Source organism: Arctopsyche grandis, chromosome 8, assembly GCF_051622035.1.
Source record: "Arctopsyche grandis isolate Sample6627 chromosome 8, ASM5162203v2, whole genome shotgun sequence".
In the NCBI taxonomy this organism is placed as follows: Eukaryota; Metazoa; Arthropoda; class Insecta; order Trichoptera; family Hydropsychidae; genus Arctopsyche; species Arctopsyche grandis.
Window position 1 is genome coordinate 3,503,529 of NC_135362.1, and position 144,179 is coordinate 3,647,707.

At 32.2% G+C, this 144,179-nt stretch overlaps 9 protein-coding genes across 10 annotated transcripts; 1 reads left to right on the forward strand and 8 right to left on the reverse strand.

Annotated features, from left to right (window-relative positions):
• Positions 1-933: 933 nt before the first annotated feature.
• didum (dilute class unconventional myosin) lies at positions 934-17,382 on the reverse strand. The gene is made up of 33 exons (XM_077437106.1): positions 17,182-17,382; positions 13,318-13,559; positions 13,152-13,234; positions 12,091-12,213; positions 11,885-12,015; positions 10,379-10,598; positions 10,202-10,293; positions 9,716-10,112; positions 9,500-9,636; positions 9,221-9,419; positions 8,712-8,923; positions 8,449-8,624; positions 8,289-8,369; positions 7,991-8,129; positions 7,753-7,910; positions 6,677-6,851; positions 6,321-6,595; positions 5,986-6,242; positions 5,761-5,905; positions 5,619-5,688; positions 5,455-5,529; positions 5,021-5,368; positions 4,901-4,930; positions 4,274-4,383; positions 3,993-4,197; positions 3,793-3,910; positions 3,550-3,717; positions 3,273-3,477; positions 2,973-3,118; positions 2,647-2,894; positions 2,294-2,575; positions 2,088-2,204; positions 934-1,109 (listed from the first exon to the last, which is right to left on the reverse strand). Exons 1-33 carry the CDS (start codon positions 17,206-17,208, stop codon positions 981-983), a joined length of 5,520 nt encoding a protein of 1,839 aa, XP_077293232.1. The 5' UTR covers positions 17,209-17,382; the 3' UTR covers positions 934-980.
• A 4,122-nt stretch (positions 17,383-21,504) lies between these two features.
• On the reverse strand, positions 21,505-22,942 carry LOC143915781 (uncharacterized). The gene is made up of 3 exons (XM_077436593.1): positions 22,482-22,942; positions 22,256-22,408; positions 21,505-22,181 (listed from the first exon to the last, which is right to left on the reverse strand). Exons 1-3 carry the CDS (start codon positions 22,545-22,547, stop codon positions 21,906-21,908), a joined length of 495 nt encoding a protein of 164 aa, XP_077292719.1. The 5' UTR covers positions 22,548-22,942; the 3' UTR covers positions 21,505-21,905.
• A 2,276-nt stretch (positions 22,943-25,218) lies between these two features.
• On the reverse strand, positions 25,219-35,917 carry LOC143915563 (uncharacterized). Of its 2 annotated transcripts, none has more exons than XM_077436261.1 (4): positions 35,795-35,917; positions 27,489-27,720; positions 25,743-26,000; positions 25,219-25,657 (listed from the first exon to the last, which is right to left on the reverse strand). In XM_077436261.1, the coding sequence occupies exons 2-4, from the start codon at positions 27,715-27,717 to the stop codon at positions 25,380-25,382; spliced, it is 765 nt and encodes a 254-aa protein (XP_077292387.1). In that variant the 5' UTR covers positions 27,718-27,720; positions 35,795-35,917; the 3' UTR covers positions 25,219-25,379. The 2 variants fall into 2 exon arrangements, with proteins under 2 accessions (XP_077292387.1, XP_077292388.1); XM_077436262.1 differs by having other exon boundaries at positions 25,220-25,657; positions 35,799-35,890.
• A 6,001-nt stretch (positions 35,918-41,918) lies between these two features.
• On the forward strand, positions 41,919-78,267 carry Gad1 (glutamate decarboxylase). The gene is made up of 14 exons (XM_077435891.1): positions 41,919-41,988; positions 42,596-42,769; positions 43,063-43,150; positions 54,832-54,941; positions 55,024-55,150; positions 59,235-59,432; positions 59,565-59,683; positions 59,769-59,909; positions 59,984-60,094; positions 60,167-60,234; positions 71,900-71,978; positions 76,620-76,769; positions 76,848-77,042; positions 78,087-78,267. The coding sequence occupies exons 2-14, from the start codon at positions 42,701-42,703 to the stop codon at positions 78,258-78,260; spliced, it is 1,629 nt and encodes a 542-aa protein (XP_077292017.1). The 5' UTR covers positions 41,919-41,988; positions 42,596-42,700; the 3' UTR covers positions 78,261-78,267.
• Positions 66,000-67,921, reverse strand: LOC143915526 (kelch-like protein 23). The gene is made up of 4 exons (XM_077436223.1): positions 67,809-67,921; positions 67,514-67,670; positions 66,627-66,801; positions 66,000-66,520 (listed from the first exon to the last, which is right to left on the reverse strand). Exons 1-4 carry the CDS (start codon positions 67,919-67,921, stop codon positions 66,399-66,401), a joined length of 567 nt encoding a protein of 188 aa, XP_077292349.1. The 3' UTR covers positions 66,000-66,398.
• On the reverse strand, positions 69,403-70,914 carry LOC143915328 (kelch-like protein 24). The gene is made up of 7 exons (XM_077435934.1): positions 70,870-70,914; positions 70,616-70,762; positions 70,392-70,543; positions 70,145-70,317; positions 69,898-70,070; positions 69,636-69,812; positions 69,403-69,561 (listed from the first exon to the last, which is right to left on the reverse strand). Exons 2-5 carry the CDS (start codon positions 70,732-70,734, stop codon positions 69,933-69,935), a joined length of 582 nt encoding a protein of 193 aa, XP_077292060.1. The 5' UTR covers positions 70,735-70,762; positions 70,870-70,914; the 3' UTR covers positions 69,403-69,561; positions 69,636-69,812; positions 69,898-69,932.
• Positions 78,268-86,176: 7,909 nt separating the features above from the next.
• Positions 86,177-92,974, reverse strand: LOC143915315 (kelch-like protein 5). The gene is made up of 11 exons (XM_077435888.1): positions 92,944-92,974; positions 92,705-92,851; positions 92,480-92,631; positions 92,233-92,405; positions 91,962-92,159; positions 91,696-91,875; positions 91,461-91,619; positions 90,812-90,957; positions 90,510-90,723; positions 86,644-86,818; positions 86,177-86,535 (listed from the first exon to the last, which is right to left on the reverse strand). The coding sequence occupies exons 2-11, from the start codon at positions 92,821-92,823 to the stop codon at positions 86,414-86,416; spliced, it is 1,638 nt and encodes a 545-aa protein (XP_077292014.1). The 5' UTR covers positions 92,824-92,851; positions 92,944-92,974; the 3' UTR covers positions 86,177-86,413.
• An 8,690-nt stretch (positions 92,975-101,664) lies between these two features.
• LOC143915632 (uncharacterized) lies at positions 101,665-112,713 on the reverse strand. Its single transcript, XM_077436343.1, has 17 exons — positions 112,668-112,713; positions 112,414-112,560; positions 112,189-112,340; positions 111,946-112,118; positions 111,675-111,872; positions 111,412-111,588; positions 111,181-111,339; positions 109,624-109,769; positions 109,329-109,539; positions 108,733-108,907; positions 108,526-108,622; positions 104,962-105,018; positions 104,850-104,908; positions 102,790-103,010; positions 102,449-102,513; positions 102,021-102,137; positions 101,665-101,974 (listed from the first exon to the last, which is right to left on the reverse strand). The coding sequence occupies exons 2-17, from the start codon at positions 112,530-112,532 to the stop codon at positions 101,665-101,667; spliced, it is 2,436 nt and encodes an 811-aa protein (XP_077292469.1). The 5' UTR covers positions 112,533-112,560; positions 112,668-112,713.
• Positions 112,714-129,445: 16,732 nt separating this feature from the next.
• On the reverse strand, positions 129,446-133,390 carry LOC143915316 (kelch-like protein 5). Its single transcript, XM_077435890.1, has 11 exons — positions 133,342-133,390; positions 133,089-133,234; positions 132,864-133,015; positions 132,616-132,788; positions 132,345-132,542; positions 132,082-132,258; positions 131,854-132,012; positions 130,520-130,671; positions 130,225-130,435; positions 129,908-130,082; positions 129,446-129,799 (listed from the first exon to the last, which is right to left on the reverse strand). The coding sequence occupies exons 2-11, from the start codon at positions 133,205-133,207 to the stop codon at positions 129,678-129,680; spliced, it is 1,638 nt and encodes a 545-aa protein (XP_077292016.1). The 5' UTR covers positions 133,208-133,234; positions 133,342-133,390; the 3' UTR covers positions 129,446-129,677.
• Between the last annotated feature and the right edge of the window lie 10,789 nt (positions 133,391-144,179).

The window sequence follows — 144,179 nt, forward strand, 5'->3', positions numbered from 1 at the left end:
TAACGGAAAAAATATTTATTCACAAGTAGGTATATTTAGACGAATTTAAATTAACTAATTTTATTTTACAAAAAAATATATATCATTTTGAACCACTATACCATACGAATAGCACTGCTCTAGACTCTTGTTTTCAATACAATTTTCTAAATAGTCGAATTATTTAGTATTCTTTCAATACCATACTATTATATAATAAAATACTCACAGTATGAGATACATCATAATATAATATGTATAATAATATAATATAATATGTGGCATATTTTTGTTGATATATTTTTAATTCATAATGCCACTGGCTGGAATGAATTTTTTTCAAATTAAATTATGAGATGCAAAATAGCTTCAATAAAATTTGTACTCTAAATTTTTTTTTCAAAATAAATAATAATAAATATGTGTATATATTATATATGTTCAGGTTAAATGCGGCGAATAATTATGGCCATATCCCTAAGCATCGTTACAACATTACAGTAGTAAATCTGTACTTTTTTAGTCAGTCTACAGCCTAAAGTTTTTTCTATAAATAAATTTAAAAAAAAAAAGGAACAATACGTATTTGCAATACTGCCATCATACGAAAAAAATGCAATAAAATTTTCACTGTTTCCAAATTTGGAAAGTAATACCTAAAAGGAATACATATTTACACTAAAAACAAAAAAAATAATAAAGTAAAAATACGGAGGGATGCAATTAAATGCAAATATTCAATACCACAATAATTTGATTGCAACAATCAAAGTTGTATAAATAATAATACAAAAAAATCTTATTAAAACAATATATATATACATATATATATAATGTAAAATTATAAAAAATGAAAATTGAATGTATTGTGTACATATATTTCAAATGTAATCTCGAAATAATTTATGGCACATCAGATGTGCTTTTTCGTCTATGATTATAACAGGTGCGGTGAATTAAATTCAATTTCGATGTTATTTTTTGCTGCAAATTTACATTTTTTATACTTTAGTAAGAAGATCATGAAGGTTCAACACCTCCGGCAGCTCAATGTCTTCGAGTCGTATGGCCGACGGATTGAATGGGAATCTCACTGCGAAATTGTACTTCGAATCCATCAAAAGATTAGCCTGAAAATAAAATTATTTTTAAAATCGTAAGTGAAACGTAAAGGAGGTATGTAAAAATCACTAAATTTAATAAACCGGAACTGGGATTTTTTCCTCTAAGGAAAGTCAAAAATGTTGTGACCACGATTCTTTCCACACCCCTGAACGTATTAACACGATGGTGGCCGCCGACTCATATTTGTATCATGTTGGGTGTACAACGCTTAGTGGCCGCTGGTACATATATGATTCACGACTGCGCAAACTGTATCAGTGCGCTGATACATTTTTGCATCACGCTTGCGTCAATCGTTTGTGGCCGATGATACAATTTCGTATCACGTTTTCGTCTTATATATCAGCGGACTGAAAATATATTCTGTACGAAAAATATATTCGCGCAGTCGTGAATCATTTAAATGTCTTGTGTAAGTTTGCGTAAAACTTTTGTCTTGTGTAAGTTTCCCTACATTTTCGCCTAATTTGTATCGAAAATGCTCTCATAACCGGTATGTGTGAATGTGTATATATGTTTAATTATCGAATTTTGTTTTGTGACCGTCTTATATTCCTCAAATACATAGATAAAGTCATGGGTTGATCACATCCCAATTTTTTTAAATTGTGTTTTGAATGTTCTTTGCGGTGAATTAAATGTTATTTTTTGCTGCAAATTTACATTTTTAATAACTCCCATTACACCTATGTATAAGGGGAGGTACCATTTCCGGTTAACTTAAAATTTTGAAAAAAAACTTACGTCTTATCGATAAGAATTTCAGTAACCGATACTAAGTTTCGGTTCGATAAGACTAACGGTGTTCAAAAAATCCCCAAAATACACACACATTTTTTCTAGATCATGAAAACGTGATCAGTGATCGATTCCGAGTTCGAATCAGTCAAAATCTCGAGTTTGAATTTTCGCATGATCACAAAACTTCATCTATTGTTACTACGTACATATGTAGATAAAGTAAAAATAAAATATAATATTACTTGATCCCCGGCCGGTTTTCCCTTATTGCGTTCCTGTAAACACGCTTGGATCTCTTTGATGAACTCCAGCGTTATCTTCGGCTCAAAGTCTTCAGCAGGAGTATAGAGATTCAATAGCTGAAAAAAATACAATCGAAACATTACAGAACACATTCACCTCAACATCTACTACATGTGTACATAATAGAAACGGTGAATTTAAAAACCTTGCAAATTTGCATTGGAGTCAAATCGGGACACATGTCACACGTGCTTTGAACGTCCGCGGAAGACTTCCTCGCCTGGAGCAGATACACCGCCTGTATGATGGGATTCAAAGTGGCTTGCACTCCGGCAACCTCTTGCTGATCGTAATTGACGAAGTTCTCTTTGAGCCACACTTCCAAATACGACAGATTGTAACGTATCTGCATACCCTTTGACCAACGACACAAATCTTTGCGGAGCAATAGCTGGTTCAGACATGAAGCGCACACGTAATAGTAAACCTAAAACAAAAATAAAAAATGACATATAGAGCATGATTAGATGGAGCAAATAATGTTGCAAAAAATATTACTTGTTTGAATATTTGCAAGATTAATTCTTTATCGATGCCGTAATGGTTCAAAGTTCTCAAGATGCCTGTGAACTCGTTGGTCAGATGATTTGGACTGCGCGGAACTTCACTGGTGCTGCCCGTGCTGCCTCCGACGGATTGGGCTCTGCCGCGGGGCACTCCACCAGACACTCCGTGGATCTCTTCATACTCCAGCAAAGCGCCGACAGTTACGCTCTGTATACGCTTCTCGACGGTTTGTATGAGACCTGTGATGTTCGTGTAATTCATCAGTAAACATGAGCTCGTATCAAAAAGTTATTTCAAAACACCATTTCAATGCTAACCTTGATATATCCAAACGGCAATGTCCGACAAGACTTGTCTGTATTCAGACAAGTCGAAGTTTCTCAAACATTGCTCGTTTTGCGTCGCCGTATTACTCTCTTGATACGATCCGTCTCCGCTGTACTGTTTCAAACAGTGCAACAGCCTAAAATAATATATATATATATATATATATATATATATATATATATATATATATATATATATATATATATATATATATATATATATATTTATAAATATTAAGATTTCCACTTTGTTTTTAAACCAATATTATATTATACACGTTCAATAATAACCTCAAAGTATTGGCAAGCCACAATACGGTCATTTCTATATCATTTGCCTTCTTCTTCACGACCTTTTTAACACTGTTGATGAAGAATTTAAGCAATAGCTTAACCTTTTCTTCGTCGTTGATGTGATCGGTATACCGAATGCACATGAAAAATACGTATGCGGGCAATCCTGGTAGAAGGGTCAAAGCCGTCCTAGACGATAGATCTAAAAATCACAAAAAATCATCAATTAACTGCAAAAAAATATGCAATAAAAGTAACATTCAAAATTATTTACCAACGACGAGTCTCTTGACGATGAGAGATTCTGCGGTTCCGCTCTGCATGGAGTCTTGAGAGCTTTTATATTCAAACATTCCCATGTAATCTTCGCGCTCTTTTTTTCTAACGACTGCTATTACACTACTGTCTTTTTCTTTATTTATTGTCTTTTCTTTTAAGGCAACTGAAATAAATAAATAAAAAAGCGTAAAACAACCGTACATATGTTATATTTGAAAAACAATCACTATCAACTCACCAGTGTGAGACGTAATATTTTCAGTATCTTCAATTCCGAGATCCTTCAGCTTCTTTGTCAACAATTTAATCTGTTTCTTATAATTTTCACAACTATCCATTAAAGTTGTATTACGTTCCTGAAGAAGTTACAATATGGCAAGTTAGTGTGCGTTCAAAACCAAAATTATACATTCACACACGATTATATTTCAACGATACCTGAATGACGACATTTTCAGTAGCGATTCTCGCTACTTCATAGTGAATGAGTTGTTCTTTCTGCGTCTGAGGATCTGAGGTGTTGGTGATCCACAACTTTTGCTGCTCGTCGTTGTCTTTTCGCAGCTTATCGATATCGTCTTGATATTCCGTCAATGTCGATTTGAAATGCTCCTTCATGTGTTCTAATTCATCCTCCAATTGTCTGGACAAGACATTTATAGATCAATACAACGAAACTTATTTAAATACTATTTAAGCATTATATGTAGGTATTATACCTGGTGATTCTCTTCTGGGCTTCAAAAGCTTGTATCACTTCGCCATCTTCGTTTATAACGTCCACATCAGACCCATAGTTTGACGTAGCCAACGATTTCAAGTTAACAGTCTGAAAATCAACATACAAAACTAATTAACCGAACACAACTATCAAATCGAGGCCGTCACAATACAAGCAAAAGTTCATAATCAGATAGACTCTTCATTGAAAACATGATAAATGGGACTCAAACCACTAGCTGATCGTCAAACGTTATTAAATGTAGTAACTATTCAGCTGAAGGATTGAGTCCATTACAAATGACAGCTCTGAGAGTGGGCCTTCCTTAAATATAAACAACACTTAATAGCAAAGGCCTCGAAATTTTCAAACTAAAAAACGTAATAAAATATGAGTATGCAAAATAATAATAGTAGCGATGAAACGAGCCATACATGATGCTTTCTTAAAGCGCATTCACATCAAAGGGACAAAGCCTCAAAATCGAGTAAAATGCATAAGACGCCATTTTGAATATCAGGACGTCTTCACACAATTCGCGTTGACTTCGAGGACACATCCAATTAGTGTGATAGCGCTATTATGTATAAAGAAATGATTTAAAATTGCTCAATCATTCACTTACGACATTTTTGAGAGCTTGAAACCATGGTCGCTATTACAAAAAGATACATTTTCTTTTTAAAAGAACTTACAATCGGCAATTTAAAATTTGTTCAAAATGTTTCAACCTCGGATAAACTACCTGATTGGCCAAAACGCTTCTGAGTTGTATGCACTCCTCACGTCGCCGCTCCAACTCATCCTGCTGCGAGGCGAACTGCTCCTCGAGCTCCTTAGCACTGACGTTCACACCATCCGACCTGGCCACGCTGGCTCTGAGCCGCGTCAAATCGTCGCTCAATCTGGTGCATTCGATTTCCAAGTCGTTGATTCTATGCTGGTCTTCCGCTCGGCCAACAATGGGGCTAGTCATCGACGCCGAATCCAACCTGGCAGACTCCAGCCTTTCAATCTGTTTGATTAGCCGCAACTTATCATCTTCGACTTGCCTACACCAGCGTTGCAGGCGAATCACCACACCAGGATCAGGCTAAAAATAAAACACATTACACAACTTTAAACTCACTTTTCGTTATAAAATATCGGGATCAAGTATGAAAGGAAAAGGAAAATTACCATTGATTCAGATTTATTCCATTCTTTGATGTCGTTGACTTTGATCGACGATTTGACTGAACCATAGCCGTAATCCTAAAGTATACAAAAAAAAAAAAAAAAAAACAATGAAATTTAACATTTTCACGCATAGCATAATCCATTAACCGGGAAGATTTTCTTACATCGTCGACAGTCTCAGGCTGAGATGCGTTGCTGGCGTTCGATAGCGATCTATGATGACCTTGAGCTCTGCTGAATAGTGCAAAAATTACTATTAAAAAAATCCTCAAAAATACTCAATTCTGTTAATACAATAATCGTTACTTTCTACTGGCCGAATCTTCAAGCCGAGTTTGAAGCTCGTACTTTTCAGTGAGCAATCGTTGATACGACGTCTTTTCTAAATCTAACTCCGACAACAACTCCCTCTTCTCCAGTTCGTGCTGTTCGCGCATTTTCTTTTCGGAATCTGCAAAATATAATATATATATTTATTAAAAAAATCGAAACAATTTCACCAACCACATACAATTCGAATAAAAATGAAACCTTTCTGATGGGTAACATTGGACTCCTTCAAAATGGTCAGTTCCCTTGCTAGCTTTTCGCTTTCGTGCTTCCATTCCGATTTATCCTTATTGTACAGATCCTGGTGCTTATTCTTCAACTCGACCAACTCTATATTATTGCCTCGCTCGACATTCAAATCTCGCACCAAATTCTCGATAGTCAATTCCTTCTCACCCAGACTCGCCTTAAGCTTCTTAACCTCGACTTCCAAAGACTTCAACGGTTCTAATTTCAATCTGAAACATCAAAAGTATGAAACACATAAATACAAGAAAAAAATTAACACAAAATTACACAACTAAGCAAAAACGAACTTGAGTTCAACAATTTCAGCAAGCAATTGAACAATCTGTTTATTATCCGTCTGCAACCCTTCAATCTTTTGCTGCAAACTGATAATCTTATTCTCCAAACCAATGTTCAACTTCTTGACGTGTTCAACGCTGCGAGCTTCAGCTCGCAGCTTCCTATACTTCCTTCTAGCCAAGAATCGACGTACCGCAGCTTGGCAAATGATAATCTGCCATTTCATTTTAGCATATCTCTTCCTAGCCAACCATCCTCGGACATATTTTTGTATGACAATAGCCTGAAACATACGCACACACAAATGACATATAAAAGATTTCACAAAAAAAAACCCCATCAAAACAATCTCCCAAAGACTCACGGCGGCATTGTATTTGAGCTCCATGAATCGTTTCCTAGCGAGGAATCCTCGAGCATACCGTTGAATTCCGACAGCCGTGGCTCTCAAACGTTGATACTTGGTTCTGGCCAACCATCCGCGTACGTGCCGTTGTATCACTTTAGCCGACCGTTGCTGCCTCAGTTTTTGAGCGAGCCTGGGCAATAACAAGTTAATATAAAATATACATAGTCGATGACGAAAGCTCCAGGCTTAGTCTGTAGCTAGTTTATCATCAGATAGCAAATACATACATGTATAAAAAAAAATCCCAAATTCGTGCCTACATAGTATAAAAGCCCATAAAAGTATTTAAATAAATATTTATCTGATGTTGTATATTATCTCATTAAGATATGTAGGTCAATAATTTTTTGACCAATTTTTTTTTGTTGTTTTTAGCATTAACATCAAAATCAAAGCGGCTACGAGTTAATATCAATAAAGTATATAAAGAGTTAATACACAACAGTAAATCAATACAATTATCACAAACCACAGATACACCTGATCTAGCTCATTTTTTTTTCAATATTAACATGTACTTCTATGTTCGAACTGAGCATATGACTGAATATATCGACTGTTTAAATTCTTAATACAGAAAATCGCCAGATTAAAATTCCAAGGATTAATTAAGCCTACTTACGTACATAATCAGTGCACAAATAAAATAATACAACATATACCATGCTATGTCACGGATGAACAAAATCCTATCCATATTCGCTCGTATGTAAAACTCATTGCAAACAATGGTACAGTACAACTGACATTTTTCGTGAATATTATTAGATGATAAAACATGACTACATAGATATTGAATTGTTAATAAGCGTGTTTAGAAAAAAAAAGAAACAAAACACTTTGGTCCATAAAACAAACGCAGATAAAAGGAATACTTTAATCCTTGTATAAAAGACATAATTCCGATAATATTTGTTTTGTCGTTGAGATAAAGGGAACTTAGCTCGAAACCTAAATCAATCTCGCAATAAAACAACGCACACTTATACTATACATAGAATGTCATCTACTATAATCTCGGATATACTCACTTCCTAGCGAGATATCCTCGACCGTATCTTTGTAGGCCGCACACGGCCAGCCTGATCCTCAAGTATTTCTTTCGGCAGACGAACGCTCTCATTTGACTCTGCATTATGATACAACATCTTCGCAAACGTTCCGCACGAAGCTTTTCCAAGTAAGCAACCTGTCAACGGACATACGTTTTAGAACGCTCGGTCAGAACGATCAGAGATAAAACAAATCAAGCTAAGAATGCATGAATACCTGACCAGCACGGAAGAATATTTTCGCTTTACCAAAGCGATACTTATCGTTGTCTTTTATACTCTTTTCGATTATTCTGGAACATGTTATTTTAGGCTCGTTGCGGTCTATATCTTTAGAATTGCACAATACTCGATACCTTAAATCAACAAACATAAAATTTAGTTATTTACATTACATATTTATGTTCTAACATATACACGTATATAAAAAAGTAAATTTTGTAAGTTTTTTATTTATATAACATCATAAAATATTCGTTGCAGGTGAAAACTAACATAATCGTATATAGATTCACCTTAGGAAGAAGTCTTGATATAACCATCTCGACGGGAAACCAGCTGCCGATATCCTGATAGTTTCCAAAACTCCACAAGCTCTGAAAATAAATCACCAATGAACGTCAATATACTAAAAATTGTACATATACTAATAAAACATAGCACAGATATGTATACCTCAATTGTTGAACAGCTCGTGCCGGATCATACTGGAACGCCATCTTATCATCGTTAGGTTTAATGCAGCGAACATAGTGAGGAGTGGTGGCATTCAACGTTGCCATCAAAGCCGTAAGTGACCCCCTGAATTGAGCTCCGACACTTTGACGATGTTGTTTAGTAGACGATTGGGTCTATAGAAGAAAATTACATGATATGAAACTACAACTGGCTCTCTCAGGAAATATAATTATTAAAAATAAATCAAATAAAACCCTCACGCTAGGTTTTCCTGGAGAAATCTTCACTCTAGTTTGCTGTGGTACTCCGAGCGTGCTCGACGATTGTGTCGAAAGCAAACTTCTAAGGAGAGGACAGCCTCTACACTCTCGCAGTGCTTCGACTTGCTCTTCTAAAACTGTGTCTCTATTTTTTTCGAGAAATCCTAGCGTTTGGTATTCGACTTCATCGGCAAAATGCTTGATCACGAATGCTAATTTTAATGAAATAAAAATTAAAAACTAATATTTCAGTATGCTATAATAATAGTACTTAAATGTACATATATAGTAGCCAGTTCAAGACATTTGGCAAATATCTAATCGGCATCTGCAGCTCGAACAGCGAGTGAGTGATACAAATTTATATGCCAGTGGACAAAAACTTCCTGTAAAACTTCACCGACTTAATTATTAGCACACATTCATATAAATCGGTAAACATCGGTTATGAAGTCGCCAAATGCCGTGAACGATGAACTAAAAAGCGCAACTTTAGAAATTACACCCACCATTAGTGCCGAACCTCGGCTTGGCGAAATGCGACGACTGTACACACTTTGAATACAACTTTGTAGCCCACGAGGAGTCGGAGCCTTGCGGCATGCGACACTCTTCATCCAAAAGATCTAAAACTCCGAGACGGGCTTCGATGAGATCTATACACGGTTGATTATCGTAAAAGTGAATCATGGTCCAAGTTATTTCCTCCTGAAAATTTTCAAATGAAATGTTTCACACAAGTCAAAAAAAAAAAATACAATATGGATACATAAAATATATTAACAAACCCTTAAATATTCCTCTTGCTCCAATTTAAAGACGTGCGAATTGAACTGCTGCTGCAACTTTTCGTTGGCATAATTGATACAAAACTGTTCAAACGAGTTGTTCTCGAACGTTTCGAATCCGTATATATCGAGAACGCCTGAAAGAACACACACAGACCAATAAAATACACAACCTCTTTACCTCCACCCTAAACACACAATATTAACATTACACACCAATAAAATGCGTCACCGGTTGAGTGCACCTCAAAGCCTTATTGGCAATCATCACGATCCAATTGAACAACTCGGCGTATACGTGTTTGGCGAGGGCATCTCGTGCGGCTCTCGCTTCGGCGACACCGAGCGGCTTCACGATGACCTCACTCCTCGATATGATCTTGCGGTTCGTCAACTTATGGGCGACCTCCTCGGGATCGACGCCAATGAGCGAACAGAATATCTGCAGATGCTTATCGGTCAAATGAATCGAGCTCGAATCAAATTTGTCATCGCTTTGGGAATCGTCCAACTCGGGTTCATCGATGAGCACATTACCGAGGTGCAATATCGACGACCATATCTTGAACATGTCGGCTTGCTCCGACGCCGAGAAACCCAACGTCGATAAAGCCTACATAAAATAGAATAAAAAAAATATACATAACAAAATACAATACATTAAAATACTCTTCGGAAAAGGAATCTAAATCCGACGTATACCTGCTTCGTCTCGATGAAGGTTTTAGCATCGTTAACTCCGTCTATTACTGGATTATCGCCTTGATTTAAGAACACAAATTTATCTTGATGATCTGCAAATATTTAAAAAATTAAATACATAAAATTTAAATTGATTTCAATTGTCAAAAAAAGTTTGTAAAAATGATCGAGGAGTACCTAAATGAAGTTCCGGCATTTCTTTCCTCACACTGCACAGTTGATAAAATATATGGTAATTTCGTTCACCGGGTGCCTGAAACACTACTCTCGACTTTTCCAGCAAATATGTCCTCATCGATGCGCCGATTATGTGAAACACTCTATCGAAGTGTATTTCGATGAACTTTCCAAAGCGAGAGCTGTTATCATTGCGTGTTGTTTTCGCATTGCCAATTGCCTTTAAAATAAATGTAAACACAATTAAAAATCAACAATAACCCCGCAAACTGCCACTAATGTGCTTTTATTATAATAATAACTAAAATAAATCTAAGTTCATTTTGCCTAATTCTTGCGATAAACAATCTTAAGTTATCTCACTAAGTAATAGTGAAAAAAATTCAACAAATCCAAGATTAGATTAAATATGTTCAAATTATAATACAATACGAATTTTAAAAAAGAAAAACGCAGTAATACGATAATTTATGGTCATAGTGATACTATTTGTAGGCCATAAAAACAATATTCATTTCTTAAAACAACAGGCATTGAACAAATTTGATAGCACAATACATGTATTTAGTTGTTGCTAGCTCAATATATATGTACATATGTATATACAAAATAAAAGTACAAATTATTCCAGTAGTTTTGAATTTGGGGGGGGGGGGGGGGGAGAGATCTGGAACAGCAACTCATCCCATGATAGGTCTCAAGAAGGAGCAATCAAAAAAATATCATAATAGAAAATTATAACTGAGCCACCATTCAATTTTTTTCCATTTATACCTTATCTTAACTTTCAGATACTAAACAGCCTAATATTGTTTTACTCTTAAGCATATTTTATAACACCATTGAAAAATTAACGCTTTCGTCACTCATCTAAACTCTGAATATTATAACAATTAAAGTTTCCTTCAAACATTTTTTTGTTATACTTACCACATAACAGTTTAATGCTATATGTACTTTCGAGGGTAGGTGGCTAATTTATTGAGGAACCGTTTCAATAATGAAATAAGATAAACTCGGATAGGAAACAATCGAGCTGAAGTCACATATATCCAAGATCTGGCCAGCAACAACGCCAAGCCAGGGCTCGAAACCGTGACCTGCATACTTATGTACATAATATCTACATAAATAAAGATAAAAATTTGAAAGCAATTATTAACCTTACAAATTATAATAAAATCTGGGAAGAATGCGCCCAAATACACTCAATAGTGGCGCAGTCTCAAAAAATCCTAATTTTCAAAAGTGCTCAAGAAGAACTCACGCAATAGAATTCCACGATTTCGCGTTTTTTTGTAGAATTCTATTGCGTTGGTTCTTTGAAAGTTTGTATGTCTCGAGAGTGGGGCACTCTTGGGTGCATTTATCCGATCACCATATATGCTGACACTAGTGACAGCAATTTACCATTAAAACTTACATTAATTCAAATCTAACTCAACCTTATCTTTTTACCTACATACATATTTAATTATAAAAAAAGTCTAAATCCCAATATTTTACCTCCATTATAGGACTTGAAGCCAAGACTTTCTTTTCGACCTGAGTCTCGGTAGCACTCCCGCCGACCGTTGCAAAATAACGCATGGTATATTTGGCCGAGACTGTTTTACCAGCACCCGATTCACCGCTCACTAAATCAATACAAAAAAATGATAAAAACAATAAATACTTTAAAAAAATAACAATTCCACTTAGTTACAATTTACCTATAATACTCTGATCGCGCCTTTCCCTTTCTAATTTAGTATATGCCTCTTCAGCTACGGCAAATATATGCGGATCCAAATCACCCATAGCCTGTCCACGATACGCCAAAATAGTCTCCTCCCCTATACAAATACAACACAATCATATTAGAGGCTTTCAGGCAACATAGACGACTTTGTATAATGCTGCTTCATGAAACGATTTTTTGTCCGACTTATATTAAGGAAATAAATTTGATAATTTAGTACCCTATTTAAATTTTCCCAAAGTTGACACCTATTTAAATATTTTTTTGGGCCAAAAAACGGCAGTAAGGGTAATTTCATCAAAATCACTAAACCACTTCATTCAATATAAAACTGATAATGGTACAAGATTATAATTATTAATTCATAATATATATAATACCACTATTCTGTCTGTCTGAGATAACGCTCGCCATATTATAATAGTCGTTTCGTTTTGACATATATATATATATATATATATATATATATATATATATATATATATATATATATATATATATATATATATATATATATATATATATATCTTTCGATTTTCGATCTTTGCCTTCCGATATTTGCGTTTTCGGTAATTTCACATTCCGGCTCGTCACGGAGACCGATATATATATATATATATATATATATATATATATATATATATATATATATATATATATATATATATATATATATGTATGTCACAGCTAAACCACTGCCAAAACTTATATACAAATACAATAAAAGAAAAAACTTCTATATATACTATTTGCGACCAATGTTACCTCTTGGCAGAGAATTTACCGCCATCTATTGAAAATTTATTTAATTAATTAATTTTTCTATTAGTGTTTTATATTGTTTACATGTTTTTTTTTCATATTAAACAATTAAATATATGTAAAAGGTATTTGAAAAAAATTCGACCACGTCAACACATGACCGACGACACATTTCTTTTAATTTTTTCATTATTTAATAACTTAATATGCCAACACCCATGCGATGATATATCATCGGGTATAACACTAGTAAATAAATAAACATCACACCGTATATGGGAAGATCATCGTATGGATTGATTGCGACCAGCACAATTCCGCAGTACGTATAAATAGCATTGAGATCACAAAATCTGAAACAATATACAAAAATAAATGAATAAATAATTCATACAAGAGCAGTAATAAATATTGAACCATCAATACTTCTACAAACCTGACTTTGAGGTTGTGCAACACGGCCGGCTCGTGAAGGTATGACAGCGACGTGAGATCATTTTCACCGATGAGTATGGGCGGATTCCTCAAATTAGGCAAGTCGGTGTCTTTCTCGATCTTGATCTGTTTTATTTGACCGCCATCGTCGGTTTTGATGATGAGAACTCCGCTGCGGAAGTCCTGAGTCACCTCGGCACCCTCCCACACCTTCTCCGGATGCGGCACCCATACTTTGGCACCCTGAAAACGTACAAAGAGATCAGGATCAAAATTAAACGCACAACTTCAACACCTAAAATCGAAAATTTAAAACGTATCATTACTAAAGATGGGACTCAAAAATTCAATACGAGTAACAGCTTACAGTTAGAGCGATGGTTTTACTGGTTTATCGATTGTATAGATCGCTATCTACGTGTATCGTAAGCTAGAGATTTTACTACACCTAGTCGAGAGATAAATTGCACAACTTTGTTCGGATAATCTTAGTGGGAAAATAGTGCGATCGACCGATTGTTGAAAAATGGTGGCAAAAATCTCAATTGTAATAAAGCCTGGTGAATTGTTTAGTACTATTTTGAGACCTTGAAACACTTGCTACCTACGGGTTCGTCGTTACAAGTCTACGAGCAATGAATTGTCTAACAAATCACTTCATCTGAGGCTCCCATTAGTACAATTGAAGACAATCAAGAAGTCGTCGCGATGATCTGCTGTAATTAGATTGAGTTACATACATACAGCTCAATGATAAACCATCGTTCAACGTTTCCTATCATATCTTGTCTGTTGCTCCATACTATATATATATTGTCTATTACTCCATAAGTACAAGGCTTTAGTCTGTTTATAGTGTATTTTATTCAAGTGAATTTGTAAATGGTTATGCAAAAAACGTGATAGATAATTGCACAAGTTCCGGCCAGGCCGGTGCTAATTTATCAAATGCTTATCAATTATTTGGGACAGCTTTGCATTTATAAATAATAAATATCGGCACGATAGGCTTGTCTACTGCAGAAACGCATAAATGCGAAAATATCAAACCTCACTTATCATGGAGCAGGAAAAGAGATATTTCAAACATTTAAATAAACAGCACATAAAAAATTTCCAAACAAAAAATAAAGTAAATGAGAAATAAAACAAGTGAAAGATAGTTCATAAATTTAATATAATTGAAAATTTTATATTATTATCTTTATTAGTTTTCAATTAATTGCGTAAAAATGTGATATTAAAAAACTTCAATTCTAAATTATGTCATTAAAAATGTTCATTTATGCTATTTGGTACTTGTCTAGTAGCACGGCGTACAATTCACGTTCAAAAATCAATTATATATTACGGTGTGCTGCCAATGGAAATAAGCGGAAACGAGGAATAAAAGCAAACTGGGCCTCATATCTGGCCGAGTTTATCTGGTGAACCAAGATAGTTAGACGCGACACCTTCGAGACTATCCTTCAAGAAATTTATTTATAGTTTTGAACCACTGTGGCATCATATGAAGAATTGAATGCGCCACAATGGTCTACATAAAACAAGAAAAAAACATAATAAAAATAAAGAAAAATAAAAAAAAGTATCAAATAAGCAGAATATGTACATATTAGAGAATGTCTTGCATCCACAGCCAGCACCAATATACATATAAGAACTAACCATAAATATAAAACATCTCACAAAGCCCAAATGGAAAAGAGAAGATCAAAATTCCACTCATACATCACGTACAATTATGAAAATAATTATGAGCGCAGGCTACCAGACAAATAATTAAAATAATCTCTGATAACTAGAGCACCGGCCCAAAGCGCGCCGCTCATTGTTCAATTGTTGTAAATGCTTTGTAAAAAAGGTTCGGCAACCCCTTATCAATGCATTTACAACATTTGAACAATGAACGGCACGATGGTTATCCGGGCTTTACTGATAACCTACGCGCACTGAGATGGAAAATATCACATTCAGGCACAGCAGCAACGATTTCATTGAGAAGTCGGATAGCTCTTGCAATAGGAGCCATCCGATAAAGGACTATGCGGGCAGGAGGTACAACCATCAAATGATGATGACGCAATTAACTATAAGGGACGTAAGTCCCAACTTTTCCAACTACGGTAATGACCACGTAGAAGATAGAGAATAAAACGAATTAATGAGAAGTTTCTCTGAACTTCATACATCATGTACAATTATGAAAATAATGATGAGCGCAGGCTACAAGACAAATAATTAAAATAATCTCCGATAACCTACACTCACTGTGGTGGATAACATCACATTCAGGCACGGCAGCAAATATCTCATTCAGAAGTCGGATAGCTCGTGGAATAGGAGCCATCCGATAAAGAACTGTGCGGGCAGAAGGTACATCCATCAAATGATGGTGAGGTAATTAACTATAAGGGACGTAAGTCCCAACCTTTCCAACTACGGCAATGACCACGTAGAAGTTGGAGAACAAAACGAATTAATGAGAAGTTTCTCTGAACTTCATACATCATGTACAATTATGAAAATAATGAAGAGCGCAGGCTACCAGACAAATAATTAAAATAATCTCTGGTAACCTACGCTCACTGAGGTGGAAAACATCACATTCAGGCACGGCAGCAACGATTTCATTGAGATTTTTGATAGCTCGTGGAATAGGAGCCATCCGATAAAGAACTGTGCGGGCAGAAGGTACAACCATCAAATGATGATGAGGCAATTATTAGGGACATAAGTTCCAACTTTTCCAACTACGGGAATGAAGAGCGCAGGCTATCAGATAAATAATTAAAATAATCTCTAATAACCTACATATATTCAATGATATGTATCTTTGTGAGAAATAATGTTGAAATTATACATCTCTGCCATTTTTTAATGAGTCAAAACGTGACGATTAGAAGTGGGATGTAGCACGTATTTTTTTTTTAGATAGTTTTGCACTTATAAAAAAAAGGCTAGCATGTTTGATCTATGCCAGTCCAAAACTCACTCCTAGGAGTGATTTTGGCGATATTTAATCGTTGTATTGACAGTAATCGACAATGATGATTCCCATATTTGAAGTTGAAGGGTGAATTAACAATGACATGAGAACGCACCCATCACAGCTGGAGTCTGCCTTAAAGCGAATGCGAAACATGACGTCACGCGTTAAGTATGCGTCGCGCTACTAGACAAGTACCTGTTACTTAACCAATTGGGCAATTTTCAATATTGTATCCTCAGAATGCGATGAAAATCTAATGGCTGACTTTTGTTAGTGGAGTCAGCTGCAATTTTTCATTCATAACTTTAATGTGAAAAGTATGGAAAACACATCGAAATCAATTTGTACAACGATTAAGAATTACATAAAATTTCAATTCAAAGTATTGATTAAACATCTTGCGAATATTCTCACAATCCACATCAAAATTTCAACTCTCAACCACAACATACTACAGCATCCATCTCCGAATAAAAAACCAAGTAAACAATTCACTGTCCATTTTATTTTCAAATATAAACCTACACAAATTTAAACCCAATTATTTAACGCATACGACAGCCAGTTAAGTAATCTCAAGCGATTATCTTGATAAGAGCCCATTTCCGGACATGTACATGTGTATTCGTATATCATATACTGCACTTACATTATCACACTGTACTATATCATACGAAGTGAAATATCTTTATGTTTTTATGATCGAAGAAATGTGCTATTCAAGGACGATTTGTGATGAAAGTCAGTCGTTGTTATGTTGGATGGTGAGTTTTAAGGGTTTTTGGGTGGGTTCCAATTTGAAGAGTTGCAGGTGTGTGTGATGATGTAGTGCTAATGTAAATATGTATGGGGATGATGTGAGGATGATGAGACCTTGGTGTAGAGCTCCTTGGTGGTCATGGTGGCGGTTTGTAGTGGTTTGCGGTGGCGGAGACCCCTCTAGTGTGGCCCAGGGCGCCGCCCTAGCGCTCCGCCCTGCGTGGAGCGAATGACACCAGCTGTCATCCGATCAGCGGCTCTCAACACGAGGGTCGCCAACACACTGCGCCCACGTCGATCGATCAGACGCGCATTGTCGCACTGCACAAATTTAATTCTTCAAATAATTATTTAGATGTCCGTCCTTTCCATTTTGCAATTTCATTTCAATGATTTGACGTCGTTGTGACGCAATTTCAGAATTTTTTATCGCATATTTTTATTTCGTATTATCGGGGTTTTATTCGAAATTTCAAAATTTACTGCGTATTAAGGTCTGTTCATACTTAACAGCACTGCACGGCTTCAGCACTGCACGACTCCGTTTCAAATATGTCATTTTATTACATTTCTATTCATATCTACCTACACGTCGCGGTCACGTCACGTTTACAGCAATTTGGACGAGTGCAAGGCAAAATCGGCTTACTTATACATTAGAGGCATTGAAGTATAATGTATAGAATAGTCATTCCTAACAAAAGTATCGCTTAAAAGCGATCCATCGAAGAGAGAGACGGAAAGTCAGAAGAGAGACAAAAGAGTGAGGAAAAAAAATTCGTGGAAGTGATCGTCCCTTACAACAACTGGACAAAACAGCTGACATCTCCGGGCACACGGATTTTTTGTGGCAACATTTTTAGGGGCTGAGAGCAATTCTATGCATACTACTTCAATGTAGATAAAGTAATATGGGAACTAGTCTAGTTGTGAAGGTCTTCTTCACCACCAGTCCGCCATGTATTATAGACAGGTTCGTCTGTGTTCGGTATTAAATACAGCTATGTATATGTTGAATATGGTATTTATTTGGTAGTAACACGTATACACAAGTATGATTAATTGTTGGCAAAAGTATGTCGTTCAGCGGTCTCTGGATATGGTAGAGTGTCGCTGGCTCGGCATTCAGCTATGTTCAGAAGGTCTCTGGATGCGGCAGTGTGTTGCTGGCTCGTTGTTCGGCTATGTTCGGAAGGTCTCTGGATACGACAGTGTGTTGCTGGCTCGTCCGGCTGGTTGATCTTCCAAGTCCGCGTAGTGTAGTGGTGGCTGGTCAGGAGCTGTATGTCGACTGGTCTGCTGCTGTGTGTCGACGCTTGCTGCTGTGGGTCGACTGGCGTTGTTTGGGTTGTACCTCCTTTTATAGTGTTTCTGGAATCACCTGACCGATGGTGGTGGTTTGTTGATGCGTAAGCGAGGAATTTGCTTTTGTCGAGGGGTAGAATTTTCTGGAATGATTGGCGCCGTTCCGCTCGATGTAGTTTAATGGTGGCGGCGTGTTTCGACCGTTTTGGTTCCACTCGACTGGTAGGGGCGTTCCGCTTGAGTTTAATATAATGACTGCAGGTGTGCGTCGTCTGGGTTTCGTTCCGCTTGTTTACGTGTGTGAGTTCTGCAAGGAATGTGGTTTGTTGTTGCGGAATATTCTCGAATGTTTCGATGACGATGACGATGACGAGATTCCTACAGTAATAATAACTGTTTTTCAATGAGTGAGGCTGGTCCGAACATCTAGCACGTGCACATACAGATGTTCGGACTTTGTCGAACTAATACTACCACACAATTTCACTAATAGAGCCTATTTCAAAGAGATCCTACTGCTACAGAGATCTTACTGCAACTGAGAAGAACAGCCGAAATCTCCGTCTGCACGGAGTTTTAGTAGCAACATTTTTGGAAGCTGAGAGCGCTTCTACCCATTCTACTTCAATGATTAGAGGCCATGACGATACGGCGCAATATTGCTTACGTCGTATTGCCGAGTACTTACAATATGAATGCATACACGTGCATTCGTAGCTACGCGTCAGAATACAAGTCAGCAAAAATGTTTCGGCGTTTATCGAACGAAAAATTATGTATAATCACGTTGTTGTTGGAAGAAGAAGCTCAAGAAGGCAATAAAAAAGCACGCAGCCGTTTTGATGTGCATCCCATGTTAAAAAATAGAAAAACCGAAGGAGATTTTTGGACACTGTATAAGGAGCTTGTGGATGATGGACAAAATTTTTTTAAATATTTCCGTAAAAAATTTTTTTTTTTTAACATTTGCGCCAAAACCATGTCGAAAGATTGAACAGTTGTCAACTGTCGCTATCGATAATTGGTCCAAAACCGCCAAGCGGCAGACTCATGGCACGTAATTCGCGTGTATATTTCCACGATGGCCAAAAAAACGGATACGATACGTTGAAGGATGTTGCTGTAAGGTATGAACAGGAAATGTCGGGTACTGCTGTAAGCCTGCCGTGGCGTAAACGTGACGGTTGGTATGAATATACCCATACAAAATGTACCAAAGAATACTTTTCGTACGGCCGGATACCTGCTGAAGTCGGTACGTGCTGACTAGGTATGAACAGACCTTTAATTTCTCAGTGTGTACACTGTACACTATATAATGACCAGACATTGTAGATTCAACGAAACAGCCGATATAATGAAAAAAATTATGTTTAAATTAAAAAAAAGGTAATTTTTCCCTTGACTGTTATTTAATTGTAGTTCTGGAGTCCCGCAAGGCTCAAACATTGAGCTTTTTGGAAAAAAATCTTTTCAAGCAATCAATATTGAATTGTTACTTTATCTAGTACTGAGAGATGTAATAAGAATAGAGGGGCCCTTACGAATAAATAGTTGTTGTCAATTTTACGCGGTACGTCCAGAGAAATTTAATATTAATAGAAGTGACTTTAGGTGTTCTTTTGTTGCCAAGTGACATTCTGTCCACGGACAGATCTAAATAATTTTAGCATCAGTCGTATTTGACGCTTGGTGCTCGACGTATGTCCGATAAAAACTTCTCTGTTCAAGATGGGCAAGCATCGGTAAAAATTGCACAATACATTCAAAAACACACAATAAACAACATGGGATACATTTTTATAAGCAAATTGATCCGATTGTATTCCGTGCGATGTAGTGTATTTATAGAGACGTACCGCGTAAAATTGACAACAATTATTTAGTCGTAAGGTCCCCTCTATTCTTATTACATCTCTCTGGATACGTCTCTATAAATACGCTACATCGCACGGAATACAATTGGATCAATTTACTTATAAAAATGTATCCCGTGTTGTTTATTGTATGCTTTTGAATACAATGTGCAATTTTTACCGATGCTTGCCCATCTTGCGAGTAATATAAATAAACAGAGAAGTTTTTATCGAATATACGTCGAGCACCAAGCATCAAATACGACTGATGCTAAAATTATTTAGGATTGTCTGTGGACAATCGTCACTTGACAACAATATGACGCCTAAAGCCACTTCTATTAATATAAAATTTCTCTGCATATAACATTTAGAAAAAAATATATTTTCACTCAATCAATATTGAATTGTTACTCTATCACGTATCAATCAAATTTAAATTAGTTCCGTAAATATAACCACTAGCAATATTTAATAATTTTCAAGCAATCAATATTGAATCTCAGACCCGGGCAAACTTTTATTTATAGATATACATTATTCACTGTCATGAAATAGAATTTCAACATAAAAAAATAAATGATCCTCTAATAACGAACCATTTGGTGGGCCGCACAAAAATTCGAATCGGGCCACAGTTTGCCCACCCCTACTCTATCTCGTATGGTAGGGCTACCATAATTGTCGAGATGCTGACCGGGACGTTTGGAAATCGAATGAAAAAATGTATAGTTTGTATCACAGTTGCAGTTGTATCTCAATATTCTTAGCTCGCTAGCTATTTACATATATAAACTAAATTAAGGGAACAATATTTGTATTTTCATTTTAGTATTACAGGAAAAGGAGGTGGACAAAATTATAAAAATGTGTGAAGTGAGATGGATGAATGAGCAAATGTGTGATGACAATTTTGGCACCCCCAGAATTTGAAGTTCGGGATCACTCGGTGAATTGTTCACACGGTGAAATGACCGTGATACGACCGCAGGGACGAGGATATGATTATTGTCCTTGACCCCTTGTCACACTTACACCTTTCATTTATCTGTTTTTCTTTAGTTTTTTATGTCTGATTAACTTATGACTGACTGCTAGATAGAAAACCGGGACAACTGAGTCATGGACTGGGACATAAATCTATAAACCAGGACATGTGCCGGTCTGCCGAAATGTATGGCAGCCCTATCGTATGGGGACTTTAATACCCTTTCCTTATTACACACACTTTCTTCTGCATAAGGTAAGATGAGGTTAATCAAAAAAAGAAATTTTTGCACATTTTCTTAATTTATTTTATAAAAATGTATAACATTCATATAATCATAAAAACAGTCAATCATAATATGTAATTTATAAAAACATTTTTCAATAATTATTGTGGAATAATACTAATACATCTTCCAAACTGAAAAAGCTCATTAATATGTATGTTATTATAATTTCATATAAAGTTTAAAACCAAAATAAATTATATACGTATTGTCAATATTAAAAAATATAAAGATAATTTCACATTTAAAATTAGCATTTTTACAATGTAATATGCATATAATAGATACATTCACATGCACATTTTATTATAATATTATAATGTATACATATTAATACATCTACAGATATGAATATCTATAGATAGATAGACAAACATCAATTTAAGTTTTCTTATACTGAAGATTATATATTTTTACTTATTGTGAATATAAAATAAGATGGTTCTATGAAACGCCTCAATTTCGTCTCGCCATTTGATTCCGGACTCACTCTGAAAGAGCTAATCCTCCTGAAAAACGACATTTTCCTCGGAACGATACTTTTCATCAACAGCAATTTCTCTTTTTCAATCAACAATTCCTTTGCGATTTCCGGAATTTGGCAACTGTTTACATTTTCGTTTTTGATCAAAATGTCCTCTAGTTGTATCGAAATTGCACTACAATCTTCAGAAGTCAGCTAAAAGGTTTTTCAGCGTATTTAAACACATTAAAATAGACAGACACATAATAAAATCAACACCATCATTTTACCTTGAATGCTAAACGTTTGATGATTACTGATTGTTCAATACTCATTTTGATACATTTATCTCTATTGCACAACCACTTGTAATTTGGCCTGTCCTGTGACAAACTTCTTATTGTCCTACTTTCTGACATCCTCAGTAACATCAAACGTTCGACCTACATAATAAATGTTTTAATATTAATTTATAATTATCATTAATTTTACACAAAATATATCAAGCTTACATACATCGTTGACTAAATCCGATGGAGAATATTTATTTGTTTTACATAAAAGTGAAGTTTTGTTTAACATAATAATTATTATGAAATTTACTCGTCATACAATCAAAAGCGCTTACGTACAAAACTATACTGAGGTTTACAGTTTTATACAATATTTTACGAATGAATGATAATGACGCTTACGGACACAAAGCTAGAACACACTAGGCTATATTATTTAATACAACAAAAAAAAATATATATTATAATTTATGTTTAATTTGAATAAACTGTAAACTTTAAACACGCTGCAATTTGATATAAAGAATAATACAGATAGATCTTGAAACATCAGATTTAAAAAATTAATATACAGATTTAATCAAATTAAAAATCTTGAAACACCGTAGAATGTAACCATTATTCTTTGACTAAAATCAATCAAAAAACTACTCGACCGATCCTTAAGCGTGTTAAAACATTAGTGTTTGGCCTAGTGTGTCCCCACCTTTACGATATTAATTAATTTCGAGTGAAATAATACGCCTGATTGTTCCTTCGATACGCCCTCATATTTGAATTAATATTATGATTATTTAGATAACGATTTATATCAACTATCAATATTGATAGACAGTCAGGAGAAAATAACGGCAGAAAATAAATGGCAAATACCGATTAACTAATTAAATTTAATATTAAATATTTTATTATTTTGAGTACAAGACATCAATACTTTTACAAGTTTATACGCTATTTATTGTCGTTTTCACAACAGTGTTTTTTTTCAATATACATATTTTAATTTATATTTTATAATTAATAAGAGGTAAGTAAAAAAATACATACATTCTTCTTAATCCCATTTAAATCAAACATAAATTTTACATTCAAAAAACATTTTCTTACATCAGTATCATTCCTCAATCATTCATACGCACCCATACACAGGGCCGGCCAACTAAGGGATGCAACGGATGCAAGGCATCTGGGCCCCAAGCGTGAAAGGGGACCCAAAAAAATTAAAAAAGGTAGGAATAATGTCAAAAATAATAAATTTTGTTTACAAAACTGAAGTTTTAAAGAATTATCAAATTATGTAGATAGGTAATCCGATTTTTGTATTCGACCCGGTGAAATTGTTAAATAAAATGCGCCGTGGCGGCAATTATCTCACCAACGTTACAACTTTCGACTATCAACATGATCGATTTGTTCGTTTTCTTCTGACTTTATTTTGTTATAAAATTACTATAATAAATCGCAATTATGTGATATTAAAATGATTTTAATATCACGGTGAATTTGTAGAATGTTTTTTTAAAATACCTTTAAATAAAAATCAAAATATTTTTTGCAATTTAATTTTAATACTAAAATCAGATTTTGCTATATATGTACATACATATATATGTGTCACATATATGGCAACAAAACTGATTTATACATATTTTGAGAGATAAAATAAAATTGCAAAATATATTTTGATTTTTATTTAAAGGTATTTTTAAAAAAACATTCTAAAAATTCTAACCGAGGACGAGTCTCCTCGAATATATATATTTTCATGTGCTATTCAGAATTTTCAGGGCCCAAACGTTTTCTCGCACCCGGGCCCCCATCTGGTGAAGTCCGGCCCTGCACATACACACATACATACATACAGATATGTTGATTAGCTTCCGATTAAAACCTAATTAACAGACGAATAGAATGTCATTTCGCCATATATACATAGGTAAAAAAAAACCTATCACTAACCACGAGAGAAAATTTGCACAACAGTCAATACCAATAATACGTTTTCTAATAAAACTTTATTACATACATACATATCAATTAACAATATAAAATAATATGAAATTAAAAATATAATAACGCTTACATAAAAATTCAATTTGAGAAAATAAGTTCAAAGCAATTTCCTCTCTGCAGTTAGGATTTTTCTTATTTCACATTATGATTCCTACATATACATACATATATAAATACTAAACGGATTATTACTCACATTGAGCTTGCCCAAAAGACAATATTTGCCACGAAAATCGTGAATACGGAATATTTGTCACTCGAGTTCTCATTAGTATGGTGTACTTTTCAGCTGACAGATGTTCCGTTATAGAGATTTTAGTGACTTTGGGGCTAGCGTTTTGTGCGCAATAATCACCGAACCTATATTAATACACCAATTGGTGACAGTGCACCAATAGTTGACACTATTACTATATAATCCAATATTCAATATATGTATATACGAAAGGGTCTCTTAGACTATATTCGTTGGGGGGGGGGGGGGGGTGGCCTCATGTTGAGGGCTTTAACGACTAAATTCCTTGACCTTCAAAGCGGGCTTAGAATATGTATATACTATATGAAATTTTGTATCAAGCTCAGGTGAAAAAAAGCTTTCTCGGTGTCAACCATTGATACACCGTGCATTTTATATTATACAGAGCTCGTTCGCGACAACTTGAGATTTATTAGATTAGATCCAATACATACATACATACATACATATATTCACAGTTCATTTAGCGACGTAAAAAAATTTAATTTGTCTACAAGAACACATATGAGCTGTGTGTATACGTATACACAGCCTACGACTTACCAAGTAAAAGCGAACGAGCTCTATTTCCTTACCTACCGTAATGTACCTTAATTAATTGGAAGCCCATCGTGATATTGTTTTTTCAATTATATTCTTGGTTGATTTATCCTAACAATGAAAAAAAGTAAAAAACAAAAAAAAAACAAAATAAAGAGCAAATAAATTTATTCAATGAAAAAAAAATTGAATAACAACAAATAATTTATCCATGCTTTTAAAAGACTAACATATCTACTTTGAAATAAATAATTGAAAAGCATCATACATTTCGTGGATATACATATAGTATAAATATTGCAGAAGAAGTATCTAAAGTTGAGGATCCATCATCAACGGAGCCAAGTCACAATTGCAGGCGGCTCCACCATCTCCCTTTTTGCACTGATAATGACACCATTCAATCCAGAACTCCTGCATGTTGGAATACTCTGCAGAAGACGTCACAGCATCCATTTCCAAGTCCATCAGCTCGATTTGGCAAGGAGGACACCCACTCAGTTGGTACGCGTTGCTTCTGCAGAAGGCATCGCAAACAGAAGGCCAATCCACAGTTACATTTTTGACTCTGCATCCGCATATCGGCTGACCTAAATTTGATGGTGATTTAATAATATCGGATCTAAACAATACATTGTGAATGTTTTCAAAAGTGTGGTTCGATTCGAAGTGTACCTAAGTTGTTATCGCAAAGGACGGGACACACTTCGATCCTGGGTCTTCCGATTGTGATCGATCCAGATCCGTTTTTGGAAGCTCCCGCTGTGTTGTTTTGTACTTCTAAGTCTTGGTTGTGATGAGGAAATTTAATTTTGATTTTTTGTTTTTCAGGTAAAGCTTTTGATGCTTTCGATGATGATTCTTGGATGTCTCGAAAATCTTTAGACAAGAGATTGTCGCATAAGATGCCGCCGCACGGTTGACCTCCCAATCCTAAATAAATATTATTTAAAATATTAATATTATTTAATAGAACTAACATTTTATATTCAAATTTTCCCGCTAATTATAAAAATATATCATACTTTTATTTCAAAACATTTACTCATATTAAACTGTCAAATAAAATCACCCTTGAAATTTATCTCAATTGCCACCATAACTCATTTTAAAGCTCAATACAAACTGTATTTATGTATTTTAGTATTACATCTATACAAGGAAAATGTACTTCTATGTCGTTAGATACACGCAGATTGGATCTTTTTTACGAAACCAAATCATAATATAAAGCATAATTACTAGAGGTAAGATAGTTACAGTGCTATCCATTGTTCCATTGTTGGAAAACCTTTGTAAAAAAGGTTCGGCAAACCTTTAACAATGCATTTACAACCTTTGAAAAATACGCGGCACCTTCTGGGTCCGGTGACTAATAATTACAACCGAATTCGACAAAATTTAATCACAGGATTGCGGGTTCAGCTATATGTTTACAAAAATCAATGTTTGTCTGTCTGAAACGTATGCGTTCCTATACCATTCAACCGATTGCAATGAAACTTACAGGAGTTATTGAATGTATGTCCGCGATGGTTTCTGTAAAAAAAATCGCCCAAAAACGGGAACGGAAACGGGGAAAACGGGAATGAGTGGCATTGCATGGCAAATAATTTCAATCAGCTTGCAACCTACGTTGTTAGGGTAAAATAAACAAACAATTGAATAATTAAAAAGTCAAGTCAAGTTCTCCGCCTGCGTTTTTCCGACAAATGGACACAAGAATTGCATGCGTTATTGTGGCATTGCAACGCATGCCGAGTCCAGCTAGTACATAAATGAATAAAATATCAAGCATTCAACGATTCGTACCTTATGCAAACATTTCAGCATTAAAAATAGAAACCCAAGAGAATCAAGCTCACAGAATATAATATATTTAATTTCGAAAGAGACTTTGTATGTAAGTTAGTATCTTTGGTTGGGAACTTCGTAAACAACACAAAGTTTCAATTGGTTGAATATTATATATTTTTCGATTCAAATAAATTTAATAAAAAAACAAATGAATATTTACTATTAGATTCGCCATGTTTAAGCTGTTTATATTACAAACACTGAGCGAAGCCGGGTAAAACAACTTGTTGTATATAAACTCACCCCAATACTGCCAACTTTCAGTACACACCAAGAAAATAAATAAAAACGGGAATTGTATGCGTTGAAACGCATGCCGGGTTCAACTACATATAGTAAATGAATAAAATATCAAGCATTCAACGATTCATACCGTATGGAAACATTTCAGCATTAAAAATTGCACACCACCATAAAAATAGAAACCAAATAGTATCATGCACACTGTATTATATATAAACTCACCCCAACACCGCCAACTTTCAGTACACACCGGGAAAATAAATAAATATGTATAAATTTACTTAAAAAATGTATAATGAAATAAAATAAATATTGTCTGACCGGCATGACATAGCTCCACACAGGAGCGCCGCCGGTCAGACAATGTGTCAGCATCCCCATTTGCTCCAGAGGGTGCCTCCTGAGCCACCCTTAGCTCGGCGAGGTGGCCGCCCTCGTACCGCACTGACACGATAGAACGGCTCGCCATTGGTGGAGGAGTTTTCAACGATACGCCTATGCACACGCCTACCGCATACATCCACACCCACACTGACAGCGCGGAAAACATGCTCTGAAACATACAAATTTGTGCTAATTTATATCAATCATAAGTACAATTTACATACGTAAGTGCCTGCCCACACTAAACGTTGAATGTTTGCGTCATGAATTATTTTATAGGCGAACATACATATTTTTTTATTTTTTTATTTTATTGTTACAAATCAATACACACTCGCCATTACAGATTTGCTCCAATGCGACGGGTGTACGTTAATGAAATACATAAACAATCAGAAATCAGAAATACAGTAATACATACATATACAATCAGAATATATAGAATATAACAATTAATCAGAAATAATAATCATAGTGACATCTATGGATTTCAGATTACTGTGTATAATTAATACAAATTATACACAGGCAGATTTTTGTGACAACAGGATTAGATTTTTTAATACCAATTTTCAGGAACCGTTTCAGCAATGATCAGATAAAATTGGCAAACTCTGATAGAGAAACGATCGATTTGGAGTCACAAAACCCCCAAATCTAACCAGCAGTGGCGAGGACACGAACCTATGACCTCAGTGATGCTAAATATATACGCTATCACTAAGCCAAACTGCTGGCTATATGTATGTATGTATGTAGTAGTTCAATGACGGGTGACAGTTCAAAATGAAAATCTGTCACTTGAAGAAATTAAATTAAAAAAGAGGTCACTTTTATCCAACAGCTGTTATATTATTTCGTCGACTTGGATTTGTTTTGAGATATGCAAGATTATTCTCCAATCTTTTGTCTTCTCGCTTGCTTTTCAATTCGCTTGTGAGAAGTAAGCTAGAGTATAATGGGAAGCAAATTACTATCTGATGATTGAGAAAGTGTAAAAAGCATTTCTTCGTTTCCTATATAGGAAAGAATATGGGTATTACCCATATCTCTACCCCACTCCTTTCCTTTTGGGCATGCTTGGGTATAATTCCCTTGAACTTCGGAGAAACTTCTCATTAATTCGTTTCGTTCTCCTGCTCTTACGTGATAATACGTCATGCCCGTTGTTGCTGGAGCAGTTGGGACTTTATGTCCATAATCACTATGTGCGTGGTAGACATCATCATTTGCTGGCTGTACCTCCTGCCCGCACAGTCCTTTTTCGAATGGCTCCTATTCCAAGAGCTATTCGACTTTGCTGCCGAGACTGAATGTGATATTTTCCACCTTAGTGAGCGTAAATTGTCGGAAATTACTCTAACCCATTTATCTGGTTGTCTGCGCTCATCATTGTTTTCATGATTGATTGTGATTTATGAGTGAAATTTTGATTAACTCTCTTCTATTTGGGCCTTACAGGGATGTTTTGTATTTGTAGTTGTTTCTTACATATTTATTGAAACTGGCTGTAGGTGCAAGGCATTACTTATGCTATATTTTATTTGATATTTTTACTTTATCTGTTATTATTAAATGCTATTTTTTATGTTTATGTATGGATGTATTTATGTTTATGTTCAAATGTATTTTTTTTATGTATAATTGATGAGTATATTATTTTCGTTACGTATTGATTTTTGTTTAATTGTTATTTTGTTTTTTTTTGTGTTATATTTTTTGACCATTGTGGCGCTTTAGGAATTCCTGTTATGCCACAATGGTCTGTTTAGAATAAAATAAATATTATATTATTAATATTGTATATAAAAATGGACGCGATGTATGTATGAATGTTTGTGCCGGGCGAGTCAACCACTATGGAGATTTCAAAAAACAAATTTGAGAATGCCAGGATGTATTATTATTTATTATTATTATATGTATATCGATTTCGATTACTTTTTCAGTTCCAGATTTCTTTTTTAGTTCCGGATCCAGATTCTTATTTCAGTTCCGCTTCCCAATTCCTGTTTCAGTTGCGGATTTCTTTTTTAGTTCCGGATCCAGATTCTTATTACAGTTCCGGATCCAGATTCGTGTTTCAGTTCCGATTAAAATACTATTTGCTAGTAATAGGATGCCAACAGGAAAAATTTCTGTTTCAGTTCCAATTTCCGATTCCTGTTTCAGTTCCGAATTTCTTTTTTAATTGCTGATCCGATTCTTTTTTCGGTTGCGGATTTATTTTTAGTTCCGGATCCAGATTCTTATTACAGTTCCGAGTCCAGATTCGTGTTTCAGTTCCGCCGAACAATTCCTGTTTCAGTTCCAATTTACGATTCCTGTTTCAGTTCCGCTTCTCTTTTTTAGTTGCTGATCCACATTCTAATTTCATCTTCCAGATCCAGATTCTTATTTTAGTTCCGGATCCAGATTCGTGTTTCAGTTCCGCTTCCCAATTCCTGTTTCAGTTCCGATTAAAATACTATTTGCTAGTAATAGGATGCCAACAGGAAAAATAAAAATAAAATCGACAGCGAAAAAGTGATTAATTTATTTGCGTCAGTAAAATCTAGAAGGCAATCATAATTGTAATTTGTTTTATTATATAATTGGTATTGTACATAAAACGATTTTATAATAAAAACATTATAGTTTTCAACATTTATTTAATGCTAATTTTATATTTTTTAGTATAAAGAAAAACGTTCAATGTATTTTCAGGAGATTATTTTGTACATAATATAAAATATAAATTCATATGCCCAAAAATTCATATTTTTTTAAATATAATAACCTTCCCCCCCCAATGAGGCATTTCTTACTGGTAAAAAATTTTGCCCCCCTCTGGGAAAAGCTGAAATGACGCCCCTGGTGATTTTTGCCAATTTGACGGAGGAACTAACGAAAACACAATTATATATTTATAATATAAAACCTTATTGAGATTATTTTTCAAAAAAAAAAATGTTTCCCTATGTATAAAACTATATATATAATTTCGAAAGAGACTTTATTGGTAGCTATGTACATATGTAACTATTGTTGGTTCGTAAATCCATGACGTCATCGAACAAATAAAAATTTAAATAAAATAAAACTATTCAAATAAATTTAATAAAATGTTTACTATTAGCAATGTTTAAGCGGTTTATATTAAAAATACCGATAATAATAACTACATATGTATGTATGGTAGATCTTGAATTTTGTCATAAATTACTATGGCTTTTTTTTAGTAATTGAATTTTAATGCATCTATTTTATTATTCTAAACATTTCCATTAAATCAAAAACTTCAATTTAAGCGTAAAAAGAAGAGTTTGAAAAGACGTGCTCGCCGCAGCGAGATAAAACTACAAGATAACTTGTAAGTATATCCATAGGAAAAGCATAGAATCTTTGAGTTTATAATAATACATAGAAAATTATATAAAAAAAACTTAACTTAATAGTCTATAAATAGTATATTTATTTAGCAACTCAACTTAAAAACTTAAATATTTTTGTTAAATTTATAATTATTTCATACGAATACATATATTTTATAGTTTTTTCTCATATCAGCTTGCTTTTTTCTAATTAATTTTAATTATAAAGATTCTATATCATATTCGGACTATTTTTATGAACATTTCATAGATAGACTTTAATTTATATATTTATGTATTAAGAATTTCCGCACAAGTAATGGTTTATAATTTAAAATAAAATATAATGTAAATATATCATTTTGCAAAATTAATTTGTTGCGACTGTGAACCGCTAGTTTTTCTTACATGCAAGAAGTTATTTTTCATTTACGGCTAAAACTTTTCCCTCCCTGCGAGGAAAATTCAATATGGCTGCCGTTTTCCAGCACGAAAGACGAAAAAGAGAATGAGAAAGGGGGGGAGGGGGATACTTCGTTGACGTCACACCAAATACATGAAAATTTGCGGAAAACTGAAGAGGAAAATCGTACATATTACATACATACACGCGACATGATCTCTCGTTGAAAAAAAGACAAATCGGATAGTAATACAAAACGAAACGATTCTCAAACAAATTTTCAAATGATTTAAATTCTTCATTTATTATACTCGTGATAGATTAATTTAATTCTCACATAAATTATCAATGGACTCGGTTCACTTTTGCTCTAATCTGTTTATTGACGATTTGCATGATATTATCATAAAACGATTTACGTCGCCTCTGCAAATTCAGGCCACGCATTTATTTAGCGGATCAATACGTGTGATTTGCAAAATTGTGCAGACGTTGTGCAAACTCCGCTCATCCCTCTCGCACTGCAGTATGAACGAAAAGAGACGAAAATGGTGATTTTAGGTGGGTCTTTCAGTTGAACGATCTTTTTGGAACAAACCAACTTCGGAAATGAGGAAAATTCAAAGAAAAACAACAAAAATGGGATGCGCCGTCGATTTTCGCTCTCGCGTTGTGGTGTTAATTGCAAAAACTTCCTCGGGATTTTTCCACGCTTTTCTTTTATGAAACCGTATATTTCCCGTGCCAAGGTTTTATCGCTATCATAAATTGACACACGCTTTAGCAAATCCAACTGTATAACAAGCAAAAAGGTGCTTCCACCTTTGAATCCGTAACAAGAAACATTTTTCTTTCACAAATCAGTTTCTACATCTTTATGCATTCTTAATAAGTATTTCAAAGCTGAACTATTTTAAATTATAATATTTCAATTACTAACCCATACCAAAAGACATAAAAATGTCTTTATTATATAATATAACTTAATTATATTAAGTAAAGGGAACCAAAATGAAAACCCTGTATAAAACAGAACTTCAATGTAAATACTATGGATCCCAAATCCGAATATTCGAATACTTTTTATACGAACTTTTTTTTTTTTTTCAATCTACAGCACATTTAGTTCTATTTGATGTTCCGGATAAATTAAAATTTAAATAATATCTTGAACTTCTTAAAACTACAAATAAATAATTTAAAGCTACTATTCGATATTATAAAGCTATATATGAATATTTGGGATCCCTAGTAAATACATAAGCGAAGTAAATAAATATATAATAAGTTAAAACAATCTTTTCAATATATTATACATATTTAATGTACAGATGTAGGTTTTTATGTACCCTTCACCGGTATTAAATTGTCTTGATTTGAAACTACAAGTAATACAAGGCAACAATGAAACCATAAAAATGCTATAAGATAATAATTCCAAATGGCTGTGGAGTCGTTAAAAAAACGTAACTTTGACTCCGACTTTTTTAACATACAATATACATATGTATGTTAAAAAATACATCAAACTAATAAAATTTATGCATTTGGCGAAAAAGATTCCTTAAATTCTATACCTCTTCTTATTTTGACCTAAAAGCAACACTTTATGGATATGGCAACACTTTTTCAACTCTACGTATGCTCTGTACGTTCTTTTTTTTTTAAATAAATACATAAATCATATTGTAATTAAAAAAAATTAAATGCGAAAAAAAAGAGTTGATGTCACTTGATTTTTAAGACTCTTACATCGTTTGTAGTCAAAGTCGACTCTGACTCCACAGCCCTGACAAATATTACTCATGACGATTGATAAAACCCGCTATATAAGCTGTACCCACACTTTAATGACACTGTTCGACACGAAAAATGATATAGAGACAAGATATGACTTTTCTTATAGATCTATGTCCAGTAAACACGAATCTGGTAATAAAAAATGTAGATTGGCTCGAGATTCGGAGATATATGTATCTGTTTTTTAAATCGCGCGATTTTTCTATATTTTGGTGTTGTTCGGTCGATGTCTCAAAATTTGTCAATTTCCTGTTCAAAATGAATATTGGAATCTATAGTCGGGTATTTTATCTTTCATTTGTAGTACTTTTCAGCTTTCAAATTTCTCTAAGAAGTGGTCCAAATCAAAAGTCAAAAGTACGTATTTTCACTTGGGATTTTTTCCCACTGTTAATACTATTTTATATTGAGATTTTTCTGTTGAAACATGTTAATTGGGATAGTGTTCTAGCCACATTATTTTTTGTTTTCGTTTAAATGGGTTAATTTGGAAATGTGCTGAATTTTAAATCGGTAAAATTGCGAGTTAACATCTCGTACTATTATTAACTCGTATTTACACGAATCTGAATTGAATTAATAGGTATAATATATTATATTATCTTTATATGAGAATTAAATAAAATTCCACTTATAAAAATCATATTTCGACTATTCTTCAAAAATTCGATTTAACTAATTTAACTAATTAGTTAAATATATTGCCTTAATTAATTGCCAATAAAATATTAATTAATTAAATATCGGCTTATCATGAATAATTTTGACTATTTCTTTTTCAATTCATTATTTTAATAAATTACTCAAATTAATTAGAATCTTAATTAAAAAATAATGTGTTCCTTCTACACTATGTATGTACATACATATGTAAATTACAGATCAGCGAGAAGCAAAAAGAAAAATAATTTTTATGTGCTCATTGCTTAGTAGAATTTTTGTACCGAGTAAATAGTTTTTGTTTTAAAATATTAAATATGTATTCAAATAATTATTGTCAAGTGGAAAAAAATAGGTTTACGAAAATTGGAAGGTTTATCATTGCTAAAATTCAGTTATTGATCAATGTATTCGGAAATAGTCTCAGAAATATGTATTACCAATATAACAGGTAATACCGGTATTGTAATCCCTTAATATTATAGTTAGAATCCCTAGTTTCAAATTGAAGTTCAATTGTTTTAAATGCGAATATACTAGTGCTAAATAAAACTCTATTGTTATAAAGTGAAAGTATTACATATATAAGATTCAATTTTTTATATATAAGATTCAAAAATAATAATTGATTGGGTTGTTGACCGAATAGTCATCATCCTTTAAAGCTAAGCACAATATAAAGGATTTCAATAATACATACTACCGAAACAATGCAAGGGGTTCCAATAGTGCTCCCTTTAATATATACTACCGGTAGTACCGAAATATTTTAATTTCGATTATATATTATATGTAGATAGTTGAACTGTTTTGAATCCAGAAGAAATCGTATCGGCTAGATTATGCGGATAAATTCACTTATTTAACATCCTTTTGACCTCGTATTTCAAGGATACACCGAGTGTATCATAAATTAAAAAACCAACGAATATCAATTTTTTCGGGAACCTATTTTTCCATTTGATAATTATCTGAATATGTACATACATATTTTAAAGTGGGAAAAAATCCCAAATGAAAATACGTACTTTTGACTTTTGATTTGAACTGGACGACTACTCAGAGAGATTTGAAAGCTAAAAAGTACTACAAATGATAAAATACCCGACTATAGATTCTAATATTCATTTTGAACAGGAAATTGACAGATTTTGAGTCATCGACCGAACAACACCAAGATATAGAAAAATCGCGCTATTTAAAAAACACATACATACATATATCTCCGAATCTCGAGCCAATCAACATTTTTTATTACCTGATTCGTGTTGGGCATAGATCTATAGGAAAAGTCATATCTCGTCTCTGAACCATTTTTCGTGTCGAACGGTGTAATTAACCGTCAAATATACTAAAATTAATTTTATTAATAGTTAACTAAATGTTATTCCACTAATTGTTTAAATAAATCAAAACCGCTAGTGAGAAAAAAAAATCGTAATCACCTGTAGGGACAAATTTCGGTATTTTTGGAATCCTTAATAAACTCTAGATATCACCGAATAGATAATCCAAATCTACATTGTAACCCTGCCAAATAATCTAACGGATCAGAACATCCTAATCCGCTTCTACTTGTGCTAAAGTGCAATCTCGTTCATACGCTCGAGTGGTGCGTAAATAATGCAAAAGTTAGAATATGTCACTAACACACCGCTTCCATAATATATCATCATAGGTGCCCCTTCGCTTCAAGTACTACATCAAAACTTCTAAAACTGTGGATCTACTACACCCATACATATGTGATATAAAATATGTAATAAAAGAATTTTAATGAAATATTATTTCGTTTGCGTTTTATGTACGAGGAAAAATAGAGTGGCTTGTAAATATCAAATTTAGACAGATTATACAGATTGAGAGGCTGCGGTTTCGAGAGATTTATACTGGCCGATCTGTTCAAGACAAGCTGCCGTGATTAATAGCGGCTTATCATCGAAATCGTAACAGTACGTTTTGATTCAACATTATCAACAGTAATGTACACGGGAAATAAAATAAAATTAGATAATTATAATGTATACTTACTTTATATGAAAATATTTATATTACTTATGTATATATGTAGTGCTAATAAACGGATGCAATGTTTTCGGTGGGGTTGGTTTGAAACGACTGATGAAAATTCTCGGATAGTAGTTCAATATGTATAAATCATCCATGGTGACTATCGCTATCGTGATTGTCTTATCATTGTTCCTGAAAGTGTATGGTTGGTGACAATCATAATGTATATCCTTTTAAAATGATAATATGGTTAGTTTACATGAAAACATGAAACCGTGTGTACATAATGTATTTAAATTAAAATCAATTTATTTATTTACCAATAGTAGGATTAAAATTTTTCATGATTTTCTAATGATAGTCAAAATTTGATTAACATTTCTAAATATATAAATCAAATTTTCAAAATAAGATTATTAAAATTTAATTTCAATGGTCATCATATATTCAGAAATCAAGACGATGAAATCTTTTTACATAATTAAAAATTACCTAATTACATAATTAATACGCTTAGAAAAAAATATTAAGATTAATCCTTACAAACATGATGAAATTTAAATCTGACCAATGAGAAAAAAATATGTAAATTTTTTTTTTCTTTTTAAATTAGCTAGATAATTAATTTATAAGTATTTTAAACAATAAAAAATCGAAATCAATAGGAAAAGCATCCGAGTATTAATTTCAGTACACATACTATATTTTGGATTTAACATTTAGGCGCTCATACTTTATAAAAAAAAAAACAAACTTATAAAAATGATTATCATATTTGAATTTAAGAGGTCAAATAAGGTAAAGATTGATTATTGTGCTCTAGTTTTTCTTTTGCTCAGTGTTACTAGTTTTGAATTTCCGATTTTTGTATTTATTAATTTACATATTTAATATTTTAATTCAATATTTAAATATTTCGAATATTTGAATTCAATGTAAACACAGTTGCCATTAGTTTTACTTAAATTTTGTATGGTTACATTTATATATGTAAAGCCAAAAATAATGTCGAAAAGGTAGAGGGTTAGCGTCATTTTTTTCTACCCCTTCTTATACTACGTTGAGCTTTTAATAAGCCTTGTCAGATTCCTTATTCTTTTACGACCACTCGGGTAAGATAAGGACGTCGTATGCAATTCAACAAATATTTTATATAATTCCGAGAGATTGTACACGTGCGAGGCTCCCGCTCGGAAAATCAATTTTCCTGTGCGGAGGCGGAGCTTCGCCATTAAATGAAAACCCCTTTCCGCACCTCCACCCCCTTTCCCCAACCCCCTAAAATAACCCCCTTAGCCAAAAGACACGCCTTGTTGTATATAAGTATAAAACTCATTTCGAGCTATTTATATCACAAAAGACGCATTTTTAAATCATTCAAAAGCTATTTCTGTTTTTGAATAAAAATCAAAATAAAATACTTACACGTACGTTACTTTATTATAAAATTTTCATTTTATAATAAATTTTAGTGAAAAATATAATCACTAACATATTTCTTTATATTGTAAGTATGTATGGACGTCAGATCATATTCCAAAACGCTCGGGAAATTCAACAAAAGTTATATATAAATATACGACCAACCAACGACTTTATCTATGTATCTGAGGAATATAAGAAGAATAAAGAACAAATTTCGAAAACGAAACTGACATACACGTTCACACATACCGGTTATGACAGCATTTTCAATACAAATTGAGAGCAAATGTAATGGTTGGCGGTTGCTTACCAAATTTTATATATAACTGAGTATTAAGCCTTAACTTCTAAATATGAAATTTCAGTTCAATATACTAAAAGGTTTCTGAGAAAAACATAAAAACCTCGATTCTATAGAGTAAAAGTACTACTTCCGGTTGAAGTAAAAATATTTCAGTAATATTAGGGTATAAAATTTATAATTTATATTACATGTCAAAAAAATCAGACTGACTTGGTTAGCGGTTTGGGAGATAATTGAATTCAAACACTTAATAAAACCAGGCGACAACATTTGTGACCTTTCTAAGAGGAGAAAATCCCACTTCCGGTTTATTAAATTTAGTGATTTTTTTTTATTTTCATCACATTAATACAAGAATTATACTTATTTATATTAATTATACTGTATTTTTAATTATACTATATTACTTAATTATACTGTGTTTTTTCGTGAAAATCACACATGTTAAAAGGGTCGATAAAAATAGTGGAAGATAAATCGAACAAGAGTAAACTGCCACTTCCGGTTGAGGTATGCTTACCAAATTTTATCCATAACTTGCTATTGCGCTTAAACTTCTAGATATGAAATTTCAGTTGAATAAACTAAATGGTTTCTGAGAAAAATATAAAAAAACTCGATTCTCTAGAGTAAAACTACTACTTCCGGTTCAGATAAAAATATTTAAAAAATATAAGGTTATAGATATTATTGTTTCTATTACATGTAAAAAAAATTATTCCGATTTAGTTAGCAGTTTGGGAGATAATTGAATTCAAAAATTTAAAAAAAAGAGGACACCTATAAGGGGAGGTACCATTTCCGGTCAACTTAAAAATTTGAAAAAAAATTACATCATATCGATTCGCATTTCAGAAACCGATACTAAGCTTCAGTTCGATAAATCCCCAAAATGCACAGACGCACAATTTCTTAGATCATGAAAACGGATCAGTGATCAATTTTGTGTTCGAATCAGTCAGAATATCGAGTTCGAATTTTCGCATGATCACACAACTCCATCTATTGTCACTATGTACATAGATAAAATAAAAATATTTAAACACAAATATCATATAGATTATACAAACTATAATTTGATATATATACAACTCCGATCAAATTACTTTAAATAATTAAAATTTGCCGTTGAAAACGGCGCGGCGCGTCTTTGATCTATTGATCTTTCTTAAACGGACATTTCCGAACATTTGTACCGCTTCAGTGACTTCCGACAGGCCAATTTATAAATTCGCCACTCGAAAAAGGTCGCCTTCTATATTTAAACACATTTTTCACCGTATACAGCTGGTAAATGTGCATTTGAAGACGACTTTGGTTGTACGCATGCGTCGACGTTGTGACGCAAATCGGAAACGGAATTGATTCGGTGCGGGTTATGTAATGCCGTCTAGCGTACACGTACAATGTTACGTAACCTACTATACCAAAGTAGATATAATATACATACTTTGTATACATATGTATATCTTAGGTATGTATGTGCATTTTCTAAAAGCAACAGACTCTCAAAAGCGTCCCGAAACGCTTACAAATTGCCAGTTTGCAAGTTTGGCCAAGGTTTCTGCTTACCTTTATATATTGGTACATATTATATATCGTTGCTGTGTGTTTGAAAATCTTACTATATTATATATATAGTACTAGTGGTTTTACCCGGCTACGCTCGGTATTTGTAATAAAAACCGCTTAAACATCTTACTAATCTATGAACATTTTATTAAATTTATTTGAATATTTTTATTTTATATAAATTTATTTGAATACTCATTTGTTTTTTTTTATTAAATTGACTGTCACGAACATACAAACATATATAGTAAGTCTCTTATTAAAAATTATATGCTTATAAACCCTCCTGTATAGTATTTAACACTGATATTTATATGAAAATTGCACAGATTAAATTTGACTACGACGTATATTATCATTACATGTATTATATTATATACATACATATTATATTTAAAAAATTATATAACCGAAAGAACAAAGGACGAGGCATACGAAGCAAACTTAAAATTCGCTTCCTTAATTAGCACACACAATACTAGGCATATATTATTTAAATATATTATATGCCTAAGCCTAAGCCCGCTTTAAAGGTCAAAGAATTTGACCCTTAAAGCCCTCAACATGAGGCCACCACCCCCCCAACTAATACAGCCTAAGAGACACTTTCGTCGAAGAACGAGACGGTTGTTCATGAATATCGCACATCACTGTTCTAATAAAAAAAAACCACACTGTACATAACCAAGTACAAAATAAACAACAACGCATGAACACATAAAGCGCGCATGCGTTAGGAAATAATACCTGAAATGTGCCGTGCGAATGCACGCACACCTCAAGTAAACATATGTATATTATGTATATAAAACATCTACATTTTAATCAAATCAAAATTTCCCATTAGCTCGCATTGATTTGGTCGGTTTGCCAAAATTTCCATGACCCAATTCCCGTCGAAGCCGAAGCATCCATATTAATGGCTAATTAACTTCATGGATCATCTATAGATTAGTATGAATGGATGGCCCGGTAATTAATAAGGTTTAAGCCGTTTTCCGATCTTATTCAATGATGGGATTTTTAAGGGCCCGGGGCGCTTGCGTCATGACCCTTGTCCTATATGGGTCGGATTGAGGCCACCAGGCACCCACGCCGATAGCTTGGCCTGCCCTGGGCCCACGCGATTCTACAAAACGACCATATTTGTTAACCGAATTTGACCTACGACATTTCATGAACCGATGCGTGGAGTGAGTTCGGTGGCGTGATTGATGTCATCGTGTGTTCGCGTCAAGACAAAGTTTTGCCAACATATTTTTTTTATATTTGCGTTATATAATTTGTTGGAATTTTAATGGAATTCCGGCCGCAGGCAGCGAGGACTGGCATATTGATTAAAATATTTCGATGAAAAAAATTAGAACATCCTATAGAGAAAACCTTTATTATACATACATACATGGCACGTACTCCAAAAATCATATTAAAAGTTTTCCCATACATTTAAATGAGAGTTTGCTTTCAACTTACAATGAAATTTTACCATTTTTGTACATCGAAATACTCATATATAAACATTATAATAAATACATCTATTTATTATTTATTTAAGTTTAAGTTTGGAGCATTGTGGCATTACAAAAGTCCTTAATGCGCCACAATGGTCGAAGAAATACAGAGCCATGTTAAAAAAAATATATATATATCTATATATGTATGTATATAAAATGTCTGTTTGTCTCGAATAGACTCCTAAAGCACTGAACCGATTACGATGGAAATTTCAGGATTTGTTGTATGCATGTCCGGGAAGATTAATGTGAAAAAAAAAACGGGAAAAAACCTCTTAATAATAATATTCGTAATTACGATTTTATCGATGCGAAAGAATTAAGCGCCAGTGTGTAGTTAAGGAAATGTATATGTCAGTAACCAACTTGCGCGCACGCATGCCAACCCATACATTACGTACCATTCATACCAACCTTACATTACGTACCACTCATAACAATCCTACATATGTATATATAAAAATCAATGTTTGTCTGTCTGTCACGTATGCGTTCCCATACTTTACTTTAATTTAATTTGATTATTAAGTATTAATTTGAAACTGAAACATTCACTTATCGGAACGCATCGAGAAACGGGAACGGGAACGGGAATCGCATGCGTTATTGTACGATGGAACAATGGAACTTTCAGTATTTATTATATGCATGTCGGAGAAGCTTACTGTGAAAAAAATCGGCCAAAAACGAGAACGGAAACGGGAAAAATGGGAATGAGTGGCATTGCAACGCAATAATTTCAAATGTGTTCGCTGCCTGCGTTTTTCCGACAAATGGGAACGGGAACGGGAACGGGAACGGGAACGAGAACGGGATGGGAACGGGAACGGTAATTGCATGCGTTATTGTGGCATTGCAACGCTTGCCGGGTTCAGCTAGTTTTTAATATTAAATGATATATATTTTATATTTTCTGACGATGTGAAAGTGTAAAATTTATTAGTGTATCGAGGTTGCATAAGTGCCCGTTTCTTTGCCGCGCCAGCCTTATCGCAAGTGCCATTAAGTGCGCCGGCAAAAAAAGCGGTTACTCTTCAACTCCAGTGTTTCTAAATCGGTTCCACACAGTCTGGTACATTTCGGACACCCAGCCAGGGCAAATGGCTATGACGTAGATACCAAATAGGGCACAGCTGTCTCTCTGAAATACAACCGTGAACGGGGTGGCACGTATACGCGCACGCCCACGCGCCGCCACTGGGGCCTATATAGGGGTGGGTTGGAGGCTGTGCTGGAACCATTCCAGAGGCGGCGCGCGCGTCTCTCCCGGGGTAGGGAGGCTCTTTTTTGAAGTCCTCGAAACGCCCTCTGCAACGACCCGGGAGCAGTCCCTCGCGGGATACGGCCTGGTACGCTACTGTGCTCGCTCACTAAACATACACACACACAGACATATGTATAAATAAATAAAAGTATTTATTTAAAATTACATTTTAAATAAATAAAATACGCATATGTTCGCTAACACATACACGTTTATGCTTTTTACCATTTATTTTTCAGCTCTCGTTACGTCACAGCCGCCATTTTAACATTTACACTTCATCTCATTGCCGTTACGTAACAGAACTAAATTCATTTTATGATTTTTTAAATCGTTTTTATTCAAAAACCATACCTACACAAAGACCTATACATAAAATATATACTTTTTAAATTCGATCTAAATTTTTCAATTTTTTTTTAGATAAAGAAAATATATCTATTTATTTAAAAAAAATAATTAAAAATATTCCTATATATTTTAAATAACTGAATCTCCGAGGAGGCTTTATTTTGCTCGCAAGAAAATTGCAATAAATAAAAGGTATTTATTTATCAATTCGCTCAGTTAATCATTCGTTTAGTTTGCCACATTATTTTTAGTTTGTTTTAAAGTTATTAAAAATAGTGAATGTTTTTGATTAAAAAATTTTGTTAAAATTACACACGATCCAAAAATTTATAATATATAAAATAAAATTAATACATCATTGTTTATTTTTGTTTTTCATTTGCTGCAGTGGTACACAAAGTGCGCCACACATTTAATAAATAATATATGAAAAAGTACACAGCGTGCGAAAGAAACATTTAAATATTAAAATTGAATTTCTGAAAGTCGAGGAATGTCAGCAAAGTTCAGTTGGGACTTTTTTGTGCAGTACTGTAAAAATTTCGCTGATAATTTACAACTGGTTGGTTTCGTTTTACAACAAAATTTCTAAATAGTGCGCGTCCCTCGTTCAGCGCGTCAGAAAATTGTTCATTGGAAATTTTAATATGTAATATACTGATGTGAAAGTTTCGTGGGTGCACGCGCTAAGCGACGGATGACGTTTAAATTTTATTTTCATTGTAATTTTGTAGACTTTCGATGTAAAAATGTGATGATTAGTTGACCATCGTTACATCATTATTATATTGAATCAATAAATATAATTTGAATAAATATTTTTGAACATAAAATAATTTCTATTTTAATTCACAGGCAGATAGAATGTCGTCCTTTGGATCTGGTTCCGGTCCGTCAGGAGGTTATCAACTGTCACCCAGGACTGCCCAGCTCAAATATGATGGTAAGATTTATTAATTTACATTTCATAATGACCAAAATACACATTCAAATTATTCATATATACATAAAAATACTTCTACCAACGTTTTCTACAATAATGCGTATTGGAAATACTAATTTTTATACATTACACTAATATTACTTCGTTCTCTACTTATAAATATAATAAAATAAATAATACATACATATTCTTCTAAATTTTCGATGACTTGTTATTAATCGTTCAAGTATTATAACAGTATTGTGCTGGGTCAAATATTCTGGCCTTCAGCGCTGCCGATCAAAATTACTCAGGCCAACGGGACCGGCCTATAGAGTTGTAAAGGTTAATATTTTTGCTATGATAATTCGAATGAAACGCGTTATTTCTATAATACATATAAGGAAAGGTTACAATTTTAAATATTTAATGCAAATATACCACTTTCAACTGATGAAAATTTTTAAAATCCTTCATAAAATAATTAAAAAAACATACAATATTTAAAATTAACATTATGTTTGCTAATGCAACATTCCAAGTATATCTATATATCGTAAAATTCCATATACATACATATATATATTATATATATAATCAAACAAACTCATCCCTCATCCAAACCACAGCATATCACCAACGCAATGCTTCAAATTTACCACACGTACACCATCCAAAATAGCAAACAATCACGTGCAATATTGAATACCACATATGAATCGCACAATCAGCGACCAGTCAAAACCCCAAATCGAATCAGAACCCCTAAAACGTGACCCACGAAGGCTGTAATACAATTATCGACACCATATTATACATACGTATTTCCACGATACAAAGCATGGCCCGAAAGCACGAACTCGGGGAAAAGTCCCGTCACTCATTCAAAGCCCGAGATTAATTAATGACTTTGGAAAGTCATCAGCAGCCGTCCGAGAGAAACGCAACTCTTGTACCGTCTCTGATCCCATTGTCCGACTTCGGGAAACAATGGAACCGACTACAATCACACTGGAGGGTCGCTCGAGCTGATGAAAACATGACCCGACTCTGCGACCCCTTTTTTGCATACGCGACAGCGGTTGACAACCCAGATGCTAATTTTTTCTATTATACTACACTCGGTGTCCAATTTGGATACAATTTTGACGGCTTTGTAATGTCATATATACGAAATCTGTATATATATGTATGTACGTAGTATCAATATATGAAGTTTTTTTAATTTTTTAATGACTGATTTTAACTGGCAATCGATCAATGATCACATTTTCAAACGGTCTTAATAATTTGGAGCTAATTCGAACTTGTCGATCTTATAACACTGAAACTTTAAAGTATCAGTCAACGAAATGATGAAATTTAATAGTAAATGATACCTCTCCTTATAGGTATCTTCTTTTCATATTTCTTTGGATTTAATTAATTCCTTAACCGCTTTTTATTACTGTTCAGAATAAGTCTATTCCAATAGCTACTGATCTAGTAATCATTATTTATTTTGCACATCATTTGTTTTTTTGGTATTTATAGTACTTTCTAATTTTAATAATCGTCTATACAGCATACTAGAAAAAAAATCTCAAAAATCAATTAAAAATTCTTATATTATAAATGCTCATAATACATTTTAAATATTTATATTTTATTAAATAAAGAAAGTGGAAAAGGTTAAAGTCAACGATTTAATGTTAAGAACTCAAAAGTAAGGCACGGCACGTCTAGGTAGACAGCTGTAACGGACGTTTCTTCATATTATTGCTAATTCGTTCGATCTTATTATTTCGAAATGTTTCTTCTCGTTATCGATCACTGTCAAATATGTCAATACAAAGATCAAATATCACCGAAAACACTCTCCAAGGGGTGAGTTTTAGGTAAGATGGTACAGACTAGGTATACCAGATTTTTTTTTTGTAATTATTAAAAAAAACACGTACCGCGTAACACTCTGTGTACCTGTATTAAAATACGCGTATAGAATAAAAATGATAAATTTTATAAGATTGTATTCTCAACCGGAGTAGCACTTTTAAACTTAAATAAAGATATTTCTCTCTGGAAACCGTTCAATGTATTTCGGAATTTCATATATTGAATCGATTACATTTGCTTTTACTCATATTCGACTATTAAAATGTGAGTTTTCTTCACGAAAAATTGTATTGAAATAGACCCGGCTTGAAAACGGGCATGAATATGTTTAAAATAGACCCACTGAATATGTTTCTCTGAACCTACATATCAGTGGCGTACGGTGAAATTATCTCTGTTTAAACACACAGCCTTACTTACGTGTGCGCGAGCAGGATACAAGGGGACTCGGTATGACGTCATCTGTTCCCCTTGTATCGTACTCGCGCACACGTAATTAAGGCTGTGCGACAAAAACGGGGAGAATTTCATGGCACACCACTGCTACATATACATATTCCCTATTTGGGCGTTAGGCTTCAACTCATTGGAGTCTCGTCGTGTTATGTTTCTAAAAAAGCACTTAAATGGGATAGTACACAATCCTCAGGTTTTTAATGAATTTAAGTTGTATGCACCTAGTAAGTTCAGGGTAAGTTCTGAAGAATCGTTATTTGCTTGCTCCTCCTGTGGCTCGCACAAATATGTTGGCAACATCTCCAATATCAAGAGCGATATATCTGCTCAACCGGGTCGCTGGTGAAATTGATCTCTTCAATGTAAACTGTGCTAAACTGGTTGAGTGATTGTTGAGCAACGCCAGTAGTTGATTTTATCAATTATAAATATAAAATTAAATTGTCTGTCTGTCTCGTATAGGTTCCTAAACCACTCAACCGATTACGATGAAACTTTCAGGATTTGTTGTATGCATGTCCGGGAAGCTTACTGTGAAAAAAAAACGGAAAAAAACCTCTTAATAATAATATTCGTAATTACGATTTTACCGACGCGAAAGTTTAAAGCGCCATTGTGTAGTCAAGAAAATGTGTTCAAATGTGTAGTCAAGTTGGTTTATGACAACACCGCTTTTAAGAGACGTTAGTTGAGCTTCAACCATCACTTGGCACCAACCATCCAAACTGGAATGGAAACGGGAACGCTACGGGAACGGGAACGCAACGGGAATGGGAATTGCATGCATTATTGTGGCATTGCAACGAATACCGAGTTCAGCTAGTCAATTATAAACGTTAATGATTTTTTCATCAAGATATAACGAGTTTTTATTATTATGATTAAGATTATAATTATGATTGTATGACTGGTCACAGTGTCACACTGGAGCTCTCTATAATGTCATTGTGGCTAATATGTTAAAAATAAAATATATAAGACCGAAATGAATACCATAAGGCACTCCTTTTATTCTATGCATTTGGATTTTGTCTTCGTCTCTTCTGAAGACTTTTGAAAGCAAGACAATGGCCGTTGTTTTAAGACTCGGTGCCGTTTTTCGTCAATATTTGAAATTGGAGCGCGTCCATCCGACCGGAAGTAACATGGCGGCCTTTTGTCGCGCGAGTCAGAGGAGGGTTGCCAGATTGAAAATCTGTGTCCAAAACTTTCCCATTGTCCCCCGCTTTTCCCCTCTCCCTGCCAAACAGAAGGGGGTTCGGAATTACAGCGGCGAACATATGTCGTCTTCCCATTGTGACGTTCGAATAACACCAGGACGTGGACCAAAGCAAAGGGGGCGCCACTTTCGCTCTTTCGCATAAAGCACGACTTGTTGTGTATTTATTCCCCTTACATTCTACAAGGCTAAACCTTTCCTACATATTTTCACAGAAGAGTGCTTGCATTTTATTCTTAAATTACCGAGTTGAGAATGATATCATAGAACGTTGGTAGTGGTAAGATCGGACTAAGTAAGTGCAAGACTGAATAAAACCAAAAACTATAAAAAGAACTGGTCCAAATACCAAATATGTTGATCCTAAAATTAAAACTTTGTAAAATTAAAATTAGAACAAACAAACATATCTATGTAGAAACGAATTCATTAGGTTTTTGGATTTAATTATCTCCCAAGCCGCTCAACGAATCAGACAGATTTTTACTTTATCTATGTTTGTACGTAGTACCAATAGATGAAGTTTTGTGATCATGCGAAAATTCGAACTTGAGATTTTGACTGATTCGAATTCAGAATCGTTCACTGATCACGTTTTCATGATTTGGAAAAAATTTGTGTGTGTGTGTGTCTGTGTATTTTGGGGTTTGTCTGAACACCGTTCGTCCTATCGAACTGAAATTTAGTATCGTTAACTGAAATTCTTAAGAGGGCTGGACAGCAGCGCCTCGTCCATACAAACGTACTATACTTCTCCCTACCTCAATTATGGCACTAGAGAAATTATTTTTTAATATTCTATGGATATCCACCATTGGGGTGCATCTATCGTTTTATTTTTTTGATTAATTATTTTTTATAGGAGCTAGGAGCCGCCAAACATCTATAAAATCGCCTCTTTTTTACACCCACGAAAAGAGTCTAGCGTGCTTATTTAACGGTCGATTTAAAAAAAAAATACGCCGATAGATGCACAGAAAATATCTTTCTCATACCGATTATGAAATTTTTTTAAAAATTGGTCCAGTTTTGGAGAATAAAATAGTAGAATACGAAACCTCGATTTTGTCAATTTAAAACACGTTTTATCTGGTCGAAGCGCAACTGTCGCATTCACTCAATATATATATATTGATATATATTGTCGCATTCACTCAATATATACATACACTCAATATATATATCGAAGAAAGGAACGGTAACAAAATTAAGGTTTCGGGTGTACAGCCCTCTTAACGATACGACGTAAATTTTTTTCAATTTTTTTAGTTGACCGGAAATGGTACCTCCCTTTATAGGAGTTTTCTTTAACCGCTAACCGCTAACCGAATCAGACTGGATTTTTTTACGTACATTAATAGAAATTATAAATTTTATACCCTAATATTTTTACCTGAACCGGAAGTAGTACTTATTCCCATTTTTCTCCTTGATTTATTTGTTTATGAAATTCATACACATATGTACATATATGTATGTACCTACTATTAATGTACTTACTTTTTATTTAAACCTATTTAATTACCAATTAATCTCGTTACACGTCAATTTTAGTGATTTTTTTAATTTTTATATTATTAAAATCACTATTATTTATATTACTAAACATTTTATACGTTGGCAAAAAAATTAAAAATTGGTTCTTACTATAATAGTAATATAAAGTATATATAGAGGTATACAGTAAAGAGTGGGATTCACCAATTGTTTTTATTAATTATGATATTTTTTTTGATTAATTATAATGAACGCGTTTTTCACATAATGAAATTTTTTTGACATACAAATTTCGAAAAAAAATCACTATCTCCTTTGCTCATTTCATTTAATGAGCAAGACAATAATAACCTGCATATTTCATGAAATGGGCAGATATTTTGATAAATTCATGAAAAAAACAACGCTCCGTTCATGAACTAAGCATTTTTTTCATAACTTCATAAAATGAGTAATTTTACGTACGCATATGTATGTATACATATGAAGTATCTAGAGATTATGTTTTCACAAGATTTTTTAAAGCCGTAAAAAGGCAACGGCTTTGATACTTTACGCAAATTGAATCATGCCCCAAAGCGGGGCTTTATAATGGCCAAATTTTCCCTCCGATTTCGCGCATAATCTCCACCGCGATACATTTCCGGCACCGAAGCTTCGCCACGCGTTTCCGTTTCCGACACCGGAAGTCGCCCTCGGAGATAGCGACACTATTCCACGTTCCCTACTCTATTGCAGACTTTTATACGTACAAGCATTGTGCGATACTTTCAGACTTTTTCCACAACGAGTGCGTCATCGACGGCATGTCGTTGTCGATGACATTTTTAGTTATCTACGAGTGGACACTTTGTTACTGCTTAGTCGTTCGATGACTGTGCAAACACTGTCACTACCAGATTTTATCTGCGCTTTGAAAATATTGACCTCCATCAATCAAACTTCATAATAACATTGTATGCATAGACTGTAAGTAGACAATTTACATACAACATACACAGTTCTGGTGCGAAGGTCGAATAAGTCATCGACGATAAATTTGGCGGCCATTTTGTGACTCAGATTTCATACTTTTACCTGATTTGGACCCTATCAGTGCGATATTTTGAATATTTATAATATAAGAGTGTTAAAGCGTATACTTTGAATGTGCATACATACAAACATACATAGGTATGCATAGTTGAATTTTCCAAAAATATTCTTCATAGTCGTATTCATAGTACATATATTCAATCGAATTAATACTTATAGAAATGTAACCATTTATGAAAATTAGCGACTTTTATTTTACATATGTACATACATATATCAAACTTCAAGAAAAGGATTGGTTAAATTTGATATTTAATTTATAAAAATATAACTGTAAAACTGTAAAAGTTTTAATATTTGTAATACAGGGTGGACTACAAGCAACTAAGCAACCTAATATGTCAGTAGCTTTCAGTAGCAGCAAAAAATATATTACATTTATGTAATTTATTTCACACATCGTCTATATAAAACATCATCATCGTTAGTCAAATTTTATTTTACAGGAATTCCTAATGCGCCATAATAGTTGAAAATATAACAGAAAAAATGTATAATTATACAGAAAAATATGCATATAATACATAAAAAATACAATAACAGAAAAAGTTCAAACAATAATAAGTACATACATATGTTAAATAATAGAAGAAGTCACAAAAAATTTAATAATAGTTGAAAATAAAAAGATTTGTAAAACTAGCCATGAATACAAAACATTCCTGCGAGGCCCGTATAGAAGAGAAAATATCAAAATTTAATTAAACATCTCATCCAATTCAGAAAATAATTATGAGCGCAGGCTACCAAACAAATAGGCTTAAATAATCTCTAATAACCTACACTCGCTGAGGTGGAAAATATCACATTCAGTTTCAGCAGCAACGATTTCATTGAGAAGTCGGATAACTCTTGGAATATGAGCCATCCGATAAAGACTGTGCGGGCTGCAGGTACACCCTTCAAAGGATGATGTGTACCAAGCACATATTAATTAATGTTTCATATTTACAAGAACGAATATAATGTAATTTATTTGTTCATCTTATATATAAATAAATTAAAAACTTTTTATTCATTATATTTGTATTCTTACTAGTGTTGTGCCCGATGAAATATCATCGCATGGGCTATGGCATATTAAGCTATTAATTAAAAAAAATATCTACATATATGTATATGTCGGTCCTATGTTCGATTTGCACGCGGTCGTATTTTTTTCAAATACCTTTTAATTTAATATTTCTATTTAATTGTTTAATATGAAAAAAAAATCGTAAAAACTACCTACATATAAACAATATAAAATACCAATAGAACAATTAATTAAAGAATTAATTAATTAAATACATTTTCAATAGATGGCGATAAATGCTCAGAGACTTAATGCCCTAGGGGGGACATTGGCAGCAAACAATATATATGTATATATATATATATATATACATATATATATATATGTATATATGTAGTTAAAAAAAAAACATCATTCCAGTTGTCTCAAATCTTCTCTATTTATAATATGTACATATGTCCCATTTGTAAAAATTATGTCCAAATCTAAATCCATAGCTGTCGTAATGGATTAATTATTTAATTAATTAATTAATTAATTGTTATTTCGTGTTCTTCAGCTTCTCGAAATACAGTGATTTATGTTGCTAATAAAATGCTGCATTGTTTGTAATTAATTGTTCAGAAAGGCACATTAGGGTCTTTCTGCCTTCTTGGTATATATCTATGTAAAATAAAATAAATATAGAAGTTTTTGTTGATCTGTAATTATGTTCGTATTATATTCGCACGTCTTGTTGGCAGTGTTTTAAATGTGACGTACATATGTATGTATGTCTAATCGAAACGACTATCTCACACAGACACACAGAATATTGCTACTACAATATATGATTTTCATTATTTAAATATTTGTCGGAACGTTATCTACAATGGATCAATCACAGTTTGAATAAGTGTGTCAACGGTGTCGGGAAATTTGCATGATGTAACTGAATCGATACAGTCCACTTTGACTAGAACACGCAAATTAGCGCCAAATGGGGCACGCGCCCCTCCCCCTGGAGCTCCCCCCCAGCCCTCATGGCCCCCAAATAGGGCTTGCGGGGCCGCTTAAGCCAGCTATTGCGGCGGGGTGGAGCCCCCGCATCGGCTTAGGGAGAATTAATTGATTCCAAGAGTGCCCCGGAATGCGCTACGACCCCAAACACTATCGGGGTAGGCAATGTGGGTATGGGGAATGTACAGAGGGATGAGGTAGACTAGCGTAAATACCCAACGGGGAATTCGCCGGTTTTTTATCTCAGAATAAACACTAAAAACACTATAAAAGATGGGGGGAGGTTAGCTGTAAATAATGCTTGCCATATAACAGTCGATGGAATTTTGATTGGTATTTTTAATTATTTAATTAATATGTAGAAACTTACTATTGAACACGTATTGGGTGTATTATTTATTAAATGAATCATAATTGATTTGAATAGGAATTCATTGAATTTTTAGCTATTTAACATAAGGAATTTTAAAGTTCACATCATTTCACGTCACTAGCTGACTTTGCATGGCGTTGCTCAGTTGGGTTAAATTAAAAAAAAAATCTTCAAAAAGGCTCCAACTAAGTCCGAAATTCGTCTACGGTTAATATAGTATGCCATATTTGGTGGTTTATTGATTTGCACAGCGAAAAGACAAACATATGTACATACAAACAAACATAAGTTTTTGATAAGCCTGATGAATGACTATTATCGAATTGGATATTTTGAAAAAATAGTAGGTTGAAATGCTGTACTTTTGGGAAATTAGCAAATAAATAATAAAAAAAATCTACCTATCGATTTTTCAAAAAAAAATTACTTCTGAAAAAATATTTTTTTTTAAATATTTACCTACATATATATGTATGTAGTCCGGTGGCGTGCGGTGGAAATTTCTCTGTTTCTAACGAACAGCTATACTTAGGTGTGCGAGAGTAGGATGCAAAAGGATGCGGTATGACGTCACAGCATCCTCTTGTATCCTATTCGAGCAAATTTAAATAAAATTGTGCGATGGAAACAGATAAATTTCAACCGCACGCCACTGATATGTACATATGTATGTATATGGAACCCCTGACCTCATGATTCGACCCTTTCCAAAAACTGTCTACGGTCTGTATATACCAGACTATAATAATATATCAATTAAGCATAAAATAGGTACAAAATTTAGTAGTTCTAAGTTAAAACTGTAGATTTACATAGCGTATACAATAACATTCATCTTTATACATACATATACATATATGTACATATGTACATACCACCGAGCAGCAGCATGGCTTGGTGGTCGATCCCGTGAACTCACTGCAATTGAAAAGATTTTATTCTGAGTATAATCTTTAATGCTGCTGGTCAGACTTGGATATTTGTAACTCCAACTCGATCGTTTCCTATCAGAGTTTGCCAATTTATCTGATTTCATTGCTGAAGCGGTTCCTCCATCAAATTGGCAAAAACCATCCTAACCACTATGTCACCACTATTTGAATATGATTTCAAAAATTTATTATCTATAACATATGTAGATGTCTTGTTAATTTTCTTATATATAGTATTTGTTTTATGCTTATATGTCTTAATGTCACTGTAGCTAATTTGTAAATAAATAAATACATACATAAATATATAGTGGATGATAAAATAAAGTAACCAGCAGCATAGTTTGATGGTTAGCGTGTAATCCTTTCAATTATATAGTCACTGGTTAAATCCTTGGCTGTGCTGCTGGCCAGACTTTGATATATATAACGATATGTGACTCCAAATACATATTATATATGTATATACAAATACATCTTATAAATACTACGATACCTTTGATATATGTAACGATATGTGACTCCAAATACATCTTATATATTATATTATATACATATTCATATACAAATACATCTTATAAATACCACGATACCTTTGATATATGTAATGATATGTGACTCCAAAGTCGATCATTTCCTAACAGAGTTTGCCAATTTATCTGATTTAATTTAAACGGTTCCAACAAATTGACCACCCTTTCCTATTTCTCGCAGAATTCGAGTTTACAGTATCTTGAAATCCGGCGATTTATAAAAAAATTGCTGCAAAAATGCCAATTTATCAAAAAAATTATACATAGTTGTCTCTGAAACGTATTCATACTTTTGTTTATAACACAATTTTTATATAATAAAAATTAGTTGTATATAAAAACAGTACTTTTTGAGTCTGAAGTTGTTCTCATGCGTCTAATTGGAGAAAATGTATTTTTTAAAGCTAATAACAGCTCAAGACCCCACTACTGAATTATATTGATCTAAGTGAGCAGCTTAACACTCGTCTCTTGGCATTCTCCCTCATCATCATCAAACGGATTACAAACGCCAACATTTAATCCCTGACGTGTGCTCCTAGCGTGCATGCCTACACTTAAAACATCGAGTACACCCTATACGTTCATCAGACGCATTCAAAATTTATCATTATATAAAATAAAAGTCTTCGACATGTTAAATGGGTTTTTAAAGCGGGAAAATTAACGATCGACCGCTAAATACCGAGCTTTACCACAAATGAAAAATGTATGGAGTGGTTTCCTTTTTATTTCACATAGCCCCGGTCCAATGATGCAGTTTGTTTCCCTGAGGATTCCCTGGCTTAAGACGATGGCGTTTATATCAGACGGGGAAATCCTCAAAGATTTGGTATCTTATTTCAACTGACAAAAAGGGGATTCGCGAGGAAATCCCCCAACATTAGCGCTCAAACTGTGGCGCACATCGATAAACAAACAAGCAAAAGAATCAGTGCGAAAAAACCTTTTCCTTTTAAATACCATTTCTACATATTTATTTATGCCAAATTTCAAATATGATATTAAAAATGTATTCACATTAATTTATGACGCAAAACTATTGTGAAATGTCCTGAATTTATCTTCGTATTGAAAAAAAAAATTAAAAAAACGTATGTTAAATATTGAGAATGTCTGCAGTCGGCGTAGATAATAGAATACGAAAGGGAGAAAAGTTGAAATATGGTTTGGCTATAGAAGGTACTTTTTTCACCATTACGTACTTTATATGAGCGAATACCGAAAGGTAATCTTGATTGAAGGCTTTTTCCCGGGAAAATGTGAGATAAAAAAATAATATAAAAATACTCATATATTCATCAAATCATCTTCTTTATGTTACAAAAATAAAAATAAATAATTATATACTATATTCTGAATTTATTTAATATTCAAATACATAGAAGTGCGTGAAAGTATTCGAACCACAAACCATCGATCGTGGAGGGTGTATATAAATGAAAATTTGTATAAAATCCCTGTCGTAAATTATCCCTAAGTGAAAGAGTCGGGCTGGATTTATTTGAATTACCTTCTGTTAGGGTAAAATAAATAACGGCAATATTTTTAAAATATACTCACAAGTATAAAACTGGCGCACAATATAAACAGTACATATTACATATATATAAAATATTTAAAACACAACGACCAATATGATTAATATGGTACATTTATACATGCAAAATGTTTATATTTCATTTCATTTTGTTTAATTGCATTTCAGAAATTCTACCGATGAGTGAAGAAAGTTTTCCACCAACCAAAGAGTTCCTTATGAAAATCATGGAAGTACTAATCGAATTCGTCAAGAACACAAACGACAGAAATGAAAAGGTAATGGTTTTTCCACGCATGAAAAAATAGCTTTTATATAAAATACATAGATATTTCTTTTACTAAATTTTGATTCATTTAGATCTTGGAATTCCACCATCCAGAAGAGATGAAGAGGCTTCTCGATCTGGAGCTTCCAGAGCGCGGTTTCCCGCTGCAACAGCTGGTCCAAGATTGTGCCACTACGCTCAAATACCAAGTGAAAACAGGTAAGGCATCCGATTTGTGTCAATTTTTCGCCAAATATCAGTTCGGAAATCCATTAAGGGCCAGTGTTGTATGCCGACATTTGACATTTATCGATCCAGGCGTCAGCAGCAGGCGCTCCCTGCCGCCGCCCATCTCGTGTCAGATTATCCACGGACCGATGCCCTCCCACACTTCCCTCTCGAATTTTCGACTACATCTCTGTACAGGCACGAAAACAAACAATTTTTCGATGCAAAACTATTTAAAAACGTATATACTATAATTTTGCGGAATTTCAATAGATTATATCAGCTAAAAATGACTATTAAACCATTGAGTCCTGACGTCTTTTCTATTGAAAGCCCGCCGCACTGAAAATTTCACCAACATTTCCAATTATAATTATTTAGAAATCCAATAGAGAGCCGGTATAAAAATTGTAGCTAAACCAAACAAACCTTAGATAACAACCACCGCGGATTTCGAGTTTTGTAAAGGTGTGTTTAGACTCTCTTATATATCTTGCAACAATATAAAATAAACAAAAGAAGTCTATTAATGAATGTATTCTTCCAAAACTAGTTTCATCTTCTTCATTGTTGTTAAAATGTAATGCTCACAATCTAAATGCCAAGCCACAATCTAAAATACTCAACAGTTAGTGAATTCCATCAAGAATTTCCAGTGTAAACTAGTCTTTATAAACATTGACACGGATTACACGACCCATGTTCAATGCAATTTTTTTCTATGCTACCTGGAAAGGCTTGGCGCGTAGATTTCTTGTTTATTTTTTACATACTCAAAAAATAACGCGAATCGATGTATTTCAAGCTCATTGGATTGTTGGCAAAACGCCAATCGGCGTTGGTCAGCATTGAAAGGGTTAAGCACCATCGAAATTAAGTCAAATTATATAATCCTACTTACACCACTTTTGAACTCAAACTTTCAATGCATTTATCAAATTATATGTATATAATTTTTTTCAAAATTTATATCCAAAGCATTCTACATATCCTCACAATACTACACATTTCAAAATAAATCATTATTTGTCAATAAAAATATATACAAATGTTATTAAAACATTATGCTCAGATATACTAATTGCAATCGTATTTTCAATCACTATAATTGGCGCTTCTTTTTAACTCGTTTTATTTACATTTATAAGATATTGATGGTTTTTTTCAAAATGGTGAATATTTGAGAATCTTGCCACGTTGTTCAAAAAACCGGAAGTAATCGCCTGCAGCGACCATCTGGATTAATTCGTCTGCGCGTCATTCTTTGTACGTATGTAGTTTTCCGATGGTCCTCCAATTGCTTGCAACCTGCCGGAAAATTGCGTATTACGTCATCGATCAAAACGGATATAGTGCTTTAACGAAACGTGAAGAACGTTCTCGCAGACCGGAAGTGTGTGAAATTGAAGACAGAAAGTTTACGAAAATATCCGATAGATTTTATGTCCACCTAAACTCGCCTAATGTAAAGACCTTACATACGTTGCAAACTACCTCTAATGTTACATCTATACTGAAAAAACAGCTACAACTGAAATTATGATTAATTTATTTATTGTTTCAATTAAAAAACACTTCTATGTGAACATTTGTATAACATATGTAAGATGTATATTAGGTAAATGGTTGAGAATGCGTTGTTTGATGCACAAGTCGAGGTTTGCAGATTATCTCGAGCCATTTGTGGACATAATTGAATACTTACACCACTCGGCCAAGCGGCTAATTCGCAACAGGGCGAATATACAATTGTTCGCCTCTCGTTCTAACACTCGACCGGCAGAATAATGCGCGCGAAAGAGACGCAACATCAAAACCGAAAAATACAGCTTTTAGTAATATTTTTCAACATTTATCATAAGAAATTTAATTTCAAACAATTACAACGAGTAAATATAACACCTCCCTTTCCCTTCACTTCCTTGTCGAGGCATTAAAATGTCAAACAAGTCTGTCACATTGTGCGGGAGTGCAAATAATGGCTCTCGAGGAAAAGCTCTCGCACGTGAGTGATGGACTTAAATGTGTAGGGGAGCCACATTAGATCCGAAAGAGAAACACACAGCAAATAACACGCGATTATCCCACGCTTATCCCGGGATCTTTTTAATTCTAAAGTTTCCTCCCAGCCCCTACCTCTCGCCTACTGGCTAGCATGCATCCGAAAATTTATATTTTATATAAAAATCCAATGTTTATATGCAAGGATTAGTCTTCATATAAGAAAAAAACTATAAAGCGAGGATGGGAGGTGGGGTGAACTCATCCTGGGTTCCGGAATCCAGAGGGGTTCCATCCCCGATACAAATAAAGCATTACTTACAGATGACGGCACGCTTTTATAGGCTTACCAGCGCCACCCTCTATCGTACTATGGGGGCGCTAGTGTCGCTTCAATAATTTTAAAATATTCAAACTGACATTTTTCACCTAAAACTGTTCGAAAGCCAAAGTTCAAAATCCTCTGAAAAAACTGTACAGTTAACCTGTATAGTCTATTTGATTTTTAACTTCATGACACTGGCTAAAAGCTTGACTCAAACCATTAGTATACATATAATATGTAGCTTAAGATTAAAATTGGTCGAACAATATAGACCCACTAGAAACTATTCTTTACAAGGGAGAGTTATAGTTTTGAATCTACACATCATATTGCATATTCATTTTTAAATCTTGACCTGGAATGGTTCAGATAACTACCTTTCGCTTTGCACTGCTCAGTGCTCACAAAAAGTTGTCTGGTAGCTACATATGTAATTTGTAGAATATGCTAAGCTCGACACATAAACATTAGGCCGGAGCAAAAGACGCGAATTTTGGATATTCGTTAAATCTTTTGCTGTTTACATAAAAAAAAATCATTGATTTTTTTGAACAATGTCCTGTGACTGCAATCGAGTTATCTCGCCAAAAATTAAAAAAAAAATTAGGTTTTTTTATACATCTATGTAGAATATTTTCGATATTTTTATTGTTTAAAAAAAATAAATGCTCAATATTCACCTATTGATAATGATAAGTTTCGACTGATTAAAGTCGTCGAATGAGTGTGTTGTATAGAAGCGTTATTTTCAGAAAACCGTCATTTTTTTCATGTTCCCGTGATTATTTGAAAAATTCAAGTCACTGAGAGCTTCCTCGAGTATACACCTTTAATTTTAATACAAAAAATAGCCGGAAAATTTACCATTTTTATGAAATATAAGTATGCGCAAAATGTCATGTTTACTTTAAAAATGGTCGTTTTGGCCTCCACACATTTTCTAACGTTAATATTTTTTACACTAATTTTTTGTAGTCAGATTAAAGACATATACTCAATTGAAGCTTTCAGCAACTTTTATTTTCAAAATAATAACGATTTTCTGAAATAAATATTCCCCCATACAAACACCCACACCTACATAATGTGGCGTGTTTTGTATGGGAATTTTTGGCGACTTGAAACACTCGTTAATCAGTCAAAACTTATGATAATCGAACCAAATAAACTTAAATATGTAAATACTGTATGTTTATTTTTTTTAAAAATATCAAAACTATTCTCAAAAAAGATAAAACCTACTATTTTGAAATTTTTAGCGAGATAAATTGATAGGTTTGAGGCACGGGATATTGTTTAAAATCAATGATTTTAATTTTATTTAATGTTATTTTGACCTGATGAAAAATCTTCACTAGATTCGTCGATTAAAATTCAAAATTTGCGTTTTTCACTCCGGTCTAGTAAGCATTAGTTCCTTTCTAAAAATCTAGATCACGCTCAAATCTAAAAATACACAAATCTACAAAGCGAAAGGCCTAAAATACTGTCCTTCAATTTATTGATAGCAAAAACTTTCACTTATACATACATACAATAGTTGAAATCATACTATTCTATTTAAAAGATTTGTGGATTTGAAATCGGTTGTATGTCTAGCGCAAACGACGTGTATATTATAATAGGGGGAGGGTTCTAGTGTTAAAAAATATGAGGGACTTCAAATCCAAGTCCCCAAGGACAGTTTATCAGTCACTGAACATCCCCCAGTGTGGGGTCAATAATATTATTTTAATTTGATATTCGCAGGACATCCTCACTTCTTCAATCAACTGTCGTGCGGTTTGGACTTGGTGTCCATGGCTGGAGAATGGTTGACGGCCACTGCCAACACGAACATGTTCACGTACGAGATCGCACCTGTCTTCATCCTGATGGAGCATGTCGTCATGGAGAAGATGAGATCCATCATTGGCTGGGAGACGGGAGATTCGATATTAGCTCCAGGTAAGTAACGGTACAAAAGTAATAAGTGAATTTTCGATGAATCGTTAATTCAAAACAAAAAAAAAATACCATCAATAATTCATCATCACAAAGCCTGATTTATACACAAACTGAACACCAATGCACTTTCAGGTGGATCAATTTCAAATTTGTACGCTTTCCTTGCCGCACGTCACAAGAAATTCCCTCACTACAAAGAGAAAGGCTTGAACAGCATTGCTGGAGAGCTAGTCATGTTCACATCTGACCAAGTAAACTTTCCATCAATATTTCTGATCCAAACTAATCCTGACAATACTATACGATCCTCACACAAACTTATAACGATGATTTCAGTGCCATTACTCGGTAAAATCTTGCGCTGCAGTATGCGGTCTCGGCACTGACAATTGCGTCATGGTACCATCAGATGAACGAGGACGTATGATTACATCAGAATTGGAGAGACTCATCCTGGAAAGGAAATCCAGAGGACATGTACTATCCTATATAATGATTTTTTTTATGTTTTATTTACAATATCTTCATTTAAACATGTACTCTTTATACAGATTCCGTTCTTCGTCAACGCTACAGCTGGTACTACCGTTATCGGGGCTTTCGATCCGATCGATGCAATTGCAGATATTTGCGAAAGACACGACTGCTGGTTGCATATTGATGTGAGTGTCATATTTATCAATATTCAATCCTTATAAATATTTTAATTAATTTAATTTTTTAATCATTTTCAGGGTGCTTGGGGCGGTGGTCTTCTTTTCTCCAAGAAGTATCGTTTCCCGAGATTCAAAGGTGTTGAAAGGTAAGTGTTTTTCATAATATGTACAGTCTTTGAGTGTAGCAAGCGGTCTTCATTGTCAAGTTTTAAATTATTCCATACAGTATATATAATATACATATGCTGTATATAAAATTGCAGGGTGTTTATTATACCAAATCCCCAATCAATCACCGTCAGAGCGAACATTTTAGCAACTTCGGTCTCGTTTTAATGCCGTGGATTAATTTATGGTACAGTGTGTACCTCAATTAAATAATGATCAAATATGTACATATATCCTAAACAAAATGATGATTATTATTTACATATACTAGTGTTGTACCCAATGAAATATCATCGCATAGGTGTTGGAATATTAGGTTATTAAATAAAAAAAATTAGAAGAAATGTATCGGTGCTGTATTCGATCCGTACGTGGTCGTATTTTTTTCAAATACCTTTTAAATATATTTCATTTAATATTTATATTTAATATGGAAAAAAAAGATAAAAACTACCTACCTACCTACATGTGTATGTATAAACAATATAAAACACCAATAGAAAAATTAATTAATTAAGTAAATTCTAAATAGATGGCGCTAAATCCTCACAGACTTTTATTAGCCTAGAGGAAACATTGGTAGCAAACAGTATATATATATATATATATATATATATATATATATATATATATATATATATATATATAGAAGTTTTTTCTTTCGATATTATATTCGTAAATTTGTTTGCAATGTTTTCTTACACAGATACACTCACAGACGGCGAGCGTTATCTTACACAGATACACACAGTACACACAATAGCTATTCTGTGTTAAGTCTAAAAATATAGTTCTAAATCGTCGACTTGATCAAGTTTGATTATGTATTATTATGATCAAGTCTGATTATTTATTATTATGATCAAGTTATTATTCAAGCCGCTGCTGCTGCTGTGTTTTGAACAAATAAAGTTGAAACATTCAAAATTATTACTGGTTTGAAAACGCAGTGTGTTAATTTTTAAATGTCAAAACTCTAAGTAATGTTTAAAATGGAAATCCTATGGAAACCACATTACCACGTTGCTAAAATTCAAAAAAGCAATTGCCATTGTGCTGGACGCCAAGCATCCAGTTAATAATGGGTGTTTTATGTTAAAATAATGCAAAATTTGCGAGGTTCATTATGATAATTAGATATTAAAATCATTTTGCCATGTATTAAACGTCGAATGATATAAAATAAGTGCAAGAAATGAAAAAAATAACGGCTGAAGCAGTCATTTCAAGGTGGATATCATTCTCACACCGACTGTTGAGCGCGGCGCGTACTGAATTCCTCGTCTCTCTCGCATCTTTGAGGTCCGTGTACAAAGGGTTTCCCACAAAAATATTTATTTCTGTTGATATTGATCGATATTTCTATTTCGTAATGACATAATTCGAAGCATAGAGATTTTGACGAGGAATACATATGTATATAAAATATGAAAACTCTGTATATTTGGAGATATAAAATAAAATATAAGTCCTGGTCACTCGCTATCCATCACAGTGCGGCGAGTGTTTAGCTTATTCCTAATAGTGAATAAACTAGTTCGTTTGTGAATTTGCTCTTTTGTATACACTATAACTAACCAGACGGGTTCGTGTATGAAGCTAGTCTAGTCATGAATGGAAATAATATATGTATGTATGTGCATACATACATATGCACATTGTAAAATGATAAAAAAATATACTTCATCAATTCTATAATTACAACAACTTTATTATCTAATAAAAACTACATATTGTTGGTTCGTAAATCCATGACGTCAGCGAACAAATGAATATTAAAATAAATTTAAATAAAATAAAACTATTCAAATAAATTTAATAAAATGTTTACTATTAGATTGGCCATGTTTAAGCGGTTTATATTACAAATACCGAGCGAAGCCGGGTAAAAACACTAGTATATAATATTTAACTGATTTAATATATGTAGAGCGCAAACCAAACTACATATGTACATAAACTCGTTGACAATCATAAGATGTTAAAGGTTAATATCATGATTTCGTTGTGGAACTAAGCACGCTTGTTATTTATTGAATACTCAAAACAAAGCGTACACAAACAAAGACCCAAAACATCACTCGAGCTCGTACAGACGAGATAATAAGATATTGAAAATGTAAAATCAACTTTCCGAAGAGCGAAAAGCCGCAACAATGGAAGCGATTGTTCGCGTGCAACTTTCCATGACAATGCGGCCACGATTTTCCCGATAGTGCATACATATATCTAATAATAATAGCAAAAAAGAAAGGGGGAGGGGACCATTTGAACTTCCGTACCATCCTGTATAAGAGATAAGCCAAGTGCGAGGAGTGATCCCTCTCGCGTGAGAACGCAGCCTCATTAATGGCCTATTCATAAAAAGCAGATTGTGGTTATCATATAAATTCAATATTTACCCACTTCGTTATTCGATGCCTGCGTATGTGGGTGTGTTTTGGTCAAATCCAGCTATTCTCAAACCATCTTTTTTCTCCATAAAATAATACAAAGCGATTGGACGTGGGTCAAGATCGAATGAAATAAGGTATTGTATTATACTACATACATAGATACCCCTACGAAAAAAGTATTTTGCTATTGAATGTGGCTATTTGTAGATACAGTATCTATGAATTACTGACTATTTGTAGGTACAGTACATATGAAATATTGTCAAATGACTCGTCTTTTTAACGGTTCCACGGCATTTAGTCCAATGATATAAGATTCAACGACAAAGGTACCAAGAAAGAAGAGCCACCCGATAGAATGTCCACCTGAAAAGTGATCCAGACGATAAAAAACCCAGATGATAAAACGTCCGACCGAAAATCGTCCAACCGGTTAAAGGTCCAGTCACAAAAAGTCCGAAAACAAAATATAAAAGACGTAATAATGATTGATAAAACGCTCCATATTTATAATAAATCGGATATCGAGTCAATTTGACTCGATATTCGATTGAATACTCGATACTCGATTGAATATTCGGTGAGTGAATCTAATTTGGAATCAGGTGTGGTTTTAATTATTTTCCGAATATAATAATAATGTTAGATTAAATGCTCCATTATGGTATCGGATATCGAGATATTATCGAATCATACGTTATTTAACGACCGACCAATCACAAATGTCTTTGACTAATCCAGCCAATCGGAAACGACTTTGACGACAGCCAATCAGAAACGACTTTGACGACAGCCAATCACAAACGAATTACAGACGCCGTTTCGGTTTATATACAAGATTAATATATATGTAAGAACGGCTTATTTAAAGTATTAAAGTAAATTTATACCGAGCCGATAAAGCTAGTTTTACGACTTTAAGTGTACGTTTTGATTAAATTCATCGAATTATATTCCGATATTTTGATATATGAATGCATGTATTGTACTCGAAACCGTCGAGATCAAACTCGGACTCAGGAACAATAATAATTCTGGACCTTTTTGTGGGGAGGGGACTTATTTTTATAATAAAAAAAAAATTGCCCTTTTGCCACGTGTAAATTTTTGCCAGGTTACCCCAAAGTGACATATATGGCCAAACTTATACATTTGTATGTACTATTTATAACTTTATATTTGATATATAAATTTGAAATCAATTAAAAATTGGTGAGAAATAGAGGGTATGTAGGTAATTTTGTTAGGAACCGTTTCAAAAATTAAATCATATATATTGCCAAAGTGTGATAGATAGATCGACTTGGAGTCACAAATTACCAATTCTGACCAGCAACAATGCATTGGTTACATATCCAAAGAAGTTCTTATAAAAATACAGCTCCAATAATGATTATGAATGTTGTGATTTCCATACTTACCCAAATATACTAAAATACTATTATTTTGATTAAAATCTTATTTAATCTCGACTTGGGGGGGGGGGGCTTGAACGAGACCACTTTTTCTGCAAAACTTTCATCTCAATATCTTAGGCTTGTAACCAATTTTAATTAATTATTATTTAGAATGAATTGATACAAATTTTGCCGCAATTGTACTGCAAACATTGGGGAACGAAGTGCACTCGGCTAATCCTAATTGAATTCTAATGTATGCACTTAATCGTTGCACTTTGGCCCTACTACATCGCTAAAGGCTTAAAGGACCAATAGGTGTTCACGTCAATAAAAGGGGGTGAAAGTTAACGTTCAAGCTGGCAAATGTAATACTGTTTATATCAATTGAACAATTTTTATTAAAAATTAATGCTCCTCATACGGTTACCTTGGAACGCAGGTTATTTATATTTTTGTGTGTGGGTGTATTTCAAATGAAAATCAGATTAATTTACACCCCATTTTATTCGGCAAATATTATTATATTATTATGCAAATTGGCAGTGGCAGAGGGTTGAAGTGGCAGTTGCAAAGGGGTTGCGCATGCAAATTTTCAATTCGTGACTGTTCAAACATTGATATGATTTTGTGGCATGGACACCTTGTGCATCGGTTTACCAAACATATTTTAGATAAACGTATGTCAGCACTTTGCTCGATGCAACAGTGAACCAATACTTATTCATTTATTTATTTATTTGAGTTTGGACCATTGTGTCATCATAGGAATCTCTAGTACGCCATAAATGTTGAAAATATAAGAAAGAGACAAAAACTAAATATAAATATACAGACAAAAATATATTTGTACATAATCATAAAAAAACAATAGCATATATAAAACATTTCCTACTATAGAATATATAGTAGATTTTTTTGATTTTTAAATCCTTTTTATTATTACTAAATTATGTTCACAATACATCTAATATCTATTTTAATAGCTATTGATCTACTATTTTACAATTTTAATTAAATTTTGTCAGTAATCATAGTATTATATTATTCTAACGTTAATATGTACAGACAGCGTAATATAAAAAGAGCTCAAAAACCTATTATATAGTAGGAAATGTCTTGCATATATGTATGTATGTATAATATGTACATCCAGCACCAATATTTAATATAAGAACCAGCCGCAAATACAAAACATCCCTGCCAGGCCCAAATGGAAGAGATGTATGAATGAAAATTTCATTCATACATCACATAAAATTATAAAAATAATGATAAGTGCAGGCTACCAGATAAATAGGTTAAAATAATATCCGATAACCTACGCTCACTGAGGTGGAAAATATCACATTCGGGTACAGCAGCAACGATTTCATTGAAAAGTCAGATAGATCTTGGAATAGGAGCCATCCGATAAAATACTGTGCGAGGAGGTACAACCATGATGATGTCGACCACGCACATACTTATGACTAATTATATAAAATAATACTACCCGAAATCTATAAATATATCCGACTATTGAATTTTAATACAAATTTAAGAATAAAATATGAATTCACACTCAAAATGTAAAATAACTGGAAGTTGTCGGTTTTTTTTATTACTCTTCTTAACTATCATAATTTTTTTCGTTGATTATATAATTGACAATTTATTTCATATATATATATACACATACTACATACATATATGTATATTTTCATATAAACATTTCAAATTTCATTTGGTATATACATATGTATATCAATGACAAAATGTACCCGACAATTGGTGCCCTGGCGAAATGTACCCGCGACAAATGGTTCACGCGATATATCTATCTGCTATATATGTATCTATCGCGGATTTCACTGAATTATTTTAAATATTAGGGGTTCTCAACCGTATCCGATATTTTCTTATTTAAATTGTAAAAAAAAATTTATATATACACACATATTGATTTTTAAATACTTTTTATTATTACAAAATTATGTTCACAACACATATTTTTTTAATAGCTACTGATCATTTCCTATTTAGCAATTTAAATTTAATTTGGTTAGTAATCATAGTACATGTATTATATTATTCTAATGTTTATGTGCAGCATAATAGGAAAAAGAGCTCAAAAACCTATTACAATTCTTATAAATCATAATACAACTAATACATAATATTAATTAAAGACTATCTAAAGTCGATGATATAAAGCAGATTGTGTGTAGGTAATCTGTGTGTTATACCTGAAGGCTATAGACATTTTGTCGTAATCACCGAGACTCTTCACAAGTGTGTTAGTATGGTTATTAGTGATTCTGTGATACATATATAAATATATGTGAAAGTTAGGAAATTCAATCCAATTCAAAAGCTTCTTTCCAAAATTAACGCAATATAATTTCGTCGTTGATTTGGACATTTGCCAATTATTTCCCACGTGTTTTTAGCAGGATCGTACACCTGTATTTTACCATTACTCCAACCCCCTGAAAAAAATCAATAATCGACTAATTACATACAAACTAATTTATATAAATTCCAAGAATCGAACGGATGCCCAGAAATAATGTATTATAGTTTGTGTAAACTCACCAAAACATATTATCTTCTCATTGTGATAAATTGCCTGAAATCCACTATCTTTTACAGGCATATTGCTTACTTCAGTCCACCTATTACTGCTTGGATCGAATTTTTCTACTTGACCGATACAAAATAAACCATAGACACCACCAATGCAATAGATTGAATCGTTGACAACAACCGCCTAAAAGCCGGAAAAAAATTAATTTTATACTAATTCGTTAAAAATAATGATTATCGGAATATAACTTTTTTGAATCGAACAACAGTATTCTGTTACTTTCGGTTGACGGGTGTTCACCAAATTTTATATAATTATAACTTGGTATTAATTATCGATTCTGAATTCGGATCAATTTAAATCTCGAAGTCAAATTTTCACATGATCACAAACCATATTCGCATAACATATTTTTTTTATATACATATATATAAAAATATTTTGTCTTCCCCTCCCCCCCAATGCTGCTGGGCTCAGGGTATCAACCCCCCCCCCTTCCCCCGATGATATACTTTATAAAAAAACGTTCAATACATTCAGGTCAGTAGACAGTCAGTAATTATAATAAACTTTATTACCCGGCTTTGCCCGGGCTGTATAAAAAAAATCAGAAAAAAAAATTAAAATTTATAAAATACCCCCCTGAACCTTTGCCGTCTAGGGCTACGCCACCTGCGCCCCCAAGAGCATTTGCCGTCTAGGGCTACGCCCCCATGAACCTATGCCGACTTGGGCTACAAGGCTGCTAGGCTCAAGGCGTCAACCTCCCCCCCCCCCCCCGATGATACACTTACATATATATAAACGTTCAATACATTCAGGTCAGTAGACAGTCAGTAATTATAATAAATCATGTGTTATTTTTTGTATTAGTTGTATATAAGTTTAAACTTACAGTAAAGTAACTTCTTTTCCATTTCATCGGACTTAACTCCGTCCATCGATTTGCATTTGGGTCGTATACTTCAACCGAACTTAAGTAATCACGAGAAGCAGAATGCCCGCCGAACACATAAATTTTTCCCTTATAGATTACTGAGGCATGACTGCTTCTACGTTATTTCATGGAGGCATCAATTTTCCAGCTGTTTTCGATGATATTATACCTGAAGTGAAACAAAAAAAAATCTGTATTCCTATTTCAAATTCAATATTGGAATGATGTGAACACTATCACGAAATGCACTCACTCCTCTACGGTGTCAAATACTTTAGGCTTAATGTAAACACTTTCCACTCCACCGATAACAAAGATTCTTTCGTTAATAATGACTGATGTTGATTTAAACCTTTTCTTGTTCATCGGTGCTAAGTCGGTTAACTGTTTTGTGTGAAAATTGAACGAATAAACCTGAAAAAGTCACGCTTTCAAGTATTTTTTCTGTATAATTAAAGTTATTTCAAAACGAAACTTAACGCAAATTCAACAATATTTTTTTTATTGATTTGGGAAAAAATACGTCGAAATACAAATAAATTTAATTGCATCAATTTTTTCTTTAATTCAATGCAGTGGCGTCACAAGTGCAGGGGTGACATCAATGGAAAACTAAGATTTTTATAAGTTTTTATGAAATTATTTTCATTCAAATATTCTATACCGCGAAACGAATACAAGTATTTTAATCATGCATATAATACATATATACTACATACATTTAATATACACATATGTATGTACATTTTAGCAAAAGTTTTGTAGAAGACGTAAAAACAAATTGAACATGTAAAATTTAAAAAAAAAAAAAGTGTAATAATTTACATTCTCGTTCATTCATATCTTGTAATTTGGAATTTAAAATATTGGACTATAATGTAAAAATCGCGCAACGCGTATATAAGCAAGAAAATAAATACAAAAACAAGTAATATAAATATTAAAAACAGGTCGAATGTAAAAGAAAAATCCGATTGAACACAATGATGATAAAATAATAAATCGTCTATTTGTTTTGAATGTGTACTTTTGAATTTGTGCTGATCCTGCCTTCGATATTATTTTTAATTTAGGATGTATAATTATATTTAATGTTTATCTTGTTATTCAACGCTTCTTATTTTATCACTAGTTGTTTTACCCAGCTTCGCTCAGCATTTTTAATATAATCAGTCTAAATATGGCGAATTTATTTGAATCGAAAAAATATATAATATTCAACCAATTTAATTATCGTCATAGAAACTTTGTTTTGTTTTCGAAGTCCCCAACCAAAAATACTTCCAAACATACATACATACATAGTCTCTTTCGAAATTATATATCAGATTACTGTGTTCTATCGGATTTTTCTTATACATTAGACCTGTTTTTAATATTTTTATTACTTGATTTTGTATTTATTTTCTTGTTAATATTTATTTATATATGCGTTGCGCAATTTTGGTTTGCGCGATATTTCGCTGCGCGGTTTCGTCCAAGCGATTTTGTCCCGCACGGTTTTGTGACGACGTCAATTTTTTTGCAAATTTTGGTATAAAATACATTATTAAAGCGAGTTAAACAATATTTAAACGTATTTCAAGATTCATTTTAATTTTAGTATTTATTATGAAAAATTATTTCCAAATGATCATTAAATTAAACTAAATTTAATTTGCTTAAAGTTGCTCGTCGCCATTCTCCCGTCATCGAAAGATAAAAACCCTGTTGTTTTGTTCGAATGAAATATTATTTTTCCTTATTTAAATTTATGACTGAGGTTGGAGGGGGGGAGACGGGGGACGCCACTCATTCAATGTATAACAATAATAACTATAACATATGAAATATGTATAATTGCATACCTTATCATTCAACCTGTGTTCTTTTGTATCCCATCCACCAAATATAATGAAATTATTTTTAAATGTCTCTGCCGAAAAACATGTGATATTTATATCAATTTAAAAGAAATTGGTCCATGAGTTAGTAGTAGGATTGTACATTTCGATCAAACCAGATGTCTTAAATAAAATAATTCACTATTTAATATATGTAACATGAATCGTGCAAAAAAAAACATGTTTATTCTACTCACCTCATTATTATTTCCTCCTAAAATTAAAACTCGTTTATCGACATTTCGGAAATCTGAATTCATCAATTTCAGAGAAGCTCTCTTTTGGGGAAATTGGTGCCAAAGTGTGGCATCTAACAGTAATTGACATTCTTCAACCGATTCACAGCACAGAGCCCTCACTTCTTTCAGTAAAAACTTCAAAAACAAAACAGACACAAATATCAAACCTCTGAAATCGACGCATTATTAGATACATACATATGAAAATAAAACCACCAACCGAAACCGAACAAAGTGGTAACCTGATACATTTCATTACTGAATATAAATCCTTCTTCCTGTTGATAGCCCTTTGAATACCTGATCTTCTGAAGACACTTGCAAGTCATCGGAAGAAAGCAGGTGTTTCACATTCCCAACTGACAAATTCAGAAACCGTATATTCGTTGTTATCTTTAAAATCAAAACATTTATTTTAAATTATTTTTTCAAAAGCACTGTTTAGACACGTTCAGATTTGGACCTACGTTTGAAAAATTATTTATGAAGTAAGTATCAATATCTCCGAGTCTTTGTGATACTTGACTGTTATCTCGAAATATTCCTTCAACAAATATATAGCAATAATCTTTTAGCTTATCTAAATGCCACAATTCCGCCAGTTTTAAAATGTTTGCTATCTGCTCTATCTGTAATTCCGCTATAAACCAAAATAAAAAAAATTATCCGTTGAAGTAAAATAAAATCAATAATTAAAAATTCGTTCTTACTCACCTATAGTGCCCTTGTATAAGAATTCAATAGCTTTGCTTACAGATAATTCTCGGATACCCTCAGTAGGCATATCCAATACTCGTGTATAATCATTCAATAATCGTCTAAAGAACGAACTTGCCATATGCAGAATTGACTTGTGAACTGCATATCTAAAACCACATTAGAGGTTAAAATCAACAGGTTTCCAATTTTATACTTTTGAATTCGATGAAAGTTATTACCTTTTTTTGTTGATTATTAATTCGATATCACTATACATATTTTGCGCATAGAAAATTTGCATCCATTGTATGTGGGAAAATCCATGCTTCATTTGAGTCTGCTGATCGAAGTCACCCATTTTCAAATAAGGAACCTTTAAGAGTTTGCTAAAAATAAAATAAATTAGAATAGGAGAAATATTAGCCACCGAAAGTCAGACATATATGTACATAGACAGTTTTAACAATTATGACCATTATATGTAAATGTTTACCTTCTTGTATAGGTATGTTTAAGTCGTTCGCTCGAAAATCACTGTGGAAACTGTCGTGTTTTGCGCTATTTATACATTGCAGTGTATGTATGTGTGTGTGTGTATGTGCATGATAACAGGATGTGTACTAACAGATAACAGGATGTAGACTTCCGTTAAAAGGATGTAGAATTATATTAAAATTAAATGAAACATTTCATTTAAAATACTTTTTAATGTTCATAAATTGTATTCACAAATTATCTTAGGTGTATTCTAATAGCCACTGATCGAGTGAATTTCACCTATTATTTTTCTTGTTAGTTTGTATAGTATTATCGTATTTATAAATATATGTATGAAAATATGTTAGATATGATCATAATTGTTTCTCTTGTAAGACAATAATAATTTGAAATGTCTAAATAAGAATTTAGACATTTCAACAAATGCAGTGGAGACTACAGACTGCAATGATTTTGATAATATAACGAATTGTCCGGAAAAACTACAGAATAATCAAATTTAAACTATAGTTTTGAAACGACCAATATTATTCAAAACCAAATTTTTTTCACAACAATTGCATCAATGAAAAAGCGTTTAGAATCATTTAAAAGCATCCTAGAACCATTTAAATTGTTATATAACATTGAAGAGTGTGCTAAAATGGAGGACTAACACTGAAAGAAAAATGTAGATCATTAGAAAAAGCATTAAGTGACAAAGAAACGAAGGATATAGAGGCAGAAGAAGTTGAAATTGTTGTCTTGAAAAATTGAAGAAGATGGTACGCCAGAGTTGGTTATGAAGTGGATATATGTACATATAACTTTAAGTCGCAATAAAATAAAATTAAATAAGATTAAGGCAAATAGATATATTACGAATTCATTTTCTCGTACATAATGTATTGCATTCGCACATAACTTTATTAGGAAATTGTACACATACGTATTTTTATTAAAATTTGTAAAATACTCCTTCGTAAGACTCTACACTAACTTTTCTTGTTATACTTATTAATGTTATAATCTTAAAATTGTTACAGAGCCGATTCTGTGACATGGAACCCGCACAAGCTGATGGGCACTCTCCTGCAATGCTCGACCATTCACTTCAAAGAAGACGTAAGTGCCACACTTTTTTGCAACATTCTTTCACAATTGTGCATAAACCGTCTCCCCTTTCACCTCCTCAAAAACGGGGGACGAAACTCGAAGCATATGCTACCGAGATGGTGGTCGTACAACCCCCCAAAGTTGCGCAGGAATTTAATTAAAACCACCCCCGAAAAGCGTCGCAGACATCTGTCGAAACGGCGACGCCATATTGGATTCCCGCCATCTCGTCACGCTGGATGTGAATTATTTTATTCATAAGACTGAATAGTGTATACAGTATACATATTATACATATACGATAAGAATATTTGTCTTGGGTTTTATCTACCAACCGAATTTGCCAACGGAAAGATAATAAATAAATATTCTAAAAATTTTATGAAGGAGCCCATTCAAAAAACATCTGCGGCTTAAGTTTCGACGTCACGAAATGGCTAATCAATAATTGCTGGTTTTAAATTTAAAAATGTAGAAAACAAATCGCTTGTCATTGCTTGGGTGCTTTTGTGTGTTTGATCCTGAACTCTGATCCCTTTCAAAAACCGTCCACGATCTAAGTTTGAGCCCCTTTCTAAATATTGATTAAAATAACTGTAGATTTGCATATTGGACAAATAAATTTTCAAATTTGTATAGAATATATATTTTATATCTAACATATTAAGGTAACGGTACCAATACCGGTCAGGGAGCCTATCTTCGGAAGTATTTTTTAATACGATGGGAAAAAAAATTTCATCTTTAATTTGATATTTACGTCAAATTTCATTCAAATAAAAACAATAATATATCAAAATCTATAGAAAAAACATCTGACTATTGATTTCAATACTCACTTTTAGCACAGAAATCCTAGATTTTCAGTTAATGACTGCAAAAGCCAAAAATCTGTAAATATTGCTCATTTTTTTAAACGTTTATATCTCATATATATGTATGTATATGTACATATATATAAAATTGAATGTCTGTTTGTCTGTCTCGTATAGGCTTCTAAACCACTCAACTATGATGGAACTTTCAGGATTTGTTGTATGCATGTCCGGGAAGCTTACTGTGGAAAAAAAAACCTCTTAATAATAATATTCGTAATTACGATTTTACCGATGTGAAAGTTTGAAGCGCCAAAGTGTAGTGAGGGAAATGTGTTCGTTGGTAACCATGTTACCAGTTGGTTTATGGCGACAAGGCTTTGAAGATACGTTAGTTAAGCTCCAACCATCACTTGAAACGGGAACGGAAACGGGAACGGGAACGGGAACGGGAATTGCATGCGTTATTGTGGCATCGCAACGCATGCCGGGTTCAACTAGTATCTCATAAACGAACGAAAACCAACAAAAATCATTGTCATATTCAAATTCAGTGGGTCAAATTTGCTAAAGATTGATTGGTCTTCGCTCCAGTCATTAAAAAAAGTATTTTTTTTATTGCTCAGTTTTTCTCAATTAAATTTAACAAATTTGAAATTTGAAATGCAGCTCTGGAGCTGCATTTCTATTCAATTATTTATTTATATTTTATTTATGAATTACCTATATATTTATTTATATGAATCGTAATAATTGTATTATCCTTCCTGTACTCTTATTATTCATATTTTAATGAAAAACCAACAAAAAATTAGCTAGTGGATAAAGAATGATTTGAAATTAAAAAAAAACTACTAAAATTCTAATTTTTCGAAGGATTAAATTTTAAAAACTTTCAACACAAACAGTCGTTTGACAGATTAACTGCTTAACATTACACATCAATGAATTTGCCATGATTAACAGATGCACGTGCAGAAAAAGGCAAAAATATGATACAATGACGATCATTATTTAGTCGTTAATATGCCATACACATAGAATGAGTATAATGTATGGAACGTAAAAATACACACATACAGTCCATAGATTTGGATTTTAATCCTAGGGTATACACTGGCAAGTACATATCTATGTACCTTGCACTGGATGTGTAATATTTTACGAGGGCTTTCGAGCCATTTAGCCGCCATCTGCGGCCGCTGTCCAATCAATCACTATCCCTGCCTCTTTCAGTGCTATATTAAAATATACATACATACATATCTGTATGTGTATATTAACACAATGCTCATTGTATTCGATTTTTTAGGATTTTAAAACGCCAACTTGAGTTTTGATCTGTGATTGTTATTCTCTTGATGAAACTTTATTTTCGGATAAACTACCCACTTTATTTGATAAAATAATACAGATGCATTTTGAAATGATAAAAATGTATTAATACACAAAAATACAAATATAATTGACAGAACAATAAAGTTATTCTTCTATATATGAGCTGTAGCGATGTTTTAATATCAAATTTAGGCAAATATCAAATTTGTCGCCCCTTTATTATTTCTTCATTAGATTAAAAAAAATATTTCATTCAAAATATACATATTTATTGAAATATATAAATTAAATATTTTAAAATAAAATTACAAAAAAAACAGGATAATTTTTTATATTATAAATGTCCCAAATTGACAATATCGCAATGAATATCATATTATAAAAGAAATCAGATACAATCAAAATTATTTTGCCACTTCTTGAATCCATTGAAATCTTTCTTGTAATTGCATTGTGTTGTCAGTAATATTTTAACATGAATTTTTTATTAAATTTAAAGTTTGCGATTCGTCTTCGGCCAATTCATCTGACATATTTTTATGTTTATATTTCCTTTTATTTTGATACGAAAGAAAAAGTAAAAAAAAGAGTGTAAGGTTCCAAAAATGTCGTTTTCAATCGTTCGGTCAATTTTTCAGAACTCAAAAGTATTAAAAGTAAAACAAAATACATAATATATATGTACCTATGTACATATATACAAACTGGTAGCAACTGTTTCATTGTTTTAACCATTTCAATAGCTTCTGGAAAAACTAACGTCTCTCCTATTGATGTGATTTTTTTACATTTTTCATTTCCGTAAAGTTTTATACAATGCATTTTATGTAGTAAAAATTATTTTCTTAAACTATTGCTTATGCTTATTAAACTGATTTAACTTTCTTTGAAATAATTCTAAGGATATTCAAAATACCCAATCAAAACCTTCGTACAGAGCAAACACATTCTTTTCAAACCATCTTTGTACATATGTATATACATATACATATAATAGCACTTCTGAATCCCATTTATAAATAGAATGAATCTTATTATCTTGTCTTGATATTTTTATTTCCTTGTTCTCTTATATTCCAACTACCTTTACTCGTATTGCCGTCAGTATCTTCATTATTGGTGAATTTTTAATTTCTTCTCTTAGTGGATTCTCTTGTGGAACCAATCAAAACTTACGTACGTTTCAGGAACTAATGTTGATGTTATATTTGACAGGAAACGTAATACGTGGGTGAGAAGTATGACAAGGGTAGTGGATATAGTGGATAGAATGAAGAGATTAAGATGGCAATGGGTGGACCACGTGGTTAGAAGAATGGACGAAAGGTGTACAAAAGAAGTGCTAGAATGGTACCCGAGATAATGAAAAAAGGTAAAAGAAAGACCGTAAAGAAGATGGGTACGCGAAATTAGGAAACATTGTGCGGTGAGATGGATGAGAGTTGCGCAAAACAGAGACGAGCGGAAGCGTGTTGGTGAGGCCTTCATCCAGCAATGAATGGTGAATGGCTATAGACGATGATGAAGATTTTGAAAGTTTATTATATGAGCCGTTATATTTGAATGTGGCGAAAGTCAAATTTTAAATTCCAAAAATACTTTATCAGTTTGATTTAATTCACAAATTATTATTACTACTCCAGAATCTCAGAAAAGCAGAATAAACGTATTTTTAATACAAGTACTTTTTAATGTTGTAAAACGCAAAATATTATAATTATTGTTTTGCGAGGTATTTCTCGAAATGAAGAAAAATGGACTTACGCCAATTTCAAATATGTATAATGACTAATATATTATTTTATTTTATTATATTATGTTGTAAACTGACTTTTCCCTCCTCCTTTTGTACTATTCTGCGCCTCCCAAATTAGAAATCACTGCTGTTCTATATGTGTGTATATATGTAGGACTCAATTTGCAAAGGGAAACGTGGTTCAGGTAGTCAATGAGATTTGTTTGGTTGCGGTGTTACGCAGCATACCAACTTAAACATACGCTCGACCCACGCAAGCATGCCAACTTAACCATTTATACATTTGACAAGAAAAAGCTAACTTTAATTAAATTCTTGTCATGAAAAATTACACGTTCACTTCACTTTCAGTTAATAGATTTTCCTTGCTAACCGATATATACATATGTATGTATGTATGTATGTTCAAAAAACTTCCGAGATCATGGCAATTAGGTATGACAATAAAATCTAAACAAACAACAATTTGTACGTAAATTTAATCAACGAAATTCAAACAAAGGAGACATGAAAACATTTGGCCAAAATAAAATTCTAAAAAAAGAAAACCCACATTTTTTCTACAAAGCGTTCCCGCTTGATAGGAATGCTGAGAGGAATTTTTAAATTAATCCCTCTAACCCTCCACAAGCGTGCGAGCATTCAAAATGATGTTTCATCGCATACCAAAACCGTGATTAATGTTTCCACACGCCAAACCGAATCCACCCCTTCTCAAACTGTGCCCAAATATTATTTCAGGGTCTGCTGATCAGCTGCAATCAGATGTCAGCCGAGTATCTGTTCATGACTGACAAGTTGTATGACGTCCAATACGACACAGGAGACAAGGTGATCCAGTGCGGTCGCCACAATGATATTTTCAAACTGTGGCTCCAGTGGAGGGCCAAGGTATGACTTCTTGCTTCATCACAATTCAAAGGCTCAGAAGTCTCAATTGTTTTGTATTGATTCGAGCTTTGACTTTAGGGCACTCAAGGATTCGAGCGCCACATGGACAGGCTGATGGAGCTGACCGAGTACATGGTGAGCAGAATCAAAGCCCAGCCTGATAAATTCTATCTGATTCTGGAGCCTGAGCTGGTGAACGTTTGCTTCTGGTATGTTCCACGCAGACTTCGCAGTCAGCGTCACGATTCACGACGTGAAGAAGAGCTTGGAAAGGTACAAAAAACATATTTAGCAGTATTTAATAAAATATTTTCTTTCTCTTATTATTTAGATCAGATGCAGTAGCGTAACTAGAAACATTTGGCCGGCATCATTGATGTATAATACACATAGATGGTCCCTGACGTGTGATTTTAGTCGGAGATCTTGTCTTCACTAACTGAGGGGTGCGGGGGGTTTAACTAGCGGGGAAGTTGGGAAAAAAATGTTTTTTTTTCTCTACGACGCAGCGGTACCTACCTACCTACTAAGAGAAACTGTGCATGTATTTTGCATGCGCCAAAAGGGAGACCAGTATAACACGTGAGGGCGGATCTAGTGTATTATACATCAATGGCCGGCATACAAAAGTTACCAAAGGGCCTCCATTTTTTTTTTCAATTAAATAAATAAACTTGCAAATTTTAAACGTCCTTCTTAACGTATATGTTGTTTTGCAATCATGTATTTTAAAGACATTTTATGAACTTCTTCATGTTAATATTGCAAGTTGACCAAGTCAGAAAATAATAATAAATCATAATTTTGACTGTTTTCGTTAAGTGTGAATTAATTTTAATTTTCGTATATTTTTAATTTTTTTAAATTAATATTTGGATATTCTCCCAAGGCTAAGGGCTCGCATGCACCCAGTAAGGTATGATCCGGCTGGTCAATTTGGTTTTCGAGATAACTCGTGTCACGTCACGGAAATTTTAATTAACAGTCTTTTGTTTATAAGTTAGATCGTAAGTATTTTAAGGATTATACAATAAGAAAGAGAGTTATCCAAAGTTATTATTCTAGAAAGAATAAGAACAATTAAGTTGTGGGTAGAGTAAGGAAAAAGTAGACAGCTGTTGGTGTTTTTCACAGGGGTGTGCTCATGTACAATGCTCTGCCTGAGTGGGTCAAGTCTTCTATGACCGTGGATGCATTTTTGCGAGGTGCGATGAGGCACCTCTGTGAGGGACAGTGCATATAAATTTATATATAAAATTTTAGAGTTAATTAATTAAGAATGTATTTTTAAATTAGCTTCAATTGTCCTTTCCACAGATCTGTCCAATTCTGAAAGGGCGCATGATGCAATCTGGAACCCTGATGGTTGGCTACCAGCCGGACGATCGTCGTCCCAACTTCTTCAGAAACATCATATCATCAGCTGCTGTCACCGAAAAGGACATAGACTTCATGCTGAACGAGCTGGACAGGCTCGGACAGGACCTGTAAAAAGCTTAAAAATTAAAAAAAAAAAAGCTATTCAAACACAACAATATTTTTCGCCTAGTTTCAATGTTATAAAAAAATAATAATAACACATATTTACAATAGATTATATTTATATAATTATATAATTGCTCCTGTTCTGATATATTTACACGCATTCTGTTGATGTTTCATATTTTATCTAATTATTAATATATATGTAAATGGAATATATTTTTTGGCTCCGTGGTAGTTATTATATTTTTGTCAAACAAAAAATACAAATTTTATGCGAACTTTGGTTTGAAACATACATATTCTATAATACATAGAAACAATTTCGTGGAAAAAATAAAAATAAATAAACAAAACCGCACGCCAATGTTCGCCTATCATTACTACGACATTTCTCAATATTTTTTCTTCGCAATTCTATACCGAAATATATTTTTCAAAGTAAATAAAAATCTCTAAAACTGACTATGTAAACTGTAGTGTTGACTAGAACGTTAGTTATTATTATATATTAATTATTAAAAAGAAAAAAAACAATTAATAATTTATCGATTAGATTTCGTACAGTAAATTTAATATATAAATGTTGACACTTAAGAATAATATATTATTATTTATGCGAAAAAATTGCTTTTTGAAACATGTGGTAAAAAAACAATATGCGAAGCGTTCTAAAGAATCGAGAGAGCTTTCTCTGTTTAACTATATAATAAAAATTACTTACTAATATAATATAAATGTTACACTGTTAGAATAACATATATATAATTGTAATGATAAATACATATGTATGTTTAAAAAATATAATGCACAATTTGTGTATTCAAATATTCAATTTGTGTATCAAATATATATATGAATAAGTGTGTATGTTTGTTTGTGCACACATAAGTTTGCCATTTGTTGAGTAGTTTTAAATGTCGAAACTATAGAAATCATCACAATCATATCAGTTGTGGATGCGATGCAATTAAGTAACCCAAAGCACTCATGAAATTAAGATAAAAGCAGATCAGGTACAGAATTAAGGCGAATCCTGACAGATTTGTTTGCAGACATGTCTAGCGATACGTCTGTCGTAGCTCATCTGTTTCTCAGCGACGATCAAATTGTTTGCCAACTTATAAGATAGAAAAGTATTTCATAAGGTCTCAGGCTACCAAACTCTCAACTTCGCTTCTGATTGTATTTTTTAGAACAACAAAATCTTTTGTCAAATTCTATTTTGGAACGATAGATAAAACTAAACTTCATCGTTAAATTTTGTTTAAAAAAAGTGTTGTATTTATACTGTTTAGTTAACTATTTAATAATAGATATTTTGACTTATTGAAAGACAACTACAATTACAAATAGAATCACCAGATCAATCGTATTGTGTTATTGACAAAATTTTTATTTGTTGGCAGATAAGTTGTGTTATGTTATGGCTTGTAGTTACGACAGACATATCGCTGGAGACTTATTTGCAAACAAATCTCGTCAGTAGACACACCTTTGGATCTAAAGTGTGGAAATAATAATTTAATTTACATCATGAAAAGTATATAATTTCACATTTGTTTAAAAATCAGCATTACTCGAAACATATTACATACTTTGAACGGTATATATTTTAATATATTACGAGTGCAATGGGATATACATATATAAAGTGTGCTTGTAGTCGTATGTGTGATATAGCCATTTATATTTTATTAAAATAATTTGAGTGAGCTCGACTCAATATTATATTTTTAAGAAATAATTTTATTAATATTCGACGTTGATTTACACAAAATTGTCTATCGTTACTGTTTTGTTGATTGTCTTTGGTAGGTTTAATCAAATTTATTGTTGTTGTTATTATTATTGTAAAAAAAAATAATAATAAATAGTCGAGAGCGATTCAAAGAAACGGTTGCCGTTGACGGACGAACGGTTAAATAATTATTATTAATTATTAATAATAAAAAAGCACGAAGTTCCGAAGTCTCCCAATTTTGCCAATTATACGTGTACTTTGTATAAAAAAAATAAAAAAGAAGAAGTAATATTTTATATTTATATACATGTTATTTAAAGAGAAACTTTTCGATCGGTACTTAATGTTTAATTCAAGAAAAAATAAAACCCGTTGTGTGGCTTTGTTTGTTATGTTTAATTTATGTCTGGCTCGGCTGTGTATGATATTTGACGAAAAGCTGTCTTTCCCAATTTTTGCTATGTTTTTTTAATCAATTTTGATAATGAATGAGTGTCGCTATAGCACGTTGTGGACCCGAAGCGGTACTTTACATGTTTTATTACTCATTTTTAATAATATGTTGTTGTTTACAACGACTGAATTCGACCAATGCACAAAATTCGCACTCAACTAACTCATGATGGTTTTGACAAATTCAAAAAGCAAACAATTTCGCTTGTGTTTTTTTGTAAATTCATACATTTATCTTTTTTTTACAAATATTATTATTAAAAACACGATATTGCATCAAAATCATTCTTTTAACAATAAATGAAATCATTTAATAAATCAAAAATACGCGTGTTTGGAATTAGATGTTTCAACTGTTAATACAAATTTGAGCTGTGGTCGATTTCAACCATTGAAAATTCATATATATATATATTTAATTATTAATTCATGGCACATAGAATAATAATTACGACGTAGGGATGTCACTGTGGGTCGTTGCTCTTGTATTTAAAAGAATATAAAGAAAACACTTTAGTAAAATTAAAATTTTGTCCAAATCCCGTAGTAGGGATATGTTGAAAAAATTTCAAATATTTTTTGCCAAATTCCTAAATTAAAATTGGAAATATAGGTGCTTAGAAAATGGTATTGAAGAGAAACGCGTATTTTTAGAATCGAGGAATTGTATTGATATTATTATAATTATTATATTATATATGTATGCATATGATGATGAATATGTATGTTTGTGTCAGGTCAGAAGTAAAAAATAATAATTACATGTATATATATTTTGCATAGAGGAAATATTTTTAAAACGCTTTTTAAAAATAACATGTACAATGACAGGAATTTTTAAAAATGTGTTCGCTTATAATTGTGTACGTGCTCTTTGTATTAAATCATATAAATATTACTATCTATACGTGCGTAAGCACAGCTCCTTACAAATGTGAGTTTGGCTCTCTGATGTCCCAAGACTTTAATCGGAATGAGTCGTATAGTTTATTTGAATCAAAACTCTACTTATGACAGAGCTGAAGTATCATAATCACTGTGTAGTCGTGCAATAAATTGAATTAAAGTAAACTCAGTCACTGAAAAGATGATCATTAACGTTTAATTTTTATTTTTATTTCACTTTCTTTTTAATATGATAAAATAAGGTATTGCCTTTCTTCAAATCGTAGACTGATTATTAATCAAAAGGGTCCCAAAATTTTTGAAAAAAATTCAATGCTACCCTAAACTTATTTAGAACGATTTAACAAAACGATTATTTAATTTTTTTCAAACTTTAGCACTTATTTGGTGCTATTGTAAAATCAACGAAATATTGAAATTTCTCTCTTAGTAAAGTCCGACTAAAATTAATAAACTCACATCGTTCTTTTTTATGTTATATTTTCAGAAACATAAATAGATATTAATGTTTCAAATGCTAGAGTTAATGATAAAATAAAAATAGGCTTTAGTGTGTATAATTACTTTTAAACGAATGCAACATTCATCACGATGTCTTCCATTGTATTTAAAATAATATAATACTATTGTTAGTTAAATATGTATATGGAAATTGTTAAACTGGAAATTACCGAGACTTGGAACACTGCCTTATTTCTCTTTTTGGATAAAATTGTTTAAAAAATACAATAGATCGAAAAAACTTTCTTTTTTTGAATACATGATAGACTTTGGGGTAAAATTTTGTAAAACATATTAGATTTTTTATTTATACTTATTTCCTCTGAAGTTTCTTGTTTATTGGGTTCTGATGAATCAAACAATTTACATAGTTATAAAATAAATAAAATATAGTATTAGTAATATTTAATAAGAAATATATATATGTATGTGTAAATGTATGAATTATCCTATGTAAACAAATGTTCCCTATGAAACTTATCCATCACAAGCATATGAAACTTATCCATCATCAGCAGTGTTGAAAAACTACTTACTGATGTTTGCTCAACAAGCAAACTTGATATTAATCTCAATGCAGTTTTTATTTAAAATTTACCTTATATTATACTTACTTATATAAATGTTTTTCTGTTGATTGTTTTGGGAGCTCCCAAAGATGCTGTCTATGACAATAATTCGTAGAATAAATAAACATGTTTAGATATAAAGATATTAAATATACAAAAAAAAAACATTTAGCTTGAATTATATATGTTGCAAGTTGTGTATTTAAAGTAGTCCATAATAAATGTAAAATCTGGTTGAAATAAATGTATCAAATAAAATCGTTTTTAATTATTTTCATCCCACAAAACATATGAAGAAGTTTCACGTGTATAATCAAGTAATTTCAACAGTTTATATATTTGTAATGAGGAAAAACCAGGAAAATTGCTTTTCTTTACTTTGTCTGTTTCCTATGGATATTGTAAATAAGCTTTTTAATTTTATTATACGGTTTGACTCCTCGCTATTGCAATGACATCTATAGATGTTACGATACACTACAATTTAATAATTGTATACTATATGCAAGGACCCAAGCCGTTATTTATTTTGTACCAGTTCGGTAAAAAAAAAAAAAAATTCGGGTGTGACCAACCCATGACTTTATCTATGTATTTGAGGAATATAAGAAGGTTACAAAACAAAATTCGATATTGAACTGATGACTATGATAGCGATACAAATTGAGCGCAAATGTATGGAAACTTGCACAAAACAAAAGATCTACTTCCGGTTATCAGATTTTGTTCAAATTTTTTTTATTACTAAAAATCACTATCAGTATTATACTCATTAAATATCAAGAAAATAAAAATAATTTTAAAGGTCAAAATAAAATAATGAAATATTGTTTTAAAAAAAAATACTACTTCCGGTTTACAAATTCTGACCAAAAACCTACCAGCTCTAAGTTAGTACATAAAGGATAGAAATATAAATTTTCAGCTTAATACGTTCAGGGGTGCGGACAGAGTAGTGGGCACAACATTTTTGACCTTTCCACGAGGAAAAAAATCCCACTTCCGGTTTATTAAATTAAGTAATTTTTTTTTTATTTTTACTTAAAATCACTATCTTTATTATACTCAATAAATATCAAGAAGCTGAAAACAATTTAAAAGGTCAAAATAAAATGATGAAAAAATAATGAAATATTGATTTTAAAAAAAATACTACTTCCGGCTTACGAATTCTGACCAAAGCCCTACCAGCTCTAAGTTAGTACATAAAGGATAGAAATATAAACTTTCAGCTTAATACGTTCAGGGGTGCGGACAGAGTAGTGGGCACAACATTTTTGACCTTTCTACGAGGAAAAAAATCCCACTTCCGGTTCATTAAATTAAGTAATTTTTTTTTTATTTTTACTTAAAATCACTATTTTTATTATATACATTAAATATCAAGAAGCTTAAAACAATTTAAAAGGTCAAAATAAAATAATGAAAAAACAATGAAATATTGTTTTTAAAAAAAATACTACTTCCGGTTTACGAATACTGACCAAAACCCTACCAGCTCTAAGTTAGTACACAAAGGATAGAAATATAAATTTTCAGCTTAATACGTTTAGGGGTGCGGACAGAGTAGTGGGCACAACATTTTCAACCTTTCCACGAGGAAAAAAATCCCACTTCCGGTTTATAAATTTTAATAATTTTTTTTTTATTTTCATCACATTGCTACAAGAATTATACTTGAATTTTTTTGTGACGAACACACATGTTTAAGGGGTCGAAAAAAATAGTGGAAGAAAAATCGAACAAGAGTAAACTGCCACTTCCGGTTGACAGATACTTACTAAATTTTATATATAAGTCGATATTAAGCTTAAACTTTTAGATATGAAATTTCAGTTCAACAAACCAAAAGATTTCTGAGAAAAACATAAAAAACCTCGATTCTCTAGAGTAAAAGTACTACTTCCGGTTCAGATAGAAATATTTAAAAAATATAAGGTTATAAAAATTATTATTTCTATCATATTTAAAAAAAATTCAGTCTGATTCAGCTAGTGATTTGGGAGATAATTGAATTCAAAAACTTAAAAAAAAGAGGACACCTATAAGGGGAGGTACCATTTCCGGTCAACTTAAAAATTTGAAAAAAATTTACGTCGTGTCGATAAGAATTTCAGTAACCGATACTAAGTTTCAGTTCGATAGGACTAACGGTGTTAAAAATATCCCCAAAATACACACCCACACAGACACACACACAGACACACACACACATTTTTTCTAGATCATGAAAACGTGATCAGTGATCGATTCTGAGTTCGAATCAGTCAAAATCTCGAGTTCGAATTTTCGCATGATCACAAAACTTCATCTATTGTTACTACGTACATAGATAAAGTAAAAAAAAAAATATATATATATATATATATATATATATATATATATATATATATATATATATATATATATATATATATATATATATATATATATATATATATATATATATATATATATATATATATATATATATTTATGTACATCGATTCAGTTCCGGTTTTTGGTTCTATTTTATGTACTTAAATATTAGTTAATTTAAATACACACACCGTCTATACCCTTCTTTATACGACTTTTCGCTATAGCTTATTGTGATCGCTATAGCTTATTGTGATATATATACTTAATTAAAATGTAAAAGGAGAATATTTCCTGGCGTGTGCAGCTTTGTGCTGGTACACTGCGGAATAGAGAATAGATTCTGATGTAGCTAAAATGCAGACAAAATACATTATTTTATTCATACTTACACAATTGACTTTCTGTAGGTTTACCAACATTTCATCGGGCCCTGTTTTTATGTACTAAAGTGCAACAACATTTTAGAAAGAATCTAGTAGTCTGTTTTATTCTAGAAGTTAATTTTTACAGGTATGGGTGTATTTACTCTCGCTTTTCAATTCCGAGGCATTTGAATGGCTCTCTTTTGATAGTCAGTTTATAGTGTGTTCATTAATATCTATAATATATAATGAGTTCATTGACCACTCTCGAGCTTCACATATTATATTAATGTATTTAAATCGGAATCGTTAATATAATCTTTGATTGCTAATTGTAAAGTATGTGCCACACATTTTATTCCGATGAGATGAGGGAAAAAAGAGTTCTCAATGGAAGGTACAAATATTCTAGTTTTCTTCGTCTATTTCTCTTTCTAACAAGTTGACAAATTTGATCATATTAGCTCCATTATCTTTTATAACAAAGTAGATTTGTTTGATATCGATATAATATTTTTTCTAAAAGTTTCAAAAACATATTTTTAATATACATTCCTGTATATTTGTCCATTAATAATATAATTCCCAAAGTATATACATATAAATTATCGAAAAAAATATCGATTCGGTTTCGGTTTTAGTTCCGGCAAAAATAGCGGTTATTCCGGTTTTCGGTTCGGTTCTGGTTCGGGTCACTGGCATATATGCACGAAATTTAATAAATAAATAAATAGGCAATTAATAAATAAATAAACATAACGATAATTTCTGTCGATTTTGAAGATGCCTATCATATATATATTATATGTATATACATACATACATATGTATCATATTTCAGACGTTATAAGAGCTATCTGTTAAAGCACTGTGCGGGCAGGACCTACTAACATGATGACATCGACAATACCGACAATGTAAATTATCATATAAAATAATATTATCAAAAATCTATAATATATAAGACCATCGAATTTCAATACAAATTTAAAATTAAAAATGAGTTCCCACTCAAAATGTAAAATAAGTGGAATTTGTCAGTTTTTTTATTGCTTTTATTAAATATCATAATTGACAAATTTTTCATATAGATATACCTATACATAAATACATATATACATTTCAAATTTCATTTGGTATATATGTATGTACATGTACATAGTTTGAAAAATCATAGTGTAAGTGAATATAAAAGTATGTTGAAAAAAATAAAAATATATATATACATACATAAATACATGTGAAAGTTAGGAAATTCAATCCAATTCAAAAGCTTCTTTCCAAAATTAACGCAACATAAAATGCCCGTTGATTTGGACATTCGCCAATTATTTCCCACGTGTTTTTAGCAGGATCGTACACCTGTATTTTACTATTTCTCAAACCCCCTGAAAAATATATCAATAATCGACCAATTACACACAAACTAATTTATATAAATTATATATATCGAACGGATGCCCAGAAATAATGGATTATAGTTTGTGTAAGCTCACCAAAACATATTATCTTCTCGTTCTGATAAATTGCCTGAAATCCATAATCTTTTACAGGCATTTCGCTTACTTCAGTCCAACTGTTACTCCTGGGATCGAATTTTTCTACTTGACCGACATGTTTAGAACCACAGACACCACCAATGCAATAGATTGAATCGTTGACAACAACCGCCTAAAAGTCGCAAAAAAAAAAATAGATACTAGTTAGAGAGTTCGTTAAAAATAATGATTATCGGAATATAATTTTTTCGAATCGAACAACAGTATTCTGTTACTTTCGGTTGACGGGTGTTCATCAAATTTTATATAATTATAACTTGGTATTAATTATCGATTCTGAATTCGGATCAATTTAAATCTCGAAGTCAAATTTTCACACGATCACAAAACATATTCGTATAATATATTTTTGTATATATTTTATTTTATTTTATTTTATTAATTGAAAAATCAACAGACAGGATGTACAGAGATAGGTATAAAAAACACAAAAAGTAAATAAATAATATATGTAACATCCGAGTCCAATAATAGATTTTTACAAAAATGAAAAAGATAAATATAAGGAAAACAAATTAAAAAGTAAAGAATAAAGGCATGACAAAATATGTAGTACATTGCATAATTAAACTATAGTATTAAAATATTTGGAAAAGGTTATAAGATAGAATATAAGAAGAAATTGAAATTTACAAACAAATGAAAAAGGTAAATACAAAATAAACAAATGAAAAGGAAAGGAATGAAAGCTATAATATGATTAAATAGCACATTACATAACTAAACTAAAGTATAAAAATAATGGAAATATTGGAAAAATAGAATAGAAGAAAAAATGAATCAATCGGTCAAGATTCTCTTGATGTTAGACCTGAATTGATGTAGGGAAATACCAAACAGATCAACCTCATTCAGCTCTCCGTTAAACATACGATAAACGCGCTGCAGATAAAAATATTTTTGGGAATTAGTATTGAAAGGATCAAGTGAAAAGAGTGCAACGCGTCTAGAGTATCGAACTGGGATTCTGAAATTAACCTTATTCAGTAAATCAGAACAATCAAGGAAACCATTTATGAGCTTAAAGAAGAATATAGCATCAGAATGTCGTCGCCTGACAGAAAGATTGTTAAAAGAAAGGATTTTTAAAATGTCGGAAACAGTAGAATGGGTATAGGTAGGAAAAAGGTAGCGTAAGGATTTAATAAATTTAAGTTGAACTTTCTCAATACAATTAATATGGGATAAATAAAAAGGTGACCAGATAATTGAGGCAAATTCAAGGTGAGACCTTACAAAGGAAAAATAAAGTAATTTTAGTACATAAGGATCATTAAAGGGTTTTGTTGAGCGGAGTAGGAATCCAAGAGATTTAAATGCTTTGTTGGTAATAAAAGAAATATGTTCAGAGAAATCTAGTTTATTATTGAGTATTACACCAAGATCCTTAATAGAAGATGACGTGTTAAGGATTGAATGATTTAATTGATATTGATTAGTAATAATTGACTTATTTCTAGTGAAATTTAAAATAGAGCATTTTTCTAGATTAATAAAAAGATCATTATTTAAACAATATATAGAGAATCTATCTAGATCTTCTTGTATCTTATGACAATCGTCTATGGTGTATATAGGTTTGTAAATTTTTAAATCATCAGCGTTAAGAAGTATAAAGGAATGTTTGAAGATGTATGAGATATCATTAATATAGAGTAAAAAGAATAAGGGACCTAAATGCGACCCTTGTGGGACACTGGAAGGAATATGTCTAAGTGATGATCTAAAACCATTGAGAATTATGATTTGGTGACGATTTAGTATATACGAAGAGATCCAACGAAATAAATTTCCTCGGATTCCGAGGGACCAAAGTTTATTGAGTAAAAGGTTGTGATTGATTTTATCAAAAGCTTTAGAGAAATCCGTATTAACGACGTCTATTTGGATTCGTTTGTCCATATAAGATGTGAGAGTACTAGTGAAATTAAGCAGGTTAGTCTCTACCGATCTCCCCTTAAAAAAACCATGTTGTTCAGGTATAATGTAGTTTTTGAAATTGGAGAAAAGGAAATTATAGATAATTTTTTCAAAGATTTTACTAATGACAGATAGTTTAGATATAGGACGGTAATTCTCAATAAGATTCTTATCACCTTTTTTAAAAATAGGGGTGATGTAAGATAATTTCCAATAGTCAGGAAATTTACCGTTCGACATAGAAAGATTGAAAAGGATTGTTATGGGAAGAGATAATGGGACAGCACATTTAACAAGGAAAAAAGAAGGCAAACCATCACAACCCGCACCAAGATTAACATTGAGAGAGTTGATGTGACTGAGTACAGTAGATAAGTCAAAATGAAAAGTAGATAAGTTACAAGAAGAAGTATCTGTATTAGAGATAGAAAGGTTAATGGTAGAATCACTATTGAAAGTGGAGTCAAAATAGTCAGCAAAAATGGTACAGATTTCAGAACCATGTGAAGCCGACTTATTTCCATAATACATTACGGAAGGATATGAAGAGGAGGTATTTTTTTTTGAATTTATATATGACCAAAATGATTTGGGATTAGTTTTAATATTATTTTGAATAAGAGAAATATAATTTCTAAAGCAGATTAAAGAATATTTTTTAATTCGAGCTCTTAATAGTGAAAAACTTTGATAATCTAAGGGATTTGAATAAATTTTAAATTTTTTATGGAATTTGTTTTTTTCTTTTATTATTTTAATAAGAGACGATGTAAACCAAGGGGGATATTTGGTACGTTTAGATTTAAGAGTAAAAGGGACGTGGCATTCAATAATATTTTGTAAGGTATCGTAAAATTTTTTACAAGCTAAATCAATATTTAAATTGGACAAAAGTGAATTCCAATTGATATCGCTTAAAATTGGAATAATTGTAGCATAGTCAGCTTTTCTAAAGAGGAAAGTTTTATTATAATTATAATTCAAGGGTGAAGATTTGTTGTAAATTATTGAGATGCAAAAGGATAAATGATGAGAATCTTCATGGATTAGCGTAGAGTCAGCACGAGAAATATATAAGGGGAAACTACTAATAGCTAGGTCAAGAATACGATTATTAGTATTTGACAAATAATTGTATTGATAAAGTTTATTATAAGATAAGAATTGAGTAAAGGAAAGGGAAGAAAAATTAATACAATTGGAAGGAAATAGATGCAGATTTGAGTCGTATTTTGTCCAATCAATAGTGGGAAGATTATAATCACCGAGTAAAATGAATCGATCCTCTGGATAATTGGTTATTAGATCAGATACTTTATTTAAATGGGTAACTAATAGAGTTTGGTGAGAATTACCAGGAGGAATATAGACAGTACAGATATTTAGTTTAAAAAATTTAGTGGTAATAGTAATCCAAAGGTCTTCTGTGGAAGTTAACCAATTATTTTGAATGACAGAGGGTAGATTATTTTTCACAGCTATGATTACACCACCACCAAATATTTGGTTATGAAGAGAATAATCTCTGTCACGTCGAAACACCTGATATCTGGCATCAAAAAACTCACTATTATTGAATGAGTCATTTAGCCAAGTTTCTGATAGACAGATAATATCATAAGTATTAACTAATACATTTTGAAGAAAAGAGTCAGATATATAATATATATATATATATATATATATATATATATATATATATATATATATATATATATATATATATAAATATATTTTGTCTTCCCCGCGCCCCCAAAACTGCTGGGCTCAAGGCGTCTACACTTTTATATAAATGTTCAATACATTCAGGTCAGTAGACAGTCAGTAATTATAATAAATCATGTGTTCTTTTTTGTATTAGTTATATATGAGTTTAAACTTACAGGAAAGTTTCTTCTTTTCCATTTCATCGGACTTAACTCCGTCCATCGATTTGCATTTGGGTTGTATACTTCAACCGAACTTAAGTCATTTAAATTAAAAGAAGAAGTCCCGCCGAACACATAAATTTTTCCCTTATAGACTACTGAGGCATGATTGCGTCTACGTTTTTTCATGGAGGCAACATTTTTCCAGCTGTTTTCAATGATATTATACCTGAAGCGAAACAAAGAAAAATCTGTTTTCATATTCCGAATTCAATATTGGAATGATGTATGAATGAACTATCACGAAATGCACTCACTCTTCTACGGTGTCCACTGAACCCTCGTTGTATCCACCGATAACAAAGATTCTCTTGTTAATAATGACTGATGTTGCATCATACTTTTCCTTGTTCATCGGTGCTAAGTCGGTTAACTGTTTTGTGTGTAAATTGAACGAATAAACCTGAAAAAGTCAAGCTTTCAAGCATTTTTTCTGTATAATTTTTTTATACATTAGACATGTTTTTAATATTTGTATTACTTGATTTTATATTTATTTCAAATATGCGTGGCGCAATTTTGTCAACGCGCTCTTTAGGTTTGCGCGATTTTTCGCTGCGCGGTAACGATTTTTTAGCAAATTTTGGTATGAAATACATTTTTAAAGCGAGTTAAACAATATTTAAACGTATTTCAAGATTCATTTTAATTTTAATATCTATTATGAAAAGTTATTTCCAATTTGATCCTTAAATTACAATAAAATTTAATTTGTTTTAGTTTCTCTGTGTCATTTTCCCGTCATCGAAAGAAAAAAACCTTGTTGTTTTGTTAGTATTGGGTATTATTTTCGTTATTTTTCCTTATGTTAATTTATGACTTTGAAGTTGGAGTGGGGGGGGGACGCCACTGATTCAATGTATAACAATAATAACTATAACATATGAATTGTGTATAATTGCATACCTTATCATTCAACCTGTTTTCTTTTGTATCCCATCCACCAAATATAATCAAATTATTTTGAAATGTCTCTGCCGAAAAATTTTTGATATTTATATCAATTTTCAAGAAATTGGTCCATGAGTTAGTAATCGTATTGTACATTTCGATCAAACTAGGTGTCTTAAATAAAATAATACACTAATTAATATATGTATGTAACATCAATCGTGCAAAAAAACATGCTTATTCTACTCACATTAGAATAATAACCTCCTCCCACAATTAAAACTCGTCTATCGAAATTTCGGAAACCGGAATTCATCAATTTCAGAGAAGATCTATTTTGGGGAAATTGGTGCCAAAGTATGGCATCTAACAGTAATTGACATTCTTCAACCGATTCACAACACAGGGACCTCACTTCTTTCAGTAAAAACTTCAAAAGCAAAACAGACACAAATATCAAACCTCTGAAATCGTCTCATTATTAGATACATACATATGAAAATTAAAACCACCAACCGAAACAGAACAACATGGTAACCTGATACATTTCAGTAGTGAATATAGATCCTTCTTCCTGTTGATCCAATCATGTTTAACCCATTGAGATAGTCCTTTGAAGACCTGCTCTTCTGATAGCGCATACAAGTTATCGGAAGAAAGTATTTGTTTCACATTCTCAACTGACAAATTCAGAAACCGTATATTCGTTGTTATCTTAAAAATCAAAACATTTATTTTAAATATTTTTTCAAAAGCACTATTTAGACACGTTAAGATTCCGACGTACGTTTGAAAAATTCTTTATAAAATAATTATCAATATCTCCGAGTCTTTGTGAGACTTGACTGTTGTCTCGAAATATCCCTTCTACAAATAAATAGCAATAATCTTTTAGCTTATCTAACTGCCACAACTGAGCCAATTTTAGAATGTTTGCTATCTGCTCTACCTGTAATTCCGCTGTAAAAAAAATAATAAAATTTATCCATTGAAGTACAAAGAAAATCAATAATTAAAAATTCGTTCGTACTCACCTATAGTCCCCTTATATAAGAATTCAATAGCTTTGCTCACAGATATTTCTCGGATACCCTCAGTAGGCATATCCAATACTCGTGAATAATCATTCAATAATCGTCTAAACAACGCACTCGCCATATGCAGAATTGACTTGTGAACTGCATATCTAAAAATTGCATTATAAATTAAAATCAACAGGTTTACAATGTTATACTTCTGAATTCGATGAAAGTTATTACCTTTTATTTTTGATTATTAATTCGATATCACTATACATATTTTGCGCATAGAAATTTTGCATCCATTGTATGTGGGAAAATCCATGCTTCATTTGAGTCTGCTGATCGAAGTCACCCATTATCAAATAAGGAACCTTTATGAGTTTACTGAAAATAAAATAAATTGGAACAGGAGAAATAAAGTTAGACGTACAAATAGACTGTTTTAACAAATGTGACCAGTATATGTAAATGTTTACCGTCTTGTATATTGAAATCGTTCGCTCGAAAATTACTGTTGAAACTGTCGTATTTTGCACTATTTATACATTTTAGTGTGTGTGTGATAAAAAAATATCTGACATTATCTATAAGATAACAGGATGTAGACATTCGTTTACCTTTAATAGAATTCTATTAAAATAAAATAAAATGTTTGATTTTAAAGTTCATAAATTGTGTTCACAATTCATTTCAGGTCCATTCTAATAGCTGCTGATCGAGTGATCACGTCTATTTCACTTATTATATTTCTTGCTAGTTTTTTAAGTATTATCTTATTTTAATTTTAGTGTTAACAGCATTTTGAATGTTGTAAAATATTTTTACAACATTCTCAAAAATTTACACCCTGGGATATTTGGATAGTTTTCTATATTGGTTACTTTCATTACATAGATTCTTTAACTTATATAATATGTAGTCTGTATCAATGTCCAATTTTTATCAATATCTTAAAATGATAATGAAAAGTTGAAAAACCGATTTTATCTAGATATATATCTATCTAGATATATATATATATATATATATATATATATATATATATATATATATATATATATATATATATATATATATATATATGTACCGCCTTTTTCTCAACACATCTTGGATAAATGCGAGAAAAATAATATCCAAACCTCCAACAAGGTAAGAGTGACGATGGATGATAGCTTAGCTAATACAAACCTGTATTTAGCCACGTACAATGTAAGAACGTTATCGAGTGAAGGAAGTGTGCTTGCATTAGAGAATGAATTAGAAAGTATCAAATGGGATTTAGTAGGACTTAGCGAAGTAAGACGAAAACAGGAAAACCAAATAATCCTAAAAAGTGGTAACTGTCTCTACTGGAGAGGGCTACCAAATGGTAGAATAGGAGGAGTAGGGTTTCTTATCAATAAGAGAATAGAAAGAAATATTATAGAAATAAGCGACATATCGGAACGTATATGCTATGTATGTAGTATTAAGAATCTCGAGCAGGTACACTTGTCAAATCTTCCAAGTGTACGCCCCCACATCTAGCCACCCAGACGAGGAAATAGAAGACTTCTACGAAAAACTACAGGGCGCATACGATAATAGCCGCCACCACTTTAAAATAATCATGGGCGACTTTAACGCAAAAATAGGACAAAAGGCAAACACAGAAAGAGCAGTAGGCAATTTTGGTACCGGCCAAAGAAACGAAAGAGGCGATCGCCTCATAGAATTCGCAGAACACAACAGGCTCTTTATCACTAATTCATTTTTCAGGAAAAACGCAAACAATAAGTGGACTTGGGAGAGTCCTAAAGGAGACAGAAACGAAATAGATTTCATCCTAACAAATACCCTGCACTCCGTTATAGACGTTAGTGTTTTAAGTAAAGTAGATATAGGTAGCGATCACAGATTAGTCCGGGCCAAGATGGCCATTAATATAAATTGCGAACGTAGGAAACTAATAAAAGGATGCAGTAGCTCTCCAGACTTCGCTCAACTAAGGTCTAGGAAAAAGGAATTCGAACTCGAACTTGGAAATAGATACGAGAAATTTAACCCAGAAGCAGACATCGAGGAATTGAACACTGTAATTAGTTCGGTTCTAGCCTCAACAGGTAAGAAATTAGGTGGATTCAGGAAACAGATTAAATTAAGCAAAATTTCAGCGGAAACAAAAAACCTAATTAAGCATAAAAGGAATTTAGATAGGGATAATAATAAGCAAGAATACAATCTAGTAAATAAGGAAATTAAAAAGAGAATAGTCAGGGATGTCAGGGATTTTAACAGCAAGTTAATAGAAAGTACCATTAAGAATAACCGTAGCCTGAAAAAGTACAAACAGGATCTTTTCTTAGGCAAAAACCAAATGATCGCAATCAGATCAGAGAGCGGAGTAATAATTAGGAATAGAGAAGAAATCATAGACAGAGTTTACACGTTCTATGCAAAACTATACGAGAACGACAACGGCCAATTCCCCGCTCTGGAACCGACACACGGCCAAAGGGTTCCTGCAGTATTGCCTAGCGAAGTAGAGGCCGCGCTAAAAACTGCAAAGAACGGTAAAACCCCAGGGGAAGATAATATTCCCATTGACTTACTAAAATGTGGCGGCTCCCCCCTAAATAATATCTTAGCTAGGCTTTTCAGCAAATGCATCCAGAACCAAGCTATACCAGAAGGATGGAATAACGCAACTATCATCTTAATACACAAAAAAGGTGATAAAAGCGATATCAAGAACTACCGACCCATTAGTTTACTTTCAGCGGTCTACAAGCTCTTCACGAAGGTTATTACAGAAAGGCTGAAGAATATCCTCGACGAGAACCAACCTATAGAACAGGCAGGATTTAGGGCAAATTTCAGTACAATGGACCACCTCCAAGTAGTTGGCGAACTAATCGAACGCGCCAACGAATATCAACGGCCATTGTGCCTAGGTTTCGTCGATTATGAGAAAGCCTTCGATACAGTGAGCCACAATGCAGTACTTAACGCTCTACAAACACAGGGAGTACCGGAACCCTATGTGGGGCTGTTAGCTGCAATATATAAGAATGCCACAGCTTCGGTTAAAATTTTTTCAGGTACAGATAGATTCAGCATAGGAAAAGGAGTAAGACAAGGAGATACAATCTCGCCCAAGTTATTCAATGCGGTGCTTGAGGGAGTTTTCAGGAACTTGGAATGGGACAAAGCCGGAGTAAGCATCAACGGTCGCTTCTTGAGTCACCTTCGGTTCGCAGACGATATAGTTTTAATAGCTCGTGATTCAGCTGACCTACTTAACAGACTAACACAGCTGGACAGGGAAAGTAGAAAAGTAGGATTAAAAATTAACGTAGATAAGACCAAACTAATGTTCAATAGGTATTGCATGCCTGATAGCATCCCATTAGATGATAAACCAGTAGAAGTAGTAAATAATTATTTATATTTAGGTCAAATAATTGACATGTCTGGTAATAAAGATGAAGAGATAAAGAGACGTATGAAATTAGGATGGAGTGCATTTGGACGGATGAATGCTGTTTTTAAATCAAAAATGCCACTCTGCCTGAAGAAAAAGATCTTTGATCAATGCGTTTTGCCAGTGATGACGTATGGATGTGAAACTTGGACACTGAACACCAAGATGCTACATAAAATCCAATGCACTCAAAGAAGTATGGAGCGCTGTATGCTTGGCATAACGAGAAAAGACAGAAAGCGGAACACGTGGGTGAGAAGTATGACAAGAGTAGTGGACATAGTGGATAGAGTGAAGAGATTGAAATGGCAATGGGCGGGTCACGTAGCTAGGAGGATGGACGAAAGGTGGACAAAAGAATTGCTTGAATGGTACCCGAGAGAATGCAAAAGGGTAAAAGGAAGACCGCAAGGAAGATGGGTGAATGAAATTAGGAAAATGTGCGGGGTGAGATGGATGAGTGTTGCGCAAAACAGAGACGGGTGGAAGCGTGTTGGAGAACCCTTATCCAGCAGTGGATGGCGAGTGGCTGTAAATGATGATGATGATGATGATATATATATATATATATATATATATATATATATATATATATATATATATATATATATATATATATATATATATATATATATATATATATAAATGCTTTCATAAGCATTATGTGTAATATGTGTTCATTTTTCACAATTTCGTTTGCAATTTTTTATCGACGTTTATATAAATTTTAAATTGAATACAAATTTTATGACAAGATTTAAGCTTATATCTCAAAAATGCATATTTCTTTATATAGACGATAAAGGTATCGATATCCGATACTGAGTGTCAGTGTGATAAGATTGGCGATGTTAAAATTATCACTTATCATATATATAACGACGGTAATCTGTGTGTGTGTGGGTGTGTGCGTGGGTGTGTGTGTGGGTGTGTGTGTGGGTGTGTGTGTGTGGGTGTGTGTGTGGGTGTGTGTGTGTGTCCTAACTCTCGCCGAACATAATGAACGAATCGATAAAAATCGATTAATTCATTTTTCGACGAGACGACTTTGTCGCGACTCGAACCGATCACCCCAAATAGCCTGAATATGGGTCTAATGAGCTAATGGTCTCGGACATCGTGCGAGGTTTTGAACCATTTTTTTTTCTTTTCATATAAAACAATTAAATATATATTTTTAATTGAAATTATTGAAATTAATTTATATTTTAGCGATATTTGAAAAATAAAATAAATTCCAAAACGCGGGATCGAGCTGGGGTCCCCGCGTTCAGAACATTCACGCTAACCACTACACTGCCGTCTCTATAGAAAAAATGCTCTAAATTACGTACATAATATTCGATTACCCTTTACAAGTATGGGGAACCAATCATTCGCGTATCTTCGGCTTTCGTCGACAATCGACAATAGACTTCGGCTTTCGTCGACAATCGACAATCGACTTCGGCTTTCGTCGACAATCGACAATCGACTTCGGCTTTCGTCGACAATCGAAAAAAATTTTTTTTTCCTTTTTTTTCATTTTTTTCATATTTTTCATATTTTTCATTATTTTCAGTTTTTACAGTTTTTTTCAGTTTTTTTCATTTTTTTCATTTTTTTCAAATTTTTCATCTTTTTCATTGTTTCCATTTTTTTCAGTTTTTTTCATTTTTTTCATATTTTTCATTTTTTTCATATTTTTCATTATTTTCATATTTTTAATTTTTTTCATAATTTTCATTTTTTTCTGCCTTTGTCTTTCCGAAACCAGTCAATTCCATATCTTTAACTTTATTTTTATTCGAGTTTCAATTTCTTTTCGAAACCACCCGTTGAAATCAACGGGCCCTACACTAGTATAATATAGTCATACACATTAACTCACTAACATAGATATACTCATTTCGCAAATAGATTTTTTTATAACACAATTCATAAGTGCACATTAAGGTCTTTTCAGCATTCATATACATATAATGTACCAAATAATACTGTCCGTACTTGCAGGATACCTGCTGCTGCCAGTTTGTGCTGGATAGGTTTGAACAGATCTTTATATGTAATATGATCATCGATTTTGACTTTCGCCAATCATTTCCCAATTTTTCATAGCAGGATCGTACTATCAAAAATTGAAGAACCAAAACACAATAACTAGTTCAATTCAATCAATTTCAATAATTGAACAGACGTTCTGTACTTACATAGATATGTGTATATTATACTTAATCTAACCTAACTTAACCTCAGCAGCAGCATCAATCATGGTTAGCGTGTAATGCTTCCAATTGTGTGGTCATGGGTTATATCCATAGATTTATGGAAAAACCAGAAAAATTGCTTTTCCTTAGTTCGTCTGTTCCCTATGGATATTGTAAATAAGCTTTTTAATTTAATTACACGGTTTGAATCTTCGCTATTGCACTGACATCTATAGATTTTACAATACACTACAATACAATAGTTGTATACAGTGGTGGCTCGTCCATACGCACTGCGGTACTGCAGCACCCCCAAGGAATTTGAGAAAAATTTAATATTATTATATATGTACATAAATGTATGTATATTATATGAAAATATCAATATTATTCAAGCGTGTATTAAGCTCGCCCGCACACCGATACACCTAATAATGATCATACATCGCGGTAATAATATCAGAAAGTGAGGCATCGTTTATGATTTTTGCAGTACGGTTTTCGATGGAATATGCCGAGTGGGCGAAGGAGGGGCGCGGGGGCAGCTAGAAGCTTGGTCCGTACTGCACTCTCAACAGTGCTATACACATTTCTTGTTGCGTTCGTGTGCACGCCGTGCGCTCGACACGCTCCTCACTTTTCGTCATTTCTTCTGAACCTTTTGCCTTTCCTCCTACACCTCTTACACTTTCTACGTTTCTTCACTTCCTTCCACACGTCACTTTAAGTATTTAAGATGGTATCAAAATCAAGAGAAGCTGAGCCAATGTTTTCAATAACTTAAATATTCTTCCGAAAATACTGATGAAACAATAACAGATTCTTCCAATTTACTGAATACAATTTTTTATTTTAGTCAGAACTTTTTCACAAGTTAATGCCGCATGTAGAAATTATTTATAACCAGATGCAATCTAGTAATATCGATGCATTTTCAATTAAAGAAAAAGTTAAAAACTTAAAATTAAAAAGTTTTACTAATGTCATTATACAAATACGAGATTCTTATAACGAATAGAATGCCCATATTATAGAAGCCAAAAATATGTGCGATGTTATTATTAAGGGTATAAAAGAAAGATATACTTTTTCTTATCATTAAAAGCTGTGAAATTATTTAATAAAGAAAAAAGTACCGAAAGAAAATGCCAATGGAAGATCTACTACTAACCGTTGAATCATATCCAATGCTAGATAAAGAAAAACTTCAAACTGAATTAGAAGTGTTTTACTCAAGGAAAGAAATGCATAGTATTAATGTTTTATTAATATTTTTAAAACTTATTTTTGCAATCAATTTATCCAAAGTTCGTGTGGAAATAACAAAACTTATTCAAATTCTGCTTACAACTTCAACTACCTCTGAGCCAGAACGGTGTTTTTCATCAATAAATAGAATAAAGACATACATATACGAGTATAAGAAAAACAATGGTTCAGGAAAGATTGACAGCTTTGTCTATGCTGTCAATTGAAAAAAAATGATTATGAACAGGAAAAAATTTAACGAAAAGGTGATAGATCTTTTTTCAAGGAAAAAAGACAGAAGAATCAATTTTATAATGAAATAAAATACATATAATGTTTAATTGTGATAATTTTGATGTTAATAATAAATTATAATCCAAATAAACATTTTTTTTATTTTTAATCAACCGCAGCACCCCCAGATATCTTATCCACGAGCCGCCACTGGTTGTATATATGCAGGGACCCAAACCGTTATTTCTTTCGTTCCAGTTCTGTAAAAACTATATGTATATCGGTTCATTTCCGGTTTTCGGTTTTCGGTTCTCTTTTATGTATTGAATTATTAGCAAGATAATGTAAATGCACACACACACACACCGTCTATACCTCTCTTTATACGGCTTTTCGCTATAACTTATTGTGATCATATACTTGATTAAAATGTCAAAGTAGAATATTCGTGGCGTGTGCAGCTTTGTGCTGGTACACTGCGGAATAGATCACGGATTCTGATGTAGCTAAAATGCAGACTTAAATACATTTTTTTATTCATATGTACTTACGTAATTGACTTTCTGTAGGTTTACCAACTTTTCATCGGGCCCTGCTTGCAGGAACAAAAGTGCGACAAGTTTAGAAAGAATTTAGTAGTCTGTTTTATTCTAGAAGTTAATTTTTACAGGTATGGTTGTATTTACTCTTGCTTTTCAATTCACGGGTGTTTAAATCGCGCACTTTTGATAGCCAATATATAAAGAGTTCATTGACAACTCGCGAGCTTCGAATATTATACATATAATTGTATTTAAATCGGAATCGTTATCGGGAGGGCATTATACATGAGCACACCCCTGTGAAAAACACCCCCAGCTGTCTAATTTTTTCTTACTCTACTTACAACGCCCATATAAATAATATATAGATAATAAAAAGAGTATTGAAAAATAGTAAAGAAAAAAAAAATACATAAGTAAATATATAAATATTACTAATAATAAATAATAATAATAATAATAATAATAAATAATAATAAGTCTAATAATAATAAATAATAATAATTTAATGTCTATTCAAGGCGGTCGGTGGTGTAGTTCCATCCATCGAACATACAATGAAGAATGCAAATGAGAAGATGCAGCAGCAAGACGTAGAGAGGCCGCTCTCATCCTGAGAATGACTTCAAAGTAAGGCAACAATTCACCAGTATAGAGGCTAGTACAAAAGGACATAAATAATTGTCTCTTAACCTCTACACTGGAGTGTAAAAACCGTCTAGCCAGCATATTTGCCCTCACACAAATAGCTCTTCTTTGTCTTTCGATGTCACGGTCATCAGAGAGATACTCCGTCAGCAGGTGTCGAGCGATCAGGCTCGACGGCTGCAGTTTTTGACGGATTAGTGTATGTATGTGGAGGCACCGAGGAGTATCCCAATGATTCACTGAATGTTGTTGAACGGCAATTTTTTTTTATATTTCATATATTCAAGAATATGTTTATGTATAATGTGTTGAAAACTATAAAATGACGAATTCACTTTTAGATACCGTCCATATTAAAGATGAAGCCGATGGCATAATCATCGCTCTTGTACAAACATGCAGAATGAATCTCTGGCAACGTCCCATTGGCTCCGAAGCTGAGAAACGAAAACGACCTTCTTTTTTACATATAATTACTATTGTAACAAGTGAACATAAATAAAGGATCCTCTTACTAACACAATCAGTGTTTTCGTAGACCTCCGCGCGATGTGAAAGTTCATCCATGTGCAGGTTGAATAAGCCAGGAGACATTGACCCACCCTGTCTAACCCCGCACTTCAAAGAAGCGTGATCAGAGTATGCATTCCCCCAGCGTTCATGGCTGATCTGATTCCCGTGCCAGGATGCTAAAAACCTCACGATTTGACTTGGAGCTCCCCTTTTTAACTGTTTGGACCAGAGTAGATTATGATTCACTCAATCGAAGGCCTTGGATAAGTCTAGAAAACAGGCGTATTCGGAAGTTTTTTGCGATGCATAAGAATTCACTACCTGTTTTAAAGTGTAGATGGCCATGTCCGTCGACCAGTGCCTCTAGAATCCAAACTTTTTATTAGCTGAAAAAAGGTAGCCACTTAATCTGCCACTCAATATCTTCTCTAGAATTTTAGATAAAATGGTGGCTAGAGCAATAGGACGATAGCTGTCAATGACTGAAGCATCAAGCTTTGATGACTTGAGGACAGGAACAATAGTCGTCCTTGAAAACTCTTCAGGTACATGTTCATGCAAAATCATCACATTGAAAAGCCTTGATAATATGATGAAGAAATTCTTGCCAATATGCAGAACATGATCCGTACTGATGCTGTCCCAACCAGTTGCTTTCCCTCCAGATATTGACCTTAACGCAGATTCAACTTCATCGCCAAAACGAACGAGTTGTAAACTCAGCCATGCCCATCAAATCCGAAACAGACTGGTTGTAAATTCCGTTAATATGTACCGGGATACTATTATTTACTGCTAAAATACCATTTGTAGTATTCCAAAATTGCTTGAAGTCTCTATTTCGATGATATAGAGCATATTACTTTGGATAGCGTTGCGTTGACATACATACTGTTCAGACTAGGTCTGATGGTCGGCTTTCGTGGCCTTACGACCCACGAGTTGGCCGATATATTTTTGTGCTGGCCACCCTAACGGCTTCGGCATAAACACGCAGTTAGCTCCTCGCCACCGAAATCACCAGCTCAGCCACTGGTGATGGGTGACGATACTTGGAGACTAGCTCCAGTATCCGTCCGGTGTGCACCAGAGGAAGCCTGGTCTGTCTTCGTACAGAAGGCAGACAACTGAGCTACGCGTGGCTAACCTCAAAGGACACGCGTGGTTTCTTTGTTTACTCCCCCCCTTTCCCCCTACTTGATCTCTGTATAACTTATACAAAATACAGTCACAATACATAAACAGATTTACGCCCTGTTTTCATTGGTTTACAATTTCCTCCCTTTTTTCCACATCACGCATCCCACGCATACTACGAAGGAGAAAGACAGAGCAGAGCAGCCGACATCAGCAGAGACCAGACCACCGACGACGAAGGAAGGCACCTTGAGGAAACCAGCCCCGCCCACGCTTACCACGAGCTATCTTACAAAACCGACTTCGGGGGGCTCTCGATTGAACATCCCTGGAGTCTGTACACATACATACCTTCAGAGCTTTTTTAAAAACATGTCTAGCATGACGACGTCGGTCGGCAACTTCTCCTGTAGAAGGGCGGCCCGCTGAGACCCATTCTATGAATGAGTTCCTTGAATCTAGGTAGAATGATGCTACCCGATCATTCCACCTAGGAACCACCCTAAACCTCTTATCATTATTTTGATGCGTTGGTGAAGAAAACGATGTCGAAGCAGCATTTATCAAAACATCTACAATCGAATGATAGAGGTAATTAATGGATGTCTTATGCTCAGTATCTGTGCATTTTCTCAAATTGCAATTTTAAAGACTTTTATCACATACAATATGATTCAAAGAGTTCATTATTTTTAGTGAATATGCAATTATGTCGAAAGGGTTGCGTGGCATCCAAGTTGCAATGTCGCGATGCCGATAATTATGATATGGTCTCGAACGATTCAGACCATTCGAAGCAATTACAACAAAAAGCGGGCGATGATCTGACCATACTACGTCAGTGTGGACTTTAAAATCTTGAATTTATTTATTTATTTAATATACTTGGGGGAGGCGGCAAAGCCGATAGGCCCAAGGGGTTTGAACAAACATATTTGCAATAAAAAAATGAGAAAAATTAAAATACATTAAAAAAACAATATTAAAATAAAATAAGAGAAAAAAAAAAAAAAACAGAAATAGGATTATGGGAAAGAAGAATCACAAAAATCCTTTGGTTTTAAAAAAAGTATCAAGTTTATTCTTAAAAACAATAATATTATCAGAGGTTACTAAATCATTGGGAAGACTATTCCAAACTGAAACCACTCTGTTATAAAAGAATGAATCTCTGATCAATTTATTAGATTTATCTTTTTGGTGTCTAAGCGAATCACCTCTGAGGTGAGTGTTTATGTTGAATGAAATAAGATTAGGCATATGACAATTATAGACTATAATTGTCATATTTTATAGACTTCGATTAAGTCACCTCTAGTTCTTCTCGTCTCCAATGTAGTGACATTCATTCTTTTCAATCTTTCATTATAAGAAAGTGATTTGAGTTCAGAAGGAATCTTTGTAATTCTCCTTTGAACCCTTTCAATACATGTAATATCCTTTTTAAAATGAAATTACATGAAAAAAAATTTCAATCCTATTGAATTCACCGCTTGGGAGATAATTTCATTCAAAAACTTAAATAAAATTATATACAAAACCAAAAAGAGGTATGTTTTTAAAAAACCTTTTTTTACTAAATATTTTTATTTTCTACTTTTTAGTGTTACAGAAATTACTATAATACCGCAGGCAGCCTATAAGAATTACTAAAAAATATATGCTGGTCCGCCAACTGAAAATGTTAGAGTACCACTGTTTTAAATGCTACAGACATTTATTTATGAATACAATATTTTACAGATTATTTTAACCATTTTATACATAGTAATTTAATTATCATTTACAAATTAATTTAATTATTATTTATAATTATTTTCATTGTTGAGTAATATCAAATCTAAATGACTTTAAAGGCACTTTAAAATCTCAATATGTAGTATTTCTATAAATCATAGTCATCAAGTCCAGTTGCAAAGATGTTTGAATCTTAAAACTGTATATATGCATCTACGGAACGAGAGTTATGTATACTCATTTATGTATTATGTATACTCATTTATGCCGGATGGAATTATGTATATGGAATTATGTATACTCATTTATGCCGGGAATCTTAAAGTTTAGAATAGCTTATTAATACTAAGATTGCTTTAATGATAAAATTGAAGTTGTAATCATATTAACAATGAAATTGAAAATAGTATGATTATATGACAATGTACAATGTATGATTGTCCATAAATAAGTATGACAATATGACAATGTATGATTGTCCATAAATAAGTTTATGTATTTACAGAAATGAACTTTTCAATCATCAGATAAATTAAATCAGCTGATAACTAAAAATAAAAATATCACTTTTTGATCTGTGTACGTGTATTAAGCTTGTATTGGTTAGAAAGTTTGTTTTGGACGAAGAAACAATGAAATTTGAGGTTATGAGTTTCTGCTGGAAATATGTATACTCATCACTGCTGGAACCACACTATAAAAAATGTGGCCTTGCTGTTTAGTTGGTGGAAAACTTATTGTAAATCATATTAACAATTAGATACAACATAACTTATTATTGAATACTTATCTCGCAGATAACGCTCAATGAAGAGATGTACTTGCATCAGTAAAATGTTAGATCTGACATATTTGGTCATAAATCAATATATATCGAGTATTACATTACACGAAGCTACACGCCAAATTTGAAATTTATATATACACATGAGAGTTAAAAATATAAATATTTATATATTAGAGATAGCGAGAACCTATAGAGCAAATTTTATAAAATATAGAGTGGATTATAGGCGTTTAAACAATTAAAATCTGATATGGCCAGATCACAGATGTTAGACGAATTAAACGTCACCCAACTCGAAAATGTCGATCTTAAATACGCGTTGTATACGATATTTTATCTCCAACGTAATGGCAGAAAATACATTAACGTATATTGATGACCAAAATGAGCAATATGGCAAAATATGAAAACGATCGGATAAGAGATAAGAGATATAAAAAATTACCACTTACACGAAAACCATGTGAAATGTAAGGGAGGTATGTAAAAATAAAAATGAGTTTCCACTCGATATGCGAAATATGTGGAATTTGCCAGTTGACAAATTTTTCATATAGATATACCTATACATACATATATTTACAAATTTCAAATTTCATTTGGTATACATATATGTATGTACATATGTAAGTGAATATAAAAGTAAATATACATATATACATATACATATACATATGTATGTACATATGTAATTGAATATAAAAGTAAATATACATATGTATATATATATACATACATATATGATTATATGTGAAAGTTAAGAAATTCAATCCAATTCAAAAGCTTCTTTCCAAAATTAACGCAACACAATGTACTCGTCGATTTGGAAATTCGCCAAGTATTTTCCACGTGTTTTTAACAGGATCGGACACCTGTATTTTACTATTAGTCCTACCCCCTGAAAAAAAAACAATAATCGACTAATTACACACAAACTAATTTATATAAATTCCAAGAATCGAACGGATGCCCAGAAATAATGTATTATAGTTTATTATAATGTATTATAAAAAGTTCCTCGAAAGTGGTCGGCGTCGGAAAAACACCAAGAAAAAGGGAATTTTTTCTTTGTGGTACATAAAATAGATAAACAAATCGGAAAATTTCAACTTGCGTCTAGGAAATGAAAAATAATATCACACCTGAGTGATTTGAATATGCTAACCGTACATTATCATTCAATGTGTACGCTACTATATTATATACACAAATTTATATAGATATACACATTTCAAATTTAATTTGGTATATACTACATACAGGTTTACCTCACGGGCCGGAATGTGAAATTACCGAAAACGCAAATATCGGAAGGCAAAGATCGAAAATCGAAAGATCTTAAGTCGAAAAATCAAAAAAAAAGGGTGCATGGTAAACGGTACATACTCACTTAATTTGCGCGAGCAGGATACAACAGGAATAAGAGGAACAGGCTTTTCCTCCCGTAGTCTGCGCGCGCACATTAATACGGGAGGAAAAGCCTGTTCCTCTTGTTCCTGTTGTATCCTGCTCGCGCAAATTAAGTGAGTATGTACCGTTTACCATGCACCCTTTTTTTTAAATTACCGATATTTGCATTTTCGGTAATTTCACATACCGGCTCGTCACGGAGACCGACTACATACGTAAGTACTAGGGTTTCTGACCCGGGTCGACCCGGGACAGACATTCCCGGGAATTCACGGAATTTTTGTTGTCCCGTGTCCCGGGAATTTTTATCTTGAATCCCGGGAATTGGATTTAGAAAAATCTTGAAAACATACAACATTTTCACGACTGCACGAAGGGAAATAATAAATCAAATAAACAAAGAATCGTAAAATATTCTCAAAAATTAAAATCGAAGAAAGAAGAATTTAAATAATTCTGATTTTATACCGAGCAAAACATTCTTTAAATGTTGTACTAAAAGCGAATTTATATCCTACGGTGAATCTATTATGAAGCGAGTATATCCTTCTTGTATTGACGATTCCACAATGGAAGAAACTCTTTTAGATTCGGATGAAGATGAAACAATTGTGTGTTTGACGATGAATGAAGAATTAAATAAGGAGTTATCAAAGACGAATATACAAAATAACGTAAATAAAAATTAGCCTCGACTTTAAAAAATAAAATAAAATATACATGCTGACAGGAAAAAAAACCGATAATTGAAAAAAATTGTTTTCGTCCATTATAACAATAAAATCAACTTCGACCGAAACTCAAAGAGTTATTTCCATTGCTGGAAAGTTTTGTACCAAATCTAGAATTAGACAATCGGATTATCATTTAAATATATTAGTATTCTTAAGAAGCTACTTTAAATAAGTTTACTATCATAAATACATTTTTTCGTGTTAATAGATATATTACGTATTGTTTTGTAAATAAATAAATATTTTTTTATTAATAAAAATTTATTAAATTGAAAAAAAAAATTGTTTACATGTGTCCCGGGATCCCGGGAACGATCCCGGGCTCCGTCCCGTGTCCCGGGAATTGAAAAAGTCCGGGAAATCAGAAACCCTAATCCGGATGAAGTAAGATTGTATCTGTTAGTTGAATGTATTTAAAAAGAGTTGTGCCTTGTTGGTCAGTGTTTACGCAACTCCATAACGGATGTTTGGCATTAAAGTCACCAGCTACCACTACTGAACTACCAATGTTAAATATTTTGTTAAGATCGGATACCAATAATCGTTTTTGGGGAGGATTGTAAGCGGATACTACTATGTGACGGGTGTTGTTAATTGTTAGTTTGGTGGCGGTTAGTTCTAGATTTTTAAGTTGCGGAGTTATTACGCGAGAATGTTTAATTGAGGATTTTATAAGAATATATGTATGTACATATATACATAAATCAGTCAACTTTGGTTGGACCATTTGTTTCGAAGAACCTTTGCTAGAACGTTTGGTGCGTTATTTAGATTTGTTACCTATTTTACATGAGTTTTAATGCATTTAGACAAGATATATGTATATTTGTTTAATTGTTTTAATACACATACATAACAGCGTCTTTACAGGTTATCCCAATACGACACTGGCCAGAATTTTGCTCCGCGACAAATCGCTCACGGCCTTTCACTCAACGACATTAAGACTATCATAGTTCAGACGTTATAAGAGTTATCTGATAAAGCACTGTGCGGGCAGGACCTACAAACATGATGACATCGACAATATCAAAAAAGGACATACATTATCATATAAAATAATATTATCAAAAATCTATAATGTATAAGACCATCGAATTTCAATACAAAATTAAAATTTAAAATGAGTTCCCACTCAAAATGTAAGATATGTGGAATTTGCCAGTTTTTTTAATGCTTTTATTAAATATCATAATTGACAAATTTTTCATATAGATATACCAATAAATAAATACATATATACATTTCAAATTTAATTTGGTATATATGTATGTATGTACATGTACATAGTTTGAAAAATCATAGTGTAAGTGAATATAAAAGTATGTTGAAAAAAATAAAAAAATATATATACATACATAAATATATGTGAAAGTTAGGAAATTCAATCCAATTCAAAAGCTTCATTCCAAAATTAACGCAACATAAAATGCTCGTTGATTTGGACATTCGCCAATTATTTCCCACGTCTTTTTAGCAGGATCGTACACCTGTATTTTACTGTTTCTCATACCCCCTGAAAAATATATCAATAATCGACCAATTACACACAAACTAATTTATATAAATTATATATATATCGAACGGATGCCCAGAAATAATGGATTATAGTTTGTGTAAACTCACCAAAACATATTATCTTCTCGTCATGATAAATTGCCTGAAATCCATTATCTTTTACAGGCATATTGCTTACTTCAGTCCAACTGTTACTCTTGGGATCGAATTTTTCTACTTGACCGATATAGTCAGTACCTTTGTCACCACCAATGCAATATATTGAATCGTTGACAACAACCGCCTAAAAGTCGCAAAAAAAATAATTAGATACTAGTTAGAGAGTTCGTTAAAAATAATGATTATCGGAATATAATTTTTTCGAATCGAACAACAGTATTCTGTTACTTTCGGTTGACGGGAGTTCACCAAATTTTATATAATTATAACTTGGTATTAATTATCGATTCTGAATTCGGATCAATTTAAATCTCGAAATCAAATTTTCACACGATCACAAAACATATTCGTATAATATATTTTTGTATATATATATATGTATATAAATATATTTTGTCTTCCCCGCGCCCCCAAAACTGCTGGGCTCAAGGCTTCTACACTTTTATATACATAAATGTTCAATACATTCAGGTCAGTAGACAGTCAGTAATTATAATAAATCATGTGTTCTTTTTTGTATTAGTTATATATAAGTTTAAACTTACAGGAAAGTTTCTTCTTTTCAATGTCATCGGACTTAACTCCGTCCATCGATTTGCTTTTGGGTCGTATACTTCAACCGAACTTAAGTCATTTGAATAAAAAGAAGTCCCGCCGAACACATAAATTTTTCCCTTATAGACTACTGAGGCATGATTGCGTCTACAGTTTTTCATGGATGCAACAGTTTTCCAGCTGTTTTTAATGATATTATACCTGAAGCGAAACAAAGAAAAATCTGTATTCATATTCCGAATTCAATATTGGAATGATGTGATAACTATCACGAAATGCACTAACTCTTCTACGGTGTCCACTGAACCCCCGTTGTATCCACCGATAAAAAAGATTCTCTTGTTAATAATGACTGATGTTGCATCATACTTTTCCTTGTTCATCGGTGCTAAGTCGGTTAAATTTTTTGTGTGTAAATTGAACGAATACACCTGAAAAAGTCAAGCTTTCAAGTTTTTTTTCTGTATAATTAAAATAATTTCAAAATAAAACTTCACGCAAATTCAACAATAACTTTTTCATTGATTTGGGAGAAATACGTCAAAATACAAATAAATTTAATTGCATCTATTTTTTTTTATTCAATGCAGTGGCGTCACAAGTCCAGGGGTGACATCAATGGAAAAATAAGATTTTATAAGTTTTTGTGAAATTATTTTCATTCAAATATTCTATACCGCGAGACGAATAAAAGTATTTTAATCATGCACATAATACATATACGTATACTACATACATTTAATATACACATATGTATGTACATTTTAGCAAAAGTTTTGTAGAAAACGTAAAAATAAATTGGACATGTAAAATTTAAAAAAAAATAAAACGTGTAATAATTTACATTCTCGTTCATTCATATCTTGTAATTTGGAATTTAAAATATTGGACTATAATGAAAAAATCACGCGTATATAAGCAAGAAAATAAATGCAAAAACAAGTAATATAAATATTAAAAACAGGGCTAATGTAAAAGAAAAATCCAATTGAACACAATGATGATAAAATAAAAAAATCATTTATTTTCGATATTATATATATTCGATATTATTTTAAATTTAGAATGTATAATTATATTTAATATGTCTATCTTGTTATTCAACGCTTCTTATTTTATCACTAGTTGTTTTACCCGGCTTCGCTCAGCATTTGTAATATAATATAATATAATATAAACAGCTTAAACATGGCGAATCTAATAGTAAATATTCATTTGTTTTTTTATAAAATTTATTTGAATCGAAAAAAATATAATATTCAACCAATTTGATTGTCGTCATAGAAACTTTGTTTTGTTTTCGAAGTCCCCAACCAAAAATACTTTCAAACATATATAAAAAGTCTTTTTCGAAATTATATATCAGATTACTGTGTTCTATCGGATTTTTCTTATACATGTTTTTAATATTTGTATTACTTGATTTCATATTTATTTTCTTGTTAATATTTATTTATATGTATATGCGTTGCGCAATTTTGTCAACGCACTATTTTGGTTTGCGCGATATTTTGCTGAACGGGTTTCGTCTAAGCGTATTTAGCAAATTTTGGTATAAAATACATAATAAAATCAAGTATTTTAATTTTAATATTTATTATGAAAAATTGTTTCCAATTTGATCCTTAAATTACAATAAAATTTCATTTGTTTAAAGTTTCTCGGCGCCATTTTCCCGTCATCGAAAGATAAAAATCTTGTTTTTTTGTTAGTATGAGATATTATTTTCGTTATTTTTCCTTATTTAAATTTATGACTATGAGGTTGGAGGAGGGGGGGGGGGCACTAATTCAATGTATAACAATAATAACTATAACATATGAAGTGTGTATAATTGCATACCTTATCATTCATCCTGTTTTCTTTTGTATCCCATCCACCAAATATAATCAAATTATTTTGAAATGTCTCTGCCGAAAACATTGTGATATTTATATCAATTTTAAAGAAATTGGTCCATGAATTAGTAGTCGGATTGTACATTTCGATCAAACCAGGTGTCTTAAATAGAATAATACACTATTTAATATATGTAACATGAATCGTGCAAAAAAACATGCTTATTCTACTCACATCAGAAAACCGTCTTTCCACAATTAAAACTCGTCTACCGAAATTTCGGATATCGGAATTCATCAATTTCAGAGAAGATCTTCTTTGGGGAAATTGGTGCCAAAGTATGGCATCTAACAGTAATTGACATTCTTCAACCGATTCACAGCACAGAGCCCTCACTTCTTTCAGTAAAAACTTTAAAAACAAAACAGACACAAATATCAAATCTTTGAAATCAACTCATTATTAGATACATACATATCAAAATTAAAACCACCAACCGAAACAGAACAAAGTGGTAACCTTAAACATTTCATTAGTGAATACAGATCCATCTTCCTGTTGATCCAATCATGTTTAACCCACTGAGATAGCCCTTTGAAGACCTGCTCTTCTGATGTCACTTTCAAGCCATCGGAAGAAAGCAGTTGTATCACATTCTCAACTGACAAATTCAGAAACCGTATATTCGTTGTTATCTTAAAAATCAAAACATTTATTTTAAATATTTTTTCAAAAGCACTATTTAGACACGTTAAGATTCCGACGTACGTCTAGAAAATTATTTATAAAATAATAATCAATATCTTCGAGTCTTTGTGATACTTGACTGTTATCTCGAAATATTCTTTCTCCAAATAAATAGCAATAATCTTTTAGCTTATCTAACTGCCACAACTCCGCCAATTTTATAATGTTTTCGATCTGCTCTATCTGTAGTTTTGCTATAAAATAATAAAAGTTATTCATTGAAGTAAAAAATAAATCATTAATTAAAAATTCGTTCCTACTCACCTATAGTCCCCTTATATAAGAATTCAATAGCTTTGCTCACAGATATTTCTCGGATATCCTTAGAATCCATTTTCAATACTCGTATATTATCATTCAATAATCGTCTAAACATCGCACTCGCCATATGCAGAATTGACTTGTGAACTGCATATCTAAAAATTGCATTATAAATTAAAATCAACAGGTTTACAATGTTATACTTTTGAATTCGATGAAAGTTATTACCTTTTATTTTTGATTATTAATTTGATATCACTATACATATTTTTTGCATAGAAATTTTGCATCCATTGTATGTGGGAAAATCCATGCTTCATTTGAGTCTGCTGATCGAAGTCACCCATTTTCAAAAAACGAACCTTTAAGAGTTTACTGAAAATAGAATAAATTGGAACAGGAGAAAGATAAGCGACCGAAAGTCAGACGTATAAATAGACTGTTTTAACAAATGTGACCAGTATATGTATGTAAATGTTTACCTTCTTGTATATTGAAGTCGTTCCCTCGAAAATTACTCTTAAAACTGTCTGTATTTTGCACTATTTATACATTTTACTGTGTGTGTGATAAAAACATATCTGACATTATCTAACAGATAATAGGCGTAATTCGACATAATCTAACAGATAACAGGATGTAGACATTCCTTTACCTTAAATAGAATTCTATTAAAATCAAACAGAAATGTTTGATTTTAAATGTTCATAAATTGTGTTCACAATTCATTTCAGGTCCATTCTAATACCTATTGATCGAGTGATCATTGTTCCACTTATTATATTTGATGATATTCCGCTTATTATATTTTTTGCTAGTTTTTAAAGTATTATCTGATTTTAATTTTAGTGTAAACAGCATTATGAATGTTGTAAAAATATTTTTACAACATTTTCAATTCTTTAAAATTTACACCCGAGCAACGCAGGGATATTTGAATAATTTTCTATATTGGTTACCTTCACTACCATGATACATAGATTCTTTAACTTATATAATTTGAAGTATTTATCAATGTCTAATTTTTATCAGTATCTTAAAATGATAAAATAATGAAAAGTTGAAAAAACAATTTTATCTAGATTGCAGAAATTTAGAAAAAATTCATTTGTTTTCATGAAAAAAATCGTAAGCAATTTGAAGTACAATATCTTATGAACTGATTTCTATTGCAAGCTGTTCTTAGTCACGTGAAAATTAGAAACGTATTTATTTAAAGTGTTAATTCTACAGATGATAAATGATTGAATAAAATTCATGACATTGAATTTGGTCATCAGAGATGTATTTTAACTGATTCAAACTCAGAATCGATCACTGATCACGTTTTCATGATCTAAAAAAATGTGTGTGTCTGTGTATTTTGGGTATATTTTATCGGATACTGAAATTTTTATCAAAACGACTATTTTTTACTTACCTCCTTTACGTTTCACATGGCTTTCGTGTTAGTGGTCATTTTTTATATCTCTTATCTCTTATCCGATCGTTTTCATATTTTGCCATATTGCTCATTTTGGTCATCAATATACGTTAATGTATCGTCTGCCATTACGTTGGAGATAAAATATCGTATACAACGGGTTTCAAATTTCGAACTCATCGAGTTGCCTGACGTCTACAACGCCGACGTCAACCGCGTTATACTGTCTTCTAACCTTTTCGCCTTGATATGCCCATTACAGATTTGAATTGTTTAAACGCCCATAATTCACTCTATATTTTATAAAATTTGCTCTATAGGTTCTCGTTATCTCTAATATTTAAATATTTATAGTTTTAACTCTCATATGTATATATAAATTTCAAATTTGGCGTCTAGCTTCATGTAATGTAATACACGATATATATTGTTTTATGGCCAAATATGTCAAATCTGACATTTCACAGCTAAAAATATATCTCTTCACGGAGTTTTATCTGCGAGATATGTAAGTATTCAATAAGAAGTTATGTTGTATCTAATTGTTAATATGATTTACAATAAGCTTACATACATTTAGTTTTTTACAATAAGCTTACATACATACATCACATACAATTATTTTTAGTTATCAGCTGATTTAATTTATCTGATGATTGAAAAGTTCATTTCTGTAAATACATAAACTCATTTATGGACAATCATACATTGATAAACTATTCTTAACTGTATGGATTACATTACAATTTCCATGTTAATATGATTACAACTTCAATTTTATCATTAAAGCAATCTTAGTATTAATAAGCTATTCTAAGCTGTAAGATTCCCGGCATAAATGAGTACACATAATTCCATAAATTCCCGGCATAAATGAGTATACATAATTCCATATACATAATTCCATCCGGCATAAATGAGTATACATAATACATAAATGAGTATACATAACTCTCGTTCCGTAGATATAAAATTTTAAGATTCAAACATTTTTGCAACAGGACATGATGACTATGATTTATAGAAATACTACATATTGACATTTTAAAGTGCCTTTAAAGTCATTTAAATGCGATATTACTCAACAATGCAAATAATTATAAATAATAATTAAATTAATTTGTAAATAATTATAATTCAGTATTATAGTAATTTCTGTAACACTAAAAAGTAGAAAATAAAAAAAACCCTTGGTAAAAAAAGGTTTTTTAATTACTTACCTCTTATGTATATAATATTAAGATATATAAAAAACTCAAGTAAAAAAAAAATGTATATAAAAAACTTTGATTGGGGTTTCAATCAAAATTATGATCCCGGCTTAAACTAATGTAATTAAATATATTACTAAGAGGTATGGGCCGCTTTTAGATCATCACATACATACATACCAAGGCAGCCCATACCTCTTAGTAATATATTTAATTACATTAGTTTAAGCCGGGATCATAATTTTGATTGAAACCCCAATCATTGAAATCTTTTTGATTGAAACCCCAATCATTGAAATCATTTTGATTGAAATTTTAATCCCACACATTTGTACATTTGTTGTTGAAATATTGATTAAATTGCCAATTTTATTTTAATAATTTTATTATTTGTTTATATACACTTATTTTACTTGAGTTTTTTTTAATATAGTTTTTTTACTAAAGTTTTTTATATACATTTATTTTTTTTCAAATTTTTTGTTGACCTTAAATGGTACCTTGGGTGTCCTCTTTTTTAAGTTTTTGAATTCAATTATTTCCCAAAAGACTATTTGAATCGAATTAAAATTTTTAGAAATTGTAAATTATTTACGCCAATATTTTTTAAATATATTTTCCTAAACCGGAAGTAGTACTTTTACTCTAGAGAATCGAGGTTTTTTATATTTTTCTCAGAAACCTTTTAAATTATTCAACTGAAATTTCATATCTAGTGAGTATAAGTTTGGTAAGCATCCGTCAATCGGAAGTGGCAGTTTACTCTTGTTCGATATTTCTTCCACTATTTTTTTCGACCCCTAAAAATCTGTGCTCTTCACGAAAAAATTCAAGTATAATTTTTTTTTCAATGTGATGAAAATAAAAAAAAATCACTATATATACACTCTTAGAAAAATCAAAAATGTTGTGACCACGATTCTGTCCAGTCCAGTGGCGTGGCGTGACTTTTAAATCAAGGGACAAATAAAAAGAATACATACATATATTTACATAAAAAATATTTTTAATTAGTAGTAGGTACAAAATAATATTATATATTATGAAATTTCACAATGATTTTTCAAAGTTTTATTTGTATACGAGAGCAATCTTTATATCGCCTTTTTGTACAAATACTTTAGCATATAGAAATTTTGTATATCTTCATATATTATACATATTTTTTATTGATATCATTGAAAGCATCATTTAAAAAAATGTGAAAGAAATGTTTTTCAATTAATAATTATAAAAATACAAATCCTTTATAAATAATATAATATATATTTAAATATGAAAAATTTACAATATATATGAAATTAAATTCGTCCCAAAGGGGGGGGGGGATTGCACTCATGGCACCCCCCTTGGATCCGCTTATGAGGAGTAAAGTGCTGAAGAGAGTATTTAAGCTCAGGGATGAAATCTCTATAACTATTTCAAAACCTAAACTGTATAGCCAAGCTATGTAGCTTATTTGACACTTTTTGTTTTGCATTTTGAATGACCTTAACTTATCTATGCAAGGAAGAATGTCATGTATCTATGCAAGGAAGATGTGTTGAAACGAAAACTAAAAGCGTGAAAGATTCGTGTTTCAAAAGATTGCAAATATTTTACAATTTGGCTGATATTATTATTTACGAAGGAGGAGAGGAGCTTTTCGTTTTCCATTCTTCACATGTTTTATTTTCGATAAATGACTTCATATACATAATGTCCTCATAAATTGAATACGTCAACAAATTACATACCTCTTTCACTTAAATATGCAATAGTTTATTAAACATATTCCCATTCGTGTACTTCATGGAGAAGCATCAATGAAAAAACATTATATTTCTATTTCCCACCAGATGACGATCCACGAAAGGGAAAAAGATGGATACGAAATCCATTTTTGCCATGGAATGATATATTAGTTATAATTTAGATAATGATATAATTTAGAAGATACAATAATTGATCTACATATGAAGAATTAAAAAATAATTCTACAAATGAAGAATTAAAAAAGTGTTTTGAAACCACAACTTCACTTGCGTCCTTTTGGATCAAATTGAAAGCACAACTCTTCCCAGATCTTTAATACCGTGCACTGAAAACTCTTTTACTTTTGCGAGACTGGTTTCTCAACCATGAGTTTAATTAAGGCAAAATATCGTAATAGTGTGAATATTCATGATCCATTATGTGTGGAATTGTCTTCGATAAAACCACGACTGGATAAGTTGTCTAATAACAAACAAGCTCATGTCTCATTAGTTTTTTTTTTAATTTTCATTTTTCATCTTTGTCTAAGTACATACATATATGATATATACATATTGTACTTCTTTGAATTCAATAAAATAAATTTTACTGCTTATATTTTTTTTATTTGTTATATGAACAAATTTTTACTCATATACATATATAACCTTTTTATTTAAAAATATGATGCTGGTCCGTGAGAATTACTGAAAAATATATGCTGGTTCGCCAACTGAAATAGTTTGAGTAGCACTGATCTAAAGTCTACTTTCACCCTGATCATTGCGAATTAACATTTTTATGCGCTTTAAAGATGGAAAAGTGCGTTCAACTGTTGACGTACTAGCTAACAAACGCCTATTGTCGACGCCTAATCCAACGAATAAATATAATGTTTTATTTATAAATTTGCGTTTTACATTTTTATTATTTTAAAAATATAAAACACGCCATTTGGTATGAATCTGGTCGTAATTTATCGTTGATTTGACGTTAAATCATAAATATCTACAGTTTTCTTAAAATATACATAAATTCTTTAGCAAATTGGAGTATTTCTTATGGGCGGATTTCTATTTCAAACTGTTGTTGTGAAAATTCCAACGAATTTATTTAAGTTTTAATTTTATAGATGTTAAAATAATCATGAAAGTCATGCCATCGAATTTTGCGATCTGATATGTAATTAATATATAGAGATTTTTCTAATATTTAGTACATAGATAGAAATCCAAAATAACGCATTCAAATATTATGAGAAGACCCTCCAAGTACGTACGTAGCCATACGGCAACAGTATATGCAATGGCGAAATTAAATCCCCAGCGCCCCCACATATACCTGTTTACGGTTTTTTTTGCGCGAGTTTTGTCCCTTTGGATACGCTTAACAGTTATTGGTGTGCTACAGTGGAGGGAACAGCTACCAGAAACAAAGAGAGGAGTTACAATTTGCGGTTGAAATTTTTAACCAAAAATGGACTGTTCGAAAACGTAAGTGCATTTCTTTTTAAACTTTTAAATGCCTTTCATTACTTTTATGAATACATTTATTATGGCAATGTGTAGTGCTATAAATGTACATACTTAGGTGCTTTCAAATATGTATTGTATAGCTATAATTCAATCCCAAATGCTTGCGTATCCATATGGCTACGCTAGTCTTTTCCCGTGTCAAATTATTTTGATTACTGTTCGATGTTTTTGGTGTTTTTTTGTTATATATACACAAAATCTAACGCCAATTTTTGGGCCCATTTCAGATCTAATGAAGACTTAACTGTTGGAGACATATTAAATTTGTTAGAAGAACCTGGGACTGACGATGACGATTTGCTCGATATGGAGATGGAGATGGAAACGGATATATTTATTTGTCCTCCCGAATCGAACGTATTGACCGATGACAGTGCCGAAGAAGATGATGGCGGTCTTGTAAATAATCTTAGTCGTCGTCAACTTGCTGCAAATGCAGAAATGCGAATTAGAGGGAGACAGGTCGGAGGAAACGACAACTTTACGAGCTACGAAGCGAGTACAACACGCATATGGATTGATGGAGATTTAGATCATATATATTAAATAAATGTTTTCTTTTATGTAAATGGTTGCTTTTTATTTCTCCTTGGTCCTTCAAAGTACCTACATATATAATGATTATTTTTAGGGGTTTGGTATTGGTCAAATTGGTCAAAATTCCGATGTTTTGGGGTGTGGTATGTTTGTAACAATTCACCGAAATATTGTTTTTACTCAAACCCTTAGCTTGCAGGTATATTTTGTATCTGACAAAATATGTATACTGATTTTATAAAAAAAAAATATTGATTTTATGAAAAAAAAATATATATCTTGGCATCTTGGATTTTTTTTCTTTTATCTAAAAATATTTTGGAGGGCAGGATATTCGTCTAGCGTATTGCGATCTGTTGTCACGCAGGATTACTGACACGCCCCCTGTAACGACGAGCGTAGCCATATGGCTACATGGATTTTTACCTGAAAGCGCTTTAATTTTTTTTTTTATTATTTTTGCTTGATTAAGATGAATATTTGTCAAAGAAATATGGTTGAAATATTCTTTTATTAATGAAAAAAATCTCTCGTCTCTGGAGGGTTAAGGTTCATCGTCTATATTTAATTTAAGGTTTTAGGTCATATCTCAAAAGTGCATATTTCCTTCATTTAAATTGAAATTTATACATATGTATATATATGAAAATATGTACGATGTAATAATAATTCTTTCTAGTGATTTTTCAAAATTGAAACTCAACTATATGTAAGTATTTTTCCAGTAAAAAAATAATACATATTTACAACGTCGATAATCATTCGTCTCTCGACGCTCCGTGCAAACAGACGTACTGAAGACGTACTCTCTGTGCGAGCGCTCATAATTAGAGGCCGGAATCTGAAGGGGCTGTTTATTGTTTCTAAGATTGTAAATGCATTGTTAAAGGTTTACCGAACCTTTTTTACAAAGCATTTACAACAATTGAACAATAGGCGGCACGTTTCCGGCCCCTTCAGATTCCGACCTCTACTCATAATACAGCGATACGTCATACCGTCAAAAAACCCACACCTTTTTAACATACACAACAAACACCTCTCATAAAACGAGCACCAAAAGAACACATGTCAGCACCATACAAAGATTCAACATGAAAAAACGACTGAAGAAGACACTGATAGCTACAACTGAAGCTCCTCAACCAGCCTGCTCTCAGACCGTTGAGATGGAGACTGAGTGGCAGTTTCCAAAACACATGGCAAAGAACGTGAAAGATTTTGCTCCTGAATTTAAAATTCAGGAGAAAAACAAATTTGACGGACTACTGAAAGTTTCCAATGTCCCCAAAAGCGGTGGAAGAATCCCGCCCATCATCATGACAGCTACTGGCACTCACGGCAGCATGATCGAGTCGAACAAGAAGTTTGTAAAAGACTTCACAATGACTTACATTGGTCAAAATAATATCAAGATCCAATGTGAAAGTCTTGAAGACTTTTACAAACTTCGAGATGGACTTTTAAAAACACCGGATCGTCAATTCCATACCTTTTACAGGAAGGAGGAAAAGGAAGTAAAAATTGTCGTGCGTGGATTGCCGCAATTGCCGGAGGCTGACGTTAAAGATGACATCGTCAGACAGGGATTTCCAGTATCCAAAGTCATACAAACATTGAAGTATAATGTATAGAATAGTCATTCCTAACAAAAGTATCGCTTAAAAGTGAGCCATCGAAGAGAGAGACGGAAAGTCAGAAGAGAGACAAAAGAGTGAGGAAAAAAAAATCGTGCAAGTGATCGTCCCTTATCGTCCCTTGACGTTCAGAGTGGCATTGGGCATATTTTTATTTTATCTATTTACGAAGTATCAATAGATAAAATATTAATTTTAATTCAATTTAAAAATACAAAATATTACTTTTTATCTCTATTAACAGCTTTTGACCCATAGGAAGTTGCGCTTCCACCTCTTTCCCACCCTTGTATCAGTGGTCCATAAGGGTACTCCACTATAACCAAGGGGACTCAAGTTATCTTTAGTTTAAACAATTTTCACGATAGTTACAATACATATAAATAAATAAGAAAGCTGTTTACGCGAAATTAAGTGAAAATTTTAAATAGCTGCCCAAGAGGATTCCTTCCTTGGGAGTGTTATCAGTTCCCAAAAGTGGAAGCCTCCTAGTCGCGAGAATTTAGTTGAATTAGAAATATATAAATATACAAATATGACATATCAATCAGAATGACATATTATAAATAATGTTAGTGTGTTAGTGTGACAATACTATACATATCATAAATAAAAGAATTTTAAAATCCTTGGAAAAGAACTGTTTTGTTAAATAAATACCTTTTCGATGAATATTTGTTAATCAAATTATCTTTTTTCGCAATGTAATAAACTCTAATTTTAACAAAATTTTCAATGGTTGCGCGAATTAACTGTAATCTATGGTTTTGTATAGCAGGCTGATCTGTAGAATGCACTAATATAGAACGAAAAATATTGGTACCCAAAAATAATTTTAATATTTTAGAAACTATTTCTACGTTTGTGATTTTGTTTGATAATGTTTTCCCGTCATTTAGATTTATTAATTTCCTTATTACAGTTTCACATTTCAGGCATATTTGGAATACATCAGATGATGGATAACATAGTCCACCCAAATTCCGCAAATTAATGAGCTTGTGAAACCACATTTCTTCTGTTGCTAACAGACTTGCAATACAGTCTTCACATTTAATTTTTTTTCATTAATAACACTGAGCAACAAAAAAAAACACTGAGCAACAAAAATTTCTAGTAATGGAAAAAACTCAGAAAAAATTATTTTTTAAAGTCGATGCTAATTTTTATTTACGTTATTTTGTATATTCGTTCAAATCGTACATAAATGACCAAACTATTCTAACATCTACCACACTCACAAACAAAACAGAAACCGACAGCTCCATAATACACCTGACGAAATCAATAACTCAATCCAAACACCTTCACATACCTAAGACACAATACATTAAACACAAACTAGAGATAACTGACTTTGTTGCAAATCTAATAAAAAGTAAAAATAAACTCCGTAAAATTTGGCGAATATAAAAAAATTCAGCATTGAAAACTTTAGTAAATAAGCTTACATATCAAATTAAAATTAGAATCAAAGAAATCAAAAATGAACCTTGGTCTAAAAAATTAGAAAAATTAAGCTCAGTTGATGGCTCTCTATGGAAATTAGCTAAAGCGATTCGCAGGACATAAACCTCGATTCCTCCATTAGATGATGCAGGAATCACAGTGACGCATGATTGCGACAAAGCAGAACTCTTTTCAATATCTTTCCAAAAACATCACACACTCACACTCACATTTCAATCATATACCAACGCATAATAAAGTCAACCGGTCCATTTAAATCATCACAAAAACTCCCACTAACAGTACTAAAAATATAAAATTGGTGCATCCGTATGAAATCCAAAATATAATACGTAATTTAAAAAATAAAAAAGGCACCTGGGCGAGATTCAATAGATAACATCATAATCAATCGACTTCCATTTAAAGCTTTAGTCTCATTATCTAAAATATTCAATGCATGTTTACTCACCGGGTATTTCGCAGAATACTGGAAAACAGCCAACGTAAATCCCATACTTAAGCCCGATAACAGCCCAAAAAATTCGGCCAATTATCGACACATTAGCTTAAACCAATTTCAAAGTAAACCATTTATTCCTAATTTATATAACTTATCTAATAATATACTCCTATCTATAGTCTCAAACACTCGTTTAAAGTTTAGAAAAACTGCTCCAACAACCATGTTAGATTCATCCATCGCCTCCATCCAATCAAAAACCACCAACTGGATAACGGTTTCTTTTGAATGTTTCTGAACCTTCCATGCATCTGGGACGGATCCCACTTCTAATGATTTATTTATTAATTTCAGTAACTGAGGTCCAACAATGTCCCAAGTTTTGATTAAAAACTTTGATTTCCAAGTGTTGGAAATCAAAGTTTTAATTATACGCCACATTTTTGTGGGTTCTTTTTTTCACCATCAATATTTCTTTCATGCAAGCTACTATCATCACAATTAAATATGGCAATGCTGACTTAAATATTGCTGCAGAATATTGTCCTCCAAAGCATACCATCACAAAATACCAATTTATAAACATCTTTAATTTCCTTGGGCCAAGATTTATTATTGGAGGAGACTACAACGTTAAACATACAGCTTGGGGATCACGACTTATAACTCCTGGTAAAGGAAACAACCTTCTATACGCGATTCAGAGCTCCTCGTGCGAGTATCATTCCTCACAAAAACCAACCTTCTGGCCGACCGACAGTAAAAAGGTACCAGATTTAATTGACTTTTTTATATCCAAAGGAATAGCCCCAAACCACATTGAGGTCGAAGGAATAGAGGACCTTACTTCTGATCACACACCAGTGCTGATGACACTGAGCACACTGGTAATTAAAAGAATAAGGAGACAGAACCTGACAAATAAACGCACTAACTGGGATATGTTCAGAAAAAAACTAGACCAATCAATAAATTTAATAGTGAAACTTAAAACTATAGAAGATCTCGAACTACACACTCAAAATTGTATTGACTCTGTACGAGAGGCTGCGAAAGAAGCTACACCTGTACCAAAAGAAAAACCAGACCAAATCATTAATAACCCCATGGAAATTAGACAATTGATTAAAGAAAGACGTAGAACAAGACGAATATGGCATAGAACCAGAAATATTGCAGACAAAAGAGAATTTAACCACATAAGTAACAAAGTTAACCGACTTATTAAAGAGCATAAACAAAATTGTTTTGAAAAATATTTGGAAGGTTTGGGCCCTGCAGCTGATAAAAATCATTCACTATGGAAAGCAACTAGGAAATTCAAACGACCAATTCTACAAATACCACCTCTGAAAAATGCGCAAGGAGAGTGGATAAGAAGCAACAAAGAAAAAGCTGAGCTGTTTGCACAACACTTAGACAGTATTTCTTGATGTCAAGAAATACAGCCGGACAATACTTTTTTTCTTCTAGCGATTGCTCTATTTTTGAAATAACACGGTGCACTTGATCGATGGTAGAATGTTTCGACCTAAATCCAAATTGGAAGTCGGGAACATCGATTAAGGGCTTGAGTCTTTTTAATAATAGTTTTTCGAATAGCTTAGAGATCGCAGGCAACAAGGATATTGGTCTGTATGATGTTACTTGTTCGGGTGACTTTTCTGGTTTCTTCAACATTATGATTTGAGCAGTTTTGAAGCACTCTGGCACATGCTTGAGCCGGAAACATGCATTGTATAAGTATGTTAGCATGATAATAGCCTTTTTCGAAAGTTCCTTGAATAGTCCCGGTGAGATTTCGTCAATTCCAGGTGCCTTTTTAGAATTTATATTGTCATCTATTTCTTTAGCTAATTCCATAGGGGTGACAGTTTTGATTAGTTGCTGTGGTTGATACATTGGTGTATGATCAGCATCAGATTGAATATTGTATGGTTGGAATACTGTCTCTAAGTGTTGTGCAAACAGCTCAGCTTTTTCTTTGTTGCTTCTTATCCACTCTCCTTGCGCATTTTTCAGAGGTGGTATTTGTAGAATTGGTCGTTTGAATTTCCTAGTTGCTTTCCATAGTGAGTGATTTTTATCAGCTGCAGGGCCCAAACCTTCCCAATATTTTTCAAAACAACTTTGTTTGTGCTCTTTAATATGTCGGTTAACTTTGTTACTTTTGTGGCTAAATTCTCTTTTGTCTGCAATATTTCTGGTTCTATGCCATATTCATCTTGTTCTACGTCTTTCTTTAATCAATTGTCTAATTTCCATGGGGTTATTAATGATTTGGTCTGGTTTTTCTTTTGGTACAGGTGTAGCTTCTTTCGCAGCCTCTCGTACAGAGTCAATACAATTTTGAGTGTGTAGTTCGAGATCTTCTATAGTTTTAAGTTTCACTATTAAATTTATTGATTGGTCTAGTTTTTTTCTGAACATATCCCAGTTAGTGCGTTTATTTGTCAGGTTCTGTCTCCTTATTCTTTTAATTACCAGTGTGCTCAGTGTCATCAGCACTGGTGTGTGATCAGAAGTAAGGTCCTCTATTCCTTCGACCTCAATATGGTTTGGGGCTATTCCTTTGGATATAAAAAAGTCAATTAAATATGGTACCTTTTTACTGTCGGTCGGCCAGAAGGTTGGTTTATGTGAGGAATGATACTCGCACGAAGAGCTCTGAATCGCGTATAGAAGGTTGTTTCCTTTACCAGGAGTTATAAGTCGTGATCCCCAAGCTGTATGTTTAACGTTGTAGTCTCCTCCAATAATAAATCTTGGCCCAAGGGAATTAAAGATGTTTATAAATTGGTATTTTGTGATGGTATGCTTTGGAGGACAATATGCTGCAGCAATATTTAAGTCAGCATTGCCATATTTAATTGTGATGATAGTAGCTTGCATGAATGGTTCTCTGATATCTTTTTGTTCGAAGTGCTGGATATTTTTTTTGATTAAAATAGCAGTACCACCGCGAGCTCGTTCACTAGGATGTGTTGTCCAATAAGCTGAGTATCCATTTATCTTTATGTAACTTCTTTGTGAAAAGTGTGTTTCTGATATTAGGGCTAGATCGATGTTGTTTGTCTTTAAAAACACTTCAAGTTTATGGACTCTCTGATTGAGTCCGTTTGCATTCCATGTTAATATGCGTAGGGAATTATTTGTCATTTTTATTATGTTTACTTGGTGATTTCCAATGATTTTCAATTTTTTCCACTCTGGTTATGAGCCACTTGAATTGTTGTTTTATTTCAGTTTGAAAGTCATATAGCAACTGCATCATGCCACCGATGGTAGGTTCAGTTGATTTATTTTTCTGTCCAATATCTTGTTTGCTTTTGTCTGTTTGGGACTTAGCTGCTTCACTATATGTTTTGTCCGCAGTAGTTTGTTTAGTAGTGTTTAGTTTAGTGTTTTGTCGCAGTAGTAGTTGTCAACAACTTCAATTTGATTTTGTTGTACGCGTTGCGTTACTGTTACCTTTTTGGGTTGTGATGCTTTTATCTTTTTTTTATAGACCTCACACCCCCTGTAGCTAGCTGGATATCCTTGCTGGCCACACAGGGCACAAGTTGGGGGAACATTTTTCTGCTTGTTGCATTTTGTTGTGTGATGGTCTGCGGCACATTTGACGCATTTAGGTTGTCGATTGCAAAAATTTTTTGTATGCCCAAGTTGTTGACAGTTTGTACACTGAGGGATGTATTTTACTTTCATTGGTGGTTCAATTGTTACTCTGCAATGTAGAAGTTCTTTGATACCATATACTTCTTTGCAGTTTTCTTTTGGCACCAGGTCTACAAAAAATAGTGGGAAATGTTTTATTTTTCTTTCACCATCGGTTGTAACTTTCTTGATGATATTTGCCACATTGGCCACTTCATATCCTTTATCTTTGAAAGAATCTTTTATCTCATTAACGTCTGTTGATGGCGGTAAACCTCTAACAACCACTCTATAGCACCTTTCGTTCTTGAGTTGATAGGTGTGGTACTCTAGATTGTGAAGGGGGCTTTCGTTGTCTTTACATTCACGTTGTTTTAAATCATTTAGTGTTTTTTTGATTTTGCGATAATCTTCTTCGGTTTGTGTAGTGATTTTGATACTATTATTAGAAATTAATTTAAATTGACATTGAATGGGTGGTGTTTCTGTTGTTGATAATATATGAGCTCTAAACTTATTGAAGTCAATAACATTGCTCACATAAATAGGCGGTGGAAGTGGTTGTTTGTTAGGTTTATTGGTTTGCTGTTTTTGTGTTTCTTTCAGCTTATTTTGCGGGGAAGATAATACTTTGTCTATTTTTCTTTTTTTACTACTTTTCTCTGCATTTTGGCTAAGTTCATTTTCAAGTTCTTCTTCATCTGTGTGGTAGTCTTTATTCATATTGTCAAGACTTTTGCTCCTATTTAGAATCGATGTAGAAGGCCTGGATTTTTTTTCCATTATTTCAATTCTTTTCTTTAAATCGGTTATAGTTATCTCATATTTTTTGCATCTGATTTCATATTGTTGGCATAGATGTGTAAGTTGATCATAAGGATCGTACTGCTGCGCCAGTGGCACTGGATTATCTGTGTTCATTTTTCAGAACGGGTGCAAAACTGCACCGCGCCGGTAACAGCGTGGCAACAGTTTGATTTTGTTGTTGTATATTCACTTATTATATTATATTATTGCAACTTTAAATTTTATTATAATAATTATTATATATTTATAAAATTTATAAATGTTATATCGAACGCGATAAGGCGATAACGCACATCGACCGATTGCAACCGTGTACGGCGACGAACTATCTGATGATTGAAAAGTTCATTTCTGTAAATACATAAACTCATTTATGGACAATCCTACATTGATAAACTATTCTTAACTGTATGGATTACATTACAATTTCATTGTTAATATGATTACAACTTCAATTTTATCATTAAAGCAATCTTAGTATTAATAAACTATTCTAAACTGTAAGGTTCCCGGCATAAATGAGTATACATATTTATATATACATAAATGAGTATACATATTTATGAGTATACATATTATGAATATACAATTTTAAGGTTCAAACATCTTTTCAACTGGACTTGATGACTATGATTTATAGAAATACTACATATTGAGATTTTCAAGTGCCTTTAAAGTCATTTAGATGCGATATCACTCAACAATACAAATAGTTATAAATAATAATTAAATTAATTTGTAAATTATTATAATTCAGTATTATAGAAATTTTTATTTTCTCCTTTCTGTAACACTAAAAAGTAGAAAATAATAAAACCCTTAGTAAGAAAAGGTTTTTTAATTACTTACCTCTTATGTATATAATATTAAGATATATATTTTTTAGGTTGACCGGAAATGGTACCTCCCCTTATAGGTGTCCTCTTATTTTAAGTTTTTGAATTCAATTATCTCAAAAATCGCTGACTGAATCGGACTGAAGTTTTTTTACTTGTAATAGAAATAATAAATAAATACTTATAATCTTATATATTTTAAATATTTTTATCTAAACCGGAAGTAGTACTTTTACTCTAGAGCAGGCCTGGGCAAACTGCGGCCCGCCACGCAATTCGTGATTATTTCAAAATTATTTATTTTCCTTCAATTTTTTTAAAACAGTATTTATTCATTTTTTTTAATATATCCGTGAAGTGATTATAATACAATCCCATGTATTATAATGTATCCGTGAGTATAATTTATTATAATGCAATCACATTTATCGACTTGTGACTTGTCACGGGGTTGGGTTGTGTGCGAATAGTTTTATCTGCAATTCGTGCGATTCGAATTAGCGCGAGAAGTCCTACGAAGTGGGCTTTTTTTTACCTAAATTCATGGTAATTCCATTGTGAACCATCCATTCGCCAGGTGTTAAATCATAAAAATAATCCCTAAGCCTTTTTTGACCATTTTGTGAGTATATTTCGACTGGCCAACACGGGTAGGTAGTGACGGGTTATATGTGATGTATGTGATGATCTAAAAGCGGCCCATACCTCTTAGTAATATATTTAATTACATTAGTTTAAGCCGGGATCATAATTTTGATTGAAACCCCAATCATTGAAATCTTTTTGATTGAAACCCCAATCATTGAAATCATTTTAAGTGAGTATGTACGTGAGTATAATACTAATAATAGTACTATAATAGTAATAATAATAGTACATGTGTATATGTACCGTTTACCATGCACCCTTTTTTTTTAAATTACCGATATTTGCATTTTCGGTAATTTCACATACCGGCTCGTCATGGAGACCGACTACATACGTATGTCCTAGGGTTTCTGACCCGGGTCGACCCGGGACAGACATTCCCGGGAATTCACGGAATTTTTGTTGTCCCGTGTCCCGGGAATTTTTATCTTGAATCCCGGGAATTGGATTTAGAAAAATCTTGAAAACATACAACATTTTCACGACTGCACGAAGGTAAATAATAAATCAAATACACAAAGAATCGTAAAATATTCTCAAAAATTAAAATCGAAGAAAGAAGAATTTAAAGAAAATTTAAATAATTCTGATTTTATACCGAGCAAAACATTCTTTAAATGTTGTACTAAAAGCGAATTTATATCCTACGGTGAATCTATTATGAAGCGAGTATATCCTTCTTGTATTGACGATTCCACAATGGAAGAAACTCTCTTAGATTCGGATGAAGATGAAACAATTGTGTGTTTGACGATGAATGAAGAATTAAATAAGGAGTTATCAAAGACGAATATACAAAATAACGTAAATAAAAATTAGCCTCGACTTTAAAAAATAAAATAAAATATACATGCTGACAGGAAAAAAAACCGATAATTTAAAAAAATTGTTTTCGTCCATTATAACAATAAAATCAACTTCGACCGAAACTGAAAGAGTTATTTCCATTGCTGGAAAGTTTTGTACCAAATCTAGAATTAGACATTCGGATTCTCATTTAAATATTTTAGTATTCTTAAGAAGCCACTTTAAATAAGTTTACTCTTATAATTACATTTTGTCGAGTTAATCGATATATTATGTATTGTTTTGTAAATAAATACATATTTTTTTATTAATAAAAAATATATTAAATTGAAAAAAAAAAAGTTTTTTTACATGTGTCCCGTTTTTTTTACAACGATCCCGGGCTCCGTCCCGTGTCCCGGGAATTGAAAAAGTCCGGGAAATCAGAAACCCTAGTATGTACATAGTTCGAAAAATCATAGTGTAAGTGAATATAGAAGTATTTAGAAAAAAATAAAAATATTCATATATTTTTTTGATTTTTAAATGCTTTTTATTATTACAAAATGATGTTCACAATACATCTTATATCTATTTTAATAGCTACTGATCTACTGATCATTTTCTATTTTACAATTTAATTTAATTTGGTTAGTAATCATAGTATTATATTATTCTAATGTTAATCTACAGCATAATAGGAAAAAGAGCTCAAAAACTTATACATATTTATATAAATATATGTGAGAGTAAGGAAATTCAATCCAATTCAAAAGTTTCTTTCCAAAAGTAACGCAACATAATCATTTCGTCGATTTGAACATTCGCCAATTATTTTCCACGTGTTTTTAGCAGGATCGTACACCTGTATTTTACTATTCCTCCAACCCCCTGAAAAAAAAATTAATAATCGACTAATTACACACAAACTAATTTATATAAATTTCAAGAATCGAACGGATGCCCAGAAATAACGTATTATAGTTTGTGTAAACGCACCAAAACATATTATCTTCTCATTGTGATAAATTGCCTGAAATCCACTATCTTTTACAGGCATATTGCTTACATCAGTCCAACTGTTACTGCTGGGATCGAATTTTTCTACTTGACCGATAAAGTCAGTACCATTGTAACCACCAGTGCAATATATTGAATCGTTGACAACAACCGCCTAAAAGTCGCAAAAAAATTAATTAGATACTAGTTAGAGAGTTCGTTAAAAATTATGATTATCGGAATATAAACAGGTCAGTAGACAGTCAGTACTTATCATGTGTTATATTTTTGTTAGATATCTATAAGTTTAAACTTACATATAAGTCACTTATTTTCCATTTCATCGGTCTTAACATCGTCCATTGATTTGCATTTGGGTCGAATACTTCAACCGAACTTAAGTTATCACCAGAAGCAGAAATCCCGCCGAATACATAAATTTTTTCCTTATAGACTACTGAGGCATGATCGCTTCTACTTTCATTCATGGAGGCAACAATTTTCCAGCTGTTTTCAATGATATTATACCTGAAGCGAAACAAAGAAAAATCTGTATTCATATAACGAATTCAATATTGGAATGATGTGAAGACTATCACGAAATACACTCACTCTTCTACGGTGTCCATTGGATGAATAAGAGAGTCGTGTCCACCGGTGACAACGATTCTTTCGTTAATAATGACTGATGTTCCATTAGACCTGTTCTTGTTCATCGGTGCTAAGTCGGTTAACTGTTTTGTGTGTAAATTTAACGAATAAACCTGAAAAAGTCATGCTTTTAAGTATTTTTTCTGTATAATTAAAGTTATTTAAAATTAAAACTTCACGCAAATTCAACAATACTTTAATTGATTTTGGAAAAAAATTTTAATTGATTTTGGAAAAATACGTCAAAATACAAATAAATTTAATTGCATCAATTTTTTCTTTAATTCAATGCAGTGGCGTTACAAGTCCAGGGGTGACATCAATGGAAAAATAAGATTTTATAAGTTTTTGTGAAATTATTTTCATCCAAATATTCTATACCGCGAGACGAATACAAGTATTTTAATCATGCACATAATACATATATACTACATACATTTAATATAAACATATGTATGTACATTTAAGCAAAAGTTATGTAGAAAATGTAAACATAAATTGAACATGTAAAATTAAAAAAAAATAAAAACGCGTAATAATTTACCTTCTCGTTCATTCATATCTTGTAATTTGGAATTTAAAATATTGGACCATAATGAAAAAATCGCGCAATGCGCAAAATAAATACAAAAACAAGAATATAAATATTAAAAACAGGTCTAATGTAAATGAAAAATCCGATTGATCACAATGATGATAAAATAAAAAATCGTTTATTCGTTTTGAATGTGTACTTTTTAATTTGTGCTGATCCTGCCTTCGATATTATTTTAAATTTATGATGTATAATTAATTATATTTAATGTCTATCTTGTTATTCAACGCTTCTTATTTTATCACTAGTTGTTGTACCCGGCTTCGCTCAGCATTTGTAATATAAACAGCTTAAACATGGCGAACCTAACAGTAAATATTCATTTGTTTTTTTATTAAACTTTTTTGAATCGAAAAAAATATAATATTCAACCAATTTAATTGTCGTCATAGAAACTTTGTTTCGTTTTCGAAGTTCCCAACCAAAATATTTACAAACATACATACAAAGTCTCTTTCGAAATTATACATAAGATTACTGTGTTCCTTAAATTACAATAAAATTTAATTTGTTTTAAGTTGGTCGTCGCCATTATTCCGACATCGAAAGATAAAAACCTTGTTGTTTTTTTAGTATGAGATATTATTTTCGATACTTTTCCTTATGTTAATTTATGACTTTGAGGTTGGAGGGGGGGGGGGCACTGATTCAATGTATAACAATAATAACTATGACATATGAAGTATGTATAATTGCATACCTTATCATTCAACCTGTTTTCTTTTGTATCCCATCCACCAAATATAATCAAATTATTTTTAAATGTCTCTGCCAGAAAAAATGTGATATTTATATCAATTTTAAAGAAATCGGTCCACGAGTTAGTATTAAAATTGTACATTTCGATCAAACCAGATATCTTAAATAAAATAATACACTATTATATATGTATGTATGTAACAAAAAAAAACACGTTTATTGTACTCACCTCATTATTATTTCCTCCTAAAATTAAAACTCGTTTATCGATATTTCGGAAATCGGAATTCATCAATTTCAGAGAAGCTCTCTTTTGAGGAAATTGGTGCCAAAGTATGGCATCTAACAGTAATTGACATTCTTCAACCGATTCACAGCACAGGGCCCTCACTTCTTCCAGTAAAAACTTCAAAAACAAAACAGACACAAATATCAGATCTCTGAAATCGACTCATTATTAGATACATACATATGAAAATTAAAACCACCAACCGAAACAGAACAACATGGTAACCTGATACATGTCATTAGTGAATATAGATCCTTTTTCCTGTTGATCCAATCATATTTAATCCACTGAGATAGTCCTCTGAATACCTGCTCTTCTGATGACACTTTCAAGCCATCGGAAGAAAGCAATTGTTTCACATTCTCAATTGACAAATTCAGAAACCGTATATTCGTTGTTATCTTAAAAATCAAAACATTTATTTTAAATATTTTATCAAAAACACTATTTAGAAATGTTAAGATGCAGACCTACCTTTGAGAAATTATTTATGAAGTAATTATCAATATCTCCGAGTCTTTGTGATACTTGACTGTTGTCTCGAAATATTCCTTCTACAAATAAATAGCAATAATCTTTTAGCTTATCTAACTGCCACAACTCCGCCAATTTTACAATGTTTGCTATCTGCTCTATCCGTAATTCCTCTGTACAACAAAATAATAACATTCATCCATTGAAGTACAAAGAAAATCATTAATTAAAAATTCGTTCCTACTCACCAATAGTCCCTTTATATAAGAATTCAATAGCTTTGCTCACAGATATTTCTCGGATATCCTTAGAATCCATTTCCAATACTCGTATATTATCATTCAATAATCTTCTAAACAACGCACTCGCCATATGCAGAATTGACTTGTGAACTGCATATCTAAAAATTGCATTGTGAATTAAAATCAACAGGTTTACAATGTTATACTTCTGAATTTGATGAAAGCGATTACCTTTTGTTTTTGATTATTAATTTTATATCACTATACATACTTTGCGCATAGAAATTTTGCATCCATTGTATGTGGGAAAATCCATGCTTCATTTGAGTCTGCCGATCGAAGTCACCCATTTTCAAAAAACGAACTTTAAGAGTTTACTGAAAATAAAATAAATTGGAACAGGAGTAAGATAAGCGACCGAAAGACAGACGTATAAATAGACTGTTTTAACAAATGTGACCAGTATATGTATGTAAATGTTTACCTTCTTGTATATTGAAGTCGTTCCCTTGAAAATTACTCTTAAAACTGTCTATATTTTGCACTATTTATACATTTTAGTGTGTGTGTGATAAAAAAATATCTGACATTATCTAACAGATAATAGGCATAATTCGACATAATCTAACAGATAACAGGATGTAGACATTCCTTTACCTTAAATAGAATTCTATTAAAATCAAACAGAAATGTTTGATTTTAAATGTTCATAAATTGTGTTCACAATTCATTCTAATACCTATTGATCGAGTGATCATTGTTCCACTTATTATATTTGATGATATTCCGCTTATTATATTTTTTGCTAGTTTTTAAAGTATTATCTGATTTTAATTTTAGTGTAAACAGCATTATGAATGTTGTAAAAATATTTTTACAACATTTTCAATTCTTTAAAATTTACACCCGAGCAACGCAGGGATATTTGAATGATTGTCTATATTGGTTACCTTCAATACCATGATACATAGATTCTATAACTTATATAATTTGAAGTATTTATCAATGTCTAATTTTTATCAATATCTTAAAATGATAATGAAAAGTTGAAAAAATTATTTTATCTATATTGCAGAAATTCAGACAAATTTATTTGTTTTCATGAAAAAAATCGTAAGCAATTTGAAGTACAATATCTTATGAACTGATTTCTATTGCAAGCTGTTCTTAGTCACGTGAAAATTAGAAACGTATTTATTTAAAGTGTTTATTCTACAGATGTTAAATGATTGAATGAAATTTATGATATTGAATTTGGTCATCAGAGATGTATTGTTTTGTTATATTTTTACTTTAGCTATAACATAGATGAAGTTTTGTGATCATGCGAAAATTCGAACTCGAGATTTTAACTGATTCGAACTCGGAATCGATCACTGATCACGTTTTCTGGATCTAAAAAAATGTGTGTGTCTGTGTATTTTGGGTATTTTTTATCGCATACTGAAATTTATATCAAAACGACTATTTTTTTCAAATTTTTTGTTGACCTTAAATGGTACCTCACCTTGGGTGTCCTCTTTTTTTAAGTTTTTGAATTAAATTATCTCCCAAAAGGCTATTTAAATCGGATTAAAATTTTTAGAAATTGTAAATTATATACGCCAATATTTTTTAAATATATTTTCCTAAGCCGGAAGTACTTTTACTCTAGAGAATCGAGGTTTTTTATATTTTTCTCAGAAACCTTTTAATTTATTCAACTGAAATTTCTTATCTAGAAGTTTAAGCTTAATACCAAGTTATGTATAAAATTTGGTAATCATCCGTCAACCGGAAGTGGCAGTTTACTCTTAATATGTATAAATGTACATACATATATTCTTATAAAATCCTCAATTAAACATTGTCGCATAATAACTCCGCAACTAAAAAATCTAGAACTAACCGCCATCGAACTAACAATTAACAACACCCGTCACATAGTAGCATCCGCTTACAATCCTCCCCAAAAACGATTATTGGTATCCGATCTTAACAAAATATTTAAAATTGGTAGTTCGGTAGTGGTAGCTGGTGACTTTAATGCCAAACATCCGTTATGGAGTTGCGTAAACACTGACCAACAAGGCACAACTCTTTTTAAATACATTCAACTAACAGATACAATCTTACTTCATCCGGATTAGGGTTTCTGATTTCCCGGACTTTTTCAATTCCCGGGACACGGGACGGAGCCCGGGATCGTTCCCGGGATTCCCGGGATCCCGGGACACATGTAAAAACAATTTTTTTTCAATTTAATAAATTTTTATTAATAAAAAAATATTTATTTATTTACAAAACGATACGTAATATATCTATTAACACGAAAAAATGTAATTATGATAGTAAACTTAGTTAAAGTAGCTTCTTAAGAATACTAATATATTAAAATGAGAATCCGAAAGTCTAATTCTAGATTTGGTACAAAATTTTCTAGCAATGGAAAAAACTCTTTTAGTTTAAACGAAAACAATTTTTTTAATTATCGGTTTTTTCGCCTGTCCGCGTGTATACTTTAATTTCTTTTTTAAAGTCGAGGCTAATTTTTATTTACGTTATTTTGTATATTCGTCTTTGATAACTCCTTATTTAATTCTTCATTCATCGTCAAACACACAATTGTTTCATCTTCATCCGAATCTAAAAGAGTTTCTTCCATTGTGGAAAGATATACTCGCTTCATAATAGTTTCATTCGCTTTTATTACAATATTTAAAGAATGTTTTGTTCGGTATAAAATCAGAATTATTTAAAATTTATGTTACGAAAATCAGTTTTATGCTTCTTCTTTTTTCTATTTTAATTAATTATTTTTATTTTTGATGTCTTTAATGTATACTATTTCAAAACATTATTTTCTGATATGAATCCATTTTGTTTTTTTAATATAATTTTTATATTCCTCGGGTGTTAATTTTTGATTATACTGTTGCGTAGGGGTGGGTGGAAGATCCAAGTAAAAGGCCAACAGTCGTTTCACAGCATTTATTGGTGATTAAGGAGATACACGCACTGGCAGTGCTCAGTCCAGATTGACATGATATCGCCTAAGTATCGCCTTATAAGGGATAGATCTCTCAGGACATCTTCGACGTCTAATTTGTTTACCTATTGTTATGGTCACGTACGGATATGTCTTCCCACGACATTCGCTCCCGCGGAACAGATCAATTCTGGGAAGTGCAATCATTGTTTAGCTTTCATGTACTTAGCTTGTCGCTAATCCTTAAAACCACTTACACCGGTCACACGGTCTCTCAGGACGCTACCCGGCCTAATCCGATCGCAATTACTCGGCGGCTCTTTTTAGTATACGTAACAATACTCTTCTCCCATCTTTTGGTGTACCTCCTTTGTAAATTTATCTATATCTTCCTTATTGCATGTTACTGCGATTCCACTTTTATTTGTTTTTTTGCCTCCATGGATTCCTAAGTTAATAGGTTTAATTTTTGCAACACAATATTTTTTAGTCTTCTCACTATTATTTCCCTCTTTCGGTAAAATTAACGCCACTTCTTTATTACTGATAGTTTTTAAAACTTTTGTCACATCACTATAGCTCATTCTTTTATCATTTATCACTTTATTTTTACTTAATTCAATCATAATATTTTTTAAATTTTTTATTTCTTTTATATCACTAATATACTCGCTTTTATCATTTTCATCATCTTTTTCACAAATATATGAAGTTAGTTTTATTAACTAAATTTAACACAGTATTTTTGTTGTCATTAGATAAGCAATTGCCTTTGTTTACCTAGCACTGTTTATTCGCTCGGTTGCAGTCATCATAAAAAGAATAAAAAAAAAAATATATATATATATATATATATATATATATATATATATATATATATATATATATTTATATATATATATATATATATATATATATATATATATATATATATATATATATATATATATATATATATATATGGAGTTCGGTCTATCGTGTCATGCGGGGAAGACGTGCTCTGCGTTCTCCCCGCTACTACTCGCTTAAACCCGGCTATTGCACGAAATTAAATCTTAACTTAATATATATATATATATATATATATATATATATATATATATATATATATATATATATATATATATATATATATATATATATATATATATATATATATATATATATATATATATATATATATATATATATATATATATATATATATATATATATATATATATATATATATATATATATATATATATATATATATTATTGTTGTATTCAGTGGCGGATTAAGCGCTTTGGAGACCACAGGCGCATCGTAATCTAGAGCCCCCCCCCCCCCACACTAATCATAAAGTGACTTTTTTTTATTCAAATGTGAAATGTAGGTATGTATGTATGTACATAAAAAAATGTGTGTTATTTTGTATTTTGTTTATTAAATAATATATCTATTTACAATACGTATTTTGTTTATTAAATAATATATCTATATACAAAATACGGACGTACTAATTTTAATAAGAGTTTCTTTAATATTTTGATTTTAAAGCAAAAACAGCCTCTGCTGTAGACGCCTTTCGCGTCTACAGCAGAGGCTGTTTAAAAAGGCGTATTTATTCTTTAAAAATATTCCATCGTCGAGTCAATCATGAAAAAAAAACATACAAATTTGGAAAAGAAAATCAAAATAATATAACGCACCTGAATAGGATTATTTGCTTTTACACAATTAAAATTTGATTCGGAGATATTTCTATAATATGTTCGGTTTCTCTCTGTATACTCTACTTTTATTACATTATTTATGTACGTAGTAACAATATGTAGATGAAGTTTTGTGATCATGCAAAAATTCGAACTCGAGATTTTGACTGATTCGAACTCAGAATCGATCACATATATCGGTTCAGTTCCGGTTTTCGGTTTTCGGTTCGGTTCAATTTTTAGGTTGACCGGAAATGGTACCTCCCCTTATAGGTGTCCTCTTTTTTTAAGTTTTTGAATTCAATTATCTCCCAATTTGCTGACTGAATCGGACTGAAGTTTTTACTTTATCTATGTACGTAGTAACAATAGATGAAGTTTTGTGATCATGCGAAAATTCGAACTCGAGATTTTGACTGATTCGAACTCAGAATCGATCACTGATCACGTTTTCATGATCTAGAAAAAATGTGTGTGTGTGTGTGTCTGTGTGGGTGTGTATTTTGGGGATATTTTTAACACCGTTAGTTCTATCGAACTGAAACTTAGTATCGGTTACTGAAATTCTTATCGACACGACATAAATTTTTTTTAAATTTTTAAGTTGACCGGAAATGGTACCTCGCCTTATAGATGTCCTCTTTTTTTAAGTTTTTGAATTCAATTATCTCCCAAACCACTAACTGAATCGGACTGAATTTTTTTTAAATATGATAAAAATAATAATTTTTATAACCTCATATTTTTTAAATATTTCTATCTGAACCGGAAGTAGTACTTTTACTCTAGAGAATCGAAGTTTTTTATGTTTTTTTCAGAAACCTTTTGGTTTATTGAACTGAAATTTCATATCTAGAAGTTTAAGTATAATACCAAGTTAATTATAAAATTTAGTTAGCATCCGTCAACCGGAAGTAGCAGTTTACTCTTGTTCGATTTTTCTTCCACTATTTTTTTCGACCCCTTAAACATGTGTGTTCGTCACAAAAAAATTCAAGTATAATTCTTGTATCAATTTGATGAAAATAAAAAAAAATTATTATATTTTATAAACCGGAAGTGGGATTTTTTTCTCTTAGAAAGGTCGAAAATGTTGTGCCCACTACTCTGTCCACACCCCTGAACGTATTAAGCTGAAAATTTATATTTCTATCCTTTATGTACTAACTTAGATGTGGTAGGGTTTTGGTCAGAATTCGTAAACCGGAAGTAATATTTTTATTTAAAACAATAATTCATTATTTTTCAATTATTTTATTTTGACCTTTTAAATTGTTTTAAGCTTCTTGATATTTATTGTGTATAATAAAAATAGTAATTTTAAGTAAAAATAATAAAAAAATCACTTAATTTAATAAACCGGAAGTGGGATTTTTTTCCTCTTAGAAAGGTCAAAAATGTTGTGCCCACTACTCTGTCCACACCCCTGAACGTATTAAGCTGAAAATTTATATTTCTATCCTTTATGTACTAACTTAAAGCTGGTAGGGTTTTGGTCAGAATTAGTATACCGTTAGTAGTATTTTTTTTTAAAACAATATTTCATTATTTTTTCATTATTTTATTTTGACCTTTTAAATTGTTTTAAGCTTCTTGATATTTATTGTGTATAATAAAAATAGTGGTTTTAAGTAAAAATAAAAATAAAATTACTTAATTTAATGAACCGGAAGTGGGATTTTTTCCTATTCGAAAGGTCAAAAATGTTGTGCCCACTCCTCTGTCCACACCCCTCAACGTATCAAGCGGAAAATTTATAATTCTATTCTTTATGTACTAACTTAGAGCTGATAAGGTTTTGGTCAGAATTCGTTAGCCGGAAGTACTATTTTTTTTAAAACAATATTTCATTATTTTATTTTGACCTTTTAAATTATTTTTATTTTCTTGATATTCAATGAGTATAATACTGATAGTGATTTTAAGTAATAAAAAAAAATTGAACAAAATCTGACAACTGGAAGTAGAACTTTTATCTCGTGCAAGTTTCCATACATTTGCGCTCAATTTGTATCGAAAATGCTGTCATTCATAGTTATAAGTATTTCATAATCTGTCTATACGGTTCAATATCGAAATTTGTTTTGTAACCTTCTTATATTCCTCAAATACATAGATAAAGTCATGGGTTAATTTTTTTATACGTCTCCAGTATGGCACGGTTTATTTATTAAAAAAAATGAATCATTTTTTCAGATGATGCTCTGACCACAATGCTAAATCCATAGGATAATCATTAGGAGCCATTACAGTATCATTTTCACCTTTGCTTTCTTCCTCATTTTCTTATTCAGAAAACTGTTCTTCAGTCCTTTCAGGAGTCTGTTCTTCAGACATTTTAGGATGCTGCTCATTATTTTTTCCAAAAGGATTCTTATCAGTTCTTCTACAGGGCTGCTTTTCGATCCTTTCCGGTGGTTGGTCTTCGTTCCTTTCAGAGAGCTGCTCTTCAGTTCTTTCAGAAGACTGTTCTTCAAGTTGTTCCGACATTCTGGCATATTTATGTCATTAGTTAGCGACATTTTATGTAATTAGTTAGCGAATTCTTTTGTAGCAGTGAAATTTATCGAGAAAGACCAAACAATCTTACTTTACATAAAAAAAGTAGTCGTAAATCCCAATATTTTATGGAAAAATGCATAGGAATTTCAGAATTATAATTTTTCTCAGAACGATTTGGAGGCCCCTTAAATTTAGAGGCCTCAGATTTAGTACATTAACATTAGAATAATATAATACTATGATTACTTTCTTATTTACGACTTTTAGTAAACGAGTGCAGATTATTTTTTCTAGAATTTTTGAAAGCGTGCAAAGTAAGCTACTGTGTAGATAATTGGCCGGATTTTTTGGGCTGTTATCGGGCTTAAGTATGGGATTTACGTTGGCTGTTTTCCAGTATTCTGCAAAAAACCCGGTGAGTAAACATGCATTGAATATTTTAGATAATGAGACTAAAGCTTTAAATGGAAGTCGATTGATTATGATGTTATCTATTGAATCTAGACCAGGTGCCTTTTTATTTTTTAAATTACGTATTATATTTTGGATTTCCCACGGATGCACCAATTTTATATTTTTAGTACTGTTAGTGGGAGTTTTTGTGATGATTTTAATGGACCGGTTGACTTTATTATGCGTTGGTATGTGATTGTAATGTTGTGTGAGTGTGTGATGTTTTTGGAAAGATTTTGATAAAAGTTCTGCTTTGTCTAGTGAGAGGTCCAAATTGGGACCAAATTGGGACCCTTATTATTTATTTTATATATAAACGATATTGTTAAGGTAATTAAGAAATGTTAAATACATCTGTTTGCAGATAATACTTTGATATATATATATATGTATATGTAATTGGAAAGAATTTTGATGTAATGTCTGAGATTTTAAATATAGAATTAATATATCTGAATGACTGGTTGTGTGAAAATAAATTAAAGCTGAAGGTGAATAAAACAAAAATGATGTGGTTGAATTACGTTGGCTGTTTTCCAGTATTCTGCGAAATACCCGGTGAGTAAACATGCATTGAATATTTTAGATAATGAGACTAAAGCTTTAAATGGAAGTCGATTGATTATGATGTTATCTATTGAATCTCGACCAGGTGCCTTTTTATTTTTTAAATTACGTATTATATTTTGGATTTCCCACGGATGCACCAATTTTATATTTTTAGTACTGTTAGTGGGAGTTTTTGTGATGATTTTAATGGACCGGTTGACTTTATTATGCGTTGGTATGTGATTGTAGTGTAGTATGAGTGTGTGATGTTTTTGGAAAGATTTTGATAAGAGTTCTGCTTTGTCGCAATCATGCGTCACTGTGATTCCTGCATCATCTAATGGAGGAATCGAGTTTTATGTCCTGCGAATCGCTTTAGCTTATTTCCATAGAGAGCCATCAACTGAGCTTAATTTTTCTAATTTTTAGACCAAGCTTCATTTTTGATTTCTTTGATACTTATTTTAATTTCATATGTAAGCTTATTTATTAAAGTTTTCAATGCTGGATTTTTTTATATTCCGCAAATTTTACGGAGTTTATTTTTACTTTTTATTAGATTTGCAACAAAGTCAGTTATCTCTAGTTTGTGTTTAATGTATTGTGTCTTAGGTATGTGAAGGTGTTTGGGTTGAGTTATTGATTCCGTCAGGTGTATTATGGAGCTGTCGATTTCTGTTTTGTTTGTGAGTGTGGTTGATGTTAGAATAGTTTGGTCATTTATGTACGATTTGAACTCTCGCCAGTTAGCTCTCCCGTAATCCCAACTATGCTTGATGATTTCCTTGGGTTTCCCGTCGATTGAGAAGATTACCGGGAGATGACCAGACGACAGGGCTTGAAGGGCATTTGGTGTCGATGTTTTTGGGCAGTTCTTCACGAGGACAAGATCTAGTGTGGATGGTTGTGAGTTATTTGTGGGATAGTGTGTTTATGTATCCGGATTAGGGTTTCTGACCTGGGTCGACCCGGGACAGACATTCCGGGGAATTTACGGAATTTTTGTTGTCCCGTGTCCCGGGAATTTTTATCTCAAATCCCGGGAATTGAATTTAAAAAAATCTTGAAAACATACAACATTTTTTACGACTGCACGAAGGGAAATAATAAATCAAATACACAAAGAATTGTAAAATATTCTCAAAAATTAAAATAGAAAAAAGAAGAGGCATAAAACTGATTTTCTTAACATAATTTTTAAATAATTCTGATTTTTTACCGAACAAAATATTCTTTAAATATTGTAATAAAAGCGAATGAAACTATTATGAAGCGAGTATATCTTTCCACAATGGAAGAAACTCTTTTAGATTCGGATGAAGATGAAACAATTGTGTGTTTGACGATGAATGAAGAATTTAATAAGGAGTTATCAAAGACGAATATACAAAATAACGTAAATAAAAATTAGCCTCGACTTTAAAAAAGAAATTAAAATATACACGCGGACAGGCGAAAAAACCGATAATTTAAAAAATTGTTTTCGTCCCTTTTAACAATAAAACCAACTTCGACCGAAACTGAAAGAGTTTTTTCCATTGCTAGAAATTTTTGTACCAAATCTAGAATTAGACTTTCGGATTCTCATTTGAATATATTAGTATTCTTAAGAAGCTACTTTAAATAAGTTTACTATCATAATTACATTTTTTCGTGTTAATAGATATATTACGTATTGTTTTGTAAATAAATAAATATTTTTTTATTAATAAAAATTTATTAAATTGAAAAAAAATTGTTTTTACATGTGTCCCGGGATCCCGGGAATCCCGGGAACGATCCCGGTCTCCGTCCCGTGTCCCGGGAATTGAAAAAGTCCGGGAAATCAGAAACCCTAATCCGGATGAAGTAAGATTGTATCTGTTAGTTGAATGTATTTAAAAAGAGTTGTGCCTTGTTGGTCAGTGTTTACGCAACTCCATAACGGATGTTTGGCATTAAAGTCACCAGCTACCACTACCGAACTACCAATGTTAAATATTGTGTTAAGATCGGATGCCAATAATCGTTTTTGGGGAGGATTGTAAGCGGATGCTACTATGTGACGGGTGTTGTTAATTGTTAGTTCGATGGCGGTTAGTTCTAGATTTTTAGTTGCGGAGTTATTACGCGACAATGTTTAATTGAGGATTTTATAAGAATATATGTATGTACATATGTATATACATAAATCAGTCAACTTTGGTTGGACCATTTGTTTCGAAATACCTTTGCTAGAACGTTTGGTGCGTTATTTATATTTGTTACCTATTATACATTAGTTTTAATGCATTTAGACACGATATATATTTGTTTAATTGTTTTAATACACATATCACAGCGTCTTTACAGGTTATCCCAATACTGGCCAGAATTTCGCTCCGCGACAAATCGCTCACGGCCTTTCACCCAACAACATTAAGACTATCATAGTTCAGACATAATAAGAGCTATCTGATAAAGAACTGTGCGGGCAGGACCTACTAACATGATGACATCGACAATATCGACAAAGTACATACATTATCATATAAAATAATATTATCAAAAATCTATAATGTATAAGATCATCGAATTTCAATACAAATTTAAAAATAAAAATGAGTTTCCACTCGATATGTGAAATATGTCGAATTTGCCTGTTTTTTATTGCTTTTATTAAATATCATAATTGATAAATTTTATACCTATACATACATATAATACATATACACATTTCAAATTTCATTTGGTATGTATGTATGTATGTACATATGTACATAGTTCGAAAAATCATATATGTATCATACATATATAAATATATGTGAAAGTTATAGGTATATTAGCTACAGAAGGCGCGTGCACAGTACTCACACAAATGCATTTTTCATATACAGGCTGTTGAAAGAAACACGCTAATATTTATATATTTTATTTCAACCGATCGTGTAATGTTTTTATGATCTATGATATAATTTGGATGGCATATTTATTTAATATTTGAATACGTGCCACGAATAAAATGATAAATAGCATTTTTTTTAATTAAAAGTAAAATAAACTTTAATTATAAGTATGCAAAAATTAATACGAATTTAAAAATGAGAAAAATATGTAGATAGGATATAAATTTTACTAAACAGGAAATAAGTGATTTTAAAAGTGTTCGAATTTTGATAATAATGCAGTCCTTTTCA

Bases quoted from the DNA above. Each gene is read 5' to 3' on its own strand.
- LOC143915563 (XM_077436261.1), bottom strand. From the start codon at position 27,717: ATGTTTTCCGCGCTGTCAGTGTGGGTGTGGATGTATGCGGTAGGCGTG. The intron at 26,001-27,488 runs GTCAGACAATAT...ATATTTATTTAG, and splicing joins TGTGGAGCTATGTCATGCCG to GATTGGGAGGTCAACCGTGC. The intron at 25,658-25,742 runs GTACACTTCGAA...CATCAAATTTAG, and splicing joins CCTTTGCGATAACAACTTAG to GTCAGCCGATATGCGGATGC.
- LOC143915316 (XM_077435890.1), bottom strand. From the start codon at position 133,207: ATGGGTGACTTCGATCGGCAGACTCAAATGAAGCATGGATTTTCCCAC. The intron at 132,543-132,615 runs GTAGGTCTGCAT...TTGATTTTTAAG, and splicing joins TCATAAATAATTTCTCAAAG to ATAACAACGAATATACGGTT. The intron at 132,013-132,081 runs GTGAGTACAATA...ATTTTATTTAAG, and splicing joins TAGGAGGAAATAATAATGAG to ATATCTGGTTTGATCGAAAT.
- LOC143915781 (XM_077436593.1), bottom strand. From the start codon at position 22,547: ATGTTAAACAAAACTTCACTTTTATGTAAAACAAATAAATATTCTCCA. The intron at 22,409-22,481 runs GTATGTAAGCTT...TTTATTATGTAG, and splicing joins CATCGGATTTAGTCAACGAT to GTCGAACGTTTGATGTTACT. The intron at 22,182-22,255 runs GTAAAATGATGG...AAAACCTTTTAG, and splicing joins TCAAACGTTTAGCATTCAAG to CTGACTTCTGAAGATTGTAG.
- LOC143915328 (XM_077435934.1), bottom strand. From the start codon at position 70,734: ATGGGTGACTTCGATCAGCAGACTCAAATGAAGCATGGATTTTCCCAC. The intron at 70,544-70,615 runs GTAATAACTTTC...ATGTGGTTTTAG, and splicing joins TTAATAATCAACAAAAAAAG to ATATGCAGTTCACAAGTCAA. The intron at 70,071-70,144 runs GTAGGTCCAAAT...TTGATTTTAAAG, and splicing joins TCATAAATAATTTTTCAAAC to ATAACAACGAATATACGGTT.
- didum (XM_077437106.1), bottom strand. From the start codon at position 17,208: ATGACCACCAAGGAGCTCTACACCAAG. The intron at 10,599-11,884 runs GTAAAATATTGG...TTTATTTTAAAG, and splicing joins CTTCAAGTCCTATAATGGAG to GCAATTGGCAATGCGAAAAC. The intron at 6,852-7,752 runs GTGAGTATATCC...GTTATTGCCCAG, and splicing joins CGAGGATATCTCGCTAGGAA to GCTCGCTCAAAAACTGAGGC.
- LOC143915526 (XM_077436223.1), bottom strand. From the start codon at position 67,921: ATGAACAAGAAAAGGTTTAAATCAACATCAGTCATTATTAACGAAAGA. The intron at 67,671-67,808 runs GTGAGTGCATTT...GAAATAACGTAG, and splicing joins GTATTTGACACCGTAGAGGA to AAGCAGTCATGCCTCAGTAA. The intron at 66,521-66,626 runs GTGAGTTTACAC...GATTTTTTTCAG, and splicing joins TGAGAAGATAATATGTTTTG to GGGGTTGGAGTAATGGTAAA.
- LOC143915315 (XM_077435888.1), bottom strand. From the start codon at position 92,823: ATGGGTGACTTCGATCAGCAGACTCAAATGAAGCATGGATTTTCCCAC. The intron at 91,620-91,695 runs GTGAGTAGAATA...ATTTTATTTAAG, and splicing joins GAGGAGGTTATTATTCTAAT to ACACCTAGTTTGATCGAAAT. The intron at 90,724-90,811 runs GTGAGTGCATTT...GTTTCGCTTCAG, and splicing joins TCAGTGGACACCGTAGAAGA to GTATAATATCATTGAAAACA.
- LOC143915632 (XM_077436343.1), bottom strand. From the start codon at position 112,532: ATGGGTGACTTCGATCAGCAGACTCAAATGAAGCATGGATTTTCCCAC. The intron at 111,340-111,411 runs GTGAGTAGAATA...ATTCTATTTAAG, and splicing joins TGGAAAGACGGTTTTCTGAT to ACACCTGGTTTGATCGAAAT. The intron at 103,011-104,849 runs GTATACATATTT...ATTCGATTGTAG, and splicing joins TGTGGTTCCAGCAGTGATGA to ATGTTTTGATAAATGCTGCT.
- Gad1 (XM_077435891.1), top strand. From the start codon at position 42,701: ATGTCAGCAAAGTTCAGTTGGGACTTTTTTGTGCAGTACTGTAAAAAT. The intron at 71,979-76,619 runs GTAAGTGCCACA...ATATTATTTCAG, and splicing joins CCATTCACTTCAAAGAAGAC to GGTCTGCTGATCAGCTGCAA. The intron at 76,770-76,847 runs GTATGACTTCTT...CTTTGACTTTAG, and splicing joins GGCTCCAGTGGAGGGCCAAG to GGCACTCAAGGATTCGAGCG.